The sequence below is a fragment of the Seriola dumerili genome, unplaced genomic scaffold (genome assembly GCF_002260705.1).
Source record: "Seriola dumerili isolate Sdu_G_001 unplaced genomic scaffold, Sdu_1.0 BDQW01000454.1, whole genome shotgun sequence".
Classification (NCBI taxonomy): domain Eukaryota; kingdom Metazoa; phylum Chordata; class Actinopteri; order Carangiformes; family Carangidae; genus Seriola; species Seriola dumerili.
The window spans coordinates 361,349-486,489 of NW_019174709.1; the positions used below are offsets into that span (position 1 = coordinate 361,349).

At 41.9% G+C, this 125,141-nt stretch overlaps 10 protein-coding genes across 13 annotated transcripts in view; 6 read left to right on the forward strand and 4 right to left on the reverse strand.

Annotated features, from left to right (window-relative positions):
• The window catches only part of LOC111234737 (laminin subunit beta-2-like), a 47,154-nt gene extending 29,883 nt beyond the window's left edge, over window positions 1–17,271 (reverse strand). The window contains exons 1-2 of the mRNA XM_022762919.1: window positions 17,199–17,271; window positions 6,266–6,340 (exon numbers count right to left, since the gene is read on the reverse strand). Of these exons, the coding sequence (XP_022618640.1) occupies window positions 6,266–6,320 (55 nt within the window). The 5' untranslated portion in view covers window positions 6,321–6,340; window positions 17,199–17,271. The remainder of the gene's footprint in view (window positions 1–6,265; window positions 6,341–17,198) is intronic.
• Window positions 17,272–22,135: 4,864 nt separating this feature from the next.
• LOC111234739 (phosphatidylinositol 4,5-bisphosphate 3-kinase catalytic subunit gamma isoform-like) lies at window positions 22,136–32,798 on the reverse strand. Its single transcript, XM_022762921.1, has 13 exons — window positions 32,709–32,798; window positions 32,324–32,571; window positions 30,213–31,360; window positions 29,328–29,994; window positions 28,790–28,855; window positions 27,961–28,186; window positions 26,546–26,640; window positions 25,557–25,700; window positions 25,350–25,440; window positions 24,315–24,445; window positions 23,886–23,997; window positions 23,567–23,724; window positions 22,136–23,292 (listed from the first exon to the last, which is right to left on the reverse strand). Exons 2-13 carry the CDS (start codon window positions 32,564–32,566, stop codon window positions 23,035–23,037), a joined length of 3,339 nt encoding a protein of 1,112 aa, XP_022618642.1. The 5' UTR covers window positions 32,567–32,571; window positions 32,709–32,798; the 3' UTR covers window positions 22,136–23,034.
• Window positions 32,799–47,511: 14,713 nt separating this feature from the next.
• LOC111234740 (olfactory receptor 14A16-like) lies at window positions 47,512–48,666 on the reverse strand. Its single transcript, XM_022762922.1, has one exon. The coding sequence runs from the start codon at window positions 48,664–48,666 to the stop codon at window positions 47,512–47,514; it is 1,155 nt and encodes a 384-aa protein (XP_022618643.1).
• A 7,865-nt stretch (window positions 48,667–56,531) lies between these two features.
• Window positions 56,532–63,999, forward strand: LOC111234726 (troponin C, skeletal muscle). Its single transcript, XM_022762902.1, has 6 exons — window positions 56,532–56,621; window positions 58,590–58,644; window positions 58,796–58,939; window positions 60,705–60,819; window positions 61,762–61,898; window positions 63,544–63,999. Exons 1-6 carry the CDS (start codon window positions 56,619–56,621, stop codon window positions 63,573–63,575), a joined length of 486 nt encoding a protein of 161 aa, XP_022618623.1. The 5' UTR covers window positions 56,532–56,618; the 3' UTR covers window positions 63,576–63,999.
• Window positions 64,000–65,557: 1,558 nt separating this feature from the next.
• LOC111234727 (troponin C, skeletal muscle-like) lies at window positions 65,558–68,600 on the forward strand. Its single transcript, XM_022762903.1, has 6 exons — window positions 65,558–65,643; window positions 66,470–66,521; window positions 66,894–67,037; window positions 67,376–67,490; window positions 67,625–67,761; window positions 68,007–68,600. The coding sequence occupies exons 1-6, from the start codon at window positions 65,641–65,643 to the stop codon at window positions 68,036–68,038; spliced, it is 483 nt and encodes a 160-aa protein (XP_022618624.1). The 5' UTR covers window positions 65,558–65,640; the 3' UTR covers window positions 68,039–68,600.
• Window positions 68,601–69,472: 872 nt separating this feature from the next.
• taf13 (TATA-box binding protein associated factor 13) lies at window positions 69,473–70,227 on the reverse strand. Of its 2 annotated transcripts, none has more exons than XM_022762910.1 (2): window positions 70,156–70,227; window positions 69,473–70,058 (listed from the first exon to the last, which is right to left on the reverse strand). In XM_022762910.1, the coding sequence occupies exon 2, from the start codon at window positions 70,052–70,054 to the stop codon at window positions 69,680–69,682; it is 375 nt and encodes a 124-aa protein (XP_022618631.1). In that variant the 5' UTR covers window positions 70,055–70,058; window positions 70,156–70,227; the 3' UTR covers window positions 69,473–69,679. The 2 variants fall into 2 exon arrangements, with proteins under 2 accessions (XP_022618631.1, XP_022618632.1); XM_022762911.1 differs by having other exon boundaries at window positions 69,473–70,055; window positions 70,156–70,214.
• On the forward strand, window positions 70,035–77,404 carry slc35c2 (solute carrier family 35 member C2). 3 transcript variants are annotated; one of them, XM_022762909.1, is made up of 10 exons: window positions 70,035–70,088; window positions 71,406–71,616; window positions 71,853–72,003; window positions 72,543–72,606; window positions 72,752–72,824; window positions 73,215–73,383; window positions 73,892–73,975; window positions 74,580–74,755; window positions 75,003–75,132; window positions 75,657–77,404. In XM_022762909.1, exons 2-10 carry the CDS (start codon window positions 71,506–71,508, stop codon window positions 75,788–75,790), a joined length of 1,092 nt encoding a protein of 363 aa, XP_022618630.1. In that variant the 5' UTR covers window positions 70,035–70,088; window positions 71,406–71,505; the 3' UTR covers window positions 75,791–77,404. The 3 variants fall into 3 exon arrangements, with proteins under 3 accessions (XP_022618630.1, XP_022618629.1, XP_022618627.1); XM_022762908.1 differs by lacking the exon at window positions 70,035–70,088 and adding an exon at window positions 70,295–70,387; XM_022762906.1 differs by lacking the exon at window positions 70,035–70,088 and adding an exon at window positions 70,893–71,091.
• A 5,171-nt stretch (window positions 77,405–82,575) lies between these two features.
• On the forward strand, window positions 82,576–105,626 carry col20a1 (collagen type XX alpha 1 chain). Its single transcript, XM_022762923.1, has 41 exons — window positions 82,576–82,630; window positions 84,482–84,586; window positions 87,016–87,159; window positions 89,035–89,232; window positions 90,219–90,416; window positions 90,975–91,142; window positions 91,527–91,646; window positions 91,742–91,906; window positions 92,084–92,242; window positions 92,389–92,561; window positions 93,155–93,284; window positions 93,506–93,651; window positions 93,813–93,942; window positions 94,160–94,299; window positions 94,636–94,762; window positions 94,893–95,032; window positions 95,136–95,268; window positions 96,049–96,194; window positions 96,322–96,451; window positions 97,053–97,169; window positions 97,291–97,437; window positions 97,667–97,723; window positions 98,221–98,259; window positions 98,361–98,499; window positions 98,767–98,909; window positions 99,675–99,784; window positions 100,189–100,347; window positions 100,442–100,519; window positions 100,910–100,996; window positions 101,087–101,140; window positions 101,253–101,348; window positions 101,486–101,539; window positions 101,635–101,688; window positions 101,773–101,826; window positions 103,058–103,129; window positions 103,221–103,256; window positions 103,406–103,472; window positions 103,587–103,775; window positions 103,941–104,018; window positions 104,239–104,403; window positions 104,920–105,626. The coding sequence occupies exons 1-41, from the start codon at window positions 82,576–82,578 to the stop codon at window positions 104,952–104,954; spliced, it is 4,737 nt and encodes a 1,578-aa protein (XP_022618644.1). The 3' UTR covers window positions 104,955–105,626.
• Window positions 105,627–107,010: 1,384 nt separating this feature from the next.
• dpm1 (dolichyl-phosphate mannosyltransferase subunit 1, catalytic) lies at window positions 107,011–110,476 on the forward strand. The gene is made up of 9 exons (XM_022762916.1): window positions 107,011–107,187; window positions 107,563–107,662; window positions 107,890–107,923; window positions 108,012–108,088; window positions 108,594–108,619; window positions 108,803–108,898; window positions 109,026–109,094; window positions 109,200–109,314; window positions 109,976–110,476. Exons 1-9 carry the CDS (start codon window positions 107,057–107,059, stop codon window positions 110,078–110,080), a joined length of 753 nt encoding a protein of 250 aa, XP_022618637.1. The 5' UTR covers window positions 107,011–107,056; the 3' UTR covers window positions 110,081–110,476.
• A 1,606-nt stretch (window positions 110,477–112,082) lies between these two features.
• adnp (activity dependent neuroprotector homeobox) lies at window positions 112,083–121,674 on the forward strand. The gene is made up of 4 exons (XM_022762914.1): window positions 112,083–112,473; window positions 116,755–116,871; window positions 118,237–118,329; window positions 118,535–121,674. The coding sequence occupies exons 2-4, from the start codon at window positions 116,764–116,766 to the stop codon at window positions 121,544–121,546; spliced, it is 3,213 nt and encodes a 1,070-aa protein (XP_022618635.1). The 5' UTR covers window positions 112,083–112,473; window positions 116,755–116,763; the 3' UTR covers window positions 121,547–121,674.
• Window positions 121,675–125,141: the final 3,467 nt, after the last annotated feature.

Genomic DNA, 125,141 nt, shown 5'->3' on the forward strand with positions numbered 1-125,141 from the left:
GCACATGTATAGTGTGCACTTGCAGAAGGTACACCTATGGACCATAGATAAAGATCAAACACACCCTGACCAAACATTAAACACAAGGCAGTGTGCTGCAAAACTGAAACTCAAGGATGTAATACAGATACAAGACTGTGCATGAAAGAGAATGGCATGAAGGAATATGGTGTATCTTGATATGGTAAATTAAAGAATGCATTTCTTAGAAAACATGTTTTAGGATAAGTAGAAAAAGTATAAACCTGTCTGTATTTGTTTTTACCAAAGCTGAAAATAACACCAGTGTACCCCCCCCACCCCCACCCCACCCCCAACCAGCCCCCTCAAATATACAGGAACTGACTGAGAGCTGTAAATGGGTTTCACCTGAACTCACTTTACAGGTATGACATTGCACAATGGGTTCACTCACTGGTCAAACAGGCAGCCATTAAATACGTACACAGAAATCTTACGAAAAACAACACACGATGAAATGTAGCTGTGGTTCAACCTGATTTGTAATCCACTGTAACATTATTATTTCACAGCTTATTTCTTCATCTTCCAGTCACACATTTACATTATTGCGCTTCAAGTTCCTGGTGCTGTGCAAAAATATATATCTCCTACAATAATGTGTTTCCGACAAAGTAGTATAAGGGTTATAAAGACTTTTCCTAGTCTTTATTCTCATACTTTTTATTCATTTATTTATGAAAAATTACGATTATTTTGAAATTATTTTTCTAACAATATTTCACTGTTATTCTCAAAATCTCTGTGTCCCTGCTCCTCCGCCACAGTTTCTTCATCTCATTTTGCTGTGTGCTTTTATTTTTGCAACTACACAAGGAAATATATAAAATAGTTATTGAATGAATGAATACTAATATGATAATGAACAAAACCAACTGTTTTTTTCTCATTTCACATTATTTTCTTCAAAGAAAAAAGAAATTTCCTGGATGAAAACTATTTCAAAGGAAAATGTTTTAGCAAAACTCTAAATTCACTTGAATGACAGAGTCCTACAGCATGAAATCATTTCAAATAGGATATCATTAAAATGACCTCTATTATTTCAATTTAATTAGATTTTTGACTCCAAATATGTTTTTGTTGTTAAGCGGCAAATCCATTTCAGCTCTCCTGATAATGTATCCTCACACAGGTATGCACTGGAGTTACCTATAGTGAATGATGGAAACATCCAGACATTCAACACGTTGTCTAGACATGTACCCCCTCAGCAGTCATAATTTACCCACAGGTTTAATTAGTGACTGAGGTTGTGTTTTGAAATAGACCACACATGCATGGAATGTCTCTTCTATAGCGTATGCCATTCACAGAGGCTCTCTCTCTCTCCCTCTCTCTCTCTCTCTCTCTCTCTCTCTCTGTCTAATGGCTTTCTCCAATCTGTCAGGCTGTGCTGAAACAGAAAAGAATGGTGTTTGTGTTGATAATTACAAGGCGCAGCCATCATCTAGGGTCACGCTCGCATGTAAAACAGCCTTATTTTTCAAAAGATGATCCTGACATCGGAGCCTTGACAGTAGTGTTCACCCCACCTCTCTGTGTGGGCTGTAGGAGACATATCCTTTACTTGGTTTTCACCTGCCCTGACTAGCAAAGAGAACATCAGAATGTGCACTGATGATTTGTTTCTTACTGTATTTGTGTTTGTTAATGCATTTGGACCTATAGATCATTCATATACTATGTCAGTTGGACTCGAGAGTGTGCTTATGGGATATTAGGGATCGCATTGCAGAAACGAACAGTAACATACGTGTAGCACCGCAGGGAAGAGGACACTTAAAGTGATAGCTTGGGGTATTTGACGTGGGGTTGTGTGAGGTAGTTATCTACAGTCAGTGTGGTACCTGCAGTAGATTCAGATCATTGTGCTCCCAGTTTAGAGAAGCAGCAAGAGCACCAGCACAGGAGCTGAGTGATGTGCAGCTGTGGACGGGGCCACCAGCAAACTAATGACCTACTGTATTCCTATGCAAAAGCGCAATTACACTTAGCTCTGCCTCAAACAGCTGATCTATGGGAGTGATACAGTGTGCGCCATAGTTGCGCTTGTGTGTAATTCAACGGGTGACAAACTGTAGTTCCAAAGGAAAGGGCTGTTTGAAAGCACGATGAAGTGGTGAAAATATTCAAAATAAAGCATACACTTCAACGGATACTATTGCATAATAACATATAATGATATATACATTGTCAAGTGGCTAAAACATGTTTTGCAGATGACCTAGTCCACAGCAGAACATCACTCAGCTTCTGTACTGGTGCTCCTGCTGCTCCTCTAAACTGGGAGCGCGCTGATCCTCATTTTTCCATTCTTATTCTATACTATTCCCACCTCATCTGGTGGGAGGCAAGAACATGTGCCTGATGGACGCAAGGAGTTACTGTGTCATCTGTATAAGAATAATGACCGACATTAAGAAATCAGGGCTAAGATGTACACAAGTGCTCCTTGAACTACAGGCGGTTGTGCAGATGTTGCTTAACGCCAGCTGGTTTACAGGTGTGTGATTAGAGCGTAAGCACGTGGCAATGAAACATACACACATGCACAAAAAGGAGGACTCGCAGGTAAACACACCTTGGGGAATCTTCCCCCCCGATAACAGTGCTATGGCAGGAATGCAGGGACGGAGAGGAAAATGTTACTTATTAGAGAAAACACTCCAGGTGTCAGTGAAGTGGACGCAAACACATCCTCTATTTCTACACATAAACTCACGGAGCACATTATTAGGAACACCACACTAACACTGGGTAGTTCCTCCCTTTGCTCTCAAAACAGCCTCAGTTCTTCGTGACATGGATTCCACAAGATGTTGGAAACGTTCCTTTGAGACTCTGCTCCATGTCGACATGACTGCGTCACATCATTTCTGCAGATGCGTCAGCTGCACATTCAAGCTGCCAATGTCCTTGTTTTACCGCATCCCAAAGGTGTCCCGCTGGATCGGATCAGATCAGGTGACTGGGGAGGACGCTGACGTTCACTGAACTCACTGTCATTTCCACAGCTCTAACAGCATGGGATCCACTGACCCTAGATATTCATTCTTTCATTGATGCACTCACTCTTTCATCCGTTCACTAATACGTATTGTAGGACAAAAGCCAGCTCAAGCTCACCGTTACTGAAGTTGGCAGTTTCCGCCCTCACGCATGAGTACAGTCTTATTTCAGTTAATGATTAATGTAGAGACTAACCCAGATACCTTTGCATAGGCGTGTAGGGAAAGGGAAGTATAATACACTTCATCAGGCCATTTTGATTGGTGTGCTAAAAGTAAAGACATTAATTTTTTCCATTAACTTTGATGAGATCACTGTTAAATCTCCTGAGAAACACAAACACAAACACTGATACATGGGGGACCAGGGGCCAAATCCTACAGTTAAACAAAGACATTTAACAGCGTCTGTGCTTTCTATGTGTGTGTGTGTGTGTGTGTGTGTGTGTGGCCCTTTTCAAAAATGCCCCTCAGTCACCAATTAACCCTGCGAGGGCCCTTCCTGCTTCAGATCCAGCTCTCCTGTCAGTAGCCTGTCATTTACTACACATTCCACAAATACCCCGGATTCTCACAGAGTTTCCAAATCCTACATGCTGACCCAATAAACCCGGGTTTAAATGACCACGGGTGATTTAACATCATGAGTTGGATGGAGCTGCTCTGCAGCTAATGTCCACACTGGAAATCAGGTGTGGATGCAGACATGTGTATCAACCGAGACATTATTTCATGCTCTTTTTAGACTGGATTAAAGTTTTTGATGGGGGGGGAAATTTAGAAACTTTAGACGTTAGAAGCAGGTGAGAAACTCTGTTTCTGTATCGTGAGGAGGAGAGCAGCAAGAGCATTTTTTATTTGAGTAGAGTTCTTAATATCTTAAGTCTTAAGTTTAGATTGGGAAAATGTAAAGGGAGTATTCGAGAAGCAAATCATAACTAACTTCAGGAATTCTATCTTGTCTTTTTTCATCCTGATTTATCCCAGGTTAGGAATTCCTAAAAACTCAATCCAACATCCGTCATCAAATGATGTCTGTTACCTAGCAACCAACACTACTTTCAGCATCTCATCTTGCTGAGGTATTTTAGGTATTGGGCTATGTTACCTATTAGATTTCTCACTGAAACGTACAAAAAATGGTTTCTTTACACTGAACATCTCCATTCACAAAAAAACGAAGCGTATTTGTCAGTTGCACAACAACCAGGACCCATGCTGCCGGGTCGGCAATGAAAGAATATATTTATGAGCCTTCAGTAGGTGACACAAGTGCGCTTTGGTACAGACAGGGTAGGTAAGTCAGAGGGTCTTATGATATGGACTAACACATTTTAGACTTTTCATGGGATTTGATGGCAATAATAAAAACAAAACCTGGAGTATCACCAGCCTTATCCCTGAAGATAAAGATAAAGAAAAAATTTGTTTGGACCAACACCAACACATCACCACAAACCCCAATTTCTAAATGTCACTGTTCAGTTATATGATACAGGAAGCAACGGTCAGAGGTGGCACCAACAGAGTCAGTAGATATTGACTGGAGGGGATTTGGTCCCAGCGCTGTGAAATGAGGAGGAAGACAAATCCACTTGATTTGAAAATGTTTGTTTGAGTTGCATGAATTGAACAGGAAACAGGAGCAGACAGGAGTATGTCTGCAGTAGGAGTCCATCTGAACTGTCAGACAGACAGATGGTTGACTCATGCAGTATCAGTCATCCGCTGTTCGTGGCAAAAACATACACACCACAAACCAACTGCAGCGGTCAAAGCCAGCAGAACATTCATCTCACTTTGTATTTAAATGCAGCTTTCTTTTTATCCTGAAGTGAGAGAGAAGAAGGGCAATCCATTTCCATCCATCCATTGTTGAAATGTCACTGCATGAGCAATGTGCTGTTCTCTATATGGTGGCGAATCAAGTGACATAATTATTATTATCATCATTTAGGGTCCTGCTACCCCTTCAGTTAGTCGGGACTTAGAGGCAGCATCAACTCAGCAAAGGAGAGTTAAACCTTCACTTCCTGTTTGCTAGAGTGAACACAATCCAGTACAAACACCTGCGGTTACAACTCAATCCTGTGATTAGTGTGCATGAAATAATGATGGATTAGACCTAATGACAATGCAGGGAGAGGATGAATCTGTGAAGATATCCTTTAGATGGGAGTCTACTAAAGCAAAAATAACAACACCACACTTAACATGCTGTCATGCTGCTGCAGACACACATCAAGGGATTTGATTTGAATGAAAAGATGTGTCCTGCTGCTATTAATCTTCTCACACTGTTCCACCAGTCGCTAATAGCTCGATGTCACATGGAGATGAAGATGAGTGGGAGTAAGTGACACTGCTCTGATGTTGAGATTCTGAACATGTGTGACTGAGGTATCACATCAGTTTTCAATAGCCAACGAGCAACAGAGACGTCAAAATAACAACCAATTATCTTTTGGCTTCTTCTTTTTTTCCTATAAAAATGCTTAATATAAAAATGTGCTACCACTATCAGTTCTGATAAAGTGCAGCTCAGTTTATCTCCTTCTGACAGTGGCTGGTTTGGCATAATTGTATTTCTCTGTAGAGTTCTCTGACATTGAATCGCTCAGCTGGTCCTTGTCTCGCGCTCTCGCTCTCTCTCTCTCTCTCTCTCTCTCACACACACACATAAACACATTGAAGACAGACCTGTCTGTCAGTGTGTGTCAGTGTGTTGCATCAGAGGACTGCCAAAAAATCCAGTTTCTACCATCCCTGTCTGTTTGTCTACCGGCCGTCTCTGTGCGCCTGTCATTCAGGGTGCACACAGTGTGTGCTGGGAGTGGGCTCACTGGCCAATCAAAATATGTAATTGTTATTTGACACAAGGTGAAGCAATGGAGCTCAATACATTATTCAATTATTTATTATATTACATTATTTAGATTATTTAATAATCAGTTTACAGGTTAGGGTTACTCCTAACCCTTTTATTTTATTATATAGTCGATTAAACAGATGGCTTTCTTAACAGCTCAAAATTGGTGGTTGATGGTTTTTAACAACAGTTTAGCTTTTCACAAATTCATTGCTTATCTACTATGACAAAATCCTTTGGTTGGTCTGCTTTGCTGTTACACTACAAATCAAGCCTCTTTTTTCAGGTGGTCTCAGCCTAAATGAGATGTAACAGCACTTCTACACAAAGACAAAGACAAAACTGAACTATGACTTGAACTCACCCAACAGGAGGAGGCTCAGGGGCAGCGTCATGATGGGCATCAGAACTTGATGCATGGACACCAAGCTGTCTCTGGCTGTAACAAACAGAGACAAATAATTTGAGCGTGTGACAATAAAGAAATCAATAAAAACAAAGAGGCCTCATTTAGTAAAACATCCAAGTGCAGCTGGCAGGAGAAAAAAAAGAGGCCGGGATAATCACAACAGACAGTCTGTATTTTACACCAGCGGTACTGTGCAAACATTTCTCAAACAATGTCCACCAGGAACCAGAAAAGATTCTTTCCATTAACCTTCTTTCCATTAACCAGTTGGTAAAAGCTTTACAGGTCTTAACAATGGTCTGGTTTGTCCACAGTAAATAGTATTATTATATTACCTTCAATTTGTTAAAGCAATAACTGGTACTAAAAGAACTACAGCTGTCACTGTTGTGTAGTTCAGGGTTTTGTCAGAGGTAGAAGGGTCTCGATTGTGTTGTGACACAGAGGAGCACGACGGCCTCATGTATAGTCATGTTACACACTAAACCTGTGGTTAAAGGAAGGCAAGAGGACAGAGTAAAGAAAGGACTGACTTGCTTTAGAAAGCTTTTGCAGCCTAAATAAGCCATTCAAGTCAAGAAGGAGAACTGCTTTGTTGCCTGACAAATGACAAATCAAATGTCTTCACTTAACCTTACCCACCAATCCAGGTTTGTGACCTAAAGCAGGTCTCTGTTGGAAAGTATTTTCCACACTCAGCTTGGTAAGGAGGTGTAGCTTAGCTTGCTACATTTCCAGCTTCAATGTCGAGAAGCTTCAAGGGTAACTGTTATAGCTTAGTGCACTGCACTTTCCAAGTGGCTCACCCAACACTGATGGTTTCACTCAGACCACAGACCTCGACCACAACCTGCTGCTGAACCATAGCGAAGGAAAAGTTCTCAGTTCTCAGCTCTGAGAACTTTCTTCCTTTTGGAAAAAAAACTCTTTGGTAGCTGCAAAATTTTCTGATGAGAAATGCCTTGCCTTCCTAAACAAACTAGCGGCAGCGTCAGCTGACCTAATGATCTGAATGCAGGGCCTCAGGGTAAAAAGGCATCATTCTTGAAAATGAAACATGGATCACAGAACTGTCGTTGTGGTTCACTCATCTGGACAATGATCACGAAGGGTCAGGGGTCATTCAGTGGAATGCACATGTAGATTTGTATTTGCCTGAAAATCAGATTTCAGTGGATTAGAAATCCTTCTGCAACTTGATGGGAGTGGGAAGTGAATTGGAGGGGTCACTGATTGATGTCGCAGCTCATCTTGCTCTGAAGCAGAGGTTCACAGAGAAGCCACTGGCTGAAATTTGTATATCAGCAAGAGATGAATACTGCGAAGTGAGTGACAGGGCACAAACAGATCTTCCTCCATTCACATTAACCTATCTATATGAGAGTGGCTTCCCAGCTCTGGTCTGCCTGAAAAACAAGCACAGAGCCCGTCTCAGCCACAAGTGGAATACCTCACTGCGTCCAAGTAACCACAACCACTGAGTGAGCTAAACTTTATACATTTAATTTCATTATGTTATCTTCAAAATATTTTTATCCTCAAAATGGGGTCGCACTGCAAAAAGGTTAAGACCCACTATATTATAGACTGAGAAAATGGTCCTGCTTCTTATGCTAAAAAAAACATTTAAAATTTGAAGGAGTTACATTGTTTTCACAAACAACGACATTATGCAAAATATGATCTTCACTAACTAATTATGAGGATGAAGCTTCATTTCTGTACATTGAACTGCCTTTTTCAATGAAGTGCAGCTTAATACACAGTCAGATATTTAAAACAGGGGCTTTTTATATTTCTAAAAAGCGATGCAGAGAGAAGAGACACAAATGAGGAAAAAATGAAAGATGCAAAAGTTGGAAAAGAAAGGAAACAAGGTGCAACTGATTCGAAGAAGACAGTCAGAGAACGATTCAAAAGTGTCCCAGGAGTCAGCTGATGGAAACACATGCTCAAGTTAGAAGAAAGTAGAACTGTTAATAAGGTCTAATCTATTTTAAGCAATATTCTTAATCCAAATTATTGCTACGTTAGTTTTGTCTAGAAGATTGTGTTTGAATCAAGGCAGAGGGAATAGCTCCATCTCCTCATCCATCATGGCCCTCGTGGGCTCGCAATAGAGTGGCTGAGATAAGGTAGGGTGGTAAAGCCACTGCAGCCCTGGTGCAGAGGAACCCCCTTACTGCACAGTCTCCAATCTGAGAGGAGAGATCTGCAAAGAACTGTGTCACTAAAGAGTTCCAGAGATGAAGCAACTGGTAAATAATTTAAGGAATATTACAAAATGACCTTCCTACGTTACACTTCATGAAAATCCAACAGTTGCCGAGAGACATGAAGATAATAATTATTTTTTAAATGAGCTATTAATTATTCCACAAGTGATTGCTATGGATTTGAAAAACCATTTGTTGCAATGTTAAACAACAACAGCTTAATAGTTAAAAGAGTTTAGAGTTTAACCAGAGGCGACAGTGGTGCTGACAGCACAAGGTCGCTGTTTAATCTAAAATCTTCACCAGCAGACGAATCCAAAGAAAACACTATAATATAGAAAGAGTTTCACCTGACGTTATAATAAAGAAAACAATGTAAATGTAACAGTCACAGTGTAATATCCACTATCAGTCCAGCGTTAGCAATAACTGATTCTAGTTTCATACTCACACAGCCACAGGTCACCTCTCTCTCCTCTGCACTGCGTGGTCAGAGTTGCTCACTCTGTGTCTCTGCAGGCCAACTTCGCTTGACAGTGTGTATGTGTGTGTAGATTCCCGTATTCCAGCGTGCACGTGTGCAAACCCCTGGACCCCAGTGTGTATATTTACGCATGCATGCACATGTGTGGTGAGTATGTGCGCCAGAATGTGTAAAACAAACTTGAAAGCACAACTGATGGCAGCGATGTAAAAACAGAGGGAACGCCGCCGGCCAATGGGAACACGGCATGTGCAGGACCCCTTTCATTCCTCTCCTCCCTCTGCTTCGCCCTCCCTCGCTCCCTCCAGCTCGTCACTGGGGCACTGGGGTGAATGGGCAGCTATTCTTATTCTAATTCTTCTGTCACTCTGTGGGCCACTGGCTCAAAGAGGGGAATGGTCTCCAGGCTTTTGGAATGCACCACCCCTTTCTTCTGGACACGAAGGGAGAGTGAAGGGCGAGAGAGGCAGAGGAAGTCAGGGAAAAAGAGAACGAGAGATAGTTAAAAGAGGAAGAGACGGAAGAAGAGGAGGATGGAAAACTAATGGGGAAAAAGTATGAGGAAAGAGAGAGAGAGTGAGAGGAGGGAAACTGACAGAGACATTTTGGGGGTAAACTAGGAATCAGTGCTGCACCAAACCCACACAACAGCACTCTCAGGGCATTTAGCAAGAGGAGCCGACCAACAGATAAAAGCTTCACCTCTACTCTGACCAGCCCTGATCCGTTCTCTGCGCTAAATGTCTGCACTCTCCCCCAAACACTTCAAGAGCTTGAGGAAGAAAATGTAGAAACTTTCTACACATTTTTTAAGATTTAATTTGAGATTCTTCTCCAAAAGTCCAAAGTCACAGCCTTTGAACTTTATTTGCTTTCTACTCTCATGTCTGTCAGTTAAATATGATGCTAATGCTAGCAGCTGGTTAGCTCAGCACAAAGACTGACTCAAAAATCAACCTACCAGCACCTTTGACGCACACTAATTAACATTTTATATGTTTAAATCACACACATACCAAAGTGTTAAAACAAATGTTTTAAGAGCAGTTGCCAGGCAACCAGCAAATGACAAAACACAGACCAATCTGCTGCAGAAGTATATGTGCTATAATAAAGCAATAAAACTTAATTTTAACAGATTGATTCAAGTTAAGCATGTGGATTTCATGTTGATTCATCCCTGCCACCTCCAGTCAGACTAAAAAACAGGGATGTGATAAGATGAGACGTCAGACCGGGGCCTTTGGGGTCAGCTCCATTCATGACGCAACTGAGCCATGACTAGATAATAAAACTATAAAGAGAAAGATGTGTGTTTGAGCCAGTAGGATATCTGCACATACGGGTTATGTGCCTACATATGTGAGGTTCAGGCTAGACAACTGAAGAACTGCAGGAGAGAACAAAGCAGCTTTCACATTTGTAGTGTCCTTCCAATGTGACCTTTGACCTCTGCTTTAGATGGAGCAGGAGAGGCTGAATTAACATGTCACACAGCAACCAACACAGGGAAAACTGAGATTTCCCCTGGTGTATAAATGCAACACCTTCTCCAAAAGGACTGCTGTCACAAACCTAAGAAAAAGGCCTGAGCAATATATAATATCAAATTAAAATTGAATACCCTTTCAGGTAGTGCTCCAACAGTCCAGTCTACACCTATATCTATATATAATCTGTAATCTAATTCACAGGCAAGCATTTAATAAAACAAGTCAGACTGTATACAGTCTAATTAGACTGTTAGTTAAGTCTTTTTGCATACTTAGGTGGTTAGTAGCCAATATGTGGCTTTATGTATATATGTTATTAATATGTGTTAACAATATTTTTATATATAACATGGTTCTGAATGCATAAATGTTGTACAGTCAAATCATATATATATATATAGAGTAAAGTAAACTGACAATGGACGGGGGGGGGGATGTTTCTCTCAGAGACCTTGAACAAAGACTTTGACTCAAACTCTCTCACACACACACTATCACTACAATAAGATAAGAGGAAACCCGCAGACAGTGTAGGTCCACCTCTATAACTTCTGTGCAGCAGTGAGACAACGCCAAGAAATCTTGAGACACTAGTCCAAACAATCCCGGGCTCCCATATCCTTGAACACCAAAACACGATAAGCCCGACTCTGTGTGTGTGTCTGTGAGTTTGTGTACACATCGGATGAAGGCCTTCAGACTGAGACACTCAACACACTGCCAATGCGCAGCAGCTTGACACACTGTTGTTAAGGTACTGTAAAACAAGGCCGGGCTGGAAATGGGATCAGATCATTCAGGTGAGATCATGGAGGAAGTTTGCACAGGCAGGTGACTCAATATTCAGAGCAGCTGCTACATGCACACCACTGTCCTCTAGTCCAGATGTGTCCCCACAGCCCTGCCAGATGAGTTCAAGCCCCACCACATCTACACCTCCCACCATGTTCAATCAAACTCATTTTAAACTGGATGCTATTGAACACCATTAACTACATACGAGTGGATCTTGTCATAATATTTTCTTCATACTATTGATCAGTGTTTAAGAGAGTGAACATACTAAGTTAGCCCGGAGCAGTGACTTCCTGTATTCTTGTTGTCACTATGAGGTTGCCAGGTAACCAGAACCATGCAGAACAGAAAATGTGTATCGGAGTGGAAAAATGTTGAAGAGTCAGACTTCAGTGCCACATTAACTATATACTCAAGGAATAAAATGAGAATATTACAAGAAATCATTGCAAAGTCACATCAAATAATTTTGTGTATGTTGCAAATATTCTTCTCTTTTACTCTGTCTATCTGAAAAATATTGATCACACTGTAAGTCGAACGCGATAATTCCTTGATGTGCATATTCATCAGAGTGACTCAGTTCTTCTGAATCATACAAAAATACATGATGGAACTTTTGTGGCGCCTTGTAAAAACTCAGTCAAAGAAATCATAAATTCCTATAACACACCTTGAAGCCACAATGAGTGCTTCTTCCCAAATTAGACTAAGTGAAAATAGCACAGTCTTTATGAAATCATTTCGAGGAAAACACCTTCTAGGCAAACAGTGCTCCACTTTTCAACATAAATATACAGTGTGCGCTTAAAATTTAAACCACTGTTTTCCATATGATTACATATAAAAAGAGATATGGAACTAACACTTGCAACTTGTACCAAAACCTTTTAGAGAAACACATCAGATTAAAGCAACCCTACAGAAACATCTGTGAACTAATATCAGTAACTGGTAACTCTCTACCAGTCAACAATTCAAATATCTGCTTGATTTGACAGAAACAGACCACCCAAGCACAACATCTTCAACTGGAGGGATTCAGTTTAACCATAGTGGCAAACAAGGAAACGTCTTCCCTTGAAACAACTTCCTAATCCACTACATACATCATCAGATCATCGCGCGTGGAGCCGTAGGAAATCTCATAATACTATGTGGATATTTGCTTCATTTCTGCTGGCATCTTATCGTTAAAAGGAAGATTACCATCAAAGGTAATTCAGCATTTTAAGATTTCAGATAAAGAGTTAAATTTTCCTGTGTGAGATGCACATTCACTGCTACTGACCCAGACCTAAAAAAAATAAAACACATCTAATACCTACTACTACTGGGCTCACTTAGCCTTTGTTCTACACCACGTACACACACACACACACACGATGGAAAGTGTGTAGGTGCATTCCTGCTCATATACAACCGGTACAGTTTAATACCTATATTATGCTCTCTTCTTCAAAGCAACAACACTCGGATCTCCTTTGAAATCAGCTTTGTCATCAAGGATCTTTTTTCATCATAAAAATTAATCATTAACTATGAACTAGCGAGACACACCTGCAAGGCCGACAAAAGCTCATGCAAGGACATGACCAGACTGTAGCCAATGAGGAGGTTTTGAGGTGATTAAATTCAGTGCAGACACACACCAACCAACACAATCACCACATTCATGTTTGGACTAGAAAGCCAGAGAATCAGTAGGTGAGAGGTGGAGGTGAACAGGGCGACTCTGGGTTTGATTCAGCACTAGGTCCTGTGGGGGCCACGGTCCAGGGAAATCACTGGTACACTGCTTAATAAGGTCACAGCTTATAAGATGGGCATTCTCATTTCCAAAGCTCCCTTTTTCTACACACCACAGGTTGATAGGCATCTGTCAGCACACATAATGCAAGGATTTTCCGTGAGAAATGGCAGCTATATAAATACTACATCCACTTCTTTACTCTGATCTACCACGGAGGTTTCCCTCTTGGGACACTGAACATTTTCTTTTTCTTCTTCTAGATACAGTGAAAGAGAGACAGGAAAGCTGGGGAGAGAGGGAGAGGGGATGACATGCAGCAAAGGGCCGCAGGTCAGATTCGAACCCATGGCCGCTGCCTTAATGGTACACGCTATAGGACGAGGACGAGTTATAGACGACCAAAAGCCGGTATGCAAACTGCACCATCGGAGGAAAGCCCTCAAACTTCTCTAAGCAGCTCAAAGACAGACATCGGCATCTGCAGGCAGAGCTCAGGGTGAGTGAGTTTCAGTTGCTAATTTTATATGGACATGTCGTCAACATGTTCATGCCCTGACATGTTGCTGTTGTTGTTTGTGAATTATGTAACAGCTGGCATCTGTTACAGCAAAGCTCCACACACAATGTTCACAAGGGCTAACATTAGCTTGTTTAGGCTAACATAGGGACAGCTCATAACGTGAGGTGGGTGCCCACCAACATTAGCAGGTGCATGGTCAGGTTTCTGGTATCGTGACATCGCTCGTACTGACACTTACATATCACTTATATTCTGTACTTGAAACAACAAAAGCAAAGGGGCAATCAGTGCTTCCTGCCTTTACAAAAGATAAGCAGGATAATTGGCCTTCTTTTTCAGTAACATGTAAGGAAATTGCATTTCCTGTTATTGATGAGACAGCCATTTCCAGTGTAAATTTCCACTCTCTGTGTGTAAGTGTGTGCAGGAGAGAGGCTGAGATGTATGTTACACCCTGAGAGTACATGGTGATGATTACAGCTCATCAGAGAGGTTGACAGCCATAAAAACCCACAGCTCTGTCACATTCTTTCTTAACCTGAAGTGTTTGTGTAGAGCCACGGAGGGAAAAAGACATACAGAGGTTGGCACATTGAGAAATTCCTAGAAACATTTTTCAAATCCTCTTCTTCTCAGAGGATTCATGAAGATAAATTAATGATTGATGAGTGTTGCTACCCAGTGTCTGATGCAATTGCATGGCCACTTGTCGATGATCTGTAATATTGCTGCAAGCATGTAGCTGATTTAAGATACAAAGATGGTCGACATCAGATGATCCAAACAATAACATCAATCAATCAGAAAAATGTATTATAATGATCAGTAATTAAGACAAAAATATAAAATATCTGAGGGTAATAGTTTCATAAAAGCTAAGACGTTGTAAAATATTTATCTGGTGATTAGTTTAAGTTAACAATATGGAGTCATTAGTTTAGGTATTTTATTCATTTCTACACTTAATAATTATATATAAATAAAAGAAAATCTGTAGATCTCCTGACCTTAAGACAGGAAGACAAGTGCAAAAGAGACAGACAGGAGGAGTAGCAGTAATCAGCCCCTCTTTGAAATCAGTGTGCTGAAAAGAAGGAGCTGTTTTGTGTCAGGGGACGTGATTATGAGCGTCTCAGCCTGCAGAGGCCCTGACACAGGCTCAGATATCAAAGCCTCAGTGACAGAGTGAAAGGTGGCCGATGGCAGAGAGATGTCTCCTGATCTATAGATTATCCAATATTTATTTCAATTTTATGGATGATTTATGATTTTGTTTTTTTTTTCTCACTACATAAACTCAAAACAAAACATGATTCAAAAATTGTTTTCTTTTTTTAAAAACACCCTTCCCCAATAACTACGGCTATTTGTGCAAGAGCAACAAAAGAACCACTATCCTTTTACACACTGTAAACAGTGTAAAGAAAACCAGCAGGAGCGTCTGAAAACACCATCACAAAGACATTTGTACCTCTGTCATGTCAGGAACTGAGCCCTGCTCACACCTGATACTTAAGAAGATGTACAGCTACCACAGTATATGTCATCACAGTGTATCATCAAAACTAGGGCTGCACAATATATAGTTTAAGCACCATCATTGATATGTGCAACGTCAATTAGACTAAACAGTTCTCAGTTTCGGTGACTAATTTATAAGAGAAGTCTGTCTGATATAAAATATTCTACTCTGATTTAAGGCTTCATTACACAGTTTGTTGCTAATGAGTGACATGCAGGCTCTGCATGCATACTGAGCTATCAATCACAATCATTAGTAGATGAAGAGCTGGCAGGCCTCGTCCCTGTTGGTCGCCAAAAACAGCGTCAGAATGAGCGAGGAACAGGAGAAAAACAAAGAAAAGGAAAATTTGGTTGCAAAAAGAAAAATGAAGAAAGGTTTATATTATGTTGTAATATATATAGTGGATAAAAAAAGATATTGCAATATCAGTTTTTTTCCAATATTGTACAGCCCTAATCAAAACCATATATTGGTCTATTGATAATCAATTAATAGAGAGGCAACGCAGCCCCCAACCCGCTCAGACCGCAGCGACTCGTGGATCCTCTTAACCCCTCAGGTTAGAGTTGATCTCAGCGGTGGGGCGAGAGGCCAGGTCCTTGAGCTGATTAAAGCTGGACTAAGCCTACAGGGGCCATGAGAACATGCACCTCCCAACACACACATGTCTAAATACCCTGACAAGCTGCTGAAAAGAAAGAAAGAGCAAAGTGGAATTCTTGAATTCAAAGGAGAAGGTTAAGCAGTAGAAGTTGAATAGTAAGGTAAAAAATAAAACTGTTCACTGTTCAAGAACCCACCCGCCCCCCTCCAGTTAGGACAGCATACTTTTCAAGGTTACATTGAGATATTTACTGTCACCTAGTGTGATCTCAGGGAACCAACTGTTGTAGAAACGACACAACACGTCGATGAAGCAGCGAACATCGAAACATTATTCATATCATGGTGAATAATGGTGAATCTGAGCTCTGCTCTCCATTAATCTGTACCGCTGGTTAATCTGGTAGGAATGTGTGCAACAGTGTCACAAATCTGCCTCCGAGCCAGTAGTGACCTACCTCCACACACACACACACACACACACACACACACACACACACACACACACACACACACACAAAGTCTTCAACTTTCTCTTTTCGTTTCTTCAGCACAAGTCTGAGACAACTTTTGATATTTAATGTTTTACTTTCTAACTTTTGCTTTGATTTGGTCTAAAAACTCATTTGCCATTTAAGATCCCCTCCATTAAAAACGATCTTACATAAATAAAAACAACTTGTGTGGAATTTAACTCCTTCTCCCTCATTCAAAAATCCAGTAACTCTTGATATTCAAATATTTTTCATTTAAAATATTCAACTACTGGATCATGATGTCTCCTACTTCTCTTACTGGAAAAGTCCCACAGGGAAGTCCATACTTGTGTGTGCACTTGCATCACTCTTTTGTAAGATAAAGGCTGGACACTGGATCATAACTGCACTTAAAGTAAGCACAGAGAAAACTACATGCACAACAGACATTTAGTGACTGCACACAGTACAGCACTTTGCACAGAGAAGGCCAAACATCATATCAACAATAAGAAGAACACACTCTTGAGTAGAGGAAGACTTAAAGCTTTACATGTCTTGTTGCCTAGGTGACCTCAGATTTCCCATTAAAAACACACGCATCCCTCGTGCCTCATGTAAGTGGCTCTACGTGTAGTTATATGTAAAAAATAACCGTCTCATTTCGAGAGTTTGCGCATTTGTATTTATTTGGATAAAAGTCTTGCAAAGGAGCAACGCTTCTTTTTAAACGTGAAAAGCTAAAAGCTCAAAAGTTGAATTAGCCTAGCATAAAAAAAAAGAAAGAAGAAAAAAAAACCCCACAAACCACATTTTTAACCTCATTATATACATGAATATTACAGCAGCACCACGGGCGATAACGGGCTAAAGTAACGACACAAAGTTCATATAAACTCGCCATACATTGCAGACATTCACCACCCCTGTAGGAATATTGTGGTTAACACACTTTACAATGGTGTTTTTGCGTTATTGGATTTGAAGTGTTAGCAGAGACGGAAGATTAGATGAAGAGCTCACCTGCTCGGTAGTTCTCTGTGACTCCCTCCCTCTCTCGCTCACTGACACACAAACTTCCTCTCTCTTTCGCTTTCTTTCTTTCTCTCCCTCACACACACATATAACACACACACACATATATATATACACACACGTACACATACACATACACACTCTACGGCTTGCACACCGTCCGGCTGCACCGCCTGTATGAGCTGGGTGTCCGGTGTGCAGCCTACAGTAGAGGGCTCATCCGCCCGGGAGGAGGTGGAGCCCCGAGTGTCACCGGCAGCTTACACCCCCGCCCCGGGAAAGTAGGAGCAGGTATAAGGCCCCATCCACAGCGCTGGACTCCACCCAGTCCTGTCAAGCTAAGCTCACTGTTATGGTTAAAGATTACTCACAAATTCCTCAGCTGAATTTTCCGTGACCTATTTTTTTTTTTTTTTTAAATATCAAAACACTTGTTAACTTAATCATGCAGCAAAGCAACCAAACAAGAGGAAATATATATATATATATATATATATATCATCCTATTCTCTTACAGGAGGAAATACAGTTTGATACATGGATAGACTAAAAGTAAACCCAATGCCACACAGTACATGCACATGGACCTGTGCATTTAAAATTTCCTTATTGAATCTTACAGACTTTTCAATCACTTTCAATATCAAAGGTCGCATGAACACCTGAATGTAGGCCTTTGCACCAGTCTGATATGACCAGTGTTTGTTCAAGTGTCCCAGTAAGTTCTGGCAGTGTGGCAAGTGAGCCAGTGCACAAGACCAGGTGAGACCCGGTAACTGAAGCAGCTAAATGGAATTCAGCCATTGTCCAATTGTTTTATTTACACCAGCTGTGACATGACAAAAATGTGTTCTGCGAAAAAATGGAGACACACTCCACCACCTTTAAACTGCCCTGGTAGACATTAGCTGTGTCCCAGTTCAGGGGCCGCATCCTTCAGAGGCTGCATTGAAGACCGATTATTCCCATTCGAAGGCCTTGGATGTAAATGCAGCTTTATTTTCCTGTGCAACAAAGAATCAAACGGGTGGATCCTTGATTTTATGAACATATATTTGATTGCAAATGAACAGTGGCACATTTATCTTAATGTGGACTAGTGGGTTTTTAGTTTTCCTGTCCATAATGAGATGTGAGTGTTTGTGGTACACTTATTTTAACCCATGTGATTCCTTTTCATGTCAAAGTGGCAGCACAGGATCTATTGTATGCGAGAGATAAAAATAATTCCCGCTCATAACATAGTGTGCAGCCCTGTCTTGCTTCATGGGGAGAAGACAGTGGCCTTCATCACTGACAGGATTTGAACCAAGGGAATTATCAAGAGATGACAGTCTCCATCGCCAAGCTCATTATGTGGTGCCAGCCAAGTCAACTGATACACATCACGCATCCACAACGAGCAGCCGCCTGATAAGAGAACAGTCTCCTTTGCAAGAGGTCAGATTGTGTTCATTGCTCATGATGTGAGCTTTGATCAGCATAATAGGATGTTAGTGAATTGAATCGAGGTGGAAATGCGAAGGAAAGAAGAGTCAGTGGAGCACAGGTTGTGCAAAGCAAAGCTTGGATCCATAATTACCAACAATTCTGTGCAGCAGTGTTCTCCTGTAATGCAAACATGAAAGTAAACAGCAAGTACAAAAACAACAAATGCATTGTTGTAATCAAAAGCAGGCCTATCATACAGAACTGTAAGATAGATAAATAACTGATAGATAACTGAAAAACTGGCGGGAGCTGAGAAATTGAGACAAAATGGTAAAGACAAGAGAGAAGTGAGAATGCCGGTCGGAAAGGAAGGCTGTAATTTGTCCAGAGTTATACTGTTTGCACTGGTAAAACATCTGGAGGAGGTGTTTTACCTGGCTGCTACACACACTCAGAAAAGCAAAAATGAGCATTTGAAAACCGGGGGTCACCCTCCTCTTTTCATTCTCTACATGCTTTTGTGTAATTTGTAGTTCGTGTGCACGTGTGTACATTTTTTTTGCTGTAAAGATCCAGACAGTTTTAGTGGCTCAATGTTCACATCACCCAGTCAATATGTGAGGAGACTCAAGCATCGGGAATACAGCAAAGTTTGAACCTGTTGTAGAAGGTTACAGCTTGTTTTAGGTGCTGTGTTGCGGTTTATGATGTTTTTTAATAGTTTTATTTGATTCAATTCATTTATGTTTGACAAACTGCCAGCTGGCTCAAATCTGTTGCTTGAGCAAATGTTTATGAGTCAGTATCAGTAGCAGTGACTAATTCGTACCATTGTACCATGCACACTGTAAACAGTTGTCAAGCAGAAAGAAATTCAGCTTGGAGGTTATTTAAATCGACCCATCAAGGGTTTTTTTCTGTTAATGCAGTAGTACAGTAAAACAGACGGATTTAAACAGTAGGGAAACACTTTAAAACACTCCCATAAATGTTTGTAATTCAGCTTTACTTTTGATTCCTTGTGTAAAGGCTTTCTTTGCTGAAGTTGTTTGCTAGCGAATGACTGACAGGCTCACTTTATGAAAGTATTATTATACAACAGATGTGAAATATTCCAGGCCTTGATCCCCTTTTCTTCACTTACCTCAAATGTGCTTTTTGTATTGACACATAATGATCAAGCTCTGCCCTCTAGTGAGAGAACAGCTCAGCCCCCGGATGCCTCCACGTGGAGGCTGCAGCTAATGCTGCTTCAGCATATTAGAGATTTTATAAAATAAACATATAAGGTAATATTGTAAAATAAATAAATAAATAAAAGCTTGGAACATATTCACTCTTCTGTGTTATGCAATGAGGCCTTGATTAAAGATTGTGAGTTTGTGATGTATAATGCTGGGACCACTTTATCCTCTACAGCACCTCTGGTCAGAGAGTAGAAACAGACACAGGAAACAGGTGTTGTTGTTTATATAAAATCGATGATTGGCAGCAGCACAGATAAATCTTCAGCATAATATTCGAACATGGGTGATGAATGATCCACAGCCGACATTAGCGTGCTAAAAACCCAACATTAGCAAGTAGCTAACTTCTTTAGTATTAGCCTTCTACAATAACAAAAATGATGGTAAAGCTGCAGGGTCAGACTTTTGTTCTCATACATTAAGCACTGTTTAAGAACAACATTAAGCGCTACCACAGTCCAAATTATAAGAAGGCACACTCAGCCAGGAGAAATGGGAAACTAGACTCTCTCTGTCTTCACGGGGAGAACATTACATTTCAGGTTGTTTTAGGCAGGTGAGGTATTCAGTTCAGGCCTAGGCCACTTCTCCTAATTTAGGGCTACAATAAAGAAATTTATTTATTTAAAATAAATTACCTAACTACAAATGGCTGTGTCCAGATGCAAAATGTTAATAACTTACATACATAATTAAACAAACTCTAAGGACAACTCTTGAGTTCTGGTCAGTTTCAGTTCTAATGTTGTCTATTGCCATTAAGATAATATTTTTGAGACATGGTCCTCATATTCATCTGTAACCAAGAAACGTGTCTGATGGGGTTGCTCTTGGTATATTTTGGCCTTGTTCAAAAGCTTTTATTTTAAAGAACAGCAATCAGTGCGCTCAAAGCAGACCTTGCCATGTGCAGCAAGTGTTTCTTTCATTTCCATGGTGATGTAATACCACATCTTTAGGTCTTATGAGCTGCACTAAAATGCATTGAAGGTAAAGAGCATGCACAAAGAGAGGGTGAAGCAAAATCAAATAGAAAAAGATCATATAGCAATAAAAAAGACAGAACAAGGAAACAGGTAGAGGAAAGCCGGGGATAGAGAATTCATTCAACGGTGAAAATGATAAAGAAAAAAAATCAATACAGCAGGATTGTGGTCCTGGGCCATGTGGTGACAACACTGTCTGTCTGGCAGCGGCAGACACAGCGTAGGGTGTCGTCTCCTTTACCCTCTTCCTTTGCTCTGAAGCCCTTCCCAACCTTCCCTCCTTTACACACCCCCATACTCACCCTCAAACCCCTGCCCTCTCCTCTCCCGACATTCCTCCCTGTCACACTGTCCTCTTTCTGTTCGAATATGTGTAGTATGTGTTTTGACACCACCCCTCCTCTTCCCTCCCTGTGGCCTTATTTGCATCACAATGAGAGTTGGTTTGTGACCACGTGTTTGTAGCATAAGAAAAGACTTATAGGTTTATCTTTTAACTAGTGTCTTGCACAGTCTGCAAAGAACATCTGCAAAGGGGAACTCCATTTAGTATTGTACTTCCAAAGTAGGGCAGGGTATTAGTGAGAGACATAAAAAAAAGGGGGGATAAAAATCATATCTTTACTTTTAGTCCATAATATGGGACCAGCTCCAAAATCACTGGAGCCTACATTTCCCATACTGTAACCTGACGACATGTTTTCTTTAGATACTCTTTATCAGTATATCTAACATCAGTTCTATCAAAAAAAAATTGTAGATTGTAACGTGAAAAAATAATGTTACTCCCAAGTAATCTACCATGAAGACTACTAAAGTTCAGTCTTTTATAATTACAATATCTCATACTTATATGGAAACTAATGACAGAAATAATGGAAGTATGGAAGTGCAGGTTGGTTCGTCTCACATCAAACCTAGTTTTAAGTGGTTTTAGAAGAGGACTGTTTGATTTGAAATGTCATAATTTTTGTTAAGTGTCCATGTGCGCCAGAGCCCATGAGACTTGATTACGTTGATCAAACTTCAATCATATTTTAAAAATCAAACCTTAGATTCTGAACGTGAAAATCCTATTAAACTCACATTTTTATTCTAAAGCATGATCTGGGTTAAGGGCCTTATAAATATGCACAGGTCGGCCTGCCGTCAGTGTCTTTTTATATATATATACATATATATATACAGCACTGTTCTAAAGTTTAAAAGCAAAGTGAGAATGTTTTGTTGTGAAAACCTTTTCCCTTTGTCCCTTTGATCCTGTTCACAGTGAAAGTACAGCACATGTAGTCAAAGCCAAAAGATCTCACAAGTGCTCACTGTCCAGGAAAACGATAACACTCAGCCGCTGCGACCACAGCCTGACTGATGGACGCTCTGAAAGGCTCCATGTTTCTATGACAACAAGCAGGTAGTTTGGTAGGTTTCAGTCTAAAGCATATAGAGTGGCAGGCTTGCTGGAGATGAGTATGACTGCAGAGCTGATCGACTCGGATCTGTGACCAATAATACATATAATAGAATAATGCCATCAGAGATTTATTCTGTTAACAAAGAAATGTTCATTCAAATATTACAATAACTGGAACTCACAACTATCTAATTATTGTGAAGTGATGCAAAACTTTTTAGTTGAAAGCGATGAGTAGATAACTAAAGTAAACCATGATTGTCTAGATTCTTATGCCTTATTTATCGAGCACTTTTAAAAACAAGACAAAAACAAAGTGTTTTGACAACAGAGCAAAGGCAACAACAACGGAAAGCTGGACAGTAAGGCCAAACTAAAGCAGGACATAAATGAGGTAAAGTTAGAGAGAAAGACAAACAATATACTTCAATAGCTATAAATAAAACAATTGGAGAGAGTAGAACCCGTAAAAACAAACAAAAAAAGATGATAAAAAGACAACACCACATAAAAGCAAGTCTATAAAAATGGGTTTTAAGAAGTGATTTAAAAGAAGTTGCTGATTCTGGTTCCTGGTTCCAAAGTCGAGGGATCCTGATGACAAAGGAGTGCAGAGGGACACTACACAATACATAAATATAACAATAATATATAAAAATAAGCAATGAAAGAAATCAATGTTACATGTAGACATGATCATGCACCATTTCACCTTCTCCGGGGCTGAAGCACAGAAGAACAAAAACACTCTACTTGATGCCCGCTACCATGTGGATCCACCAGTTGGCCTGCACAGTCCAGCCCAGACGCTCACACTCAGAGATCTGCTTGAGGAAATGCTCCTTGGCCTCCGCCTCCCCCTGCTCCTCCTGCAGAGCCTCCCGCAGGTAACGCATGTCCTCTGCGGCGCTCAGCTCGGGGATGCCGGTCAGCAGCATGAGGGAGAAGAGCGTGACCAGCAGGCGGGAGTGGGAGCGCAGGGAGAGGTACGCCTGGGTGCAAGTGTCCTAATGGGGGGGGGGCAAGTGAGAGAGAGCGAGAGATTTCTTGAATAAATGCAAAATAAATAATAAACTCATGTTTTCCTGACAAACATCTCACAAGTCCCCACCAAAGTTCAAGATTTCATCATTTAAGCCTTACGTACAGTTAACGGTAATATTCTATATTTATTTTCTTGTCAACAAATCCCATGAAGAAATAGAAATCAACTACACACACACACACACACACACACACACACACACACACACACACACACACACAATCACGTCCTCTTACCATGAAGCATTGAAAATAGAGGCTGTTGCGACCTTTGACCCTGCCCATGACATACAGGAAGTCGGGTGTGAGGACGAACGGCACACGCTCCCTGCTCACACCGAGAAAGTGTTTCCTGTTACCCAGGATGTGGCCGAAGTCGATGTGAAACAAGTTCCCTAAGAGGGTGAGGAAACACGACAGCATTCAAGTTTATTTTCATTTCATACTTCAGTGTTTTGCTCATTCATTCATCTTTCCCATAATTCAGTCTTTCTCTTGGAAAAATGACATCACCTGTCAGCTGATAGGTTAAATGAATAGCCAGTGTGATGCATACCTTGGTCTGTGATCATGATGTTGTCATTGTGTCGATCTCCTATACCCAGAACATAAGTGGCCACGCAGTAACCAGCACAGGACTTCACGAACCTCTCCACAGTGTTGTAGTGCTGTCGGCAAATCAGGTTACAGTCTAATAACATACATGGAAGATGGCAAACTGCTCTAATGACAGCTGATGCCTACAGTGCAGTTTTGTAAATATTTTATATAATGAAAACATTTTAAGAAAAGGAATAAATACCAACTGGTCTTTATCAGACAAGCTGTCAAACATTAACATGATATATTAATATAGGATTGTTGAACTTAAACAGCTGCACACACACCGTTGTGACCCTGCATGTCATTTAATTTTTAATATAAAATTATATTACCAGTTAATTTAGATCCAATTTCGGTCCTCTTTGTTTTCCATATTACTTACGATTTCCTGGAGAGGACACTTCGACTTGAGCCACTCAAACAGAGCATCGTTTCTGAAGGCTCCAGCTGTTCCTCTGTGGTTCTTCTGGACCGCTGCGATAGTCGCTGCATTCCTCACAATCTCAATCATTCCTGTTGATGAAAACAATTAAATTCATAATGAGTTTATTTTTCATTTTTCACTTTACATAAAACATTGTGGTTCAATCCTGGATGTAATTTTTAGAATTAGTGTGTAAGTGTAATTGCTCTTGTCCAATTAGGTTAAACTCTCAGTTTATATTGCAAAATACACCTGTGACTCTCGAGGACCTTTGAAAAGTTTGAGAAAGTTACCGTAATGATGTCATCAGGCTCATCTCAGTTATATAACTGAGATTGATGAGAGCTACTTATTAAATACCACTGAGTTGCACCATGGGAAGTGTAGGATCCAGAGTTTTTGGGGGTGTGACACATACAAGAATCTAAAAGTCTGGATATCTCTGACTTTGCTGCTTGAATTTTGACAATTATTTTTTGTACTCTGCCACACACAGGCCTCCAGCCTTTATGGAAGTACCAATAGTGAACAACTGGAGTTACCTTTTAACTTCACGCCAAATGTCATTGAAATCTGGCAACAACTTTTTGAGATTTCTTCCCATGACTGACACGTGACCTCCTAGGTAGAGGTAATGAGTGCGTAGCCAACCATATGATATGAGAACGTAAACTAAGTTAAATAAAAACCAATTGATAGTCCACAGAGCCTGGTTATGAAATACTGGGTCCCAAAAGTGAACCAACTCTGTAGGCTGATTCCAGTGTTTTTTAGACTAACTATACTTGATTTTTAGTACTTTAAGACAAACTTAATAAATCAGATAATCATTTACTTACAGGTTCATAATTTCCTAGGAAGTTTCCTGAAAAGAAATATAAAATCTGGTGCTAACTATAGGGAAAACTGAGGTCCTGACTCAGTTAGGTAGGGTTCAGGGGAAACTTGAGCTCCAGGCGACTGTACTGGTTTGAACTGCACTGATGTTGATACCTATGTTGTGTCCTGTGGAGATGCAGCCATATGGAACAAGGTTAAGGTCCAGAGATTTCTCCTGCCAGATAGAGTCCATCACCACCAGTGTCTAAACAGGAACGCATACATTATAGATAAATACATTCACCAACACTAAACACCAACATTAGCGAGATTACTCATGGGTAAGATTAGTAATTAAGACAAAACAAAAATCTCCCTGACCTGAATGACCAGCATGTCCTGTCTGAGGTCGTCTCCTTGTTTGAAGATTATTCCAACAGGTGTAGCAGAGGTGGGCGACGGCATGGGAGAGAACTCCAGCCACAGAGGCTTCTTCTTAGAGGCCATCACCTTGCATTTGTCCAGCTGCGCAAGAGGGACACAAAAACAACTGATTTGTTTGTGTGATTCATTTTAAAAGCCCTGAACTTAGGTCCACAAAACTTTTCTGCCAACATCAGAACAGTTTCATGATGAAGCAGATTACTCTAAAGATGTCTTTTCCTGAACTTCTTCTTTAACTGTGATTGTTCCTTATACAGTCATATATGCAGTGAATATGTCATAAAACAGAAATGTCTACAGCTTTTACCCAAGTTTTCAGGGGCTTTAACACCTGAGATCCTGTTTGTTTGGGGTCAGACTAATACTTTGACAGTGTGGTGAATCTTTAGAGAGAGACTTGTTAAACTGTTTGGACTCAGAGAGACGTTTTCCTTCACTTTGTCGGACTCCTTCTATCAGCACTGCTTTCCACAGAGGTATTGTGTCTAGTACTTTAATAGCTTTGTACTTCTATTAAAGACCTCAGAGGGTTTTTATTTTTGGCCTTTCCCTCCCTGTGCTCTCAGCATAGTTACAAATACTTTACTGCTTGCTAGAAAAGGACCCGCCTCAACAGTGGAGGATCTTGGAGTGGCAGAAGTAAGACTGACAGTACTCATAATGGATATGCTTTCATGAAGTAATAAAAGCATGAATCACCATTGTGCAGTATGAAGGAGAAAGTAAAATGTCTCTTGTCGGTGAGTGGATTTTTTTTACAGATGCAACAGATGCTGTAAGGTTTTTCTTTGTAGCTTTGAAAGTGCAAACTGTTAATTTTCAATGTTAAATAACCTCTGTGTAATTTACTGCCCACTTGTGGTGGCAGCAGTGTACTGTCCCTGAAAGTACAGTATCTCTCGTCATTTTCGTGGGTGTCGGCTTACCAGGATCCTTCCAACTTTGACGCGGGGGTCAAAGGGCAACAGGAATTCTTCTGGCAGACTGGAGTTTTTCAGGAGCTCTTGAAGCCTGAGCGGAGCTAAAACGACAGCAAAACCGAAACGAAACAATTAAGCGAATTAGACAAAACAGCCAATATTCATTATTGAGATGGATATAATCACTAGGACTGGTGAGCTGCCAGTAAGCCTATGGAGTGAAAGAATCAATGCAAGGTTAAATGCAAAATGCTCTTTTGATTGATGTGTGTGAAGTAAATTGCATGAATCTCTGTTGGTATTTGGGGTTTGAAACAGCTGAAAAACCTCAATGCATTCCTAATGAGCAGCAGGAAAATCATAGTATATGTGGAACATGACAGCATTTTCAACACCATTCAAGAACTGCTCATTTATAGGAAACGCATCAACGTCACACAAAACCCGTCAGGAGATATACTTACCATCATGCACAGACAAAATGCAATAAGAGCTTCCCAGTGTTCATTAGCAGCCGCGACAGAGTATGGCTGGCATTGTTTGTCATCATGGCAAAATGTGGTCCTGGACATATCTACTCTGCCACAGAGATGGTTTTAAGTATTATTATTAATATCTACTAAGTATATCTGTGTCTGTGGACAGATTTTTGATTGTGCTATAGCATCACAACCGTGTAAGATACAGTCATGGAACTTTACAGGTGTGTAATTGCGTTCAAAGTGACGGCCGAGTTCGAACAATGAGTACAACAACACTACTGCTTATATGGCAAAAACTTTGGCCTGCCGAACAATAACATCTGAAGGGGTGATGGAGGACCACAGGTCATGACATAATGAAAACATCCACCTACAAAGCTCACTTCATTGATCTGGTCACATTCATTGAGAGCCGCGTCAGAACCCTCTGTTTGGTGGGTTACTGCACATGGTTCTCACCAGGTTTAAGTCACAACCCAAGAAGAGAATAAAAGGAAGTTTGCATTTCTGTTTGGTAAAGCCAGAGTGACACCACTAAAGGATGTAACTATTCCCCGCCTGTGGTTGACAGCAGCCGTCCTTGCTGTTAGAGCTGAATCTCCAGTTGAAGATCTGCCTCACAGCATGTATAGTATTTCTATAGATTTCTCTGGGGTTAGGTATCGCAGGAGCTTAAAGTAAAACATCAACCCTGCTGCTGTATTGATTTTGACTACTTTTTTTCTTCTATTTGTTTCCTCACATGTTCTTAGAGATTATAGAAATCTAAAAAATAAATGGAGTGAGTTTTTAAATGTGTCATCACTTAATAATTTAAAATGTAACCAGACAATACAAAACAATACAAAAATACTTTAAAGAATATCTAACAACACTCATTTTGATCTAAAAGTACTTGTGTATTAATCCATGAAAATGCTTTTCTTAGTTGTGTCCCACCTGTAGGAGGGAGGTCGGTCTTGTCAGGGAAGAGTCTTTTGATAAATATAGCGACCTCCTGCAGGGCCTCCACAGCCTGGACCTGCTGGGTGAAGCTGTCGAGCATGGCTTGGCCGCAGCCCAGCAGGTAGGCCTCCAGAATCACAGCCATGCGTTGGCGGAAGTACAGACACCCTGCTACCTCGCTGCGGACATACCAGAAGAAGAAGTGGCCAATTCTCTTGCTCTGCATTGAAGGAGTGAGTTCAGTGAGTTCACATAACACTAATCAATAGGTGTTCCCCACATTTCTTATGTGCTATTCCATCTTTAATCTACCAAGCTGCATGAAACAGGAAACACCATCAAACACTTTGAGGACCAAATTTGACCTGGTTTCTCTCTGCAGCTGGTACAATTTTGAAAACAGAATAAAGGAGAGAGTAGTAAACACTTACAAATTTAATCACAAGGACTATAAAGCTACTGTCACCATCTAAGGTTAAAAAGGTAAAGACAACATCATCAAGCAACCGAACATTTTTTTCTCACTGCTGAAACATGTAAATCACCAGTCACACTCGTGACAGTAAGTGATTAATTTAGCATATAGCATTTTAATCTGTCAGTAAACGTGAAATATATTTAAATTACCTGCTTTTCAGAGACATAATGCATTAAATTATTATTGTTACAGATGTTGATTAAGCTCCCCTCTAAAAAATTTAAAAAAAAACCTGCAGTGGACAGATTATTAAAACTATTCTTTAAAAACGGGAATGGCAACAAATCCTTGTATACTAATCTTGGTATAGCATGATACTGTATGTACCATGGCAGCATGACTTACCTGCAGAGCTCTTTGGATGAGGTACCGAGCGAGGAAACTATCATGGTAAGGTTCCACTTTAAGGGTCTATATGAATAAAGAGGGCAGAGTAAAATTAGTAATTACTAATTGCACCAATCTACAGTCTGAAACTCTCAATACATCTCGGCCAAACTATAAATATAATACAGTGTAACACAAACCCCCACTTTCTTCCTGATCTCTGACTGTGGACTGTGGAAGTTGCAGTGCACACAGAAACGATACGCTAAATCTGCCAGTGTTCATTTGGCCTCAATCTAAATTCTTATTAGATTTTTTGTTTTTATTTAGTTAATAATTGATTGATTTATTTATAGGTGTGGAAACAAATCTATACTCATTGCTAATGCTATGAAGTGGGGGGGGGGGTTCACTGGGTTGCATAATATTGATTGTAGCTTCCAACAGAAAAGTGGATTCACATATTTTGATATTTTGCACAGTTCCTACACATTTTTTTTTCTTTCACATCAACAGTGCACACTTTGGATGAGTCTGTTTTGAAACAAACACATACCTGCACCAGCTGCAGCAAATACCTCAACACATCATCATTGGACAGGCTTTCCAGTCTCTGCACCGCAAGTCTCCTGACCGTCTCATCTGCAAAGTCCATGCTTAACAGCTCCAGAGCCACTGTTACATCCAGATCCCCAGGATCCCAGTGTCCCAGTAGCCAGTGGACATCCTCAACCACCTTGCGGTTCATCCAATCAACATTGCGCAGGTAGTAGGGCAGGTTGGAGGCGTAGCGGACGCTCTCCATCCGAAACCTTTTAAGGCCAGCGTCGCTGGGGCTGACGACCGAGTACGGGCATCTGAGGGTTACAGTGTCAGTTGATGGGCTCTGAGGAGTTGTCACATGCAGAGAGGAAGAATCCGTGCTGGGTAAGGTGGAAGAAGGTGAGGAGGACAAGGAGGAGGAGGGTGCATGAGAGGAAGCAGGAGATTTGGTTGGGGAGAGGCTGGAGGTGGGACTACTGGAACATTCAGAGGAACTGAAGCTGTTTGGGAGAACCACAGGGAAGCTGTAGCGGTCTAGAAAGAAGCTGATAGCCATGGAGTCAGCTATGTCTGGGTTAGTAGCAGAAGACAGCTTGTCTGCCTGGTAGGTGATGGCCTCTTCCTCCAGGTCAGGGTAAGACCACATGTGCAGGGTGTGGGGGCCCTGGCTAAGGACGGACCTGCGGGGATGAACAAGAGGTGAGCGATCCATAATGTCGAACATGCACGATTTGAAAACATTTGTAATGAATTAGTTATTGTAATAATTGTTACAACATATATTTTCAAAGCATAATATCAATGAATTAGTTACTCTCATCGGCTGTAGGTGAATTTTTTTTTGTGTTGCCCTTTTTTTTTTTGACATTTGACACTGCTGAATACAAAAGAAACTGACCTGTGATCTATGAGGAGAAGATTAACAAAGTAGAGCACCTTCCCCTCCCCTGAGTCTTTGGTTGCTGGGAAAGTGTCACCACCACTCGTGTTAATAGTGAGACCCAGCTTGGCTCCACGAGGCAGATCCCTGAGCAGGACGTCAAAATCCAGCCACTCATTCCACAGTACTTCATCTGCGAAGGCCTTGGGAGAAGAGGACACTGAGCAGAGAACCTTGTTACCATAAAGTATGGAGGCTTCGACATAAACGGACGGAGGGCATTTGCTCGGAAGATTCGGGATGTCAAAGCCAAGTAGTTTGACTCTGAGTTTCCTGTTGCAGTCCCACAAGGATATCATGAAGATGTCTTCCAAATCCTTCCCTTCAAGTCGGAGATCATCATGGGAGCTGAACTGGCCGCTGAAACCATCAACGAGCGGCCAGTCCACAAACTCCACAGTCTCCTCGGCAAGGTGCGACACAGGTACGATAGAGAGGTGGAGCTCTTGATTGGTTTTCAAGCACTGTCGAACCCAGAGGAAATCGCTGAGGGGGTAGTCTCCGGATAAAAACTCCTCCCTCCCTGAGACCTTCAACACCAGATTATCAGTAGCATCATGACCAAGCCCCTGGTCGGCCATCACCTTTCTAAAAATTTGAAGAAGGATTTTTGGCGTTACGCTAATATCAACCGGTATACTGAAGCTGAGCTTGTTCATGTAATGAAAGGCGACAGGAAGCTTTCTGTTCAGCCAGTCCTGCAGGTCAGCGGGAATGGGGGCACATGTGATCCAAGGCTCTGTGGCATACAACTTGTCGTCCCGATTTTTTAGCGCTTGTCTTCTCGGAGATGCCAGTTTCCGGCGGGTGAATGTGAGCTCGCCCAGCCTGTCGGACGCTTCTTTCTCCAGGTCGTGTCCAATCAGGTAAGCCAGACACTGCTGCTGTTTCTTGTCCTCCTCTGAATCAAACGCCACCACAGGTTGTACCACCACGTGTGCCGACAGGCGCCCGGTGTCATCACGTGACCACGGGATGTCTAACGTCCTGATAACCTGACAGTCATCGTAGGCCTCATACCAGTCATCCCCCCTTGCGTATAGCAGGGTGTATTTCTCCGGGTCAAGAAATCCAAGTGGATCTGGATGGCAGTGTTTTTCCTGAGCCTGAAGGAACAAATATTCAACAAAATCTGATGGTTGGAGCTTGATAATATGTTTAAACAAGCACAGAAGTTCACAGTCACGTTAGCAGCTCTGTGAGGTCTTGACATAAACTGTACATAGCATACAGACCCTAACCCTAATTTAGACCAAAATACTGGACAAAACTTTGACCTTTGACCTAGCGTTACTAGAACTTTTTTTTGACCATGTCTATTCTCTGTTCCTAACTCAACCAACCACTACTACTACCACCACCTCTTGAACAAAATGACAATATACTGCAGGTATTTTAGTAAATATTCAGGTAGAAAAGTATTTACTGTATCTATAAAGTACTCAAGAACAGTGGTTCTCAACCTGTGGGCCGACCACAAAGTTATTGCAAGTAAGCAGACAAAGTAAGGCCTATCACTGTGATAACCCAATGACTGGAACTTTTATGTTATTGCCAGCTGGACCACATCATATACTTGTTTGCTATCTCAGTCTGATTGCTCGGTAAAAAATTACATGCATGGCAAAAACTGAGTATCAAAATGGATAGATGGTTAGCAACAGGAATAATTACAAGGACAGCTAATCAAGAGACAGCAGGTGAAGCCACAGGTGATCGCTCTGGTCAAACAAACAAAAGAAAAATTGAGCTTCCCACTGCTTTCAGTTCAGTCCTGAATGTTTGATCATTATTATTAAAATAAAATGTTCTGAGAACACATTATTTAGCCTCCAAATTGTTACTGGGCCGGATGTGGCTGTTAACATTTTCAAGAGAGCCATTAGTTGGAACAAGTGGGGAACCACTGACCTAGATTATACTCAGTTGCAAGGTCCAGCAAGTATAATTAATTAATAATTAATAGTTATACACACACATACATACATAAACCCTCAGAAAGTGCACAAAAGAAAACAAATTTTACACATACTTTTGAACAACAGACCATGCAACATGGTTGGGCCTACCTGCATACAGATGCGTAGTCGCAGCTGGTAGATGCTACACTGTGCAGGGAGGATGACTGACACTGACTCACAACGCATATCGGCATTGAAACCCTCATCACAACCTGGTGGTGGACCAGGTCCAGGCTTCAACTGGCAGATAAACTTCAGGTTGATATCAGAGCAGCTCTGAGTCAACATCCCTGATAGAGAGTCCACTGCACGAGGACTGTGAGGCCGATTCATGAACAATTCGGGATCCATTCATACTGGAAGAGAGCAAAAGTATTTTAAAAACTCAGTGCATATGCAACTAACAGGTTATTAGAAATGTCTCCGCAGTACAATTCACAATTAATATGGCATTGCAGATGGAGTTGCTTGCAAAGCAAAACATTTACCTTACCTTTTATTTCCCTTAGAACAACAGGTGCTGCTCTCTGAAAATCTTCAGGTGGAGTCTGTGTGAGTCTGTGCTTGTATGATTGTGTGCAACTGTGACTTCTCTTTTGGTGATTGCTCAGGACTTCCTCATTCTTTTGTACCTGTTCTCATACACTGGCGCAGAAATAAATATTTAACAAACCAAGCTGTTGACTTCCTTGTTCCCTTTCTGTACCTAAGAGGTTATTAATTACATCAGGCTTAACCTCTTCTGACATTTTCACAATCAATGTTTCACAACAGGCTGGCAGGGTAAATAGATACTTTAATAATGTTCTGCTTTAAAACAAATAAAAGACACAATGAAGTGTGTTTCCCTTGGTTGTTACACACTCACAAATATGGTTCTATAACAAAGAGTTTTAAGGGTGCAGTATTCTGTGTGTTACAGGAATGAACTAAACATGTTTGGCTTGTTTGGTTTGCTGTTCTATGAAGGCGCTGTCAGATGGATTAACCTTAATTTCACCAATCCTCAAGTAAAAGGTGCAGTTGCTGATAGTTCACTCACCATATTGTATGAGTGGTTCTTATGATTCCCTTAACTGCACTGCTCAGTATTCACACAGCGCTTATCTTCTGACTCCTTGGGATTGAAAAGTGCTTTGCAGATAACAAATGTGATCATGTTCATGCTCTCGATCAATGTATTTTTAGGCACAGTATTTCAGACAGCAGGGGAGCCAGGGGGAGCTTGGCTTCTATTATTAAGTCCTGAGCTACCCTGAAAACCCTAACCCTTTGAATTTCGGAGAGGGTGCTCTAATCTCTGACAAAACATATTTTTGTCATGTATATTTATTTTTCTTCATCACCATGGGCTCTACGGAAAGTTAGGTAATTAGTGATGTATGATTCATGCATGAGGTTGAGTCATCACTAAATATTTAATAAAGACACACGCCAACATGCATGAGATTCCCTCTCTTTGGCACTCACTACCTTTGTCCACTCTCAGAGTCTGCATTGATCACTATATTGGCTGATAGTATATTCAGAATGACCTCTTTCCTTTTTTTATAGAAGTGGAACTCAAAAGGAAGTGTGTTGTTATTGACGGCTATTGAAGTGTATAATAGGCTAAAACAGGAAGTTCTGTAGTTCTCCTTTGAATTCTGTATAGAAATATGTTGTAAATATATCAGACAATACAAGACAATCTCTCCCTGTTCAGTAGCTTGCTGCTCCATCGATGTCCAATCTTTCAGTGAATTTAAATTAGTCTGCATGTCTAAACAAATACTTCCTGGGTGGCCTCCTGAGGCCTATTCTATGACACAGGCTTTGAGGTTATCGAGGTAACTTCAGGTTTAACTCTGGATTTTATCTCTGAAATTTAGAGGACCTCTGAGCCAGATGTGTAGCATTCGCCTAACAACACCCAAACAAACTTAATGATATAGAGGGAATTTGTGAAGCCATGCCAACACCACTGCCATGAAATGGATGTGGCCCCTCATGATGATGACTCTCATCAAACATGTTTTCAAATGATTCATCTGTCCTTAGAGCATAGTCTGTCCATGGGTATGTCATGTGTAAGTAGTATTGTGACATATTTAATTTTATATATTTGATCTATAATATTCTAAGGCCAGGGGTGGACTGGGACAAAAATTCAGCCCTGGCATTTTCTGTCCAGACCAGCCCACACATTATCAGCGGACACTGCATAGAAGTCCACTAATCTCACAGCATCTTCTCTCATGCATACTACAAAGGATAGCAGTTAACAAATAAAGCATTTAACTATGAACTCGAGGACTAAAATTGACAGCTATAGCAATAAATCAATCAATCTTTATTCATTATAGTGTCAAATCACAACAGAAGTTATGTCATGACTAGAGGTGGGACGAGACTAATGGGAAGAACCCGTATGCTACCCTTTCAGTTTTTAGTCTGTGAAACCACAGAATAATGTACAAGATAAAAGATTAGTTCATATTGAACGAAACGAAACGTGCTGCAGTTGTTGGTTATATAGTGTGTTTACAATGAATTCTTATCTTCCCTTTAGTTGTTTACTCTTTATTTCCTTGCATTTAAATTTTATAATATTCATACTGTATTTTTGTGTATTCATATCTATCTTCACAATTGAATATACACACACAACAGATCTAACATGTTTGATTATAAAGAACTGGTATGGAATTGTCCTATCGCATGTTTGTCTGTATCAGGACCAGAATTCCAGTCTAATCACCAATGATGGACCAGCACCAGCCTTTTCTTCTGCATCTGGCCTCATCAATCAACCCCTTTACATCAACACCTGGAGGTATTATCCCTGCACATGACGGATATTGTCTATACTGTGATCTTTTGCACATCTTGCCCAGCAGGAGTTTTGTCATTCTAAAACACTTTTGTACATAGTTTTGTAGGATTGTTTTCATTGTTTTATTAATTTTTTCTTTAATATAGGTATCGATGTATATTTATGTTCAGTGTCACACAGGAATTTTGAGCACCACATTTTACAGTTTTGTGCTTTGCATGTGTACATAGACAGAAGCGCTTCCTCTTTCAGTGTTTTTGTGTGTGTGTGTCTTCTTCACATGTACATGTATCATTTGTTCAGATTTAGTCATAAAGTTTTATTACAGTATATGGTAAATGAAGTTTAAATGGATGATTGATTAATCTTTTATCTTGTTAAGTCCTCAGAATGCTTCACACTCATTCAAAAAACACCAACATCTCTCATGAAATGCTCATCGATACGGTGTATTGGGCTAAGGTTAAACTCACACGTCTCGTTCAGTCTTCTGGTGGTCCATCTGAAAATAATCATCTAATTCGTTAGATATTAGGCCTTAAAACCAGGTATTTTGGGGGCGTGTCTGTTTGATTGATAAGCCTGGTCTGTAGTGATTGATCAGATGACGCAGCAGGCCGGGAGGTCGATCACCGGAGGGGAGCTTGGGTCGTGTGTGCATTGTATTGAATCAGTTGTGCTAAATTTCTGTCATTTTTCTTAATATTTGTCGGCGGAGGAGGAATTTTGCACTGACAGTTTACTGTTAGTTGTTTAGTTTTAATGAGTTTTCGGTTCACAGTAATTATGGCTCGTTCTTCGGCACTAACACACTGGAGAGACGCTGATAAACAGTTTCTCTCGGTGGGTAAATGTTTATTTTCTTTAACGTCCAAAAGTTTTAACGTGTATGATGCTCCTAAAAGCTGGAGCGTTTTTTCCCCAACGTGTTTTGACCGGAGAACAGGAGACAGTTAACATCCAAATTAATATTAAAGTTAATCTGAATTACAAATGCACTTTGCTAACTAGCTAGCTAGCTGATTACTTAGTGTTTGCTATGGTAACCGTACCTTGTCCCAAACATGCAAACATTTGCAGGACAAGAATGAATATAGTTGAACAATTAACTCACTCTCATGCGGCTGATAGGATTTTCCCACATGCAGCAAAACATTCAGTTTTATCTCATTAACTTATTTTCTGTCTCCTCTTCTCGCTGGTATCTTGTATTGAGTTCAATACACAATGTATAATAGAACATTATCTTGTGGGGGTTTGTCATTTAATACTGTGAATTCATACACAGAAGTCCTCAACTGAAGCAGGTATTCATGCACCTGTCCTGACAGCTGGTATATGTGTGTGATTAACTGTGATCCACCGTGTCTGAACCAAAGTGTTTGTCTTTTACTGTCATTCAGAGGAATCCACACTGAAAACTGAATGACTGGTGCCAACAGAAGGAGGACCTCATGTATGGACAAAGGAGACTGCACGGACATCCTTAGTTCTCAAATGGGCTGTGATGATGGTGATGATGATGATGATGATGATGATGATGACGATGCCAGAAAACCACTTCCAGTTCAGCTTCCTCTGATGAGAAGACAGACCAGCTGTTTAGACATTTGTTATGTGCCGGTCAGAACTTGCCTGCTTTAGTTCCTGGCTGCTCCAAAGCCTCAAATGATGTCACTTCCTCTCTGTGATGTCAGTTAAAAGCAACAGTACATTGTTTATAGACAAAACATGTTAATGTGACGGGTGGTAAATCAAAATGAGGGACACACACAAATCATTACATTTTTACAAAAAAGTATGTTTTTATTAAATAAATATCTTATGTAAATAGGGACACACATATAATCCTGACAATAATAAAGGTTTGATTAAAAAAACAACATTTAATGGTGATATTTTTGGATACAAATGTCAAGTTGTTCATGTTCTAAGGAAAAATGGCTAAAAATACTATGTTAGTCTTTATAAATAGTATTTTCTCATTTAATATCATGGTAAGAGTACTTGACTGAATGGTTTTAAGATTTGGAAACCTACTTTTGCACATTTTTGTGCCTTATGCATCTCATGAAATGTTGCAGACCCAAATGGCTCCCGTTTCATAAAATGACTCATCTATCTTCTGTATGGGGATATAGAGGTACAGCTTTATTGCAGATCAGCTTCTGTTAGGGCATGTACATGTGTGTATACATGTCTTGCTGTGGTTGTGGGGACAAATTTGTGTTTGAAACCATCAGCGTGAGGTTATTTTGGCCAGTTGTGACAGCTTCAAAAGGCTTTTTGAGGGACACCTGCAGTGACTGAGATCAGTGTCATGACGAGTCTCTACGACATGAATGAGACTCAATGTAATGTCCTTTGTAAAGATTGATACTTGAGGAGTGAAGTACACGCACCAAGCAGGAGGCACGTTCAAAAGTTCTCCAGGAATTTTCTAGTACTTTTAATATTATCCTCTGCTGGTGCAATTTTCCATAATTGTGTCATCAGTTCAGCTCTTTCTTGTTCAGCTTTCTGCATGATATAAAAAAATGTTCCACTGAGCTTCAGTGCGGTCACCTGGATTTTAAAGTGTGTTTTGTCTGTATGCTAATAAGGCTGGGCTGCCTCTATGACGGGATTGGTCGGAGCAGAGAGGAGGAGCCCCCGACTCCACAGCCATCTTCTCCTATTGGTGCGGCAATGACTCTGCGAGTCCCCATCACAGCTGTGGCCGTTTAAGCATCAGAGGAAGAGAGTTTAAGAGCCCGGCCCGCACATCATTAGTGGCGGCTGACATGATATGCAGCTCGCCTCTGTACCGCCTTTGTGAATGTTTGTGTGTAATTTGTGATTTGGTTTGAGATGCTGGTGTTGATTGTTGGGGACTGGACTGGCTTTAAAATTCTGCTTGTGCATCACACCCTTAGAAAAAGACTGTTGGACACATTAGGAACAGGGGCGCTGATTCTAGTGTTTTTGGGTTGGTTAGAATCGCATAGTTAGGTTCTTTGTTGGCTCCTGTTCCCTTTCTTCAGTTATCCTCTTGCCTTGTTTGTATATGTGTTTACTTATTTACCTTCCTGTTAACGCAATAAATGAAATCAGTAAATCTGATTCATCAATAACACCTGGTTTTATGTTGCTTCCCTTTTCCCCTAGTTGTGTTGTAACACAAAGCCTGCCAATATATGGAGACCAGGAAGATGGATGCCAGAAGCCAACGTGGTTGTAGTGAACTGAAACCTGGCTCTATGAGCAGTCCGCAGTCAGTAAGTGAAATACTGTAAAATACCTCCGGGCTGTTGTATCTTCTTTGCTTGCAGAGATCAACTGCCTGGTACTGGATGCGAGTCCCACAGCGTCGGAGGTTTTACTTTCTCAGCAAAGTGGTTCCACAAAGGGTTTATATCTTGATGCTTCATGTGAACAGTGCAACATCTACTGGCCTGAATGCAAAATGGGCAAATACAAACATTTGTACATCACAAATTGAATGTAAGTATAAGGGAAAGCATGATAGTATTTTATTATCCAAGCATAGATTTGTATACTGTCAAAGCAAATAAGTATTTTTTTTGTATGCATCAAATGTGTCAATATCAGTCAAGTTAAGCTCAATGTCTTTGTTTTAACTTAAGTGTTAAAACTGTAAGTTGGTTTGCAATGTGGGCAAAGAACATGTAGCTTTACTATTAAATGTCAGCTTTGGTGTTTGTGCTGTAAAGGTTCAATAGAAGATGTGGCCAGAGGTTTAGTTTAAAATGTAAAAAAAAAACAAAAAAAAAAAACGAATTGAAACACTTCTCTCAAACAGTGTGTGAAGCAGCCACAATGACAATGTCATGGTCAAGATCTCTGCTGTATTTCAGTTATCTCCTGAAATGCGCATGCGCACCAAGCCAGCCCCGACCTGTCCTGTGTTGTGATACCACTTTGTGACGCTAGAACGCTGAGTGAGTCGGTGCAGCGTCAAGTCTGCCTCAGTCCACGACGAAGAAGAACAATCTTCCAGCAGCTCGAGGTTATCACACAGAAACACAGGAATGGCTGAACCTCCTAAAAGACGATATTCATCTGCAATCCTGAAGGACCGCTCCGCCAAGAAACCACGTTCAACGGCAAAGAAAACAACACGAGTAAATCTCGATGTGGCCTTCCACCGCTGAGAGACGGCTCCTGAGAGGAAAGAAGATGCGGTTTTGATGCCGAAGCTCGCAACTTTCCTGTTAGCCAGGTGAGTAGCTTCAATGTTGGCTATGTAGCTAAGAGTATAGTATCAGTGCAACGACTGACAACATTTCAGGTGGTGATATTGAGGTTGTCGACAGACGTTTTAGCGGTTTACTAGGATTGTGTGTGTTGCTCTCGGCTGTTGTACAGTTGGTGTACGTCAGTAACTTTAGGCTCATTTTGTAACTGATGACTGTAACTTGAGATTGTATGGACCCAGTAGACCGAGTGAATACACGTCGATGCGGTTCACCATGTTGTTACCACTTTAGCATTACATTACTGTTTAGGAGATTCAGCCATGACTGAAAGTGAACTAGGTCTTTACATTTCTCAGGAGATTCCAGCATCCCTCTGTCTTTTTCAGGACCTGAGCCAGTGACAGATGACTAACATACCCTCATTCCTCACTGTCTACCCTACCACACTGTCGTCCACAACTTGGGCGGAGTCAAGACACTGTCTAGGTGAGTAACATGCTATACTTCTCTTTGAAAAGTAAGACTTGTGTATACCACTGATTAAATCAGACCCACAGTGTAAACATGTCCACGCTGCTGATTCTTTACAGTATATCCATATTTGTTTTGCTGCTTTTGTTGGTTATATAGTGTGTTTACATTGAATTCTTATCATACCTCTAGTTGTTTACTCTTCATTTCCTTGCATTTAAATTTCATAATATTCATACTGTATTTTTGCATATTCATATCTATCTTCACAATTTAATATACACACACAACAGATCTAATATGTTTGATTATAAAGAACTTGTATGATCTAAAGGAATTGTCCTATCACGTTTGTCTGTCTCCAGTCTAATCACCAATGATGGACCAGCACCTGCCTTTTCTTCTGCATCTGGCCTCATCAATCAACCCCATTACATCAACACCTTGAGGTATTATCCCTGCACATAACAGATATTGTCTATACTGTGATCTTTTGCACATGCCCTAATCAATAAATTTTTGCACATCTTGCCCAGCAGGAGTTTTGTCATTGTAAAACACTTTTGTACATAGTTTTGTAGAATTGTTTAATCTTTTTTCTTTAATATATGTATCGATTGTATATTTATGTTTGACTGTTGCAGTATTTTACTTTTTTTTTTTTTTTTATTTCCTCTGAATACATTAATTTGATACTACACCAAGCCAAATATATTGTAAGTGAAAACCTGCTTGGCAATAAACCTTATTTTCTGAGTCTGTGTTTGTGATGTCATCCCGTCCTCATGTTGCTATAGCCTGAATTTTAAATTCTACTCGTAACCTCTGTCACACACTTGCAGGACTTTTGAGCACCATGTTTTACAGATTTGTGCTTTGCATGTGTACATAGACAGAAGCTCTTCCTCTTTCAGTGTTTTTGTGTTTGTCTTCTTAACATGTACATGTATCATTTGTTCAGCTTTAGTCCTAAAGTCTTGTTTTATTACACTATGTGGTAAATGATGTTTAAATGGATGATTGATAAATATGTTATCTTGTGAAGTCCTTAGAATGCTTCAAAAACATTTCATAGTCAAGAGGAGCTGCTTGTGTCCTTATTTTTCCTTTTGTAATTTATTTATTTATTTTTTATAGCTATGGCTGAATCCACCTCGGGCCAGAACCACGCCTTGCCCAGCAAGAAATGGTAAGTCATGCACATTACTCCACCCCATACATTAAGGCTCAAATCACTCAATTAATTTCTGTTAAAAGCAGTTTGTATTTTGTATAATTGCATTTCCACACAGATCATAGTTAAATGTTAAAATGATATTCTGTATTACATTTAAGTTATTGTCATATAAAATGTAGCAGAAAACAATGGATGTGATTTAATATTTAGCTTGAATATTAAAATACTTGTTTGCAAACTTGCTGTGTCTGATTTAAGGAAACAACTGTTGTTACTGTAACTATATGTGTACCTAGGCTCAAATTAGGGTCAAAATGATTTTGAGCTTGTAAAGTGATGTTCACAAATAATTCCAATGTTTGTAGTTGTAAATCAACCTTCATAAACCTGTAAAATAAATCTGCTTGAGAAATTAAAGTTTGTGTATGTGAAACAATTGCACTTGTGTCAGAGATTTGTATTTGTTGAAAGTCTGAATCAAAACTCCACAATCAGTGTTGAAGACACTGTAAAAGAAGAAATGGATTTGTTGACATCTGTCTTGCGATACAGAGCAGAAAACTGTAAAACTCAAAAGTTCCCACAGTGACACTGAAGTGACAAGGATCAAAATTCATACTTGTCAGTGTCTCTCACTGGGAATGTTGCACAGTGAGTTTTCCAGTTTTCAGCTCTTTATCTCTGTACACAGACGTCCATAAAGCATTTCTTCATTCCTTGTCTTTGTTTAACCTCATGACTGATCATTTGTTCAGTTTTGATCCACACAGTCTCAACAAATAGAAATCTCTTTGCCACAAGCACAATTTGTTTTCACATATGCAAACTTGAATTGCTCAAGCAGATTTATTTTCATGGTTTAAAATGTTTGATTTACAACTCCAAATATTGGAATTATTTGTAAACATTACTTTATAAGCTCAAAATCATTTTGAGCCTAATTTGAACCGGGGGCTAAGTCGGGGGCTAAGTCGGGGGCTAAGTCGGGGCTAAGTCCGTGGGCTAAGTCGGGGCTAAGTCGGGGGCTAAGTCGGGGGCTAAGTCGGGGGCTAAGTCCGGGGGCTAAGTTGGGGGCTAAGTCGGGGGCTAAGTCGGGGGCTAAGTCGGGGCTATAAGTCCGAGGGGCTAAGTCCGGGGGCTAAGTCGGGGGCTAAAGTCGGGGGGCTAAGTCGGGGGCTAAGTCGGGGGCTAAGTCGGGGGCTAAGTCGGGGGCTAAGCGTTTCGGCGCGGGCTAAAGTCGGTGGGCTAAGTCGGGGCTAAGTCGGGGGCTAAGTCGTCGATTTCAGCCAATGCCTGTGCTGGGGGGGCGCGGGCTAGCCGCCGGGCGGCTAGCCCTGCTTGCTGGGCGCAATGCCTGTGCTGGGGGGGCGCGGGCTAGCCGCCGGGCGGCTAGCCCTGCTTGCTGGGCGCAATGCCTGTGCTGGGGGGGCGCGGGCTAGCCGCCGGGCGGCTAGCCCTGCTTGCTGGGCGCAATGCCTGTGCTGGGGGGGCGCGGGCTAGCCGCCGGGCGGCTAGCCCTGCTTGCTGGGCGCAATGCCTGTGCTGGGGGGGGCGCGGGCTAGCCGCCGTTTTTGTTAGCATTAGCAGCTAGCATTAGCAGCTAGCATTAGCAGTTAGCATTAGCATTAGCAGCTAGCATTAGCATTAGCATTTTTTTATTGATTTTTTTTTTTATTGTTAAAAAAACATGGACAAGTAGAACATGGGGTGGGGCTAGCTAGCTAGCATTAGCAGCTTGCTAGCATCAGCATTAGCTTTTTTTCTCCTTTATTGGTGACAAAGCAGTGACAGAAGGTGACACAAAAGGGGCGGCTAGCTTGCTAGCATTAGCGGCTAGCATTAGCATCTTTTTTTTCTTTTTTGGTGAAAAAGCAGGGACAGAAGGTGACAGAATGGGGCTAGTGTGCTAGCATTAGCAGCTAGCTAGCATTAGCATTTTTAATCTTTATTGGTGAAACAACTGGGACAAACAATGGGAGGGCTAGCTTGCTAGCATTAGGAACTAGCATTAGCATTTTTTCTCCTTTATTAATGAATAAAGCAGAACAGAGGGGCTGGGCTAGCTTACTAGCATTAGCAGCTGGCTTTATGGCTTTTTCCATTGATTTATGCATTTCACAATGTGCATGCACAGTATATAGACCCCCCCCCCAACACACATTTTCATTAGCTCAAGCATTAGCAGCTGGTTTGCTGGCATTTTTCATTGATTCATTCATTTAACAATTTCATTATAATATTTCAAAAAGTGGAGATGCTGGTTTGCTATTATTAGCATTAACTTAATTTACTTTATTTTTTGTGAAAAAAAATTGACAAACTGAAGGCGACACGGGGGGGGGGGATCTTATTATTATTAGCAGCTAGCCTGCTGGCATTGTTCATTGATGAATGACTAACAATTCCATAAGAATGTAAAATAACATTACAAACGGACAAACAAGGTGACGCAGAAGACATTTCAAACATGAAGCATGATAAACAAGTGACAATGTATATAAAGTGACATTTTGTTTGTATTTGTATATAGTAATAATGACAATAGTAGTTAAAATAATACTTATAATTGTAATTTAGTAGTGTATTGTACATTATAATGATGATAATGGCAGCAATGAATATGTGAAAGTACAGTACGTAGAGCTGCCCCCTATTTTCATCAGCGCTACCATTAGCAGCTAGTTGGTCATTGATTAATGAATTTAACGATTTCATTATAAAATTGCAAAATGACAAGTGGGGGGGGTCTATCTTGCAAGCAGTAGTATTAGCAGCTAGCTTGCTAGCATCACTCATTGATGATTGCATTTAATGATTTATAAGATTATTCAAAATAATACAATGTAAAAAAGAACTTTCTAAATGCACTGCATGTCTAACTGATCTGTCTGGGTTTTTTATTGATGACTGAATTTGATAAATGGGGGGGGCTAGTTTGCCTGCATTAGCTTTTTTTTAATCTTTTTTTTAATAGGTGAAAAAAGCAGGGACAAATAGAAGGTGACACAGAGGGGGGTAGCTTGCTAGCATTTGCCTTAGCAGCTAGCTTGCTGATGTTTTTTGTTTTTCTTTAAACCTTTATTGGTGAGAAACGGACAAACACAACATAGGGGTTGGGGGGGGCTAGCATTAGCAGCTAGCATTAGCATTAGCTTTTCTTTTTTCTTCATGCTAAATTCACACACAAATATTAACATTAAAATTTGAAATCTTTCTCTGTCTCTCTCTCTCTCTCTCTCCCTCTAGGTGACAAAGTAGTTCACTGGTGCTGCTTCCAAAACGGTTGCCTGGGTTACCAATCTTGGTGTGTTGGTTTTCCAGGATGGTGGTTGGATTGATGACGCCACATCTTCCAGGTGGACCCTCGGAGGTTCCTGTTGTCACATTGAGGCATAGCGGTCCTCGCTGGAGGGGAAGCACAGGATGCTCGGCCTGACTGTTGCCAAGGTGATCCAGAGGATCATCTGGGAGGAGGGGAGGCTCCACTGTTGGAGGAGGGCACATGGGGCAGAGGAGACGGCCCTCCTCGTCCAGGATCTCCTCGTCACTCTGGACGTCTCTTTCCTGGATTCTCTCTGCATCCAGGACTTATGGAGAAACAGAGACTAACGGGAAGAACCCTTATGCTACCCTTTCAGTTTTTAGTCTGTGAAACCACAGAATAATGTACAAGATAAGAGATTAGTTCATATTGAACGAAGCGTTCGCGAGCGTAACATTAGTGGCTTTGCCACGTTTTCATTATGACATTTACAAGTGTTTTCCAATACATAAAAAGTCAGATGTTTGTGACAATACCTGAAAATGCCCAAGACAGCACTATACACAGCCATTTGAAAACTACAGTAAAAGTAACACATTTACACAGAAATTAAAGTTATACACAAATTATGAAATAGTTATCACCTCACTTAACAATAAATTAATTGAAAGATTACAATAAATTCAATGGCAAATATTGCAAATTAAACTAATTATTTTCTATAGGTTTACTTGTAATTTTTGCTAAAATTCGTCTCGTCTTGTCGTCTTCCGCTTATCCGGATTTGGGTAGCGGGGGCAGCAGCCTCAGCAAAGAGGTCCAGACGGCCCTCTCAGCGGCCCAGTTTAAAAGGTGTTACCTGATGTGTCTTCAGAAGGCTTGGCTTAAAGGTTAGGTGATTTAGAAAAGCTTTTCCTGTGAATGTAAATGTCTGTCTTGCAGTCGGCAGACAGACATTGTAATTTTTTTTTTTTTTTACTACAGTTAGTTTCTTACAGTGAAGATGGCAGTTCACAGATGCTTCCCATCAATCTGATGGATCTTGAGAGGATCTGCCAGGACGAATGAGATGAACCGCCGAAATCCAGGTGTGCAGAGCTTGTAGAGAATTTCCCAGGAAGCTGTAATTGCAGCCAATGGGGCTTCTTCAAATGACTGCATTAAGGGTGTAAACATTTTTGTAAATGAGAGATTTAAGATTTGCAACTTTTTGCAATAATTTTACAAGTTTTCACTTTGTCATAAGGCATGTTGAATGCAGATTGATAGACAAAAGAAGATATTTTATTGACTTAAAAGGAGGTCTGAAACATTTCTTAAACCACGGTACATACATGGACAAAATACAGACACAGAAAATTGTTCCACTTTAATGAAAATACTGTCCCAGATTTGCTAAAACCTTCAGCATGTGACACTATGATCAGAGACAACATGGTTTTATTAAAGTACAATGTATGTAATAGACATTGCTTGAAGTGTGCCACACGTCTTCATGTTACTCTTTATTGTACCGTTACTTTATTTATACCGGCACTTCTCACTAGCTGCCTCTCCCTTTCAGAATGACAGAATAGGAACTTAGTCCCCAGCATAGTAACAACATAGTTTTGTGACAGAACTTACACTTCAACAATTTGTTTTTGTAAAAAAAAACCTGTCGGGAGATCTCACTAACCTCCGAAGAGTTAGTCGCAGTGTCCCGCCCACTGCATCATCTGATTGGTCATACGTCACGAGTAATGGCCTATCGACGCTGAAGACTGTTGGTCACACAGGCGGGAACAGACAACAGCAGTTCCGGTTTACGAGCGGATCTGCGTGTCCTATATCCGTGGTCCAAGCTAAGACAGCCAACATCGCTGAAGCTGTAATAAACATCATAATCCTCTACACTGAAGTAAGAACAACACCACACACTGATGAACAAATTCGTCTATTGATTCAAGACACACCGAGCGAGAGAGGGAGAATCAGCGCTAACTGCTAAGCTAAGCTAACTAGCTGATCTGAACAGCACATAAACAACTGCTGAATTAGTGAAAGTCGCCAAAAGGAGCAGAGAGCTCTGGGTGCTGGAGCAGAACTAGTGTATGGTTAAATGTACAGCAAGTAGTTAGACACTGTGGTGAAGAAAACAGCAATATTAACTGTGTTTAGATAGAGCAGTAACAAACTCTACCAGTAATAGAAACTCCACAGCGGAGATGAGACACTAACGCCAACTACTGTTACTGAAAAGACATTTTACTTCAATAGAAGTAAAATAAAACTACTGTCTATAAAGATTTTCTCAGATAAAACCCTAAATGTCTCTGAATAAACCTGTTACATTAAAAAAAAAAGGGGGGGGGGGGGGATGCACAGGGGAGTACAAACACTTTTTTCCCCCACTTCAATGACTGGTAACAGCCAGACAACAGTATATTTACTGAAAAGCACTTATATTCATTTGCGGATTCACTTTCCCTGATCAAGTCTCTGACTTCCAACCAAGTCCACAGTAATGACGTCACATGTTGAAATGACTGTAGAGTAATGTGGCAAGATTTTAGGATACAAATGTACTAGCTCCATTAAGTCAAATACGAAGACAAGGCAATGCTTTAATGTCCCACCCTGTATGTGTCAATAAGAGGACTGACAGGAAAAATGGCCCATTTTATGGCAGTGTTTGTGCATATTCATTTTGCTGCGTGTATTTGAGTCATTAAAACACAGGAGGGGGGGGGGGGTAAATGTACTGGATGTCAGCACGGCTGTGATTCGGTCATAGGTGTGAGGCCGCAGGCACACCTCAGGTGTGCGCTTAGGTATCAAGGCTTCTTCCCTTCTTGCTTCTTTAACGACCCTACATCATTTAATCCAAATGTTATTTCTGGAAATATATTCATCTTTCCAACGTTTATTACAATCTTAGACAGATAACAACCGTTAATGTAACGATGATTAACAGTTAATAGAACACCTGTAAAGTGATACATTAAAAGTCCCAGTGCTGTTGTACTCTATATCAGCAGTCGTTGAATGTCTGTTGTCCAATAAAATTACCTGGTTGGAACTAACTGCGAATAGTCAAAGCATACCTGATTAACAACACTTTTGGTCCTTCTTTGGAAATGTTCTTCCATCACCGGGAGATATTGTCTCGACTTCCACGTCCATAGTTTTTGAGACTTCAAAGATTAGCTCTGACACATACAGCCCAAAAAGCCCTTTCGACAAACAGTGTAACCCGTTTTGCGGCTACAAGTCGGGTTATATCGGTGGAAACCATGCTTTCGCCCACCAATACCGACCCGAGCCAATCGACTATAATTAATTATAGTCAGGTTAGTTGCATCACTGTAAAACATCACAGTAGAAATGAGCTCAGTTTGGACGCACAACCTCTCGGACTCTTATCCCCTCCACTCCTCGCACCCTCTTATCCATCCACCACCGGAACAGGCTCCGCAGCGCCTGCCTCATCTCCGCGCTCCTCAGCCCGTACACCAGCGGGTTAATGCAGGGTGGTACAATAAGCATCATAAGCAGGGACATGTGGAGCACGACCGCAGTGGCCGAGGGAGTCGTCTCCATCATGCTGGTGCCCTCAGATGCCAGTGCCGTCATAGCCACTGTCCCCTCAACCTCCCACAGCGCGTCAGAGGCGACTTTAAGCAGCAGCGGCAGCAGCTGCAGGAACAGCATGCCGCAGTAGAACATCACAGTCTTGCGAGCCGTGGTGTTGACCGCGTTGAACGGTATCACTGCGTTACGCGCGTCCCGGTACATCCTCAAGTAGGAGAAGGCGTAGACCAGCAGGCACAGCAGCAGAGTAAATGAGCCCACGACTTTGCGAAAAACGGCTGAGACACGGGGGAACCCCATGTGCTGCTCCATCATGTCCGGCTCGCACAGTAGCCCCCTGGTGATCGGGTCATTCTTTTGCTCCCTGCCCATGTGCAGCAACACCATGTTGACGATGCTGACGGAGATGGAGTAGACCCAAATAAGGCTCAGGGTTAGCCACAGGCGCACCTGAGTGAGGATGACCAAGTAGTGGATGGCGTGGCACACGTACAGGTAGCGCTCCAGCGCCATGCAAGTGATGGTGACGAGGCTGGAGAAAATGCTTGCGGTCCCGGCAAAGTACTGGACGTAACACCAGGTGTTGAACGCCATTGTCCGGCGATGGACTAATGAGTGGATGACCGCCGGACTTAAGGTGGCGGTCTGAATGAGGTCGCTCAAAATCAGATTCTTCAGGAAAGCAAAACGCGGCTCCCAGGAGAGGTCCTCGGACCGTCCGAGCCCGAACAGAGTAAGACCATTAACCAGAAATGAGAAGAGAGTCAGCGACACAAAGATGCATATCAGCACTGGAACTGCATGTTCATTGGGGATTATAGACAGGAAGAGGCAGCTGGCAGCGTCCAGCTGCCCCGTTACGCGCGGCTCAGTTCGGTTCTCCTCGCTTAACCAGCCGCACTGCTCGGTGAGGTTGTGCGTCTCCGTGACAGTCATCAAAGGCATTGATGGCATTTTGACGTGAACAGCCCGTGATGTCTCTAATCATCCTCTCCCTTGGCAGTGGCGTTGTGAGCCTCACTGGTCCACATTCTCCTGCATCTCCATCCACTCATGACCTGACCTGAGAGCTACCCCTCACACACGTGCACACCCACCCACCACTCAGTTAATGACAACTTCTACTTTGCTCTTAGTCTAAGTTGTCACCTATGTGATACATTGAGTGCAGATGTGGAGCTATAATAACACATCTGGAGCACTCCACAATGAGCTTCAATGCATCTGTGTTAAATTGATGCCGGATGATGTTCTGATGTGGAATATTAAAGCCTACAATTAGATATCAAGAGGAAAATGTTGTGTGTATATGAGAGATAGCACGTGCATCTATCTGCATTTCCCTGTATGTCCAGCTTTATAAATAATTTCAAAGTGTAATTGATGTTATTTCTTCCACACAGTTGGATCCAGAGGTCCGGATTCTCCTGTTTCATCATTATTTCATCACATACTTTCCCTCAATGCCAGCCAACATGGCAGTACCGAAAGTCCAACTTTTAAAACTTCAGTACTTTGCGTGACAACCGATTGATTGAATAACAACTTGCAACAACTGCCTTCTGGTATGTACTCTACAAAAGTTTTTTTTTCCTTCAGAATTTGATCATTTCATTCATTTCAAGCCTCTTGTAGACATTAGTCATGATGATCATCAGGTGTAAGTAACATCAGCACTTTACACTGATGGTGGTAAACAGATCCAATAATGCAGCAGAAAACAAAAAATAGTAAATTAAATCTTTTCAAAAAATTGAGTTCAATGGGCAGTCATATTAAAAGTTACAGTTTGATTGACATGCATCGGGACATCTATTGTGTATTTAGTGTTTGTATAAAACATAGCCAATTTTTTGGTATACTAACAGTAAAAACAGCGTATTAAGTAAGACTTTTGTCTTATTTTCCTGAAGAGTATTAAACCATCTGCAGAATAAAGTGGAATTCTCTTTAGATCTGGAGTCTGTCTGGAAAACATTATCACATGTCACATTATCAATTTCCCTTTCTCTTTCCATGATTCCCAGCGGCTGATTGTCAAAGAAAAGGAATAAAAGTCAAATTCATCTTCAAGCTGATTCTGTTTAAGTCATGATGTCCTGAGTTGCTGAAACCTTCCAAGAAGTGTTACTTACAGCGGTAAGTATTAAACTGTACTGTAGTATCTGCTGCCTTACATTTTAAATTGTATGACTGAAACCACAAACCTAAACATTGATTCAACTTTAAATAACATTTCTTCTCTCCTTCACAAATGTGGTTTTGGGTTTTTCTGTTTTTCTGTTTTTTTTGGAAATGGCTTTCGACTCATGAAAACAAATCATCTTCTGACTGACTAAAAGGAGCAGGCTGACCCCCGGTGTTAAAGACTGGTAAGTGCGGGGCAGAGGTGACCATCTGAGGCAGGATTTATGCTGCATGGTGCAATTTCTATATATTAACTAGGACACACTATTATGCAATTATATGATTTTATTTATTGTATTTATTGACCGTAAGCCCAAAGATTCATGCATGAATGAATGTATGAATTTATGAGTCATCCAGAAACCATGGTCTTACAAGACACCACTAATTCATACATGGTAGATGGTAGAACACTGTGTATACATTTTCAAACAAAGAAGTCCAAAAAGGAAGCTAACTTAAATGATTTTCAAAATCAAATTGTCAGTCAAATCGTTCCGTTTACCATTTATTCAGGTGTTTGAGACACGTAAATGCATCAGAAATGAACAACCATTCAGTTTCTGATCATCTGTAAACCAAGATATTTTCAGGATTTTAGGAGATATTTCATGAAAAACTTACTTTTTAAAATATTCATAGAATCTACATCTCTTTATATTGTCTTAAATTTGCCGGTCCTGTTTGGGCTACATTTTATATCCCAATAACTAGTAATAATGTAAATACAGTATAGAAAGGGGGTGGGGTATTAAGGAGTGAAGTGGACGAGAGGGGGGCAGCTAGAAAGGACAGTGAGAAAAGGAACAGAAGAAGGGCAGAAAGTGAGGGATCAGGATGGACGGATAGAGGGCCAGTGGGGGAGGAGCGATGGCATACCTCCAACCTTATATAGGGTGTGTTTGTCTGGAGGCTTCAGCTGCTCCTCTGGGGAATGTCCAGGAATAGAAGGAGGTAGAAGAGATGAAGGTGGAAAGAGAAGGAGAAAAAGAAAAAAAGAAAATGATAAAAATGAGGACAAGTAATTTCCTCTTGGTCTTTTGTTCTTCCTCTTCACACCAAAATATTCTAACCCTTCTACACCTTTTTGTCTCAGCCAACAAGAGGAGAAGCGGCTCTGGAAAGTCTTGAGTTGGGCAGAGCATCAGCTGGTGCTGTCAGTCAGGCATGGGCACTGCATGAAGGAGGTGACATAAGTCGGACGGCATGGAAGCCGAACTCGCGCTGCGGCCATCAGGGGATGGCAGGGGTGATGACTGAGTGGGGTGAGAGGAGGTTAAGAAGGAAAGAGGAGACGCTGAGGATCAGAACATGGAGAACAGTAGGAGGAGGGTGATGAGGCAGAGTGTTGGGCAAGGAGTGAGGGCAAGGATAAAGAGTGGAGAAAAGGTTTTATTAGAAGAGGAATGGATCAAATCTGCAAAGAAAACTAAATGCTGAGGGCAGGTCAGCCATTTATTGTATTCTCCCACTGACTGATTAGAGTTTGAGTTAGTCCTAAAGTGGTTTAAGGTTTCTGAGATGGAAGAAGGAAGAGCATTCCTGCTCAAATATTGTTTTGTTAGATAAAGGATATGATATCTTCAGCAACACAATACCCTTTTTACCCTAGATACCAACTCACAAACATACAGGACATGGACCAAAGGTGTATTTTTTTTTTAAATCCCTTAATGATGTGCACATGCTACATCATGACAGCAAAAACAAACAAACAAACAAACAGCTGAACAAAAAGCACAAAAACAAAATACTTCTGCAAACGCTTATTAAATAATCAGTGTCTATTTAAACAACATTAACACACAATATCAACTCAACAAAAAATAAATCGACGGATAGGTTCTCTTAAAATGGTTTTTACAAACATTGTATGTGATACAGCATAAAGAGCAAGTCCAGTAGACAAGCGATCATTATTTAAGCTGCTGTGCAGGCAAATGTTTGACCCACAGGAGAAGAGGAGTATTGGTGTAGTGGTGTAGGTTTTTTTGCCACTAATTTTATCCCTGAACTAATGCATTTAATGTCTTGATTGATATGCACAGCATATTCTACATTAATGCACATGCATAGGCTACATATTTCACTAGTGTGCCACTAATTTCACCCCCAACATTAGTGGCACAATGTGTCTATTTGGAAAATGAATATCCTAGCTTGGAAAAGGAAATGTGTGTTCTGTATATGAAATATGAACTCTGCCTCCATTTCTTTTTAAAATGCTTAATTCTGGAGTTGAAACACACCATTGTTCTGCTTTGTTTTGATGACAAATGATTTATAGTACTGTTTAGTGGTCAGAAAATCTACATTCAGTTTGTTTTGCTGACAGATTTTTAAATTGCTTTAAAAATTGCCCAGAGATTCCTATGCTATAACCTACATTGTGTTGCTAATTCATTAGGAAAACCTAGCTAAAATGCATGCAGTCTAATACAACATCCCTGCAACATACTGTGCCATCATGAATGTTGTACTGCTCGTTATCTCTCAAAACTCTTAAAAACTTCACTTTCATAGTTTGTGATACTGTTGAATTTGATTGCGTTATGTGAAAAGCTGTTTCTAATCTTTTGTCCACCCTCTTAGTATCAGTGAGGACAGAGTAAACATTAAAAATGCCTCTCTAATACAACTGCTAACTTCTGGTCGGTACTTCAAGAGTAATTATTCATCATGAAATACAAAAGGAGTCTAAAGGTAATAGACCAAAATTGAAAATTTTTATGAGCCACTTGGTTTGATTGAAACAAACCAGTTTATATGACCGGTCTGAAGATGATGATGGTTTATTGTGAAGATTGTCAGTTTGGCATAGCTCTGTCAGCCAGGAGAATTTCAGTGTTTCACCATACAACAGAAATACTAAATGCATGTTAAACCTAAACAACCATATAGGTCATTGGTAAGGAGTGCCAGACTTATTGTCGTCATGGTAACAATAATATGACCTGTTGAAACATACCGGAGGCTTGCATACTGGACCTTCACTGTTGCTGGTAACAATAATGGACACACTGACGGCATAGACGGCATATTAGCGCAAAGATTTTAATATCACATTTGAGTGTAGCGTGACATATTTTGGTCCTAATTCCTGTACGAATTGGTTCAAAGGTCGGTTCCCTTTTTCTGTACATTTGATTATTGTGTCAACATTTCACCACCATTGGACGGTTCTCAGTGGAGGGACAGGAAACTTGAGGAGACAGAGGCAGAGATAGAGAGAGAGAGGGTGAAGACATGTTATGCAGCAGCGGTCCCCAGCTGGACTCAAACCAGAGACGATGCTGTTATGTGGTAGATATGTGTCTTAGCGCTGCCAAGACATCTCAAGTTTGACAAATCTGTTATAGCGGCTTCAAACATTTAAATGAAACTCTGAGCAGCCAGGCTGTTGACTGGATGTAGACATAAGGCCAAAGGTCATGTGTCCATCAGTAAACCTGTGCCAAAATTTGCATGTTGCAGCACAACCTTCTGTATGTTAGTGATGAGGGAGAATTTTATGTTGCACCAAGTTATTGAAGATCCAGTGTTGCTCTATAATCTACATTACCGAGCCAGTTTGCTGATTATATTACGTTTCCTTTCTAGCTACAAATGCTACTGTTACGCTACGTTTTAGCAATTACCATTAAAGCAGTAGCTGTCACCAGTGGGCACAGAAACTATTCAGCAAAAGTTACATTAGGCTTGCTTTAAAGCTGCATTTATCAATATCCCCAAAATTGAGTCAATCAGTTGTACAGGTAAAGTAAAGAGGTGTAAAGTGTGTAAAAGTGAACATAGTGGAGCATTTAGCAACTTCATGCAGAGATCATTTTCTCAGGAGTTGGTAGTGAGTGAAAGCAAAGCCAAAAGGAGAGTGAAATTGGACTTTAATTTATCAGGTGCCCAGAAACGCAACTCCAGATGAATGTGTATCTGTGTCTACCAAGTATGTAAGTTGATAACTGTTTGCTAACACGTTAGCCAAAACAATCTGCTAAAGCGCTGAGTTGGTTGTTGTGTTTCTATCGTCTTGTTTTGACCTTTGCCTTTAGCGGCCATAAACAGCTTCATTTGAATTGGATTACTTTTATATTATTCATATCAGTCATAGTGTTAATTATATTTTTCATATCCATTCATCAATATTTCATCAAAGCAATTAACACAATATTAACATAATATCACCTTTTTAGACGATATAACAAACAGTTGCCTCTTTTCACATCAAGCAGGGGTGGAGTTGTTTGTGTAATGACCTTATGAATGTAAATGCTTTAAACTCTGTTTTTGGTCTCCACCAACCTCTGAAGCAAAAACTCAGGTTCTTTAGCTACTAAATGATTCACTATATTCACCAGTTACTCTGCAAGTAGCACACAATCGGTTTCAGGACATCTTTGTTTTCTTCAGAAACAGCCGCCTGCTGTTGACCTTCATAGACTCACTGACACAGTTACTGATAAAATGTTTAAATTGTTATTTTCAACGCTGAGATACTGATGCTATTTAATCAACCTGGACTTTTCAGGAAGATTCTTTCTTTTCATCTGCTCTATAAAGCAGTGAATGGCCTTATTTGTCGACAATAGATATTAGACTTCACTGTTTGGTGGGATATTTTATATTCTGGTGAAGCCTTTGTCGTATTCACTCAGGTGATTGCTGAGAAAGCCTCTCGGACCACTTATGTACTCAATCTGTCATTTCGTTTTAAAGGTGCTCCATAATTTTTCTTTTCCCTAATTGAACATATTCTGCACTTTTTGATCTCAAGATAAGCGGCTTGATAAGTTATTAGCAGTCACAGCTGCTCTTGTTTCCATGCCAATGAGACACTACTGTGGGCATAAATAGATCTCCAGTGAGAGAATTGACAGGCAGCAGAGCCTTACTGCTTAAAATTCCAGAGTGTGCATCAAGATCAGCAGAGACTCCGAGATTAACTCATGTTTCCATCAGCTGACTTGGTGGTCTGAAGTGGAAAAGAAATCCTCGGGGTTGTGCATTTGATAGTAGATCGCATCTATCAGACATATACAGGTCCTCACTCCTTGTTCATATTCATAGTGTATTTGTGTTTTAGCAGTGTAGCTGAGGGGATGGCGATGGCCTGTCAGCACACCAATTTGGTTCAAACTGATGGATAAACATGAACTTCAGACATTCATGTTCCCATTAGGGGGAATTGTAATAATTCTAACTTTTCATCCAGCAGCATCATCAGATCAAAATTTGGTGCAATTTGATCAATGACCAAATTACATTCACAGCCTCAGCTGTACTCTTGTGTTTAGTGCTAATTAGCAAGCATGCTAACATACTAAACTAATGGGGAGCATAGTAGACAATGCCTGCTAAATATCAGCATGTTAGCATTGTCATTGTGAGGCAGAGACGCTCACAAGCCAATATTTCAAGTTTCGAGTTAAAGTCTGAAGTCTTTTAGCTACAGTCCAAGTTAAGTCTGAAGTCTTTAAGCTAGTTTCCAATGCTTGTAGATGTCTTCTTTTAAAAAAAGTTACGCATGATAATAAGAAAGGGAATGACATTCAGCATGTTAGATATTTCCTTGATGTTAATGTGCCAGAGTCCCAAATCTTGTGTCCATTGTGAGCATGTTGGCATGTAAGCATTCAGCCAAGAATCGATCGCATCACGCCAGCCACTGTAGACTCTCTAGTTTCATTACATAAGTAGTGAGAATTTTTTTATTTTTTTATTTTAAATTTGCCACTAAAACCTTCAGCATGCGCAGTTCAGAAAAGAGGTGATTTCATGATGTCACATCCAGACTAGCCTCTGCACCACTGCTCATCCCGGACAAATCACCATCAGTCACAACAGTTGCTATTAGAAACTGAAACCTTTGTGATTGGGAAAAAAAAAACTTCAGCTCCCATATAAAATTTGCAGTGCAACACAGGTTCTTGTGTCATTGTAACCACGCTCTGCCATACTGTTTCCATGTTTTCTCAGCTGTAATCTCTGCCTGGGTTGCCTGTTTGTGGATATATGAGACGGTTTTGTTTGTTTACTTGTTGATGGAGTGACAAACCAGCAGCTAAAATGGTTAAAGATGAAGTACAGCTGTGTGAGATCACAAGTCCACTTGCACGCCTCTTAAGTTACAGATGTCATAAGTCCAAGGGCAAGTCAGCAGCAGCGAGGACAGGGAGTCAGGCAGATAGATGGGCTAACAGACACTGAGAAAGGGGCAGAGAATCTGTGCATGCAGGGAGGTGTTAATCTGAGTGTGCGTGTTTGTGATGTGTGTAATCGTGCATGCACTGGGGTTCTTCTACAGTATGTGAAATCAAGTGTCCATCCACACTGAGATGCCCAGTTGATCCTCTGCCAAAATAACCTCCAGCTGCCAGATGCCTGCGATGTGTTTCCTTTTTTTTTTTTTTTTTAAATAAATGTCACTGAGCTTGTCTGTTATCTAAATATGGGGGATCGGAGAGTGTGCCACACAAGGGGATGTCCATCACGAGATTGTAAGAGGGCACAAATTAAAATCGGATTTGATTGGCTGGCTGTTGTCTGAGGAGGGGGGCTCTTGCCCAATCCTGATCATTTTCAGTAAAAGTGTAGAGGCATAAGAGGGTACTTATGGAGGGGGGTAAAGCCACAGTCCTACCTGAACTGTGTAGAAGGGAGACTGTATTTCCCGGACGTCTGTTGTTTTTCCTGGTGTCTGTTATTCAGCACAGCCGGCCACCATGGTAAGAAACCGACAGCTGAGAGGGAGGTAAAGGGGGAAACCACTGGGAGAAGGAGATTTAGTTTTAATGATTCTTTGAGGATTTGCGTTTGTTTTCCACTGACGAGGATTAAAAACCAGGTGGCAGAAGATGGACACTATTATGTGAAACGAGACGAACTACTTCTGCCCACCAACAGTCATCCAACAAGTCTTCATCTGCAGCGTAGCTGGATTTAAGTGCTGCTTTATCTCCTGGAAATCATGAATTTCTTTGGAATTTAATTTGGGGCTGACACTTTGCTTTGCTGCAGACAGAAAAATGAATTTTCCTTTTTGCTAACCTGCTGTTGGAAACTGTACATGTTTGCAGAGAAAAAGATTTTTCTCTGCTTTTGTGCTCCATCACTTAAACTCAGTCTGATTTGATATTTAGATTTGGAGGGGGACGATACTAAAGATAGAAAGCTCACAGCTGAGGAAAGTGAGAAGACATGCTGACTTTCCTGAGAGTCCTAACTTAGGACATTCACCTTGAGAAAATTCCTCTCAAATCCTCTCCCAAGTCTCACCTTAAATTCAGCTTTAAATAGAACTAAGCAGTGGGTTTGTACGACCTTCCATATGTTGTGATATTGATGAGTTTCTGTCGAGCAAACAGGGAAGGAGGGAAAATTTGTCACTGTCCTCCTCAGCTACTGCGAAATAGGGGTCTGGATAACAATTAAAGGGGAATAGCACTCAATTTTCTGTGCTGCGCTTTGAGATACTCCAGTTAATATTTCTCCTCAACTTTCCTCTTAGAAAACTGAGGCAGCACTTGGGACCAGACCTCATGGTGTTTCTTACTGTTTTGTAACATGTTCGCATTGTAAGCAACAAGAAAAAGAAGCCAGTGCTGTCAAGAAAGATTCCTATTAGACGTACGATTTAAAGTTGCAATGTCATTAGCAGGTTAAAGGATAAATGTTTGGTTCAGACTGGGAACAGCACACATCAAAACCAGTATAAAAACCTCAACATAAAACCTCAACTATTCTCTTCCTGATCAGAAATATTGACTAGACTCGTTCCTAAATTTGTGAGTAGTGAGTTTTATATTGAGCGGCGTTCCCCTTTAAGAGCCATCATTAACGCGTGCAGACAGCTGGCGGGGGATTAAACATGACTTCTTACCTGACCTAACGCTATTTCCAGTCTTTGGCTGTCACTTCGTCCATAATAGTTCAGTCTCTGGCTTTAGGTTTCTCCTTTGGTTTTCTGTGGCCTGATGGAAAAACACAGCTTAAATATAAGGAGGAGGGATCATAGCAGAGTTTCTTCGTGTTTCAGCCCACTGGAACGTGCAGAAAAATACACGTTTTATCGTGTCTTTACTATCACACAGACATAACTTTATATCACCACTAATGACTGTCTAAAGTATACTGAAGGATTTTACTGTTTTAAAGTGTTTTTCCGCCCTCCCATGCAAGTATTGATTTCCATTGAAATGGGTAATCTATGACCATTAGTCAAACACTGGTCAAGATTTTGAAACTCAATTTTTAAATATAGTGAATGGCTGACTCCAAGATCACACACACTTTGGTATGTCTTGACAAGTGGTTACCTGTAATCCACAGTACATGAACTGTAGTAAATGGGCTAGAACGAGCAGAAATGTTGTGTTTTGGCTGGAAACCATCAGCTTGCTCAGACCACGGGATCACAGCTTACTGATGCTTTTGTATCAGTGCAGCTGCAGCAGTAAGATGCATGTTTGAGTGTGTGGTTTTGTAGTGAACTGATGAAGATGTTGGTATCCTCTCTGATTCTAGTCGCTCCTCACATCCTGCTCTGGCATTAGGTCATTAGGTCACTGACATGACTGCAGCTGCAGGTGTATACAGCTGACAGGAAAGTTAACTTCTCTCTCTCTCTCTTTCCACCTCTCCTTTCATTCTTCCACCACTTCCCCTCCCACCTTTTTTCATTTCCTTCTATCAAGCCCACTGACGCCCAGAGCGATGCCCGCTCCTTCCTGACTGAGGAGATGATTGCAGGTCAGTCCTCTATCTCCTCCTCTACATGAATGGGTTACTGGATCACACTTGAGGGTCCTCCGCTGACCGTCATCTAAACCTCCTAGTGTTTGTGAGGTTTCAGATTGACTGAAACTTTCTGAATTTGAAACTGTTTCCTCGTCTCTTCCAGAGTTCAAAGCCGCCTTCGACATGTTTGACACAGACGGTGGCGGTGACATCAGCACCAAGGAGTTGGGTACCGTGATGAGGATGCTGGGCCAGAACCCCTCAAGGGAGGAGCTGGATGCCATCATTGAGGAGGTGGATGAGGATGGTGAGATCATCGTGCGACAAGAAACATCTGAATGCATAGACTTTTAAGGGACTGTGGCCTCGATTCAATACAACAGAGAAACGTGTTTTGTGGGACTCCAGATATTTAGTATGGCACTTCCATAAGGTTGTGGTGTCTGTGAAGAGGTCATGGTTATCAGAGAAAAGTTGAATCAAAGGCAACTGGACTTGGTTGTAGATAGATGAAGCCGAGAGGCTTCTTCAGTTGTGACTGACTGACGAGGAGAACCAGGTATTCAAGTATTTACAACCGAGTCCAGTTCAGCATTTCTTGGATAAGGTCGGGGTATTTGTGACAGACAGATTTTAAAGAGAATCATCACAATTGAAGATGCACAAACTCAGAAACAAGCTCCAAAGACACCAGATCCTACAATTAGCATAATACAACTCAAGTGTTTTTGATTAAACCCTCTTATTTCAATTTCCATTCCCCCTGTTTATAACAGATCTTCAGTCAAATATTTGAAGTAAGCCTCATACAAGACAACCTGATAACCTCATCAGGGTTATTTTTAGACTTCAAAAACCTCTGTCGGGAGCTACAGATGTTATGCAGCTGTTTCCCAGGCTCAGTAGGATTCCATATGATGAGTAAACTGACATTGGGCGAGTTTCCATCCAGCTGTTTTTATGCGCAATTTTAACAGGTGCATAAAAAAACCTCAATAGAAACAGATTCAGCAAATAAATGTTACTTAAATGTCACTCAAGTTACTCTTTTAATTAACGGTGTTGCCCCCTCTTCCTCTGCCGTGGAGAATTAGTGCCACCTATTGTTTATTTTGATGAACCAACTCCTAACATTCACATGACGGTATAGTGGAAGGAATCGTGCATAAATTTACATTTTGCTTTCCCCATTTTCTGAAAATTTGGTTAAAATTTGGGAAATATTTGGATGGAAACCTGAGTATTTATGTGTAACAGCAGCTCAAATAACTTCCTATAACGCAATAAACATCATAAACCGATGATACGGTTGTATCTAAATGTTTGGTCTCCCCTTGGAAATTTCCATATTTTGTTTATTTTTGAAGTGAAACTCTCAACCCTCATAGAAAATGGACGTGCCTTTCTTCACATGTTAATGCATTGTTAATTTATATTTTATGAACTAAAGAAATTGGCAAAAAAAAATTAAACAGTAATAGCAAAAGTTTAGTACTTACCTTATCCATACCTGAGACCTCATCACAAAAGTCAGCATCTGAAAAGTCTGCAAAGCAACATCTGGATAAGCCAGAGACATTTTGGAAACAAATTCTGTGGAGAGATGAAGTTAAAATGAACTCTTTCACTACAATCAGAAAAAGGTGAGTTTGGAGAAAACAGCAGCAGCACCGAGGTGGAAATATTCTGTTTGGGGTTGTGTGGCACAGGAAGCGTTGTACGGACAGAGGAAAAAATGGATTCCACTAAATATTCTGGATGAAAATGTCCTGCAGTCAGTCAAGAAACTAAAACTGAAAAGAAAGCTGGCTACCACAACAGGACAATGAACCAAATCAGACTTCAAAATCCACCATGAACTTCTTTAAGAATCACGAGCAGAGGCTTTTGGAACGCCTGTTGAATTTTTTTCAATATTATATAAATAAGTTTGTGAAATAAAAACGAGCGGCGCACTGACATTTGAAGACATTTCCCGTCTGTTTGCTGCAGGGGTTGTGTTTATCTCTTTTCACAGATTCCTCCCACCCTCTCTCCCTCTCCTCACTCATTCACCTCCCCCCTCTCCTCAGGCAGCGGCACCATCGACTTCGAGGAGTTCTTGGTCATGATGGTGCAACAGCTAAAGGAGGACCAGGCCGGAAAGAGCGAAGAAGAGCTCTCAGAATGCTTCCGTATTTTTGACAAGTATGACACTCAATACTAACATGAACCCAAATATGTACACTATAGAGTATAGTGTTGGTGCGTTCAAGAGTCATACACTGTACGTGTTGAAAAGTCAATAAATTAAAATGTTCTACAATTAAGCAACATTTATACCCAGCAGAATCAATAATGTTTCTTATAAGTGTGGATCAATGGATCTGGGGCATCAAGTGTCTTAATACTAAAGATAAATAGAGATATTAAGAATATAGATATTTTTAATATGAAGTATATTTAAAAAATTTTACTGCAGGTATTTCATATATCTTATAAACTTATATGCTCATATATCCAGAGCATTTATATATGTGATGATAATATATCCCCTTAAAAGGCAACATGACTCTTGACGTAGGGACATATGTCATATATTATATTTCTGTGTGGGTTGTTTCTCTAAACTGTCAGCTGTCAAATAAAGACAAAATACCAAGAAACGTTCCTTACAAAAAAAAAAAAGAAACCATTGGATTAAATGACTTTATATATAATGTGAGACGCGTTGCTCGTAGTGAAGAAGCCAAAGGGAATTATCATCAAAGCAATTTAGCATCTTTCAGCTCATTGTTTCGGTTTTCTGACCCGCATGCTGCCCAGGATCACATGACAGACGGACAGAAGTTAGCAGGTAGCTGGTGAACATAGTGCAACATTTAGCTGCTAAAAAGCTGCATATGAAGAAACCGAAACAGAGCTGAATTATGGGTGAAGACTGATACATGTGGTTCCGCTCTTTTGACTTTTCAACCCTGGAATATCGCATCAGTATCAGCCTCGAACATCCACTATGGTTTGCCTCTATATAGAACTTGTTGGTATTGATGAAAACTGTTTTTAAAGTTAAAAGTTTTAATGAGTCTTCATGGTGCAGTTTGTGTGGGAGGGATTCATTTTCACTGTGAACTTGCTTTTCTTCCACAGGAACGGAGATGGCTTCGTCGACCGCGAGGAGTTTGGAGAAATCCTGCGTCTCACCGGTGAACCAGTCACGGAGGAAGATATAGATGAGATGTTCGGAGAATCGGACACAAACAAAGATGGAAGGCTTGATTTTGATGGTAAGATTAAGCCACGTAGAGTTGATTATCTAGTGTGTTCAATAATGTCTGTCATGTTAACAGAGGGAGATAAAAAAAAACAGACTGCACTTACGAATCCACCAAGTGTCAGTGGTTTATCTTGATTACAGCAGACAGACTGTCAGCTGTACATTGAGCAGAAGAGGGCTTAGCTGTAATATAATATAATGTTTAAAAGAATAGTTTGACATTTTGTGTAATATACTCGTTTTCGTATTTCTGTACAAAAAGTGAAGTGAAAGAAATGACTGGTCAGCATGACTTCCTGTGATCTCTGCTGCCAACCTCACTGTGTCTGCAGGACATCACTCTGCCTGGCACAGAAACAGAAAACAGCCCAGTATAAAACAGTCTATTTTTACACTTCAGCTGTTGTTTGGATCAAACAATCACAAGGTGCTAATTAGCAAGCATTAGAGGTGCTGGTAGGCAGATTTTGTGAGCTTTGAACAGAGCCAGGCTACCTGTTTCTGCCTGTTTCCAGTGTTTATGCTAAGCTAAGCTAAGCTAACCAGCTTTTGGCTCCAGCTTTGTAGACTATTAACGGTCAGATATTTTCAGGTTTTCACAGTGTCCTCGGAAATTTTTCTGTAACCCAACCCTGATACGTAATTCTCCACGACTTTGTCTCTGACCTGGGGAGCTCCTTGGTCTTCACGTTGCTGATTAGTGGTGTTGCCTTTCAGAACAGGTGTATTTATACTGACATCATGTGATGGATCATGTGACACTTTGATCGCACACAGATTCGACTTAATCTACTAATTAAGTAACTTCTGAAGGTGATTGGTTGAACCAGATCTTATTTAGCGGTTTCATCACAAAGGGTCACAAAGTCTTTTGTTCATTACATTAAAGCCAGATAAAAACCCATTTTTAATTCTCGGTTATAATGCAACAAAAGAGGGAAAACAACAAGGGGAGGTGAATATATTCACAAGGCACAGTGAAGCAACACCACAACATAGACATTCACCACTGCAGCTGTGTTCTCATCTGACTCTTAGAAAGCAAATAAACATATTTCCCAAAATGTTCAGCTATTCCTTTACAGAGGTCCCTGTAGATGAAATGTTTTTTGGTTCACTAAGATCACATAACATGCCTGTGATATTAAACAGGGTTGGAGTGGAGGGTAAATCAAATCAAATCCAAACCACAGTGACCTAATTCTTTATACAGTTTAACATCAAACCAACATCGGTTTATTCAATGAATATGGACAATAAGAGGACTACACTTTATACCATCACAAATCTACACACATGGATAGGATATATATGTGTACATTTGTATATAAAATAAAGACACATGAGGCGTTTAGATGAAAATAAAATGTGGCAGTCTGTGAACATGACTGGAGCAGACAAAGAAATATTATTCCTCTCTTTAAAATCATTCCAGCTTTAGAGTGACAGGAATAAAGAATTGATAAATTACATATATTATCCTGTATTAAACATCATAATCACATGTTCTCCATGATTTCACGTGGACCTGATGACCTCACGTACAGGCTCTGAACCAACTAATTTGTTAATTTGTTCACTCATTCACTGATCGATCCGGTGGCTCAGTGGTGGGTCGGTTCATTGACTTCTGCCCCCTCTTTCTCTTTCTCCAGAGTTTCTGAAAATGATGGAAAACGTCCAGTAATGAGACCAGCTCTACATTCCTTTGTGCCCTTCCTCAGAGAGAACATGAAGCACACTGTCTGATGGAAATGTGTTCAGAGCGGACTCAAAATGCTGTAAAAACCCTGTACGATCATGAATATGATGCAGTTTCTGAGACGTCCAAATGGATACAAGTGAACCGCCTTCATCCCCACCCCCTTCCCCTTCTCATATGAAACCCTGGTGCCTGGTGAGGAGATCTATAAATATCCGTTCAAACCTTTTAAGACGAAGGCACTTTCTCCCGGCCTCCTCCTTGCGTGGGCCACCTCCCAGCTGTCAATTTGGCAGCTGCTGTTTCTCCAGAAATGCTACACCACCTAGCCTTAGCCCCCACCCCCCTCCTCCTCCTCCTCCTCCTCCTCCTCCCCCTCGTACTCAAAACTGAATCTCTCCTCCACCCTGTCCTGTGCTTTCTAAATAAATCTCTCTCCTTCCGCTCATTGTTCATCTGCAAATTATTCTACCACGCATGCCTCACATGCCTTATCTAGTCTGAGTCCTGTCTGTTTCTTTAATCTCTCTGTGGCCTTTCTGGGACTACTAGATGACCACTGTCTTTCCGGCCTTATGATTCTAAAATACACACACACACACTGACACACCATCACATGCACTTTCTACATCACCAGCATCATCGTTCCTTTACACGCACACCAACAATTGTTTAACTACAACTGGTCTTATCTCCCTATTCCTGTCCCAACCTCAAACTGGCCTCCATGCTGGACTTTGCAAAATACCTCTGTTTGCATAGATAGTGCCTTACACCGACTTCCCTGTCTCATTCAATACTAGAAAACTGTCATTTCTGCAGGACTGATCTTCACGCAGCGGTCTCCCAGCACAGAGATCTGACTAAGCCCCACTGTGAGAGGTAAAGCCGAGCAGCCAGCCAGCACTGGAGGCTTGAGACAGGCAGTCACAGAGCAGATGAGTTAATTCTCCCTTTGGAAAATGCAGGTCTCCCTCTGAGTATATAGCCTGCAAGCCCCCCACCACCTCTCAAAAGCATCATCCCCTCCCCTTTCTTCACAGCTGCTCCTCAGCATCCTATCCCCCTATCGTGTCTCTCACCTCGGGCCCTCCCCTCAGGAACTGCCCGCCATAAAAGGAGCATCAGGTTGTGTTTTTCAGTGCAATGTGGCACCGAGGTGCGTGGGTACCCGCCTCGCTCTCTGCAGCCTAAAATTTGCCTTCTATTCAGGGCACGGCTAAAGTGGTGGAGGGTGGGGTGGGTAAAGGGGTTGGGTGAGATTGGGGGTCCACCTCACAGCATTTTTCTCTTGGTTTTGAGTTGCACGCCCAGATTGAAACACCATCATCACAAAACCCATAACCTACTTTAAAAACTCTTGCCCCCCCCCCCACTCACCACGGTCTTATATTTACAAGGCCTAAATGGAAATCAACAGTGTGAACTGACGAGCTCCAAGATCTGTAGCTTTCTTTTTAAAATTCATTAAATTTCAGTTTATTATTTTAGGAGATCAACACTGAAAGTTGCGCCATTTCTAGAGAGTAACGTGTTGCATAATTTTTGTTTTAGTTTGTTTGTTTTTAAAGTGTATGAATCATTTTACAGTAAATCACAGCTCAGTCTTACGTCCTCCCTCTGATGATCTCAGTGTTAACAAACCAGCTGACACAAAGAATGATAAATCCTGTGCGTATCTGCATTCTCCCCCAAAAACTTTAGTGTTATTCTTTCCTGTAGATTTTTCCACCTTGACCCAGAATCCCCACAGTGCTAAAAAACTCCTGCTTTACTTCTTTTACATTCTTAACCTTGCAACTTCAAGAAACAAGAGCTTTCCCCTCCAAAGTGTGATTGGCTTGCCCTGGCCCCAGAACCCTAAAAGTTCAGGATACTAAATCTGGAGGCCTGTGAGAGGCAGGGGGCGGGACCTGGCTGTCCCGTTTAAAGTGTGTCTGAACCTTCACTTGACGTCTAGTCTCTCTGTCGGGGTGCACACGGATTGACCACTCCTTTGGGCTTTTCTTTTATCCTTGGATATTTGGGGGGGAAAAGCTAATCCACAAACATGGTAAGACCAGTTGTGCAAATGAGCTGCTGCAGCTAATCCGTGCTGAGGCCAACCTGCCATTAGCTGCTAACCAATAATGATGAGAGCCTGTGAATTAATCATTGACTAATTAGGGGATTTGAATGGATAAAAATCAATCCACTGAGTTGTTGAGAAGCATGTTCTTCTTTGGTCAATAATGCATAAATGTTTATCTGTTGGCTTCCCTTAAAACAATACTTATTCTAAATATGACAGATGAATTTTAGTTGAATTTTAATTGAATTCTTACTAAACAGGCCGATAACTGCACCTCAGCCATTTATCTTGCAAAAAATGCTCTTAATCTATGTAGAAAGTTAAGAATGGGTGCTGGGAGCAGGGTGGGTCTCAGCTGTGGATTCTGCTTGGGCGACAAATTCCCAGGGATTGGATGTCTGCAGGCCATATACAGCGAGCCTAATGTGTTGAGCCTGAAATAGCCGGACTAATTTTCACCATGCGCGCGGAACCTGTTGAGTCGCGGCCACTTATTTATCCTACATAACTGAAATGATTGATGAATTGTTATAATCACAAACCTTAATCATTACAATATGTCTATTTCTGAAATGTGTCATCTGTGCGTCATGGCATTTTTTACACGTTTCACTTACAGATGTTGATTTAATTTGAAACATTCCCAGTGTCTTTCTTTGAATGAATCATGGGAGCAGTTTAAGACCTGGAAATTGACCGTTGCAAAGCTCAATGTAGCCTCTAGGTTTTTTAATGGAATAATGAATGAAGCCTACATGAATTCTGTAGTGAATGATGAAGTGACAGAGTGGACCCTGTTTTCTTCCAGACTGACGCGCAACAAGAGGCCCGCTCCTACCTGAGCGAGGAAATGCTGGCTGGTGAGTACAGGCCGCAGTAACGCGTTACTTTGGCACCAGTACTGTAACAGATTACTAATGATAAGAAGCCTAGTCGTTTTCATTTATCACACCTCTAAATATCAAGATGAAATGAGCCATCCAGGTTTACTATTCCTCATTTTCAGAATGAGTTCCATTAAAAAAGGCAGACAGTGCGAGATGCTGCGCGTGGGCTCAGTCCCCGTGATGCTTTGTACTATTTAAATGAGCGAAGAGATGCTCAGCACAAAGCCGCAGTGACGACAGATGTGTTGCTTCAGTTATTCACACACAGGCAGATTTCACAGTTTTTCAGTCTGTAGAGACATGGAGAGGTTTTCTGGACTTGAACTATTTCCTCGTCTCTTCCAGAGTTCAAAGCCGCCTTCGACATGTTTGACACAGACGGTGGCGGTGACATCAGCACCAAGGAGTTGGGTACCGTGATGAGGATGCTGGGCCAGAACCCGACAAGAGAGGAGTTGGATGAGATCATCGAGGAGGTCGATGAGGACGGTGAGCGACGGATAACTCTGATAGTAAAATGTGTCTTTACGCACAAGCAACACAATACACCACAAGTGTTACCAGTAGTAAGTAGTAGTAGTAGTAGTAGTAGTAGTAGTTACAGTAACAGTATCTAACACTTTGAAACCAAAGCTACTTCTGCTTGATTCTGCTTTAAATTACACAGATCAGTAAGACATAGAGATCCAGTGTCTCCTTTCGCTGTGGTTCATGCGTAAAAATTGTGCGCAAAGACGAGCGCGCTGTTGTGTCCAACATGGAAGCGCAGGGCACTTGGCTGACCTGACCACCGTTAATCAGTTATGTGGCTTCTTCCTGACCCTCAGGCAGCGGCACCATCGACTTCGAGGAGTTCTTGGTCATGATGGTGAGGCTGCTAAAGGAGGACCAGGCCGGCAAGAGCGAGGAAGAGTTGGCAGAGTGCTTCCGTGTGTTCGACAAGTACGTTCACACTGTTGCTGCACCGTGGTTCAGTTATATAATATTATACACAGATATTTTTTTTTTTGGCTGACAGTGTTTAGTTTCCTCATGTAAGTGTTTGTTTATGTTTACAATTTCTGTGTTTTGTCCAGGAACGCCGACGGCTACATCGACAGAGAGGAGTTCGCCCTCATCATCCGCAGCACCGGCGAGGCCATCACAGAGGATGAGATTGATGAGCTGATGAAGGATGGAGACAAGAACGCTGACGGCATGCTGGACTTTGACGGTACGTGCATGATGATGATGATGATGATGATGATGATGATGATGATGATTGTGATAGCAGCCTCAGAGCATTCCTGTATTTCTGCTGTTTGATGAGATTTTAATAACCTTAATATTGGCTACTTACAGTTGAATTTATATATTGTGTAAATTGTGAATTATTTTTTTAACCTTTACCCTGTGTGAGGATGATGAACACTGTGTTTGGGGTAATAATGACTCTGCTCCATCGCCTTTCTTTCCCAGAATTCCTCAAGATGATGGAGAATGTGCAGTAAAACCGGAAAGACTCATGGACATTCCTCCTCCCACCCCCTGTGAACACATCTGACTCCCCATTGATGTCCTCAAACTACTCCCCCCCCCCCAGCACTCTTCCTCCTCCTCCTCCTCCTCCTCCTCCTTTCTCCTGTCCACCTGGTTCACTGCCTCTCTTCTCCATCCTCATAGTCATCCTCAACAGACAGCTAGGGCACCCGGCGGGGGGGTCGCTGGCTGGGCTACACTGTTCCCCAAACCCAGCTCGTCTGTGAATGCAGACGGCCTACGGATGCTGCGCTGACACTGTTCACCGTGACAGGACGGCGAGGCTGCAACGGGGAAATTCACTGCACACACCTTTTGCAGTATATGCATGGCGTAACATGTCATCCGCGACCCCCCTCCCTCCCCCTCTGCTGGTAATGCTCTGATCTTGATGTAGTCTAGATAGATCGGCGGCCTGTTACCTGCTGCTTAGACCAATTCATCCAAACACTTCACTGTACAAAGAAGTAATTTGCTTGAACAGAATAAATGAAACTAACACATACTCACTTGTAGTTGGTCTGTCATATTTATGGTCTGTGTAAAAAATTTTGTTTTGAGGAATATCAATAAAATCTCTTTGTTTCTTCTTTTTGTCAATTTCGTTTGAACCACAGCTAATTTTATCTCTGCTGAACATCCAAGTAAGTGCTGTTCACATCTGTAGGGGACCCACAAAAACTCCATTAGGATTACTTAACAGAGATAACAGAGATAGATAATTGAGTATGAGGTCATACATTTTTCAGGTCCAGAACTTGTGGCTAGGCAAGTGACTGCGGTAATGTCGTCATAGGATCTATCCTCAGCACAAACAATATTCTATTTGCTTTCACTTATAATAATTTTAATGTAATTTGTGCTGCAACTAGCAATTATTTTCTTGACTAATTAATAAATACCAGCCATCACAGCTTCTGTGAGTCAAAGGTGACGTTTTGTCCAACCAACACTTCAAAACCCCCCAAATGTTAAATTTACAATCACAGAGGAAAAAAGGAAATCTGCAAAAATATTCACATTGAAGAAGCTGGAACCAGAGAGTTTTACTGTTGTTTCTCTCAACAAAAATTACTCAAAGAAAATTGGCAAAATATCTGGCAATCACTCTTCCGATAAGTGACTTTGCAGCTCTCGCCATCATTATATCCCTGCAGCAAGCTGAGGCAGATGCTGTGGCTGCACACTGGAAATTTTTTTTATCACAGCTATGGTTTGACGATGCAGCTCAGTGTTGCCTGCTGTTGTAGCATATACAGTGAGTGCAGTGTGATCGCAGCTGCATTTTGATGCTTCGGTTGATTTGTGCATGAGATGTTAAGCCATAATTGTCACTGTCCAGATCTGAAGAACAGCCTCTCCTGGGTATTCTGGTATAAAAAAAATAATAGTAATGACTTTGTGAATTTAAACAATATTCAAGTTACTTTATTTAAACAGTCGCAGGCGATATGACATTTTATACCATCTGTAAAATAATGCAAATCACTCGTCACACAAAAAAATGCTGAGTTTGGACAATAAAATGGAGTCTGAACAATCTCCTAAAGAACAAAGATAAACCAAATGAACAGCAAAATTAGATGTATGTAAAGAAGTGTCCCAGGGTGAGTTCATGAGCCATAATTTGCTTCGTCGAAAGCTTTCCGGGCTCTCTTCAGCTCCTCGTTCATGGTCAGCAGGTCTTTGACTCTGGCGAACTTCCTTGGGTCCTTGCGAATCAGAAAAACGATGTCCTCCACCTGGACGCGGCCCTGGCGTCCGATAGACATGGCTTTGTGGGTCATTTCCGTGATGAACTCGATCACCAGGTCCTCCAGAATATCCACGGACTCCGTGTACGGGTTCTGGTCGTCTCCGAAACCGTACATCATACACCGGAGCTCCTTGGAGAAGAGCCTCTTCCTCTTCCCGTGGCCGACGTCGACCCCGCTGGTCCCGTCATCCAACTCCTCGTCGAAGCCAGTCTCGTCCTCCTCATCCGCCATTCTGCTGGAAAACACACGGATACGTCACATTAACGTAAACTTTTACATTACACTTACACTGTTATAATACGTAGTTAATGCGCAAAGCATAACTCCGTTACCTCTTAGTTCAGCCGGGATAACAACACAGATCGGTCTGTGCTCTCTGTTGACTTCCGCCTCAGTTTCTTTGACTGAGGAAGAAATTCAGGGTAAAAACGTTACCTACTAAAAAAATACTGCCCCTTGTGGTAACTTCCTCTGAACTGTGTTGTCCCCCGAGTAATGATCCGCATGATGTTACAATACAAAGTTTGCGTATATTAATCTGCCATATTGTCATCATGACTCACGGTAGGTTTCTTTAATATCATATTTTGACTGTTTTTTTTTTGTTTGCTCCCAGGCATATGCTTTAATGTTTCTAGACAAAACAAGGCCAAACTTAATTCAAACAGATGGCATTTTAACATTGATGGCGTTTGAATGGATCACCACCTTGCTGTATTGTAAATTAGCTACATATATTTAGATGTTTTTCGCGTTTTGTGTGTATTATTTAAATGAAACACTCCTCGGGTACAATCGCGAGCAGTGTGAACTAAAGCAGAAAAGTCACATTTTTGTTAAATTGCATTTATTTCCGGTGGGGTATTTGGAAGCCGAATTGAAGAGTGGCTCATAACGATTCAATGAAGGCCTTAAGTCTTAGTGCATGTGACTTATAGGTGACAAATCAATACTGCAAAGGTTAAATGGAGAGATTGATCGGTGGAGTTCAGTATGCGGGTGTAGTCAGACGAACATGACACGTAACGGGGGCAACGCACTGTGTACTCTGTCACCAGTTGCAGTTAGCGAGTGGTGATGGTGAAAGCTGAACCTAGTTTACGGTCTACATTAAGCTAATAACTGCTTTTTGTACTGAGTTAGCTTATTAACTAATAGCCGCCACACAATGCCGGTGTACAAAGCAGGCTAGTGTGATCTAAAGGGGTAAAACGCTAGTTAGCGCTGAAGACAATAGGTCCCGTCAAACTTTGCCAAACAACGATCTGGTGAGTGCTACCGCTGCCTTTGGCTAATATTAGCCGAAGCTGTCCAGGAACTAACTCAGTTCCTGTTTAATAATTTGTTGGTAAATTGTACTTAACATTATGTTATTAGTGGTTTAACGGCTAGCTGACGTGGTTTAGCGGTTAGCTTACGGTGGTTGTCAAACTTGAGCTAAAACTAATGTTACCGTTAAGCTAACAGTGCATCAGGGCTTATTTACAACTCAAAAAAAAACTGTGCTTCCTCACTGCACTCAAATGCAACCTAACTCCCTCCCTCTTCCCCTCTTCCACACGGGGGGCTCTCCCTCCTAAAGCACTCAGCCATGGCTGATGGACAGGGGTGCAGAGTCAGTTTGGAGATGATGACCTCTACAGTAGCTGTCTGAACTGGACAGCTGATCCCAGCAGCCCTGGATGGCGTGCCCCGTCCAGTTCCTCTGCCGGGGGCTTCGCACCGTTGGACTAGTTCTCCTCTACTATGTCTTCTCTATAGGCATCACCTTCTATAACAAATGGCTGATGAAGGTAAGTGAAGGTGTTCACTGGCTTCCTATTAATAACATGGCTCCTCCTTTTATTTCAGAATATTAATGAAAATAATCTAAGATGAATCTCTGCTTTTGCTGTCTGGTGGGTTAAGCCGTATGGTGTTTCTCTCTGGGGGCTGTCTCCCAGTGTCTCAGGATCCAGGACCTTGAGACAGTGGGAAATATCCCACCTCAACTGTGCGAGATGACCCTGTCTTTTTCTCTCTCCCTCAGGGATTCCACTATCCCCTTTTCATGACGTTAGTTCATCTCACCATCATCTTCTGCCTGTCGGCTCTGACGCGTCGGGCAATGCACTGGCGGACAGGGAAACCCCGTGTTATTCTAAGCTGGAGAGATTACCTCCGTAAAGTGGCTCCCACTGGTGAGATTTTAGGGGAGCCTTGAGTGTTTTACCTAACTGTGTTCAGAAGGCAGCTCAAAGTGTTCAGAGAACAGTGAGCTAGAAAAGGGACTGACAGTCGTCTCTTATCATGTTCACTGACATAATCTTTCAGTGACGAGTACTTGGGCTAAAGTCCACATTGATAGAAACATGACATCACAACTAAAGGGGTAGTTGAAGATTTTAAAAAAAACCAACAGAGCAGCAATCACAGCAATTAACCATCATTAAAAAAAGTAGATTTATTTGATATATATAAATGTTAATGTTATGATTGTCTCGCCCCTTTTTCTGTTTTGTCTTGAATCAGTAACAGGCAGCAGACAGTATTCCAGCTATGCAGCAAAATATCCATGCTCAGAGCCTAAAATGAGCTGTTTTCAGTGTTATTTAGATAATTATGAACTCTTACAGTATCTCTTTTCACCTTTGATGTCCTGCCTTATTATTCATAATTGATAGTTAGAAAATAGTAGACCAGAAACAAAGGTGTTCTAAATTCTGTCTGTCTTACCCAGCCTTGGCCACAGCATTGGATATTGGACTTTCCAACTGGAGTTTCCTCTTCATCACCATCAGCTTGTAAGTTTGTGTCTTTGATATGATATATGATATGATATGATATGACTTCAATATGAAATGATAAACTTCAGCTTATTAGTGTTGCTATTTAACCTGTTATTGAATTGTTCCATTCTACCGTGGCTCTTATCTTTTGTCATTCAAGGTACACTATGACCAAGTCGTCAGCTGTTGTCTTTATCCTCTTTTTCTCTCTGGTGTTTAAACTAGAGGAGCCGGTAAGTGACAATTCTTTTTAATTTTTAAATGATGTGCTATGGTGTACATTAAAGGTCCCATATCGTATAATGTGAGCTTTCCGTATCTCTTTTAATTATAAAGCAGGTCTAGGTTCTATTATATATTCTCCTTTGTATGAAACGCCTAGTTCAGGGGCCCAGACATTACTTCCTCATCCTATTGACATCAGTACGTCTGTTGGTGCTGCCCATCTACAAGCTTGGCACACCCCCACACAAGGCACAGCACATAACCTCTTATAATAATTATAAAACTACTCCAAGTTACGAATATTTTCATCCGAAGTCTTTGCAGACTCTCCAGTCCTCTTCTCTATTTCTGTATATGTTTGTTTCTCACCATCTCTCTTTTCTGTCCTTTTCAACCAGAACCCATTCCTGATCCTGGTGGTCCTGCTGATCTCCAGTGGCATGTTTATGGTTACATTTCAAGCGCAACAGTTTAACCTGGAGGGATTCATCATGGCGCTGCTGGCATCCTTCATCGGCGGGATCCGCTGGACCCTCACTCAGGTCCTCATGCAGAAAGCAGAGCTGGGTCAGTGTTGAATATATGTTGAGCACACCTGTTGCAGCTACTGTGCTTTAGGGCATTTTAGCCACATGGACACCTAAACTCAACTATGACTATACGCTTCCTCACTCCCGTGACAACCCACCCTGAGTGAAATGAGATATTGAGGTAAACAGATGAACAAACCACTACCTGTGAAGCATTTGAAAGAGGCAGAATACAAATGAAAACACAAGCCCTCTCACCTTGAATGAAGAGATAAATAAGAAGCTTCATGTGAAACCCTTCGAGAGAAGCACTGCAGCAATACAAATGTGAAAAATAATGAAATTAAAACGGTATAATCAACGGGCAGCTAAGAGAAGAATTAAACAGTCTGACAGAACTATTCAGTACATCTGATTTTGTAATTAAAGGATGCTTTGCCAATAACTGTAGCAATGATTTTTAAAAGCTGAAACTCACAGAAGTTTATGGCCCTATTGTTTTCCTCTTTCAACCTTTTTTTTTTTCATCTTGTTCCTTCTTCCAGGCCTTCAGAACCCAATAGATGCCATGTACCACCTACAACCTCTCATGTTCCTTGGCCTCTTTCCCCTCTTCCTTTATAACGAAGGTGAGACACACTCTTAAGCTGCAGTTCGTCTTCCTCACTCTGCAGTAAAGAGTGATCACCTCTATAGTCCTGGTTATAGTATTTCAGTTCAATGAAAAATGTTATATAAACATTACGCAGCCTCAGTAGCTTATTATTAGCTATTTGCACTCCAGTAATCCAGTCTTAATGATCACAGTGTGATTTTTGGTAGTTAGGAGATGGAGATGGAAACCTAGTAAACACTGATTTGATACCACGAAATTTGTTAATAAATTTTTCATACCGTTTTAAAACAGCAGCTGTTACTTTCTTTAATGCAGTGGCATTGGATTGGTCCTGGGTATGGGAATTGGTATCAGGAAGGAAAAAATGATATAAGAACACCTGTAAATACAATTATGTTCATTAACGTTCAGTTTCTCTGCCTTTTCTGAAAACCGTGTCGATCACACTGCTTGACATGGCTTGCCACAAAATCAACACTGATAAGGTATTTCAGTCAGGTTTAACCTTAACGTGCTCAAGCAGTGCTACAGGTGACGTTCAGCACCTTATTACCTCTTCATAGAAGCTGATTAGTGTCTTGTAAAGTAATGCCTTCATCACACACCTCTCTCTGCAGGGCTGAGCCTCAGTACCTCAGAAAAGTTGTTCCGGGTGACGGAGCTTTCACCTCTCCTTTACTCACTCTTCACGCTGGGCATCGGCGGCTCACTGGCCTTTGGTTTAGGCTTCTCAGAGTTCCTGCTAGTCTCTCGAACCTCCAGCCTCACTCTATCCATATCAGGGATCTTCAAGGTACCGTTTCAGTTCAGTGTGTGAGCTCACTGTGTTGGCTTTTATTGCTTATTATGGGAGTCTGCTAAGCCAAAACACTACAAACAACTATGCTGTTATTCTATCTCTGAAAGTTTCTGGGTCAACTTTAATCAACTTTTGTTTTTTTGCTTTGTAAAGCCTGATGAGGCTGCAGTGTTCTGGTCTTGTTCAGACCCACTAAATACACCCTTTCTTTCGTCCCTTTTATTGTCTTGTTTTCCTGTAGGAGGTGTGTACTCTGCTTTTGGCAGCAGCTCTGACGGAAGACAAATTGAGCGGGCTTAATTGGATGGGATGTGTTGTGTGTCTGTGTGGCATTTCATTGCATGTGGGACTCAAGACATATTATTCGAAAAGTAAGTTCGTTTTTATTTTTTGTTTTTGTTCATTATATGGTCTGAAAAAAAGTCAATCAAATATTTAAAAATCCCTTTTAGATATGTTTAATGATATATAAAATGTGCTTTGTCTGATATGGTTTTTCTTGTTTAAAAACTTAAAAAATTACATCTGTTCCTTCTGTTTTTAATTTCAAAAGTTTAACTACTGTACACAAGATGTTTCCTACCTCACTGAGCAGGCTTCAAGTTTCAACATCACACTTGTGTGAGTTGCCTATTGAACCAGGATTGGCTTCCACGCTCTTTGTGATGCCACAAAATCATGCTCGTACATGCACGTCTTACACAAAGATTTAATTGAGCACAGAGAAGCTTTCCCTCTTCAGTCGGAAAATGTGACAGTAGCGTTTAGTGTTACGCTCTGTCAGGTTCAAACATCTAAGTTAGGTAACAACAATCACACACATTTCTGAGTGGAGGTGGACTTTAAGAAGAGATGATAACATTGACAGTGTGAATTTTGTTTTATTTTCCATCAGATAAGGTCCCGTCTTTAAGGCAGCTGAACAGTAAGAGCCCAGAGCTCGAGTTGCCTTTACTGCAGCAGACCAGAGACGAAGCAGAGGAATCAGCTGCTGACGAAGATGAGGAGCAAGAAATCACTCTGCACTGACATCACAGGATGTCAGTCCTTTACAACCTTTCCATCAGAGGGTTTGAACAGTGACGCCAAATAAATGCTGGAGCACTTCCAAAAACTGTTTGGAACACACTGCCACAAAAAAAGAGGGAACAGCATCTTCAGCTCTTTACTTCCACTGATCCTGTCTTCAGGCGAGGCCAGGGCCTCATTATCAGCTGTACAGTAACTGTGGACTTTGAACGTGACATAAGTTATGATGCTTTGCCTTAGGGCCGCTCCAGAAACGTAGCTAATACATGCAAGTGTCAACAAAGTATGATGTATGGAGGAAGAGAGTGCCACAGCTTTAGATGATACTTTCACACCTTGAATTGTAGTGGGTCATTTTTCTTTGCTAGATACTTGTCACTGTGGAAACATCTTACTTTGGTATATATACCTATACATATGTGTGTATATAGGTATATATTAATAGCATTCTGCAAAATGGCCCACAGAATAAGCTGTTAGGAGACTGAAGCGCGGTTACAAGTGTTTGATTAAGTGAAAATCAACTAGAATTTGAAGTGTTCTTGTATCCTGGTAATATAATGTGGGAGCCGTGGTAACCAGATTACATTATTTATTTGCCTTTAGATATGTAGCCTGGTTCTGAAAAGGACATCCTTAAGTTATTTTGTGTAGAAGCGAGAGCAATGGCACATGTGTTATATGGGTCCAGAGATTCCTATTCTTGCAGATGGCTTTGCTGATCTTGTTTGTCGGCTGATTTATCTGCTGTACAATTTAATACAACCAGATCAACATGATCCGTAGGGCTGCAGTGATTATCATAATCACAAATAAATCTGCAGGACTTTTTTTTTGACTAAGCAAATAATTGTTTGGTCTAAAAAAAATGTGAGGGAAAAAATGAAAAACGGCCATCACAACTTCCTAAAGCCTTAAGGTTCCTCTAGAAATTCCTTGTTTTGTCCAACTGTCTAAAACTCACATTAGACAACAGCAGCAATTCCTCATATTTTGTAGAACCTTTGAGATAGTAGGAAATGTTATATTTATATTTGAAAAATGACTTGAATTGTTAATTAATTATCAAAGTTACAGATTCATTTTCTGTTGACTGACTAATTTTATTGATCAAGTGTTTGAGTTGAGTTGTAGAAGCAAAAATGGCTGATGCCAAGCCCTGTCTCAGAAAATAGATGTCCTGCACCTTAGCAAAGGTCGGATTGATGTCAGGTTTAGTGGCATGAAGACCCTCTCAATGTGATCATTTTTTTTTATTTTTTAATGGTATGTGTCCTAATACTGGAACATGTCACAATAAGGCCATTTTTAATCAAGTTTACTTCATAGTCTCTAACTGAACATAAAGGATTAACTGAGCTGCAGAGTTGGAGCTAAAATGAATGGTTAGTGGAGAGATGTGATATGATTATACCTTATTGTGCCTTGTTAATGTTACAGCATTGAAAAAGGCTACTTTTAAGAGCTTATTATATATATAATTAAATCTGTGATTATGCAGCTGAAGTTCTTCAGTGTTAAGCCATTTCAGAGGGTAAACGTCTTTGAATGTTTTCTTTTTTCTTTTTTTTTACATCATGAGTTTCTGTGAAAAGGCAGCGTTGTTGCTAAATCATTGAGAAATAAAGTTAAAAAAAAAATATAAGTAAAAATATATCGTCTTTTTAATTCAAGCCCACTTCAAAATCTCTTTTTCTCCTTCTCCCTTATCGGCTTAGATTTTATTGCATTCCTGTCCATCCATTTGATTGCATTTACTCACGAGTCAAGATGCCATGCTAACTTGGGCTGTCACTGAGGTAACTGAGTTTATTTACATTCAACGTAGTTAACTGTGCTCCTGCAGGGAACACAGGTCTCTTCAAGTCTGGTTCTTATCCAATAATCGAGCCCAACTGCATCTATAGCTGGAAAGGTTTCCCCAGCAAAATTCTTACATTAGAAACATTTCTGTTATTGTACGGTGAACATTTGGAAATTTAAAGGTCCCATATTTTATACTTTTCCAGTGTTTTATTAGTTAGTTTTGATATCCAAGAAGATATAATTGTGGGTTTAAGAACTAAAAACCATCTCAATGTAGTTTCATATCTCCGTCTGGCTTCTCTCTGGAGCTCTAGTAACAACAGGTCTGTCAGCCAATCAGAGGAGAGGAGGCTCTGAGCCTCTCTCCTGATTGGCTGACTTTTTTTCTGAGTGAAAATATAGCAGATTTCAGATAAACACTTGGAGAAACCAAATCCTGGGAGGATAAATGTTGTGGGTCCAGGTGGGCTGGGTTGAGATGTGACTGCTTTGTTGTGACATCACAAAGTTACAGCAGTCCTGACGGCCCGTTTTACGGCTCAGTTTCTGAATACAGGCTGTGTGTGTTTCTCTGTGGACTGAGCACTCTGGTATTTATAACCTAGCCCTGCTTTATACCCGAGAAAAGACAAAGAAAATCTCACTTTATACAATATGGGACCTTCAGGTTGTTGTCTATGACTCACAGGTGGTATCTTTGCTGTAATTAAACATTCATATAAATACCCACCCTGCCCCTGGTTGACCTGCCAGTCTAGACTCATGTAGTTTAGCCTCCAAGTATGGTCACGGTCCAACACAGCTGTTTGGAAATTATTTAATTACTCACTAATGCAGTGAAGCTGTGGTCTCTGCATGCCATTGCTGCTCATTCACTGATAGGGTGCAATATGGTGATTAATTATCACACCTACAGAAATATTTAAACTGGACTTGTTTGCTCTTTGGAGGTTTTATAGCCTTCTCCGGAGCACCACGCCCATGCTGGAGCAGCGGGACGGCCTCGCTTCTCGAGTTTCACCCCGGAGAGTTCACATACTACCTGATGCAGGGAGCTGGCTCCACAGTTTAGCGAAGCTGGCGCGTGCTGACATCTCACCTGTGGTATGCTGTGTGGAGTCTGTCTGGAGGAATAACCTGGACTCACCGAACGGCCAGGTAAGACCTCACCTGGCTGCTGCAACAAGGCGGAAGAAGTTGTTGTATCATTGTCACTGCACGTAGTTTTGTTCTCGTCAAGTCAGAAGTTCTCAAGTAAACGAGGGTGGACGTTCAAAATCCAGCTGTGTCTATTGTTCGTTTCACTGTTGTTAAAAAAAACAAAAAAGTTTTCACGCGAGCGACATGGGTATGAATGCAGCGAACTTTCATCTTTTACGAAACTTACATGCATTAAAATAACTCGGTATATAATTCTTATTGATTTAAAACAACTAAATATCACATTCCTTGCATTTTCTGCATTGCAGTTACTAAAAGAAACGAGCTAATGTACGCAGTTACCAAGTAACAGCGTCGCGTTGTTCCTTGCGTCAATAAACAGCTTGTAGCAGCGCACACTGTAATGCAGCTGCAAGCAGCTAAAGCACTAAAAGTATTGATTAACGTACAGTGTTTTTTATCAGCGTTATTGATATTATAACAACTGTGTTAGTCATTCATCTGTTAATACACCAGCGTTCAAAAGTTGTTTGCAAATAAATGAATATACACTTATATGTAATTATATATACTTACGACTTCATTATAGAACCATTCAGTAACTTTTATATAACGCTTATAATTGCTAGTGTCTGCATAACATCACTTTCATATTACAAAAGTCCCTCTATTTGAACACACTATAATGCAGTTGGATGCAGCTACTGAACATTTTAAAGTTTATATATATATGCACAAAGATTTTTTCGGGGGGAATTTCAAATTGACCTGTGAAGACGTTTGATATTATTACAGCTATTATTGTCATTTATTCATCTGTTTATACACCAGGGCTCTCTATGGGTTCCCTCAGGAGGACTTAGTTGTTGACAAATACATTAATAGACACTTATATATAATTATATGTACTTACAACTTCATCATAGTGTGTTATAAACCATTTAGTAATGTATATATAAAGCTTATAATTTCTAAATAAGTGCTGTTGCTTAAGCAGTTAGTGTCTACTTACCTCACTTTCATATTACTCAGTTCATGTGTACAGTATATGGTGGTTTTTAAATTTGAATTTAAGTTTATGACATTATTCAGCTCAAAATAAATTCAGATTTCCAAAGTCTGATGTTGCATCAAACCACCTGGATACTTGCTGGGTGAACTGGAGTTCAAGCTATTGTGTGGTGGTCATTTCTTCCTGGTGAGATCACTCCAAAGGCAGTAAAGGCATCAATAAATGAATGATGATATTGACTTGAGGTCACTTTAGTCTCAATGTAGTGTAGTCATCTACAGATGCACAGTAACAGAAACCAGACCAATATCAGCATTAGATAACTAATAGAAGTAATTAATATTCTAATTCCATAGACACATCCGCAGACATTAGAATTAAAAGTTCAGTGTGTTTTTCTTTTCTTATTCAGAGAGAAAAACCGACTCTTTACAAATAGACACCAACATAATCTAGTCTAAGTCTACTGTGTATACTAAAAATATCAGATGACTTAAGATGTCATTTGCAGTTTTGTCCAAAGTTAAATGCTGTTGTCCTGATTTTTCTTGCCCTGACAACTTAATTACACGAACACAGAAAATTGAAAAGAGGGTCAGTGAAAGAGGAAACTGTCTAATCCTCTTGGCAGGTAGATCCACCGGCATTGCATAACAATACCCATCTTTTCCTCTGTGTCTGACGGGTGGGCAGACAGGTATGCATGACATGCGACTCAAGTATAAACTCAGACTTGGCAACATTCAGGCAAGCAGGTACATGTGAAACATGAGAAAACATACAAAAAGAGCAATAAAGTCACGTCACATACTGCACATGATGGCTGCGTATCAAGTGGTCTGAAAAGCCTTTAGGCGGACTTGAAGTTTCTCTCAAACCCTCTTCAGTGGTGGCCTTTGTAATCATGACATACGTCTGAAATACAAGTAGAAGGCTCTGACAGGAAATAAATGTCAACGACGAATGAAAGAGATTTTACATTTATAAAAACATGACATTTATCTTTTGATTGATAGGATAATTTAATGTTTTTTTCAAACTTGACTACCATCAGAGATAGAAAAGATTCTATACTGTATATATATATATATATATATATATATATATATATCATATAGTATGTGTGTTTGATATGCAGCTTCTGCAGGTGCTAATTATATTGTCAGTAAAGCTGTCAAGTGTTTTCATCTCCTCACACGTCCTCGCTTTTTCCGTTCCCTGTATCGTTTCACATTGAACCAACTGAACCTTCATTCCACCAAACATAATTTAACGGATGAATTTTATTTGTTCTGAACACTTGTCTCATGCACGGCCTCTGGTCTGTGACGGCCAGTGTGATAGCTGAGCTACCAGTCTGTTAATTGTAGCTTTGTTCAGCCTTCATTCTGTTGAACAGTCTTCTTATTCACAAAGAACAAATGTCAGAGGTTTTTGCCTTTGTTTTCTAAAGAGCACCTGCCTACACAACTTATTGACTTTTTCCTACAGTTTCCCAGCATATTCCAAAATGATAGAGTACATTTAGCTTTATTTGATCAGAATCAGGCCTTTTAAATGTAAAAATGAGCTGTGGTCAGTTAACTTTTTACTTTCTGACCCCTGAAATACATGACGCCTAGTTGTGATGAACGTATACATATGTATTGTAGCAGAGCAGAGTGAAAACAGTGGCTCTCAAAGCTCTTAGAAAAAATCCCATGTTTGCAAATAATCTTTCTTCATGAGACAAAAAGCATCGAAACATTCTAATAAAGTAGTGTGATTAGTATCAGAATAAGTTGAGGGTATTTCGTGTGTACATCTTGTAAATGCTGGCCGTTTCAGACAGAGGCGTGTTAGTTTTATGGTCTCCTAAAGTGCTGCGTGTTTGTTAATATTACAGCCCTGTGCATGTCATTAGCTGTGTGAAGTTTGAGGGTCTGTAATGGGGACAAGCACAGAAGCACCTGTAGTCTGAGTCGGCCATAAAAGAGTTCCCATGGGAAAATGTGACAGGATTTGCTGGGGCCCAGGTAAAGACATGAAAATTGGTGCTTTTGTTTTTCCAAAATGAAAAGTATTTTATCTGCCACTTGTTACTTTGGCATGAAACCTGTTCAAAAGCCAGTGAATCTGTCCAGAAAAGAACAATATCAGCCAATATTTTTTATTATTTTCATGGCTGATTGATTCTCAGGGTATCTTCTTGATTATAGTGGACAATGCTGCAAGTTGACTAATTCAGATTTCTTTTTTTGGTGTGACCAGCAGCACAAAACCCTTGAACCTCTTGATCAAATCAAGTTGGACCAATATTTAAAATGTTTGATTAAAGGACCAGTGTGTAGGATTCAGGAGAATCTGTTGGAATGGGATATAATCACCTGAAACTAGGAATTGTTGTGTTTTTACTTGCTCTGACATGTTTCTACAGTAGCCCAGAATGGACAAACCAAGAACTGGCTCTAGAGTTTTACGTTACCTGAAGGCCACTGTAGGTTCTCCTGCACATTTTGAAAGGGGGGGGGGGGGGGGTTAAGGCGGGGCGTGAGGGGAGGGGTACTCAGTTGGTTGCAATCTGCAACCTCACCTCGAGATGACACTAAATTCTGCACACTGGTCCTTTAAGAAATTATTTCAATGAATATAAATAAATACAAATTACAGCAATAATATTACAGTATATTTAATAAGAGGATATGAATACCTTTGTTTTTCATGATTTCCAGGCTCCACCTGTCTCATGTCTCCTCACCTCCCCGCGTCATCTTCATCATCATTATCATCATCATCATCATCATCATCATCATCTTCATTCTGGCTAATGCTGTTTTTCCTGCTCAGTGTCCTGCTACTGTCCCCGGGGGTCCATGGCCAAGGTAGAGTGCCTTTCATGACCAATATATGCCCCTTGATTACCACTTAAAGGAAAACATGTCACCGATATGTCACATCCACAGCTAGAGATGATGGGTCTGAGGTGCATCATGCTAGCAGGGTCCTCATAGGGTCTAGAACAACATCTGTGTTGTATTGTAGTCAGCCTTCGGTGCTAAATATCACTTTCGCTAACGTTGTTATGGATGAAATTGTTGTACTGACACAAGAAAATGACCAGAAAAAAGTGCCATAGCCTTGTTCTTTTCTTTTTAAAGGGTACACAGCTAGCTAGCTAGTTAGCTAGCATTTTATATCTCAAAAGATATAAAATATTTTACCATAACCAATAACATGAGCAAGTGTTATTGCATGGCTAAAACTCTTTCTGTGTCGACACGCCGCCACACTAGTATTACCTAGTACCATGTACAATCAGTGAGCACAACACCATGCTAAGACTGGGTAGTTCCTCCCTTCGCCCAAGCAGCCTCGGTTCCTCATGGCACGGATTCAACAAGATGTCGGAAACATTCTGCTCCAGGGTGACATGATTGCATCACATCATTTCTGCAGATTTGTCAGCTGCACATTCATGCGGCCGATCTCTTGTTGTACCACATGCCACAGGTGTTCGTAGAGCTGCATGCAGATCGATAACAAAATGCTGAAACAATCACTACTGACACAGAGGCTACACTGATGGCAACTGAATAACATTTATTTACCATAAAAGCTATTTTCTTCCACTAGTTTAGAAGAACAATACATCACGGTGCAGTGATTTTCAATGATGTTGACCTTCTTTTGAGAATTTTGTAATTTCTATATTTATTTTGTGGTCACTTTATTGCACATATCATTGAAAAAAAACTATCTGCAAGACTCAAAGGCCTTACTATTTCAGTGCTGAACTTAAATATGTCAGGCACAACCACACAAATCTCTTTCCCCACAAATCAGGAAGTACAACGCAGCTACTGTGCTTGTCTACAAATATCCCCGCCTGCCTGGAAAAGTTGTTTTTGCTAGTGGGTCTGTTAAACCTTGACCCCAGTCTCTCTAAATCCCCATTACACTCTATAAGATCCTCTGCCAGGCTCCCAAGAAAAGGATGACCCTCCAGAGGCCCCTGACCCAAATATACAGTCTCCCCCACACACACCCACACACACACACACACACACACACACACACACACACACATGCATACATACATGTCAGTCAGAGTGCTGAGGGTCATACATCCACAGAAGCGATGAAGACAAAGTTCTGTGATTCATGTTCATGTCTACACTCCTTTGTCTTCTTTGCTTCCGTTTCCCCGCTGCCCCCCCCCGCCCCCCCGGACCCCCTCCGCCCCTGCCCCCCTACCCCCCCATCTTCCTCTCCATCTATTACCCTGCCACATATTACATACAAAATCCTGACACAGTGTATGTGTGTGACGTTCCTCTGACATGACCTATGACCTTCCAGTTCCCAACCAGCGTCTTGTTCCTGTTTCTATAGCAGACCGGAGGACAGGGCATGCTTTGATGGGTGAAGGGGCAGCTGGAGAGAGGGATGGACGGAGGGTGAGAGGATAGAAACATGAAAGACGCTGCTTGTTAGAAAACCCCTGCTGGAAATTATGTAGATGAAGTCGAAACAAGAGATGGATTTGATTTAGGGAGAAGGAAGTGAGAGGGCTTATTTCTTTGATCTCTGAAAAGCCTACAACTGTCGCGCTCTCCCCTTTTTCTTGACCCAAATCTTCGACTAGGGCAACACGGAGACACTCATGCATTTCAAAACCTGAATCTTTTTTTTTTTTCTTTTTCTTTCTTCCCTTTGTCTCCGTGAATGTCAAGGTCGTCTGAAGCTCACGGTCCTATCTGAGGACAGACTGCAGATGAAATGGAAGGAGGCCGATGGACCCGTTCAGGGCTACAAGGTCCGAGTGAGGCCCATCTCAGGTGAGACTCTCCTGGCTGTGTTGAAGTGTTGAGAACGACAGCGTGAAATATACTGAGTCCATCAACGCTCAAACACGCAGCGTTTACACTTTACACTGTAAAGTTGTGCAAGGAAAACATTATATGAGGAGGCAAGTGATATCTGTGCTTTACTCTGAACCGTCATAGCTCATGTCTGTTGTTATGCCTGAATAATAAACTGCCCTGCTCCATCACCACGGATCATTTGGGATTTCCACTCCCATGTCCTGCTGCAATGCCTCTCTAGTGCGTTCACCCACGTCTACATACCTTTGTGTATTTTTAGTCTCAGGCTGTTATTTTCTATTTGGCCTGTAATGCTACAGCAACTTCAAGTTCAACTTCAGCTTATTTAAAGTGCACGTGACCCAAGGACTCTCTGCACAGTTCACAAGTTAACAAAAAAACACGACTTCACTTCACATGTAGAAGAACGTGCAAACACACACACACACACACACACACACACACACACACACAGAGGTAATAATGTTGATATAACAACAGGATTGTGGTTAGGAATTTAAAAAGAGATAGAGATCATGTAATCAGAACAGAAATGATTCAGACTCAGAGAAGACTTTTCTCTCTAGCATAGAGGGCATGATAACATTTCATGTGCTGAAGAAACCTGGGCTGACATGTAAGAAATCTGTGTGCTGCTTTGATAAAAACTAGTAGAAAGAATGGTCTCTAGATAAGTCCTGCATTTTCCTTGAATTTATAGAGGTATATCATAAAAGGGATTGACCAAGATCCAGTCCCAGTCTGATCGTAAACGTTTTACATCAGCATACATCTTCAGCGTGAACCTGGATTCCTCCTTCTCCAGTTTGAAACAGCAAATCCATGTAGTGTGAAAGTGCCTTTTATCTCAGTGCAATCCAGACTGCCACGAACATGTTAGTGTCTCTTGCTTCACACGTGATGGTTCGGATAAGAACGCAGTCGCTTTATCCTCCACTTCTCCTTCACATCTGTGTGATTTTTCCTTGACTTTTTTCCTCTCTGTCACCCTCTTATCTCCCCTTCCACACTGTGCAGCTAAGCCCAGGCAGGTCTCAAACAGAGACAGAGAGGGGGGGTGGGGGCTTTAGAGGAAGATTTGAGTCCAACACAAGACTTGTCGTGCCCAGAGGTGTGAGGTCTGGGAGGGAGGGCTAGTAAAGAGGTTGAAAAGGTGGCCGCACAGTCCTGGGAAATGTATTAAAAAGAATTGCAGACAGTTGCAACATAGATCTGTGCTGTGTTGTATCTGACATTTATCTTTGGGCTAAATGTAAATACAGTTTGTATTTATAATGAGTTTTACCTTGGGTTTACTTACACAGATAAAACAGACACACTCCACATTTCTTAAGATTTCTTTTAATCGTTCAATCTAATCAGACAAGTACTCGGAGTAGTGTTAAAAAATGAAGTTAAGCCTACAATCGAATATAAATTGTGACAAATGATACGAGATCAAGAACGCACCCGAGGCTGTACTGTAATCGGTAATTATTATATTATAACAACATGTAGAAAAGTGGTTGAACATCCTCTTTAAGCCACCAGAGTTGCTCTTCTTAACTTCTTTATTCTTTCCATACAGTTTGTTGGATTAAAACATTATTTAGATTGGCTGTGGAGGGTTAGTAAGAAGATCAGATGAATCAGCATATAGCAGGGATCACGTGCGCTGGCCTTCAACTTAATATTAACACAACTTTAAGAGAGGGAACTCTGGGAAGCTGCTTTTTGAAATCATAAAAGACAAAAAATTTCCCTGGCACTAAAATATGAGATAACCTTAGAAAAGTTTGTTTCAGTTGGCTCATCAGAGAGTGTGTATTTTGTGGAAAGTGTTGCTGACCTTCTTCGTCACGGTTTTGCTTTTGTAGTCTGACTAATGCTGAAAGAAACACAGTCAAGAAAGTCGTCAAGGCTGCTTCTAAAATTACTCACCACTCCCTAAAAAGGGAGGCTCAGGCTAAAAGGCTTAGAACATCATTAGAGATTTTAGAGAAGAAGTACATTCCCTGAGGCTATTTGACTCTTTGGCACTTTATACTTTGTTTTTAGTTTATATTTTTCTTTGAGATTATTTGACTCTTCAGTTAACGTTTGGGGTTTTTTTGTGTATCTTTTAGATTCATGGTATTCTGTCTACATTATTATGTTTTATGTATGTGGTTATTTAAGTACAATGCGGTGTTGATTGTTGTATTGTCTGTGCTGCATCACGAGCTCATCAAGGCAAGTTCCTACCCGTGTTTGTTGTAATAGCAATAAAGCTCCGCGGAGCTCAAAACTAAAATACAGGCTTATTTTTTATTTTCGGAGAAGCCAGGAGCTGCGACTTTCCCTTTAGACTTAATCTCATGTCAGTACCAAGGCAGTAATTCATCTATTGTCTTGTTTTCCAGAGGTTCCGCAGCCGGAGCTGATGCTGACCACCACGCGGGGCCGGGCCACCGTGGCAGGACTGGACTCCAGTCAGGAATACGCCCTCCAAGTCCTCGTGCTCAACGGGACGACGGAGAAACTTCTCGCCAAGAGACGATTCACGAGTAAGAAGCACGCAGGGAGGTGGACGGGGGGAATGAGAAAGGTTGAGAAAAGAGAAGGGAGTAGAGGACGGAGGGAGGCAGATCAGCACAAAGGGAACAAAGACTTTATTGAGATCAAGTAAGAAAGGAAAATAGCAGACTCAGCTGTGTCAGACAATCATGGTGCAGGGAAGCATCTTTTATAATCTACTGCAGGATTTAGTTTTTCATCTGAGATCCGTAAAATGTTTTTCTGATTAACTAAAGATCACGGAACATGCTACAGTTTTATTTTTTATTTTTTGTGGGTTTGAACAAGGGACATAAAATCCACAGGCATGATGGTGATGACATTGGCAAGACAGCAAAGTCTTACGATAGGAAGTGGTGCATTTTTCACATTCTTACACACACACACACACACACACACACACACACACACACAGGCTGGATTACAGGCTGACAGTGGCTTGTGTTTGAACTTACTCTGTGTACTTACATGAGTTACGTGTGTTCCTGGGTTGTAAATCTGCCCTCCAACATTTGTTCCTCTGTGGCTCACAAAGGCAACATTACAGGTGAAATTACAGTAATGGTTCAGTAATGACTCTCTGCCCACACCATGTGACTGTGTGGAAGGACGGGCGGCTCGCAGAGAGGACAGCGGTTTTGTCTGAAGTTTACAGTTGATTTCTGAGGAGAACAAAGGAAGGTTGGGGATTTTGGGGATTTGTGACATCTGTGTGTCTGGCTCCATCACTGTTATCTCCTACAGCGGTGAGGGTGAATCACAGCACAGCTCTCTGTCTATCCATTCCTCACTGATTCGTGAGCCTTTTTTATTCTCGACGTTTTCCCGTCAGGCTGTGTTTACTACCTTCCTCGGGCTTTGTATTAGATTGTACAATATGTGGATGCAGCCTGTGGGTTGCTTGCGAACCGTGCGAGTGATAGTAGGTTACTGTGTCGAGGCGAGCGTGTCCAGGCAGGCCAGAAAAACATGTGGAAATTGGAAAATCGTAACACTGGCTGTCTTGCTGGAATGATGGCAGTCTGGGAATTCCTTCCTGATGTGTCTTCGCCTTTCCCATTCGCTTTAAGCCCCTCTGGGCCCAGTACTTATTTTGAGCCGTGCTAGTGACAGTAGGTTACTGTGTTAAAGCAGTTTTTACATCCGTGCAAATTTCACCCTCAATTTGCTGCCGTTGACCTTGTCTCTTTACTCCAGGCAAGGATTTGCCAACAAGACCCGATGAAGCAGTTAAGACGGTGAAGTAAAACAACGCACCAGACAGCTCTATCATTATCTCTGGCATGTCCAGTTTTCTCTCTCTGATCTCAAACCCTACCGAGTCCTGAAATCCAGCTTTATATAGATATGTTGTCCAGTCATGCTGCTGCACCGTCAGCGTTCAGACAGCCCTGCAGTCATTTTACTCAGAAAGCAGGGGAATAGCACTTTCTGCCTGAAACAAACATGTCTAGTCGTCTTATTGCGCCGCCTGTAGTTACTCATCATCATTTCCCATGTAGAGATAATTATCTAATAGGAAGTAAGTGATTAATTGATCCATTATCCCAGCAGGTGCCTGACCAGAGAAACCCTGACATAATGACTCAAGCATGACTGTGGACCCTTAGTGGTAATGTTAAGTTATTCCATTTGTAGTGGGATTCAAATTAGCTTCATATTTGCTGTATCCTGCTACATCTACAACTGAGTTTGAAATTGTGTGAAAATGTTTTGTGACCCGACTTCAGAATGGACGGATGGATGTTTTGTGACAACTTTGGACTCTATAAAGTACCAGAGTTCTGCACTAAGACTGTACATTAATATGAAAACATGTAGATTATTCATATGTGATTCCCTTAGCTGCTCTTTCTCTCTTCCAGTGGAGGGTCTGCGGGAAGAAGAAATGATCCGCAGCGGTAGCCGAGAGCAGAGGAAGAAGTTGTTGCCAGGTGGGTCGGGGTCAGGAGACCTGGATGATGCAACAGAGGCTCTGCTGGGCCTGCCGACTATTCTGTATCCAGACCCCATCACCACCACCACCACCACCACCACCACCACCACCGCTGCTGCTACTACAGGTAGTGTGTGCTAGTAGATAATAACACTACATCCACACACACTTGGATCCTGGTACAATAAGCAACATGGGATAATGGCGCACTGAACTAAACACCTCAATTATAAAATCTTTAGTTTTTGCTTGTTTTAAAACCTTATTACATTGTCTGTATTGATATTGATAATAATTAAAGATGATCATTTTATTTGCAAATAACTGGAAGACGTTTTCAAAGCATGTGTTGCCAGTACAACAAAAGCTTGATCATCCCTTCCCTTTAACCTGGACTCTGGAAAAGCTAACAGGCCTAACCCCTAACCTCAGGTCTGAGAGTTCACTGATCTACTCTGACGCCTGGGATTGTAAAGCCGTCTTTCAGCTGAAATGATTTATAAAAGAAACCAGTGCAAAGAACCGAAAACCCTGGGTGGTGTGAGAAGATTATTTTTTGTCTTGGTCAGAAACCCGACCGCTCTGATCTTCTATGGCCGCTGTCATTATGACACTGACAGAGTGCAGGGACGCCAACACGCGCCTACACCCAAGCAAACACATGTGTCCCGTACGTACAGTACACTGTATTTAATAAGAGGTTCACCAAAGAGCTTTGGCACAAACACAAACACAGTAATGACAGTCCCAGCAACAGCAGCTGGAGTAACCGTCCTCAGAGAACACGAGGGAACACGGGAAAGAAAAGCAGGGACAAGAGCGATGGAGGATGAAGGACGGTGAGGGATTGTTAGAAATTGTTGAGGCTGTATGTATCAGGCAAAGGCAAACAAAAAAAAAAATAACCTATTAATCATGAAAAAAACTGTGTTTATGTATTGACAAGGAAATAATGTTTTCTCTCACTTTTCCCTTTGATACTCAGGAAGTCAGATTGATCTCATGTCAACAGGAGATTTCCTGTCATGTACGGCCTGGACCGGTACCCGAAACAATCTCTGCTTATCTTACTGCAACCCCGCCCATGTGCTTGCCATTACCTCTCTCCCGCAGAGCCCCCAGCCACTGAAACCCCCTCTCAGCTCCCCGACGAGGCCCCAGAGAAAACTGCCAAAGAGAAGAGGAAGAGGAAGAAAGAAAAAGAGCGGGATCGGTCTAAGGTGGAGAACAAGGAGGAGCAGGGAACAACACAGGGTAAACGGGCCGAGGACAAACCCCGGAAGGCTCCCTTCCCCACCCAGCCGGTCACAGGTAACCCCTGCGCTGCAGTGTTGCAAAGACATAACGCGACCAACTCGGACCTAAGCTGCTGCTTTTGATGACATTTGTTGCTTTAATGAGCCGAAACACGATGGTAATGATTAGGACAGCTGCCTCTGAGCAGGAAGTTAAGCAGGTTATCTTAAGGAACGTCTGGCCACCATCGACTTCGGCTCTTCTTATGAATTAAGGAAGAAACGGGCTTGAGAGCAAGTAAGTGTTAGTTTGAAATGTGATGACAGTGTTTACACAAGGGAGGGACAGGTAAAGGAAAGGATAATGACAGGCCGTCCTGTTCAGCTGCAGGGCGCATGTGTCCTCTCCCTCGTAATCCAAGGGAGCACACACGTTCACATGCACGGAAACTCACTCATGTTCATGTGTGCACTATGTCGACACATGTACACACAGATTTTGCACAGAGCCATCTGTTTCCTGATCTAAAACCATGCATTTACCCATGCACTCACTAATATACAGATGGGTGACAAATGAAAGGGGAAAAGCGATATAAAGAGTCTGAGTGAGGTGTGCTTCCTTCCTTTTAAGGCGTGTCTCCAAGGAAACCATTTGAGTGCAACAGTGATGCAGCGGCGGACATCATGCTGTTGGTGGACGGCTCCTGGAGCATTGGACGCACTAACTTCAGACGTGTCAGAGACTTCCTGGAGGGCCTGGTGATGCCCTTCCACATCGGGCCCAACCACATTCAGATCGGTGAGGATCCGGACGTGGGGGGGGTGGGGGGTGTTCATGTGGACACAGTGCCACACAGTGGCTGTCCCGTGTCTCCTGTTCCCATCACACCTTCTGTTTACGGGGTGGATGATGTGTGTGATGTGTATTATTTTTGTTTTTAGTTTTAGATGCATTGCAACGTCAATCAGTATGACATTTATATGGTTCAGTTCCTGCACAATTTATTGACAGTTTTTAGTTGCTTTCTGCTTTTTGTTAAATTGCTTTGTAGTAACAACATAAAGCAAAATTAAAAAAAGGATTATTAAAATGAACCACATGAAGTATAATGGATTTGCCTTTCCCAATGTCTTACAAAAATAAAAATAAAAGATCTTGTGTAACGATGTGTGTTTGTCCCAGGTCTGACCCAGTACAGTGGGGACCCTCGTACCGAGTGGCACCTCAGCAACTTCACCACGAAAGACCAGCTGCTGGAGGCAGTGAGGAATTTTAGATATAAGGGAGGAAACACATTTACAGGTAAACACACATCTCACACGACTCACCTTGGCTACTGTTTTGTACACATATGTTCCGTATGTGTGTCAGTGTGTAACCTTGCATCCACCTCCCAGGCCAGGCGCTGCTCCACGTCATGGAGGAGAACATGAGGGCCGAGGCAGGCGCGAGGTCGGACACGCCGTTTTTCCTGGTCTTGTTGACCGATGGGAAATCTCAGGATGATGCCATTGCTGCGGCAAACCGTCTGAAGAATGCCGGCGTGGAGATCATCGCTGTAGGTGAGACTGAGGATGAGGATGAGGTGGTCGCGTTCATCCCCTGCATTTATGAGCGCCATATTGTTATGTAATACGGTTCATGTAACGTTTTCGTCGTTACGTGTTTGGAGGCATTTGGTTCTAAACGCTTTTTGTGTTGAGTCGTTTTAAACGATTCTGTAACTTTTCGTTGTTCAGGTGTGAAGAACGCTGATGAAGCCGAGTTGAGACAAGTGGCGTCGGAGCCGGTGGATCTGAACGTCTACAATGTCAATGACTTCCCTCTGCTCACTAAGCTGGTGGCACGGCTCGTGCACATCCTGTGTGGGAGGATAGAAGACCGTGGCATTAAAAAACGTAAGCCGTCTATCTACTGCATCTGTCCGTCTTTCTATCTGCCGTTCTTGAAATGCAGACCTTATTTTTTCACTGCAGGTAATTGGTTTTTCACATGACGTCTCATCGAGGTTCAATGTGTGAATACTCTGTTACTGTGTCTGCAGGAATGGAGCCTGCGCCCACAGCAGACCCTGCCCTCTCCTACCCCAGTCCTACTGATCTGCGCTTCTCTGAACTGGGCTCCAGAGAAGTGAAGCTCCACTGGACCAATCCTGCTAAGCCAGTCCAACAGTACAGAGTGGTTTACCACAGCGCCGAGGGTCAGAGACCGCAGGAGGTCAGGAACGTTACCGCCGATTAGACATAAGCAGAGTTATGAAGAATTCCAAGCAGCTTCCATGTTGTATTGTATTTTTCTGGTTATAATCCAGCATTTTTCCCACTGTGTTGTTCGGCACAGACAAAGCTGAAGCCGTCAGAAAGGAAACAAAGAGCAAAACTTCTCTTTATCTTCTTGTGTATCCTCCTCAGTAAAGCATCGCCTCTGTCTCAGGATGCGACAATAAACGTAATCACCAGCCGCAAAAGCGAAGACAGATCAGTTTAAATGACTAAATATTAAATATTCCAAAAATATATGAACATATAATCATGTAGTCTGTATAATCTATTTGGAGCTTTTTATGAAAATGACATTCCCTGCTCAACAGACTGTAATTTTACCATGAAACATTGAGTTAATTAGTTACTGACTCTTCCAGAAGTTTCCATTAATCAGGGTTCATGTGTAAACTGTGTCATTTTTGTGTTATCATTGGAAAATGTTGTGGTCCTGTGTGTGTGTTTTCATATATACTGTAGGTACATTTTTGTGTGTGTTGCAGTTTTGTGCGTGTGTTTGTCTGACTGTCAGCGCTGCTCTGTCTCCAGGTGGTGCTGGCCGGCTCGGAGTCCACCGTGCTGCTGGAAGGCCTCTCCTCTCAGACACTGTACCACGTCTCCATCTTCCCTGTGTATGAGGACAATGTTGGCCTGGCTCTCAGAGGAACTGTCACCACATGTGAGACTTGAATAGTTTTCCATCACGTTCAGATTCAGTCCCTGTCTGTTAATATCCTTGTGTATATATATATATATATATATATATATGTATATAAGCGCAACGCAGAAGCCCTGCTCACTCACTGTGACTATGTTGCACTAAAAAAAATCACCATACATCAATATCAGACAATATCTTTCTTCTTCTTTCCTCTGTCTCTTCCCGCCTGCCTCCGTCAGTGGCCCTCGCCATGCCCGCCAACCTGGAGGTGACGCCTGTCTCCTTCAGCGCGCTGCGAGTGAGCTGGGGTGCAGCACCCGGAGCGACGCAGTACATGATCCTGTACTCAGCTCTGAGCCACGGAGAGCCTGACGACGCCAAGGAGGTGGGAACTGGAAATGAAAGGCACATACTGTAGAAGACGGTTTATTGCACACGTGATTTATAATTAATAACAATAACAATCCTATCTCAGGACAAAGCGTTGTACTATTATATTAACAAGCCTCTAACTCCACATTTGTATGTGTAACTCCATCGCTGCAGGAGAAATTCAGCGCAGACCAGACGGTGGTGGAGCTGGCGGGGTTACTGCCGGAAACAGACTACTCTGTCACGCTGTACGCTCTCTACGATGAGGATCCCAGTGACCCTGTCACTGCCGTCGCTGCCACGTGTAAGACTTCAGAGATTTCACAAATGTTCTCATCCCTTATTTGTTTAAATTCCATTTATATTTTCACACTTTATTCTTCCCCCTTCCTCATCTTTCTATTATCACCACGCTGTTTCCATCAAAGAAACTCCCCGATGCATAAAATAAGTCGCTCCAGTGCGCTGACTAATCGCTTGTCTTTCGTCTTCTTTGCGCCTCACCTTTTACCTCCCTGCAGTCCCTCTCCCGCCGCCTCTGAGCGTTCAGTTCCCGATGGTCACCCACAGTGGGCTGAGGGTGACCTGGGTTCCCGGAGCCGTGGACGTCCCCGGCCACAGAATCACCTACAGCACCAACCACGGCAGCGACGTCAAGCAGGTGAATTAAAAATACACACTGATGTTAACCAGCTCCAGAACTGAGACATTAATCTGCTTATGCTTCAAATCTTTTCTACAGAGACACAAACTTTTTATTTATTTTATTTATTTGTCCGGTTTACAAAGGTTGATTTGCTGCTTCAAATGTCGGAATTATTTTTGAACTTCACTTTAGAAGTTTAAAATCTTATTAACCTCAATTTGAGCCAGTAGGTCTGTTGTTTTTTAACAGTGTTGTCTGTACTGTTACGATACTGTTATTTTATTTTGTGATTATGTGATTATGCAACTGCAGCCGCAGTCTGTCGGTCATTCATGGTAGATATCTTTCCAGATGGAGGTAACAGGGCTGATCTCGGTGCTGGTGCAGAACCTGTCCTCTTTGTCCAGATACCGGGTTTCAGTCCAGTCTCACTACCCACAAGGCCTTTCTGCGGCGCTCACCAGTAACGTCACCACACGTAAGACACACGTGCATGTGCTTGAAGACATCATCTCACATTCAATTTGACGTGTCAAGGGAACTATTTTGTGTGATAGCAACATTAAATGAAACTTTGTTCTTTCCTTACACTTTTCCTCGTCTCCTAGTGAAGGTGCCCTCGCCGTCAGACCTCAGGGTGTCTAATTTCTCAGGCAGTGACATCACTGTGCGCTGGGAGGCTGCAGCTGATGATGTTGTGTCCTACCTCATCAAGTGGATCTCCCTCAGCGGAGGAGACCTGAGACAGGTGAGGACGGATTAACGGAGGGTGGGATTGTATAATGTTTTCTAATGATTAATATAAAATGTTAATAACGTGTTGCTGTTTTTATCCCTGTTGTGCATTTTAGTTGAGGGTGAGCGGTGAGAGTGAAGGGGCGATCCTGGAGGGGGTGGAGGACGATAAGGAATACCAGATCTCTCTGTCTGCACTTTATGGAGATGGAGCTCAGAGCGAAGCTGTGGCCATACGCTATAGCACCTGTGAGTCACACCCACACACTAATCTGGTAACAATCTGCAGCACTGGAGAGGCATTTCTCTCACTAAATATGAACTTACTATATTTAGTAGGTCTTTATCTGGAAAGAAAAATGGTATGATGTCAAAGATTTCTGGACCCAAATGCAAACAAGCACAAACTAAAGCCGCTAGGTGCTAAAAGAGTTTAAATCAACACAAAAAGCCCAAAAATGTAGAGAAAAGTGGTGCAGAAGGGAAAAAAGGAAGGAAAAACAAAAACTCAAAACTGAGGAAACACGAGGAAACATCAGGAAACATCAGGAAACAGCAGGAAACATCAGGAAACATCAGGAAACATCAGGAAACAGCAGGAAACAGCAGGAAACAGCAGGAGGGCTGAACAGGAACAAACAGACTGAGCCTTAAGTGGGAGCCAAATGTAATTTTAACATTAGGGTGGAAAACAAATCACAAAGACAAAACAACAATGGGCAAACAGGGTAAGTGATTTTCAAAATAAAACAGGACATAAAAGTCCAAAACAAATAATAATAGAAGTCTAAACAAAGTTCATGGAGGGGGCAGATCATGACAGAAAATCCTCCAGTGCTCTGGGAAAGATGAAAATTAAAATTTGGATTTTATTGATTTGAGGAATGATTGTTGGTGACGGGTTTGGTTTGAGTATTTCTCAAACTGCTGATCACCTGAGATTTTCACACAGAATGGTGCCAAAAACCTTCCTGCATACATCTTGTATTAAGTCTAAATATCTCTGCTCTCTGTATTTCATCCCTGCAGTGTCTGGCGGAGGCCCGGCCAGTGTGTTGGTCTCCGAGGAGACTGCGGTCAGCTTTGTGGTCAGCTGGGTGCCTCCCAACGCTCACGTCCTCCAGTACCGCGTGTCTTACACTGCACTGACCGGAGCTGAAACCCAGGACGACACTGTAAGTGAGCTGTAATCATCACCTCTCCAGCTGCTCTGTCCTTCATCCTGCTGGACAGAAAATCATCCGTGTCGACAGATGTTTTGCTTTAACGCTTGACTTTGAAAGGTGGGTTTGTTGTCTACAGGTGTTGGTCCCAGGTGTTGAAAAGCGGGTGGTGCTTGAGTCTTTACAGCCAGACACACGTTACAGCATCCTGGTCACCGCTGAGTACCGCAACAGAGAAGGAGGCAGCGGTTCGGCTCAGGGCAAAACCAGTGAGTCACACACTTTGAAATACTCGCCTGCTGATAAAAAGAGACTAGATTTGAACTTGTAGCTTGTCTCATGCTAAATGCTAACACGCCGGCAGGTTTATGTGGAAGACACGTTAGAAATATAAAAATAAAAATGACATCGCTTCAGAGGGAAACACTTGGTACAGTCCATCTACTCTGCCATAATATGTCAATATGTAGATTTAATTGGTCAACTAAAAACCTGTCACCGTGTTATCTTGCAGCACAGGAAGACAAAAGAAGGATGTTGATTTTTATCTTCTCATCAGTTATTGGTAAAGCTGACAAACAGGCAAATAATTAGTTTTAATTTTGATTTAAACAAATCTCCTCAGAACTGTTAAATCAAAGTTTAGGACCATTTTCACACACACCAGCCGTGCTGAATATCTTTAACACAGAATGTAAAAAGAGGTTGTAATCTCAAACATCCAGTCCTCTGTGTTATTACTTATTGAAGGTCCTTGTTCTGTTTGCTGACTTTTCTGTTCATCACCGACGTCTCTGTATGTAAATATGATTTCTTGTTTGCATCTCTTTGTGTGTGTCTCTCTCCCTCTCTCTCTCTCTCTCTCTCCAGCCAGTCTGCGGGTGATGAGTGTGAGTGTGGTCAGGTCAGACCACTCCAGCATCTGTGTGTCTTGGAGACCCGTGTCTGCCGTGGATGGGTATCGTATTGTCATCCAGTCCGTTAAAGGTAATCTATAGTAAAATCCATAGTAACTGGCGACTCCATGTACTTAACGCCGTCTCAGAAACCGATGTTAATTTACCCGCTGGTGCGAATACGTGTGCATCCTGTCCGTCTGTGTGTATAGACAAGGACACAAAGGAGGAAGCAGTCGATGAGTCCAGCAGCAGTCACTGCTTCACTGACCTGGAACCAGAGACTCTGTATCGCATAAGCGTGCACTCGCTCCTCGGCTCAGCAGAAGGCGCTGCTGTGTCCATCCTCCATCCAACAGGTTTGATTTAAACTTGGTAACAGACAGTGTGTTAGATGTTGTAGTTACTTTTGCTTACCATGAAGGCTGGCATCCGCTTTTATGACTTTCTTATTAAATAAATACTTTACCTGCACATAATGATCCAAATCGCTCGTTAGCTGTGACGGTTTCTGTTGACAGATTCATACAGTAGAAGTCTTGACATTTTGTTAATAGTTAAATGTGTCTTTATTGGTTTTTCTTACAGCCACAGCTCCAGCCAGGATTCCCATCCATCCCCGCATGTATCCGATCCACAACGAAGGTGAATAATCAACACATCATCCTCTTATGTCGTAATGAGTCTGATTAGAACATGAATTCTTTTTGGGGACATCATTTCAGTCCAAATTGAACAGACATTTTAATCTGGAGTCCAGTGGCTCCTCAGGAGCCTGCAGCAGGTCCTCGGGAAAATGAAGGAATCCATCAGACACTAACACAACGAGAAAATGTTTGACAGCTGGTGTCGGTGATGTGACTGAAATCCATTTCATAGTAATGCTGAGGACTATTTAGGACTTTATATAGGACCACACACATGTGAATGAGACCATCAAAATACAAAGTCCTTTCATGCATCACATCTGATAGCATCTTCAGTTAGAGGTGATTTTATCAAATGGTCCTTGATCACGTAGCAAATTCCTCGTAATGAACCTTGAGCCCGTGAGACGGGTGTTTTTTTGTCTGGACTGAAAAAGCCGCGGGTGTGTGCAGCCTGGATTTCATTGCTTCAACACTGCCCTCTTGTGTTTGCAGTGTGCCCTGAAGTCACCATCAGAAACAGCATCGTTAAAGGTGAGACAAGCTGTCGTCACACATCACTTCAAGCTCCTTCGTAAAAGGCTTGTTTTGAAGAATTTAAACATTTTATTCCGGACCCGTGTTTGTCGTCTCAGGGTTTGACATGATGGAAGCGTTCGGTCTGACTCAGAGCGCGCACTCGTCCGTTGAAGGCGTGGCAGCCGAGCCTTTCGTCTTCAACACCGTCCCCACCTTCACCCTGTACAGAGACGTCCAGCTGACACAGAGCACCAAGTGAGATTAATTCATCCTCCACTAAAATAAATAAGAGCAAGTAAAACAAATGTGTATTGAATAGGAAGGTTTAGAAGATTTAAAAGGTTTGTCAAGCTATATGCACAATACAAAGTTAACTAAACAATTCTTTTTGGATACACGGTTGACCTCCAAATGTGACTGCAGCAATCCAATCGCAACCGGTTAAAGAGTCGGTGTCACATACCAAAACCTCCTCTGAGGAAGAACGGCAAATCTGACGAATCTCTCCCTCTCTCCCTCCAGGTTTATCCACCCTGCAGGCTTCTCTCCAGAGCACACCGTCAGCATCGCCTTCCGCGTGTTGCAGGATACACCCAGGGAGCCCTTCGCCCTCTGGCAGCTCACCGACGATGACTTCCAGCCCAAGATGGGAGTGGTGCTCGACCGTGAGTAACATTTCTGCATCTGTCAGTCTCCCACACGGCCAGCAAGGAATCCTCATTATCCCTGTGGTCTGTGGTAAGGCCTTGAGATGAAGAGAGAAGACTTAACATCTTAACATCTTCTCAGAGAGCTGCCTCTTTAATTGGCTTTAACATGTTTTCACTGTTTCTATTTTCTGAGTGTGGCTCATGGTTTTATTTAGAGCTGAAGCGATTAGTGGATCAAGACACTTGAAGGTGTAATTATTAGTTGCAGCTACTTTTATTTAATTTTCAATCCAGTCACATTCAGACACTTTCAACTCAGATTTAATAGAAAATAGTTTGTAGCTTTGGGGTGAGATATAATGATTCCATGTTTTTATTGCTTCAGGATTTCTCAGTATCTTGAAACAAGCTACAGATCATGACACGTGATACATGAAAAAAATGTGCTGTGTAAACAGTCAAAATTATAGCCAATTAGCTACAAATTAATTAATTGATTAGTCTATAAATTCATTTACCTGCTGCTTCACAGTGAAAGGATGAGGTTAGTGTTTTTTCTATGTTTTTCTTATTGAGCAAAACCAACAATATGTTTGTCCACCTCTTATTATGTTCAGACTTCTCTACCTTTTCCCTTTAGCTGAATTTTTTTTGGGAATGACAAGACGCCATCAGTGGCGCCACTAGAGGCGGTTCCTTACATCCAGCCAGATCAAACATTGCCATCTCAATGTGAGAAATAAAAGTCATGACTGAATCTCGTCGTCTGTACTTCCACAGCTACCACGAAGCACCTGGTGTACTTCAGTCTGGACTACAGGGGAGAGGTGCAGGAACTGACCTTCGACCAGCCGCAGGTCCACAGGCTCTTCTATGGCAGTTTTCACAAGGTGAGATAATACACACAGAGGTCGTCTTCGAGGACAACACAAGCTCCACCGTCACTGAGCAGAAAAGGCTTTAGCCTCCTCACTCACCTTTGTGTCCTCTCTAATAAAAGAGAAATGTCAAGACATGCAAAGAAAAGGAACGAGCAAGATGGAAAGGTGAAAGAGGTGGTTAGAAATAGACTCCACACACAGTACAGCAGCATCCAAGAAGACAAGGAGAGTACACATAATAAAGACCAACAATAAAGTTTTATAACCAAGGAGCCAATAGAAGAATTTGAACTGAATTTATTGTGAAGAGCGACAGTGGCAGGGCAGGTGAAATGGCCTAATATGATAAAAAGAATCTGTGATTTTATCACTTGTGTTTCCATTGGATCAGTCCTCTCTCTTCCGTTTGGCAGATTCACCTGTCAGTCAGCCAGGTGAGTGTGTCCCTGTCTGTGGACTGCCAGCGTGTGGGTGAGAGACCAGCCCGCCCTCTGGGAAACCTACCCACTGACGGCTTCGAGATGCTGGGAAAACTGGTGAAGACCCGAGGACCCAGTAGCGGATCTGCCCCGGTACTTTTGCTCTGTTCAGTTCTATTGATTTTAATCTGAATCCAGGTCCAGTCTGTCAATCATATTTACCTCCCGTGTTCTTCATTGTGTCCAGTTCCAGCTGCAGTCCTTTGAGATCGTCTGTAACACCACGTGGGCCTCAGAGGACACCTGCTGTGACCTGCCTGGAGTGGTCAGTCTGTCACTATTTACATTTACCCTCATTCTCCTCTTTGAACAAATACATGACAAACGGTGAGCTGAGTTACATCGAAGGTTTCCAGCTCTTGACAGTTCACTGTGGAATAAAAAGACTGAAATTCAGCAGCTGATATTTTAATCTGTTGGTTATACAGATGTGTGAGAGTGACTCATACCTGTGCACTTCTGCCCTTTCACACAATCATGTTGCTGTCATCACTTTTCTCTAATGGGTTTGCAATAATGAAGGATACTTCAAATAAATATACTTGTGGCTTCAAGGGCTGATTTAGTGTGTTTTTTTGTTAATGTTTGTTGTGTGTGTCTGTGTGTTGTGTGTGTGTATGTGTGTGTGTGTGTGTGTGTCTGTTGTGTGCATCAGAGAGATGAGGAGAGCTGTCCTGCCCCGGCGTACACCTGTAGCTGTTCCTCTGACATCCCTGGAGCTCCTGGTTCCCCCGGACCAATTGTATGTCACCATTAGAGTTTTAAGTTGAATCACTTATTCTGTCGATCCAGATGAGAACATGTTGACTTTATTCTTTTTTCTTTTGACCAGGGAAAACCAGGTCCTCGTGGTGGGAAAGGCGATAAGGGAGAGCAAGGCCAAAAGGTGATATTTATGTATATATTATATGGACATTAGCATTCACACATTACACTTTTATTCAAGATACATTGGAGCCCAAATCGATGTGTTCATGTTAGTTTGCTCTATGTTTCAGGGGGAAGTGGGTCCTCCAGGAAAATCTGGATTTGAGGGAGGCCTTGGACTCCTCGGCAGCGCAGGGCCCCGAGGAATGACTGTCCAGGGCAAAGCGGTGGGGAAGCGTCTCACCCTTAAATACGTACCTCTATACAGTGGTTGTAACCATGGTTCACATCGTGCTGAACAGTTGTATAAGGACTTATAAATCTAATAGACTACATGTTTTCTGTTGCCATATTTTCCTGCCAGGGTCCACCGGGTGCAGCGGGGTCAAAAGGGGATCCTGGTCGACCTGGACTCCAGGTGAGTTTAAACTGAAATAGTGGCGTCACCAAAATTCAGATAAATCTGTCTCTCATTGCTCCGTCTCCAAACCTCCCTGTTGCCTGTCCCTGCAGGGTTTACCAGGACCTCCAGGTCCAAAAGGGGAAGTGGGGATCGCAGGGCCCCAGGTGAGCTGTTTGATCCCAGCCGATAGAGAACAGTAAACGTTAGCAGCTCTTCATCTGTTCTCATCTCTGCAATATGTCTCACAGGGCATCAGAGGGGTCGAGGGAAACATTGGTGCACCTGGTATCACTGGACCCAGGGTAAGACTGATTATTATTTTATTTTAAAAAATGTTGTGTTTTGACCATCAGGTCAGAATTTCACCTTTTACAACATTTTGGTCCATGACACAATTTTTAAAATTTCAAAACAAAAATTCTTATGAAATCTACTGTGGATATTTTCTGTTTTAAGATGATGAATCCTAATATTTTTTTGTGACCCCTGACCTTTTGTCTAGTGACACCATCAGAGCACAATTTACACTTACACCCTTAACTGTTCAACTGTAACGGACTGATATTCATGTACACATGTACCGAGAATGAATGAATTTTGTTTTAAGTTTTCCTCTGGCGCCACCTTCAGGCCAAGAGTGTTTTTCACCAGCGAGTAAAATACAGATAAACTTTTTTTTAATTACGGTTACGGTTATTCCCACACAACAGCAAACTTTGCATGTGGCCATCTTTGAAAAATGGGTTAGGGTTAGGAAAACGAAATAAAGGCCTTAGGTCCCAGTTCATGATCATGATAAATAAATATGAATACGAGTAAAGAAAGCAAGTAAGACTAAAGTAAGACTGTAAGATCACCAGTTAGCCCTGTGGGGATAATTGCAACATGCCCTGACAATTTGCTATTTACACACACTCGCAATGAAAAACATCCCTTCTGACTTGGCACAAGGATGATCTGTGGAAACCGGTGTTTCAGTGATTCATCAGACAGTGTGAAGGAGGTCAACCTCTATGGACGTCATCCAGGCAGAAAACCACTGCTCACAAAACTGACTCAACTTTGCCAGAGAACATGATGAATGTTGGCAGCACATTCTTTGGACCAGATAAAACCAAAAATAAATGAGTTTGAATCAGATGGGGTCCAGCTTGTTCGGTGTGGATCTGGCCAGGACTACTACAAACTGACTGCACACGGCCGACTGTGAAAGGGGGAATGATATTTACAGATGGCACTACAGTACGAGGTTTGTAAACCTGGATACTGAATGAAAAGATGACTCCCAGTCTCTAGATGCTTTTTTTTCTCCAACATGACAATGATCCCAAACACACTGCAAAGAACATAAGGACTCTCAGGACAGTTTGATATAGGGAAGGACACAGGTTTAACTCACAGTGTAAAACACGGTGCTTTGCCTCATGGTATGATTTCCCTGATTTCTCTGTGGTCGCTCACAGTTGCCTTGGTTGACTCCCTGTTCTGTCATTTACCTGCTGTTCCACCCGTCCACCTGTCTGTGTTGTACAGGGTTTCCAAGGAATGCCGGGACACCCAGGGCCTTTAGGGGAAAGGGGCCACTCAGGACCTGTGGGACCTACGGTACGACCAGAGGGACAAATGACAGCATTAGTCACATCTCTCTTCACACTTGATATTTTATATCTATGCTCATATGTCTCTCACTTCACAGGGTCTGCCAGGTAATAAAGGGGAACGAGGAGAGAAGGTGGTTATATGTTTACGATCTTTTTCTTATTGCAGCTCTTAATTCAATTTCTTATTTTCATTGTTTTTTATTAATTAAAGTCTAATTTAAAATTGATACATTGGGTCTTATTGGAGCCACAGTTGCTGATGTCTGCTGATGTTTCACAGGGGGAACCTCAGTCTATGGCCATGATCTACCAACTGGTCACACAAGCCTGTGAGCAGCTAGTGCACGGTAAGTACTCTGTTAGCAGGCGTGTAAACAACTAGCACTTCTTCAGTGATGATCCCTGTGTATTTGTATCAGTGACTAAAACTTAAAATAAACAACATTCTCTTGCTTTTTCAGAGGAAGTGTTGAAGCTTGACATGTTTATTAACGAGGTCAGTCGTAAGCCAGCTCCTATTGAGGAGCCAGTGGGGCCCCCAGGGGAACCTGGTATACCAGGACCCAAGGGCCCACCAGGTGGCAGGGGTGCCATGGGACATGTTGGCCCAAGGGGGAGACCTGGCAGGGCTGGATATCCAGGAGAGCAGGGTAAGACTCCAATCTAGGAGAAGGTTTGTTTGAAATCAAATTCTCATGTTTGTCAAGCAGCTGTTGCACACAGATCTGACATCTATAAATTATGATTACGTCACCTATTATGATAATATTATGAGCTTTTCATTTTGCTGATTTGTATCATTCTGTTTTTTTCAGGGCAGAGAGGGATGCCAGGGAATAAAGGCGATGCAGGGACCAAAGTCCAGGGGCCCACAGGGGTCAAAGGATTTGCAGGTTCCCCTTCATGCGTCATTTGTTTCACATCATTGCTGGAGTGTTAATGTTAACGGAGGCTTAGAGAGTTGTCAAACATGTCGTTGTTTCTTTTTATTAGTGTAATAAATAATATCTGAATAATATACATACATAAACTGTCCAACAGATTATCAGTAAACAACCCTATCCTGATGTCTGGTTCTGATGCATGTGTGTTGTGTATCACTTGTATCTGCAGGTCCTCCAGGTGAGACCAAGCTGGGAGCCCCAGGTCCCAAAGGAGATGATGGTAAGTCAGGACCTGTAGGGATCCCTGGACCTCCTGGACAGCCAGGCGAGATCGGACCCCCGGGTGTGTGCGACAGTAGTGGAGGCTGCCAGAGAGTTCCCCAGCAAACAGGTTAGCTATTAACTCAACTAACACACAGCCCGGCAGTACTGAAGTATGATTATCCAGGTGTGCCGGTGGCAGCTCACACTGAGGTGAAGGGTTTACAATCATGATATAGATTAAGTTCAAGATTAATGTTGTTTTCCATGAGGCAACTGGAATGCTTATACAGTAGCAAGAGAAGATGATTTGGTTGTAAAAGCATTATAGCATTATTCTCCATAAGGGAAGATTACACATCTCACATCGACCCCAGGCATCTTAGATAGCTCCTTTTTTCTACCTCACAGGCAGTCAGCTGATGTCTTTGGGGCATGTTGGGGCAGTACAACAAGCTGTAAATGCAACATTGAGATTTTATCACCTTAGAAAGTGTTTTCTTGGCGAATGTGGTAACAAACAGTTGCTTCATTACAAATCCAGCAGACAGAGAGCAACATTAGCATTCACTGGACTTGTCTTTGTGTCCACCTGATCGATCCAAGTCCAACAGCCTCCGCTTGACTCTTCTTTGTGTGTGCCTTCTCCACCCAGAAGACCCTTATTATGGCTACCAGCCCTGAGTGGATATGAAGAAGCAGGCGGCGATGGTAAGGTGACTGAGTGACTGAGTGACTGACATCTGTTTGAGATGACTATGGTTCCTTTGGAGCTGAATGACAGACGAGGAATTGGAGCTTAAAAAAGCACCGCTGAGCAGGTTTGGTGTGTTGGACTTGCCACTGACTGATGCAGAAGCTTCATCATATGTGAGAAAAGGAGATAACACAGGAAGGATCTCTCTCTGTCCTATTGTTACTGCATTCTTTGGCATAAACAAAACAGCTGAGAAAGGAACTGAGAATAAGTAGGAAGCTTTCTAATGTAGAATAGTGTTTTGATGAACAGATGGCGTCATAAAGGAAAATATTATCCCACTGGGATCAGTAAAGTGCTGTCTTATACACCATTATTCGCACTGAAACCTTTTGTTACTATGTTTATGTATTCATGCACTGTATCAAGTAGTTTAGCCATCTGTGTTACATTTCTACCTATTTCATCTGCCGTTCTAACCTTAACTGCCTCAAAGATAATGAAAATGCATAATACACCATGGTGTAAAAGCCTCTTTTTGTTCCATGGTAGAAATGATACTGTGAGAATGTCCTTTGTCGTGTGTATGATAATTTGTATATTGATTATTATATTTACTGTATACAGTTATTCATGTTATGATATTTTATACTGTATGTATTCATATTGAAAATTCATGTTTACATTTTCTGATTTCCTGGGGTTTGGGTAATGTGTGTGTGTGTGTGTGTGTGTGTGTGTGTGTGTGTGTGTGAGAGAGAGAGAGAGAGAGACAGTGTCAGAGATGTTATCGTATGTTTGTTTTTTTGTTTGTTTCCTTGGCTCTTTAGTATGTATGTTTTTGATTTTGTTAATAAAAAAATCCATTAATATGTATCTAATTAATTATGTTTATTTTCAAAATAACTTTCTATGAAACTCTTTTCCTGCTGTTTTCTGCTGTGCAGTGCTCTTGGGCAAGACACTCAATCTATAAAACTTGGCTAAATGTGATAATTAATCAAGAATCAATAATGATGATAATGTCACGGTCCTTTGTCGGAACCATGTAGAAAAGAAAGTTTCCAGTGGCGTCTATTTTGAAGAGCACCGTGGAAGTTCCAACCTGTAAGCAACAAGCTCCGTCAAGGTAGTTTCAGTGGTTTGCTCGTTTTCCGGTTTTGTCAGAAATGTTAGATTATTTTCAAAATAAAGGCGAACGGCACCGGTTACCATGGGGAACTGAAGCTGCAGTTTAGTTACTTAATATAGAAAACAATATATCATCTTTATAATGAACCTGTGAGGACATCACTGAGCAACATTTTCTATCATGTTTTCTATTGCCATGATTGTGTCGTATTATTATGTTAATGTTACACACTTTCATGTATTAGAATTACACTTAAATCTATCACTGATACAAGAGAGGAACACATCGGGAATAACTATGTGAACAGTTACAATTTTCCCATGATCTTTCCGTGATTTTTCAGTATAGCTGATGTAAACAGACTGATTATGGAAATATTTTAAAATGCAGTAGTGGAATCTTACTAAGCTCAACTACTCTTACTGCTGAACAATTTTAAGGTACTTGTACTTTGCTTAAGTACTTCCATTATTTGGTACTTTGTATTTATACTCCACGACATTTTGGGAGCAAATGTTGTACTTTTCACTCCACTACATTTTTTTTACCAGTGACTTTACAGATTCAAATTCATAACGCAAAAATAATGAATAGTTAAACGATGTATTACACATTAAGCGATCCAAGAAGCACGTAAAGCAGTTAAAATAACGCAACTTCACCAGCTGCAACATTAGTGATGCTTACACATAACTCAACAATTATAATAAAGTAATTTATATATAAACAGGCCATTCTGCATAAAGAGTACTTTAACTTTTGATGCTATGAGTACATGTTGATGCTAAATGTACTTTTGCATGAGTAAAATTTTGAATCAGGACTTTTACGTGTTGCGTATAAGTACATGGGGGGGTCCTAGTAGAGTCACTCAATTTATTTTGAAAATCATAAACCGGATATTGTGTGGCTCTCTTTTGACTTCACGCAGTGGAGCTAAAGTGGATTGAAGTCGCCATGGCAAGCCGAAAAACTTCTCCCCCAAACCGGGACAGCGGGGACAAATATTCTGTATTATTACCTACCTACAACGAAAGGGAAAACCTCCCTCTCATAGTTTGGCTTTTGGTGAAATATTTCGGTGAAAGGTGAGTTCCGGGGAGCCGGCAGAGCTGCTCGGCTAGTGCTAATGTTAGCTAGCATTACTGCTGCCAAGTCAGTGATGAGCTGTCACTAACCCACAGTGGCTGGTCCTCACAACGTGAAGGGGCTGTCTGAGGGTCAAGACTGGGTTTAGGGTTTAACGTCAGAACTAGGTTAGGGTCTGGGCCCAACAACGTTTAGTTAAGCTTGTTCAGGTTACGGTAGGGTAAGGGGCTAGAGGATGCATTATGTCAACTAGTGTCCTCACAACTATAGTAAAGCCAAAGCTCGTTTGTGCGCGTGTGTGTGTTTGCGTGTGCGCTTGTGTGTGTCATCCCTAACCAAATCACAACCCGAAGAATAATTTGCTTTATTCACAGCGGATATAACTACGAGGTAATCGTCATTGATGACGGAAGCCCAGATGGCACACTGGAGGTGGCACAGCAGTTGCAGAAAATTTATGGAGAGGACAAGATAGTAAGTAAAGAATCAGTGTTAATCCCAGCTCTTCTTTGAGAAGACCCAGATAATGCATTTTGTTAAACTGTGAAAAGTCTGTATTAGAGTTAATTAAAATGCTGCAGAGTCACGCAGAGTCAATAACTGACAGCAGTTTACCATGTTCTAGTAACAAGTTGCTCTAATAAATAAATAGTGCATAGGATTTTTATGCACTCTCTAATTTTCTATGTTCTTTGCTTCAGCTTCTACGGCCAAGAGCGAAAAAATTAGGCCTAGGTAAGTTCAAAACTGTGTTAAAAATAGTGTGTTCATTTAAATAAATTACCTTTGCCAACTATTGATGAACTCCTGTTTCCTCTCAAAGGCACTGCCTACATCCATGGCATGAAGCACGCAACTGGGAACTTCGTCATCATAATGGATGCAGATCTTTCACATCATGTGAGTGCAGCTTGTTTCATTGTGTGTACACAGTAGATTCACTCCCACTGGGTGTGTGTGCCTTGTTCTGGCATGATAACAGAGGATGGTCATGCCACACATGAAGGTGAAGCTAGGGCTGTGTCCAACAGTTAATTTTTTTTAGTCTGCCAGTTACTTTTTCAATTACCTGATTCATCGTTTGGTCAATATAATGGTGATTACTCTACAATGTCTCAGAATCGTCATTTCCTAAATTCCATGTCTGAAATTAGCTCCTTTGGTCTAAAACCCAAAGATATTCGTGATACAAAGAAGCAAATCCTCACATTTGAGAAGCTGGAACTAGTGTTTAAAATTAATTATCATCACAATAGTTGTGGATTCATTCTTTCTGACAACTGATTCTATGAAAGACTCCTGAATTGCGCTAGACGTAGTATTTATTCTGAGGTGTGAGTTTATCTGATTATTCTCTAATTTCAATGAGTGATATTTTATCTTTCTTTGTATGTTTTTTTTCCAGCCCAAATTTATCCCAGAATTTATTGAGTAAGTGTTTCTAAATTTCCATTTCCTATCTTGTGATTTTATATTTTGAGGGGTTTTTCAGTTCACATACACAAAATCTCTGTATTTCATAATGATATTTAATCACTATGCCACAAATGACAGTTGATAGTGAAATTGTGTACACATCCTTTAGTTACAAGATTGTTTTGTCTTGTTTGCCAGAAAGCAGAAGGAGGGTAATTACGACCTGGTGTCTGGTACTCGTTACCAAGGCAACGGAGGCGTATACGGCTGGGACTTGCGCAGGAAACTCATCAGGTAACTGCAAGTCAGCAACAGTTCAGTCTTCAGTTTCCAGTCATTCGTCTTGAAATGACCCTGATCACAACAGGCGAGAGACAGAGGTTTCATTTTCTTTCCTCGTGTCTCCCTCTCTCGTTAACAGTCGGGGAGCAAACTTTCTGACTCAAGTGCTGTTGAGACCCGGTGCTTCAGACCTCACAGGCAGCTTCAGGCAAGTGGTGCAAGTGCTGCGAAATAAGTGCCACGGACTGTTGCATTGTACGAGCATCGAACCATGTTTTCTCACACTCCTGCTGCTTTGTCTCTCTCCTGTCAGGCTGTACAAGAAGAAGGTGTTGGAGAGTCTGGTTGAGCGGTGCGTGTCCAAAGGCTACGTCTTTCAGATGGAGATGATCGTCCGTGCCAGACAGCTCAACTACACAGTTGGAGAGGTGATGTCCTGATTCATTCATTGGCTCATTCACGTATTTATGTTTTCTTTGCGAGGTGATTATTTACTAAGTGCACCTATGATTTTCACATAAATCCTTTTGCAATGACACTGAAGTTGGCCTCTGAATTGGAGGAAACTCTTTCACTAGATTCACCTGTATTTACACCATTTATAGAAGTTAAAAAGAATTAGAAATCAGAGTAAAGGCCTTAACACAACTTAAACCCACTTTGTGATTTGTGCAACAAAAAAGGACAATGTTTGTGAAGATTCTCAGTCATCCAGGTCACGGTTATCAAAGAAAACAGAACTGAAGAAGCTTCTTGGATAAGAGCTGACACATCTTCAAAGATCTATATCCAAGTCGGGTCGCCCTCGATTCAACTCTTGCTTGCTAAAAAAACAACGATTTTACTGCTTTCTCTGCATCCACACCACTTTAGACTGGGTCTATCTTAAAAACCACTTTATGTAGACTTGATAAATGTAGACTAGATTAATATCTTAATTCCAGACTGTTTAAAAGCCTCTTGTCAGATTAGTGAAACCTTTATTCTGTGTGTAAAAAATAAGGGAGAAAGGGGCTTTTTCACATCTTTTTCTGTATCTAAACTTCCCACCTAACTAAAACAATTCTGTCCTCTTCTTCCAAACAACAGGTGCCCATTTCCTTTGTGGATCGCGTTTACGGAGAGTCCAAACTGGGAGGAAATGAGATTGTGTCGTTCGTGAAAGGACTGCTCACACTCTTTGCCACAACATGATCAGTGATGTAGTCACTGTGGATATCCCACGGTTGGATGGCTTTTAAAGTCGCTGTCTTACATACTCTACTGTATTTGGATTGTAATGAGGGAAAAAAAGCTCCACTTGCCCACAGTCAGACAGCGACATGACGGCAAATGACAAAGGAGACATCTCTCTCCCCTGTTAGCAGTAAATAAATAAAATAAATCCCTGTCAGTAGCCGTCCAGAATACTGAAGGAACGTAGTGCTTTACATTCCCATCATCCTCTTTCATGAATTTTGAACAGAGCAGATAGTGTTTCATCATTCCCAGTCCAGACAGCTGACTGTACTCTGCATTTACACAGTTGTGAGAGGGGTTTATGATAATCTGTGACTGTTTGTATGAAATTAAACAGTTTGTATTGTTGGCTCTGTTGTCTTCTGATTGTGCTCTTGTTGTACAGTGAGTCATTGATTGATCAAGGTCAAATGTGAAACGTGTGAGGGGCTGCTGGTTTTTCTAAACGCAGGCAGGTCAGATAACACAACCCAAAGAAAAGTTGAAGACTTTAATACTGCAAGAAAAAATGTGCCTGGATTACCTCAGGCCCGTCCTGGATGATGATAATGATGTCTACCACTCTGTGAACTGTTAAAATGAAAGCCAAAAGTCGAAGCTCAGCAGAGGCTCACCAAACACCAAAGGTAAATATGTAGTTGAGCCTAAAAGTTCATTCTTGACCTTGGAAACAGTTTGACACCTACTAACTTCTTTTGGGACTTTCAACCACATCTCATGATCTTCGCTGGCACATACTGTTACTTTATGCTGAGGCCATAGTAGTCAACAGACACCAGCTTGTACCTCTCTGACACAAACTAATGGAAAAAATCACCCAGGGGTCACAACAGGATGAGCATATGTAAATGATTTTTTGTTTTAAAGGCCAGAGGGTAAAGACAGTTAACATCCCACTTTCCCCCTTGCACCAATCAAAGTGTCAGGTGCAAGGCAACAGCCCCAGGGCTGGAAAAGTCCAGGGGCCCTGAAAGCTCCAGAGTGTGTGTTTTGTTCTGGGGTGTGTCTTTTTATTTGTGTGTTTGTTAGAGAATTGGCACTTTGAAAGCAGCAGCGTTACATGAGCTTGAGGCCAGGTGTTAGAGCGGGGCGTTGTGTGGACATATATGTATATAGTGTATATAATATTCATAAACTGAGATGTTTGATTGAATGAGCACACTGCACATCTTGAGTTAGTCAGGTCCTATTCTAGCATTAAAAGAAATAAACTGCACAGAAAGTGATAGGAATGGTGGTTGTGGGTTGGTCACTGATGATGATGATGATGATGATGATGATGATGATGATGATGACAGGAAGGGGGGTATGAGGGCAAGAATTAAGCCCTGCTGATGGAGAACTTTTACCATCACTTAAACCATTCTAGAGTGAGGTGCTGATATACAGTGCTGTGCTTGGGGCTGCCTCTTGAACAGGAAAGTAGTTCCGGTCGGTTTCTACATAATTCTATATCAATGTTTAATAACACAGAATAGTACAGCGCCACCTACCGTTGACTCAAACTCAAACGTTGATGTCTCCTCTGAGCTGAACACTGTGGCACTTTGTACAGCTGACCCTCCACTGGGGGGGTGGGGGTGGGGGGGGGTGGACGCCAGATGTAACCAGACCGCGCATGCGCCCAAATCGGAGAGACCCACTCCAGGAGGACGCCCGCTGTCGGCCAGATCCCGCAATTACTACGTCGGGTTGTTTACCCCACAGCCCTCGGTCACAGAAACCAAAGGCCGGCCTCAGGCTTTGAGGGACGAGGCAATTTTTTTTTTTCAATAGGCGTTTTCTTAATTGGCCAAATTGATTGACGAACCAATCAAGAGTTTTAATGAGCCGGGCTCGCGAGGATCTCACAATGAGATTATTTATGCTAATCAAGTAGATGTCACTTCCGCCCCTTTTATTTGCGCCATTTTGGATAGGGCAGTTTCTAGGCTGGATGTGTATTGTCTGTCAGAGAGGAGAATGGTCCAAACGTTATCGGCTGCCAGGCGATCACAGGCAGACTTAAGGCAATTTATTTGAAAGAGTGGGTACGCTGGTTGTTGTTCCCGACAACAGGACATGTGTCCGCCCTCACCGCTCCGGGGAATGGAGGTTTTAATTGTCTAATGAGGCTCGGAGGCTCTCAGTTCCCGTTTGCCGACCAGAGGGAAGAGGATAGCCCTTGTCGGCGAGGGACAGTCGGGTTTGGAAGGTGCACCAACGGCCGGGCTCCCCCCGCGAAGCTAGTTGTCACCTGAAAGGATATTACGGAGATATCTGGAAAATAGTGAAAGTGTCTGTACATCGTCTCAGTCAACCTGAGGTGACACAATTCACTCGGACGGGAGCACTGGATGTGAAAGCAGGTAAACTTGTCTGTGATAATGTTGGACATATCCCTCAAAGCGAGATAGTTTGCTGTTAGCTGTGGCTACCTGCGGAGATGCGATGGGTGGCGGTGAACTACAGCTAAGGTAACTTGGCTGTAGATGTAGCTAACGTTATGTTTGTATAAGTCAGGGGTACGTGGTTCAGCGTTATGTCAAGTTGAATGACTTCTCCAGTAGGTTTGTTTACATCGGGCAAGATAAAAATGTAGGCGAATGTGCTTTGCGGAAAAATAAGGAGGAAAAAAATGGCAGCATTAGTTTGTGAATAGTCCATGTTGTTGGTGCGAGTTGCTAGCTTAGCATGCTAACTTAGCGCGGTGTGTCCCCATTCTTTGTCAGTGGCAGCAGCTCCCTGCCAAAGCTATCGATTTGGATACTGCCAGATGTTGATCAGAGACTACATTGACTGAAACTAACGTTACCACAACGCACCGCCACACATTTTGCGAGTTAACGTTTTCAATGCGAGAAATGCTGCGAGTGTTGAAAGTGTAGCTTCATCACTGTACAGAGAGTTTTGTCTTGGGGAACACACGATACATATTCACAACCACAGTGAGATCGTGGTATGGAATCCATGTAACTGTGAGTTGTCTTATCAATGTTTTCCTTTTGAATAATCAAACCCCCCTCGGAGGTGATAAGAATATGACCAGGATCCGGCCAGGTGACACCGGGGTTGTGATGCACTCGTACCTCGTGTTTGAGCCGGTGGAGGGAGGGAGGGAGAGAGGGAGGGGAGGGGTTGGGTTGGGGGGGGGGGCTGTCACTCGGTCAGGACAAGTGTCAGATGATGAACATGGTCACTACCATCAATCAATCACACACACATATACACTCACACAGACACGGACAGCCTTCTGCCTTTATTGCTCAGCACTGCAGACAGGTGTTTAGCCTATTGACACAACTAACCCCAGCGCATTTTGAGCATCCTAAACTTTTCTGGTGTCTTTGTGAATGTAGATGTCACCAGACGCTGCCCTCTCCCCTTGGTAAACACCTACACCTTGACCGAGGAGTGTAAACAGCAGCCAGAACATAGGTTACCATGTCCCAGTGGAGGACTGAGTGAGCGTTAGTAAATCTGTGGTTGAAGGTTTGTAGGCCTCTTGTTGTTTCTGTCTCACACCACAGTAGAAGGGGGAAACCTGTTTTCTGCCAGCAGCCCTCAGCAGAGCAGAGCAGCCTCCTATCGCCTTTCCTCCCTCTCCTCTTCCTTCTCTCCCTCCCTTCCCTCCTGCTCAGCCTCTCCTTGGCTTTTTTCTCTCTCCTTTTCTTCCTCCCACCCCCCTCCCTTACGTATCGCCCCCTCTTTCTCTCACCCTCTTCCATTTTCTCTCTCCCTCCCTCAGCCTCTTCCCCTCCTTCCCTCACCCTCCCTCCCTCCCTTCCCCTCTCCTCTCCTCTGAGCCTGTCTGTCCGACCTCCCTGCCCCCCCCCTCCTCCCCTCCCATCCACTTCCGTCGCTCACTCTCTGTCCTCTCCTTTCCTCTCATCTCTCCCCTCGCACTCCTTCTACCCTCACTTGCTCACTCGCTCCCCCTCCCCTCTCTCTCTCCCCCTTCTCTTCCTCCTAGCTCCCTCACCCGCCCTCCACCCCCCCACCTCATCCTCTCTCACACTCACCCTCCCCCTTCCCTGATCTCTCTCACTCCTTCTGTCCCTCCCTGTCCTCCCTCCAAATCCTCCCTCCTCCTCCTCTCCTCCCTCCCTCCCAACATCCTTCCTCAGCTCTCCCTCCCTCCTTCCCTCCCCTCCCCTCCCCTTCCACTGCAGACATAATCTGTAGAGGCCTGCCTGCTGACTCAATAGGAGGCGCCATTCTGTGATGGTATTGCGAGGCAGGGAGAAAAAGGGGGCAGGCAGAGTATAGGGAGGCTTACATAATGGAGCTCCTCTCTAGCGCCATCTACAAGTAATGGGAGGAAGCAAAAGAGAGAGAGACAGAGAGGGAAAGTGGGCAGGGGTGTGTGTCTCTTTTCATTCACTCCAGCCTTTGCACGTTTCTCTACGTAAGACAGACAACAGGCAGGCAAGACAGTGAGTGAGGAGGATCGACTTTGGTTCTCTCAGCTCATCACTAGGCCAACAGTTGGTGCAACCACACACACAACACACACAACACACACACACACACACACACACACACACACACACACACACACACACACACAGTTCCCCCTCTCTGTTTTGTGTTTTCCAGAAGGGAAATAAGCTGAGGTGTTCACAGGAATTGTTTGGGACAGTGCTGTTTGTTGTCACTGAGCTGCCTCTATGTCATCATGCATCAGTGACCTTTGACCCCACTATATCTAGCCCTGATTTGAATAGTTTGAATAATATTTGACCAGCCGCTCTGGACAGTGAATTTAACAGCCCTTACTTCTTCTGGCAAGAGGTGGCTTTAACTAATAATGAAGTAATTGTTATTGATAATAACACATAATGAATGGGTGTATGTCGGTTAAGCTGTATTCTGTATTGAACCATGGGTCTTTCTCTCTGCTCGCCACATTTGTTTCTACTCCAAACAGACAAGTCACGTTTTGCAAGATCAAATCAAAACTTCATTATTGTTATTTATCATTTATCACTATTAGAGTTACAGTGGGCGCACAATGTAAAAACTACACTGTAGTTATCATGAGTAAGAGTAAAACACTGAGCACTGGCTTGTGACTCTGTAGCTGGAGATTTCTCGTCAAGTTATGTATACATTTCTCACTTAAAATGCACTGTGTGTCCAAAGGTCCAACAAATGTAGAGTGTGTTTCTTTCATAAAAGATTTGCAAAACCAATTTTAAAATAATTTGAAACCCGCATTGTTTACATTCAGCACATGTTTACAAGATAGCGGTCTTCTTCTACCCTGCCCTTCACCGGTGCATTGCTGTATATCTTGGTGCATTACCACTGAGTGTCAGTCAGTGCACCAGTGAGAGACCATTGAAAGGAATGTGTATTGTGTCTACTAGACGTCAGAAACTTCAGTGTTCCTTTTCTTCGTCTTAAAGGTTTGATGGAAACATGTTTGCTTGCTGAAGCCTCATCAGCCTATTAAACTTTCTGAATTGAATCTTTGCTAACAGGCTGTTTTCACAGAAGACTTTTGACATGTCACAGTAGGAAAGGCATAGGTGCAAATAATATATAATTCTGGCAACTGTCACACTGTCATGGTCTCCTGCTACACTTGAAGTGAACAGAGCCATCATCATCATCATCATCATCATCATCATCAAATGTTGTGATTCTCCTACTATGACAAGTCAGAATTTCTGCTGTGAAAAATACTATTTTATATGGCAGCACATTTCTCTAAATCTCCCTTTCAAAATAAGGCTGCATTCACACCAATTTGAGCCTTGTGTGAAATAACACAGGCCTCTCATTGGTTTGAATGGAGCCAGTCTGTCAGAACAGTGGGGGGGTGCCAGCGCAAAAGGCTCAGGAAAAACAATGCAGGGTCATCAGGCAAAAAAGTTGCACCAGGCTCAGCTTTTGCCGCAATGTAATTGTGTTGTGCCAGTCACCTACACGCAAGCACTCGTTTAGTGGATTACTTGACGTGAAATACTTTGTTAACATGAACAGAGTTATTCTACTGTTTGCCATGTGATTATCACGACAAGATAAAAGAGTTGCTGCTGTGAAAACGTCCCAGTTGTAAAATCCTGTTTGAGTATATGAGCTTTACAAATTGTTTCTCTGTTTGTCCTTTTGGTGCCTGATAAATCTTTAGATGCATTAATCTGTTATTCAGACTGGACTTCCTGCATTGTTTTTCATTGTGTCAGCTGCACTTTAAACAACATGCCCCCACCACCACAGCCCCTTGCACTATTTTAACGCAGGGCTGCTTTCAGTCTGAATCTCCGACACTCCCACACTTTGGTCTGTTGGGGAACAACTTTATCATATATATGTCATATGACTCTTGTTGCAAATGCTAGACTAGTTTTCACATCTGTAGTTTTGTCTGAATTTACGTAAGAGACAACGATGTCTAAATGTCACAAAGCCGTCGTTACTTCCTGCCATAGGTAGCCGAAGACATCAGTGTTGTGTATTTTATGTCTGAAAGGGGTTTTAATGAAGGCTTCCCCTTTCACAGTTTGTACCATGCAAGTGTAGTCAATGAAAAGACAGAATTGTTTCAGAGAACTGTTCATTTCATGACTCATGGTTCAGTTTACGTCCATATTCTCCCCTACACCTGTTGATCATATGCTGTGTGTGTCTTTTCTATTCAGGTGGGCAGCATGTTCCAGCTCCCTGTCAATAACCTGGGCAGTCTGCGGAAAGCGAGGAAAAATGTCAAGAAGGTTCTGGGAGACATCGGCTTGGAGTTCTGTAGAGATCACCTAGAGGTGAGCCTGCCCAGACTGTGCTGTTTGTGTAATACCCACACATACTGCTGCACATTTGTGTTGACATCTTTGCCTTAAGGACACAGTGTGTGAGTTTCCTTATGATTGCCAAATAGGACTTTTCTTCAAATTCATGTTCCAGCGTTAGTTTCATCTGTTTTTGAGGTTGGAGAAAGGTTCTTGTTTGGATACATGTGACATTGGTGTAAATACGGGAAGCTTGTTTTGGTTTAATAATAAGGTCGGTTCAGGAGTTGAGATAATTCTTCCGTTTGTCTCCCTGCTGGAAATAAGTGTTAAGCAGCAGGGTTCCTGACTCAGCTGCATAAATGTAGATAATGTATGATGAAAGGAATCTTTGAACTGGACTTCCAACACATACAGTATTATGTGATTTGTTCTCATTGACACAGTGTCCTCATTCTGTTTTATCTCACTTAATGCACAAGAAAGGCTGCTAGAGATCTCAACGCTAGTGGTAGCTGTTAGCCGTTAGCATCCTCACCACTGTCGCCAGGTTGAGTGCGTTTAAAAACTGCTGATATTTTGGCCTGAATTTCAGACATTTGGGCTCGACATCTGTCCATCATTCGTTTTACAGGATTTAGAAAACTTGTTGGAAAGCTTCTATTGCACTTTACATAATGAGTTGTCAGCCTGTTTGTGTGTGTGTGTGTGTGGGGGGGGTTGTACTTCAGCATTGAATTGACACCATAGGTACAGCGTAGGTACGGTGCAGCCCTGGCAAGCACAGAAGAGTCCCCCTCCTTCTGCCTCAATCAGGTCAAAGTTTGTACTTTTCCGACGTCTTCTCTCTTTTCTGCGTTGCGGTGATTTCAGAAAAAAGAACTGTTGTACGACATTTATCAGCTCCCAACTCCAACATGATCCACTCGGTGTCAGTTGTCACTGTTTGAAGTACACACAGTGGCGTAGGAACCGCACAGCCAACTAGCGTTTTAGCAGTGTAACTGCAGAGCAACACAGACACAGCAGAGCCCGAGCATGAATGCTCACAGGAGCGTAGGCCACTTGTGTAGGCTGCGGCGTAGGCTCTATGTCGAATCCTACGCAGAAGTATAAACCAGACTTAAGACACACACGCACACGCACACACACACACACACACACACACAGTGAAACAGAAAGCAGACGAGAGAAATGTGACTATAAATGACAGCAAAACACAGTAGAGATTCAAACCGAGCTGAAATGAAATGAGTGCAAATGAATTAGGCGGGTAAGTTATATCTCATGAATCCATGGAGGCGGCATTTTCATGGTGAATGTTTCAAAAACATTGTTTTGATTGATTGTGTATTTGTTTCACCTTAAAGTAATAATCTTTGTTTCCTTGTTGTTAAGGACTATAAAGACTTCACTCCTCCAGATGTGTACATAAAGCACACTACCTGGGAAGATGTGTGTATGTGGGAACCATCACATACCAAAGTCCAGGTGTGTGACACACACACACACACACAGATACACACTCCCACAAAAATATCCTGTTGTTTGCAACACTGGTATTTGAGTCTGTTGTTTTGAATAATTTGTTCTGTTTACATCACACAAACAGAAAATGTGTGTAATGGTAGAATAAAATGGTTTTAATTCTCTCAGACAAAGAAGTCTAAGCTTTTTCCCACCTCTGTGTTTCCAGGACTACAGATCAAAGCCCTTCTGCTGCTCTGGCTGCCTCTTTTCATCCAAGTACTTCTCTGCATACAAGAGCCACTTCCGCAACGTCCACAGCGAGGACTTTGAGAACAACATTCTGCTCAACTGCCCCTACTGCACTTACAATGGTAACAAAAAGACTCTGGAAACACACATCAAACTTTTCCACATGCCTAACAACACCGTGCGGCAGGGTCCAGGTGGAATGGTGGCAGGGGCTGGTGGGCTCTTGATGAAGGACGGCGTGCTGAAGAGGACCGGGGACAGTGTGGAACAAGCAGTGTACTACTGCAAGAAATGCACCTATAGGGACCCTTTGTACAATGTAGTGCGAAAGCACATCTACCGGGAACACTTCCAGCAAGTCGCCCAGCCCTACATTGTGAAACCGGGAGAGAAGACACACGCTCAGAATGGCGGCACAGGGAATACAGAGAGTAACAGCACAAACAATGTTAACAGCAACCAGATCCACTGCAAGAAGTGTCTGTTTGTTCCAAGGACCTACGAGGCACTTGTTCAGCACGTCATCGAGGACCACGAGAGGATTGGCTACCAGGTGACCGCTATGATTGGGCACACCAGTGTGATAGTCCCCCGCCCCAAACCCATTCTCATGATCCCCCCCAAATCCCAAGGAGACAAGACCATCATTGGGATGGGTCCTAAAGGTGCAGTAATGGCCACTACCAGGTCTCCTGGCTCACAGCAGTTGGGTCGGGTTGTTATCACATCAAAGGCGGGCTTTAACTCTCAGAGTCTTCTGTCTGGGATGAAACATGATGCAATAGGATTAAAGGCTGGGGGCACCCATCCGTTCTCTGTTGGCGGCCAGCAGGTGAGGGTTACTTTACCAGGGAATGCCCAGGTTTCTGTGCCGCAGCAGTCACACGCAGCAAAGCAGCTAATTTCTGGTGGCGGTCTGCGGAGTCCAGTTGTGGTCAACTCTTCTTCCTCGCTCAAATCCAATCCTCTGGGTTCACGTGTTCAAGCAGCAGCTACAACTGTAGCATCTGTCACGGCCAAGAAAAGCGGTTCCTCGGTCCTCGGCACGTCCTACACCCAGAAGTGGAAAATCTGCACCATCTGCAATGAGCTCTTCCCAGAGAACGTGTACAGTTCTCACTTTGAAAAAGAGCACAAAGCAGAGAAGGTGCCTGCTGTTGCCAACTACATCATGAAGATCCACAACTTCACCAGCAAGTGTCTCTACTGCAACCGCTATCTCCCCAGTGACACACTGTTGAACCACATGTTGATCCACGGCCTGTCTTGCCCGCACTGCCGTGCGACCTTCAATGATGTTGAGAAGATGGTGGCCCACATGCGGCTGTCGCACCCAGATGAGAGTGTAGGCCCACGCACAGACTCTCCCTTGACCTTTGACCTCACTCTGCAGCAGGGCAATCCCAAGAATGTTCAGTTGATCGTCACTACCTACAACATGAGAGACGCCCCAGAGGAGTCGGTGGCGTTTCATGCTCAAAACAACAACACCTCTGTGTCATCATCCTTGTCTGCCTCCTTAATATCAGGCAAGAGGTTAATGCCTCAGCACCCACCCAAAACACCTTCAGTGGCTGCTGACAGTGCACCAACCAAGAGCGCCCCACAGGCATCTGTCCCATACAAAAGGGATGTGGGCAAGACACTATGTCCTCTTTGCTTCTCTATCCTTAAGGGCCCAATCTCAGACTCACTGGCCCATCACCTGAGGGAGAGGCACCAGGTGATTCAGACAGTCCATCCTGTAGAAAAGAAACTGACCTACAAGTGTATTCACTGCTTGGGGGTTTATACTAGCAACATGACTGCCTCCACCATCACGTTACACTTGGTGCACTGTCGAGGCGTAGGGAAATCCCAGAATGGGCAGGACAGCCGGGTGGCTCATTCTTCTCGGGTCGGGCAGGCCCAGAGCAGCGCTCTCAAGCGGGCCAGCTTTGATAGCTCAGACACAAGTGCACCAAAACGAAGGAGGCCGGGCCCCCCCGGGGAAAGGGCCCACCCACGGGACAGCAACGGTCCATCTGCATTTGTAGAAAACCCTGATGAACCTGTGGTTCTGGCTCTCGACCCCAAAGGACACGAGAATGAGTCGTATGAGTCCAGGAAGGCATTTCTAACACAGTATTTCAATCGAGCGCCGTACCCCACACAACGGGAGGTGGAGAAGCTGGCAGCCAGTCTGTGGCTGTGGAAGTCGGACATCTCCAGCCACTTCGTCAACAGGCGGAGAAAATGCGTACAGGAATGCGAAACCCAAAACACTAGCGTGTTGCTCGGGTTCAGTATGCACGAGCTCAGCAAAGTGAGTCACGAGCTAGCGTCCATCCAGGACGGCGTGTACGAGGGGAGACAAAGCAAGAGGCGGACGTCTAGGATGCGCATGGGGCTGTCAGAGCAGGCTCTGCAGAGACACAGGGAACTTGTAGCTGCTAATGGTGGTGTGGCCCCACCACCAAAGGGAAAGCCAGTAGGGACTGTGCAAGGCTCTAAAGCAGCACCATCTGCCCCCAAACCCAACAGTGCCAGCAGAGACCAAACCAAGACAATCAACAGCACCTTACCACAGAAAATGCCTCTAGACCTTTCTGAGCCCATTGCCATTGACTCTGACAGTGATGAGGAAGAGCAGCAGAAAGATAACAAAGAACAAGAGGGAGAGGTACATCGCCATGGTAACGAACAGCTTACTGGAGCTAAGGAGAAAATAGATCAGAGGACAGGGGGCAAGATTGTTTCGGATCTAGATGACATGTCGGACGATGATGAGGACGATGATGATGACGACGAGGACGATGATGACGACGAGGAGGAGGATGAGGACGAGTACGAAGGGCCGCATGTAGAGAACGGCTTCAGGCCCACGGAGAGCTCGGAGAGACAGGCTGCTAAGGGAAGAGACACTCTGCCCATCATTATTCCCAAGTTTGTACCATCATCTGCAAGAAGCAGGAGAGACGGGGCCCAGCTGGGCAAACAGCAGGTCTGACTGGAGAAATCACAAAGACTCACACAGTCAGAGAGACACGTTAGGTTTGATCCACGCCAACAAATCTGCCTCGCCTAAACCGAAGGACACTGCCTTGTTACATTGGGCATCTGTGAGGAAGGGAGGGAGGGAGGGAGTGAGGAGGAGGAGGAGAGAAGTCTCCTTGAGTGAAATCTCAAAACAAGCCATTCAATGACTTTTAAAGGCAGGACTCGACGAGCAGCTAGGACTGATGTAAAGATTTGTGAACAAAGTTTTAATGTTTCTTCCTCCACCCTCTCCGAGCGGGAGGGGGAGGTGCAAAGACAAAAGTGAAGTTACACCAAACAAATAGAAAACGTTTTTTGCCTTCTATATACTTTATTACATTGAGGAGTTATTAACGTTGATTTAGCCACTGAACTTGTAAGTGTGGCTTTAAAATATTGAGTTGTTGTGAGGTAAAGCTTTCAGGCTGACCAGATAATCCATCATTTTTCATGTAGTTATACCGAGATAGGTAGTGTAAATTTGTACAGTCTTTTAGACATGTTTGGACAGACGTTGCCGTACATGTACCCTTAAATATTTGCTATTACCTGTGTGTAAGGTAGCCTCATATGTTCTATATTGATATGCTTAACGATAGGTGTTGCTTTGGTGGCTGGTATTTTCTTGTATGTTTAAGTTTATTTTTTAACAAAAACCTAGCTCTTTTTTTTTTTTTTTTTTTTTTTTTTAAAAAAAAACCTTTTTTTTTTTTTTTTTTTTTTTTTTTGCAAAATAATATATCAATATATAAGAATGAAAGAACTGAATTGATTGGTTTTTGCTTTTTAATTTGATTATGATTTTTATTTTTTTTTTTATTTGATCTTTTTCTATGAATGCTGTTCTGACAGAATATTGGCGCTGAGATATTCTCATTCTCTCGCAGTATAAAGGAGCATTTCATCCACTTTCTGCAGCCTTGTGCTCATTAGCCTTGACTGTACTGTACGTTCTGTTTTCACAGTTTTAACTTTATGTTTCTTTGCCCCACAAGACTGGACAATAACCACCTTACTGACATCCACAAAAGTGAAATCAATTTATTTTATTTTTTTCTTTTTCAGAAAAGAGAGTTGTGTTCGGTATGTGTTCTTTGAATTGTGTGTATTTGTTTTATGTTTTCATTTTTCACTTAAGCATTTATGAACAATAAAGTGCTGTAATTGTGCTTCTCACACAACTAATGGCAACGGGTGATGGTTTCTTTGTTCAGAAGGATTGTGCACAAAAATGGTTCTTGGTTAGAAAAGCTTTGAAACTTCTCCTTAAACTTGTTTCTTAAAACTGCAACGTGCACTTCATGCTAAATAGCTAATGGTGCAAACTGCGCTCCATGGTGCACTGGTTGCTGTTTGAAATACAGTAGTAAGAGCACTCCCAAGATAAATATGAAAGGTCACCAGATAAATCTCCAAAACACCAACCAAATATTAACAAATATCTCTATTGCAAAAATGTTCCTCACTGTTGAAACATGTTACTCAACTAGAAAACTGGTGCAGCATCATTTTACATTGAATTGGCAGCGATGTAGGGAGGAAGGAGTCATTCAGAAGTGTAAACTAACAGGCCGTTAGGGACGCACTGACAGTTCTGTTTGATTCTGTAGGTGGGACAAGACTGATCACAATTGCCCACTGGAACACAATGTTGTCACCAACTCATCTTCAGCTTCTTCATGAAGCGAGGGAAATATTTTGGCACAAAAACACAAGAGAGTGACATTTTTAAATTTGATTGACCATGTGTATGGATGCATTGAGCTACCAGGCTGAATGAACCGGTTTAAGTATGATTTGAAAAGCGATGTTGTTATAGGTTTTGTACAGAAATCATTCTTTGCAATTAGCTAAACAATGCAGATGCCAAATCCAGGCCAGCAGCCAAGAAAAAGGGATCTCACATGGTTATAAACAGAGCCAAAAAGATACCTGTCATTTTGGTTTCTGTATATTAAAATCATTTTTAAGTGACATCAAAGTGTGATGATATTCTCATAAACACCCCCCCCCCAAAAAAAAAGTCTTCTTTAGGAGGAATTTAAAATTAGCCAACTGAATATTTCATCGACCACTCAGGTCTGAAGTATCTTGACAGCACATCGTAATGAGGTTTTACATTGCTTTGTAATTTGAGAATACAGTGGGGAATATCACCCCAGGATGGGATTTTATATTCCAGTCCTTTATATTTCTAACAGATATACACAGGGACTAACTAATGACATGTAATTGGATTATATAATTCAACTGCAAAATAAATGTAACTTTCATTAATAACCCGATATGTAGAATGAAACATTCATTCTGTTGCTTTGGCCGAGCAGGAATGTCTTCTGTTGGCTCGGGAGGTGGAACGGGTCGTCCACTCACCGGAACGTGCATGGCTCGATTTCCGGCTCCTTCAGTCCACATTTTTAAATGTCCTTGGGCAAAAAACTGGACCCCAAAATTGCCCCCTAAGTATCATCGGTGTTTGAATGTGGGTGTATGGTAGAAAAGTGGTTTATGTGTAGGAAAAAGAGCTGCATGAACGCCTGTGTGAATGGAAAGTGTGAAGTGCTTTGAGTGGTCGATAACACCAGTAAAGTGTTATGTAAGTGCACATCATTTACCATTCTGTTGGCAGATCAGATAGGTGATAGGTGTGAGATCTAATAACACTCACTAACTTCATTAAGCAATGTGTTTTCATTAAATATGAACTTGGAGAGGTCATCAGGTTGTGACATTTCTACAGGGCAACGACAGACTAAATCGTACTGAAAAGTAATCAAAAAGTGATCAAATGTATTAAGTTACATTACTTTGATGAAGAAATGAGTGTGTGTGTGTGTGTGTGTGTGTGTGTGTGTGTGTGTGTGTGTGTGTGCGCGTGCGTGTATTGACATAACCCTGGCTCAATTAGCCACCACAAAAGGGAGACACACCATGTATAAGATTAATAAAGAATACTTATATCAAACCAAATTAAATCTTCTGCGTATGAAAGCAGTGAAATCAGGAGTGTGTGGTGTGCACGAGTGAGGCATGTGAATGCAGGTGTTGTAAGGTACAGAACTAAACATAAGGATTAAACTAAGACAACATAACCAAACCTGAAACGAGGTGTACCTGTGAAGAGGAGCAGAGAGGTTATAGGCACCCAGGACTTATATACCCTGGAACACACAGGTGTTCCAGATGTACCAATTATCTACCTGCAGACCAAGAGAGACAGGTTAGTCAGAGGATCCCAAACCAAGAGGACAAAATATATGTATGTGTAATTATATATATATATAATATATGTATATATATTCTCCTTCTAGCCCAACAACGATTCCTCACATAGGAAGTTCAGCTTTGTCACACAGGAGTTGTGTCTTTAAGTAGCCAAAAATAGTTCCAGGAACATCCAGCATTGCTTGGTAACCAAAATTAAGTTGCCCACAAGATCACACTGGTATGATATCTCTGGTGTAATGAAGAATGGATAGTTACTGCTGGATAAAGACTCATCAGCGTGTTTATGACCATAGAAATTACGGGTGAGGGAGTCAATGACGTCATTGTGATGACTTTAT

Bases quoted from the DNA above. Each gene is read 5' to 3' on its own strand.
- adnp (XM_022762914.1), top strand. From the start codon at position 116,764: ATGTTCCAGCTCCCTGTCAATAACCTGGGCAGTCTGCGGAAAGCGAGG. The intron at 116,872-118,236 runs GTGAGCCTGCCC...CTTGTTGTTAAG, and splicing joins TCTGTAGAGATCACCTAGAG to GACTATAAAGACTTCACTCC. The intron at 118,330-118,534 runs GTGTGTGACACA...CTGTGTTTCCAG, and splicing joins CATCACATACCAAAGTCCAG to GACTACAGATCAAAGCCCTT.
- LOC111234739 (XM_022762921.1), bottom strand. From the start codon at position 32,566: ATGGATCCCGAATTGTTCATGAATCGGCCTCACAGTCCTCGTGCAGTG. The intron at 26,641-27,960 runs GTGGGACACAAC...CTGTCGTTTTAG, and splicing joins GACCGACCTCCCTCCTACAG to CTCCGCTCAGGCTTCAAGAG. The intron at 23,293-23,566 runs GTAAGAGGACGT...CCCCCCCATTAG, and splicing joins TCTATTTTCAATGCTTCATG to GACACTTGCACCCAGGCGTA.
- LOC111234726 (XM_022762902.1), top strand. The intron at 58,940-60,704 runs GTGAGATCATCG...CCCTCTCCTCAG, and splicing joins TGAGGAGGTGGATGAGGATG to GCAGCGGCACCATCGACTTC. The intron at 61,899-63,543 runs GTAAGATTAAGC...CTCTTTCTCCAG, and splicing joins TGGAAGGCTTGATTTTGATG to AGTTTCTGAAAATGATGGAA.
- LOC111234727 (XM_022762903.1), top strand. The intron at 66,522-66,893 runs GTGAGTACAGGC...CGTCTCTTCCAG, and splicing joins GAGCGAGGAAATGCTGGCTG to AGTTCAAAGCCGCCTTCGAC. The intron at 67,038-67,375 runs GTGAGCGACGGA...CCTGACCCTCAG, and splicing joins CGAGGAGGTCGATGAGGACG to GCAGCGGCACCATCGACTTC.
- col20a1 (XM_022762923.1), top strand. From the start codon at position 82,576: ATGCTGTTTTTCCTGCTCAGTGTCCTGCTACTGTCCCCGGGGGTCCAT. The intron at 91,907-92,083 runs GTGAGACTGAGG...TTCGTTGTTCAG, and splicing joins CGTGGAGATCATCGCTGTAG to GTGTGAAGAACGCTGATGAA. The intron at 100,997-101,086 runs GTATGTCACCAT...TCTTTTGACCAG, and splicing joins CTGGTTCCCCCGGACCAATT to GGAAAACCAGGTCCTCGTGG.
- LOC111234740 (XM_022762922.1), bottom strand. From the start codon at position 48,666: ATGCCATCAATGCCTTTGATGACTGTCACGGAGACGCACAACCTCACC.
- taf13 (XM_022762910.1), bottom strand. From the start codon at position 70,054: ATGGCGGATGAGGAGGACGAGACTGGCTTCGACGAGGAGTTGGATGAC.
- slc35c2 (XM_022762909.1), top strand. From the start codon at position 71,506: ATGGCGTGCCCCGTCCAGTTCCTCTGCCGGGGGCTTCGCACCGTTGGA. The intron at 72,607-72,751 runs GTAAGTTTGTGT...TTGTCATTCAAG, and splicing joins CTCTTCATCACCATCAGCTT to GTACACTATGACCAAGTCGT. The intron at 74,756-75,002 runs GTACCGTTTCAG...GTTTTCCTGTAG, and splicing joins CCATATCAGGGATCTTCAAG to GAGGTGTGTACTCTGCTTTT.
- dpm1 (XM_022762916.1), top strand. From the start codon at position 107,057: ATGGCAAGCCGAAAAACTTCTCCCCCAAACCGGGACAGCGGGGACAAA. The intron at 108,089-108,593 runs GTGAGTGCAGCT...TTTTTTTTCCAG, and splicing joins ATGCAGATCTTTCACATCAT to CCCAAATTTATCCCAGAATT. The intron at 108,620-108,802 runs GTAAGTGTTTCT...CTTGTTTGCCAG, and splicing joins TTTATCCCAGAATTTATTGA to AAAGCAGAAGGAGGGTAATT.